Source organism: Sinohyriopsis cumingii, chromosome 17 (genome assembly GCF_028554795.1).
Source record: "Sinohyriopsis cumingii isolate HCF-2022 chromosome 17, ASM2855479v2, whole genome shotgun sequence".
In the NCBI taxonomy this organism is placed as follows: Eukaryota; Metazoa; Mollusca; class Bivalvia; order Unionida; family Unionidae; genus Sinohyriopsis; species Sinohyriopsis cumingii.
Window position 1 is genome coordinate 100,459,446 of NC_142977.1, and position 144,179 is coordinate 100,603,624.

Consider the following 144,179-nt stretch of genomic DNA (forward strand, 5'->3'; position numbering starts at 1 on the left):
GTAATACGTATTGGACAATTGTACGCCACCATATGAAAACACGTCATCACGTTACCGTACAACAGCCCATTAAAATATTCCAGTGAGCGATATTTTTATCTTCGGAGAAAATCATTCTTTACAAATAAGAATACCTGTCTTATTACCTTTTCGAGTATTGAATACAAACTGCGCCTTAAAAATACTTAATAAGTTTAGCATGTTGCCTCATTAACACAGTCTATATGGATACATAGCCAAATAACGTTCCACCAGATTATAAAAAAAATAATTAATTCCATGCAAATTGTCATGCAATCTGAAGAAGGAATAGAAGGAACCAAAATGTAATAAGATAAAAGAAAAGATCAGATGCGTTATAAAAGTTATAAAAGTTCGGTTTGATTAACATGAACTCCAACAAGGCTAAATGAATAAATAATATGGATGGGGAAGGTGGCAGCGAAAGGCGAACAGTTCTAACTGCTGTTTTCTATTCCAAAAACATCGACCATGGTAAAGCAGTCGTTTCAGACAAAACTGGTATTTAAACTTAATGAAAGTCATTTCTCTACAATTCCGACAAATATAATATTGTTAGACGATACATAACACCATATCTCTGACTTCTTACATTTTGATTATATTTTTGAAAAAGAAACTAGTCCCACAAGTCATATCGCAACTGTGGCGGACGGATAAAAATGGGTGGTATATTCACTGTTGCAATTTGAATCTTCTCCCACTGATGGATGTCGATATCTCATTATTGATATCAGAGTTTTACAAACAGCACGTTGAGTTCCTATAATCCCAGTTTGTATATATTCTGATTTTCTAAATTGTTCATATGACCATGCGTGAGCAAGGACAAGAATAATTTAAGGTACCGCTAAACGTCTGTGCTCATATGTACAATTATAACCCTCTATTTAGGTGAATAGGATTTTTGTGAACTAGTAGACCACACTATGCCCCACCCAAAGCTGTGATCAATATGATAGGTTTGCTGGTTTGTAAAACATTATCATCCTCGAGGCAAAGGTCTTTATTTATTTTATTTCATGAATAATCTAACGTTATGACATCACATACTAGTTAATGACACGAAGCCATGCCTGATAAAAAAAAAAATTATATGGGACATAAAGTAATTTGACATATCACGGGACGTTTTGGATTCCATGAAAATACCATCTCCCAGGACTCAAGTTGCAATTTTTAACCAGTAAAACTCATATTGACTAAGCCAAAGAGGAAACATATATGATGGGTTTATTGCTTCATGAAACGCCCTCTTCGTTGCCAGAAAGTTCTTCTCGACACAATTTGGAGGAAAAAACAGATAAAAATATTCGCTTAAGGCCGAGTTTATCTTGATTGTTTAGTTACACATCACGCATTTTCCTCTGTACACTATGCAATAAAGGCCATAGGCTCACACACACACACACACACACACACACACACACACACACACATATATATATATATATATATATATATATATATATATATATATATATATATATATATATATATATATATATATATATATATATATATATGCCTGTGTGCTCGAACTTTATTATCAGCCCTCATACAGTGAAGTGTACACCCGATTATTTATTAAAACTTGTTGCAAGCACTATATATATATACCTTTAATACGACTGCCAGTTGGATTTCAGACAGGTAGAACGATCTTTGGTAATTGTTCATCCGGCTGAGGAAAGCATGTCAATCCAATTTTTCGTATAACAGAGCTTCCTTAAACCACCTTTCAAGCATTGATACATCCGTTGTAGAATTTTATGTTTGGTAGATCATGTCCAATGTATTTAAGGCAGGATTATGTATCCAGATTCAGTCATAAATGTTATGCGGTTAATGCCTTTGAAATGGACAATTACTGTCCCATGAAGGACTTTAGCATGGTTGTTCCCATATTCCTTGTTCTCTTGTTTTCACTTCTTAGAGTACGCCAAAACTACAATAAATTCTGAGGGATAAAGGTTTATTTTACTTTTCTGAGTAGATGATATAAATATCTCTCTCCCTTCCTCTCTCTCTCTCTCTCTCTCTCTCTCTCTCTCTCTCTCTCTATATATATATATATATATATATATATATATATATATATATATATATATATATAGTCCTTCCCTTCCTCTCTCTCTCTCTCTCTCTCTCTCTCTCTCTCTCTCTCTCTCTCTCTCTCTATATATATATATATATATATATATATATATATATATATATATAGTCCTTGAGGAAGAAATGTTTTCTTAGACAGATCGTCGTAAAATGTGATCCAGTGGCCCTCTCATTAGTACGATTCGATCACATTTATCTTGTGTACAAAAATCGAGATTAATCGGTAAAACTATACTGGTATCTACCTCAAACCTACTAGAATCTTTCTGATTCCTATTTAAAAGGTCACATGCGAGAAACATTCAAATGGAACTCTAAAACTGGCTTCTAACTAGTTCATTACGACAGTGGGGGTTGGGGTGGGGGCATCATAAGCTGTTTCCTACAAGAGAAAACAGATGTGAAGTTTCCGCGCAAAGATCGAAAATTCTTGAACTTCGCGCATGTGCTTCTTACAATCTTATTAATGGTAAGCAAGTAAGATCCAGACAAAGAAAAAGAAACTGATAGAACTGATTCGGTAATATACAGTTTAAAGTCATTTCCTTTATGTGTAAGGTGAACATTAATAATTGTCAACCAGATGGAGTATTTTTCCTAAAAACCAAAGGGACTGGCAATTCGGGATGTTTTTGACGTAAGAACGGTATTTGTCTAGTGTTTTCCTTAAAGATTCTTGTAAACCATTCTTCTTTTTTTCATAAAGCAACGAGAACGATAATGATATTTACCCCTCAACAGGGAAAATGTCGGACGGATATTTAGAGAGTTTAAAATCATTTTAACATTACTTCTTTTTTTCTTGGTTACAATTTTCCTCACCCAAGCATGTATCTCATGATACGGAAAACCAAATTCGATTTCGATGATGAAGAAACGTTCTTCTACATTTATTATAATCTAATTTCTCTTGGTTTTATTCTCACATTTGATTGTAAGGTTCGGTAACACTCGAAAGTTTGGGACTACACTGTTGAACATAAATAAAAGAACATTTATTTAGAGAAGGGAGCAGACTTGTTAGTTTGTTTATCAAAAAGGCGAGACCATCGTCTTTGACAATCAGTTTATATATATAGATAGATCATATTTACTAGCTTCATAGACAGTTATAAGGATTGTCTCAAATATATATCATGATACACAAATGCTTGAAGTCCTTTTGCTTACTGTCACGAACATGGTAGATACAAACCAGTTATTCACTGCAAAAGATGTCTAATGCAATCACAATATCCAGAAAGGGGAAGGAAATTGGTATTATTTGACTTGAGCGTTCAGACCGTATTACATCTTATTATATGCTCATTTTCTTTCTCCGTTAACTTTTCATTGTCAGAATCGTTCAATATTTTACGATGCTGAACTCGCGAGCAACTTCAAATTGCACTCATAAAGGAACTACTTTCTATTGTAAACAAACAATGGTCGCAGACGCTAGCACTTTTGATTTGTAATCAAATCATGTACACTCGCGTAGTAGGCGCTTAACGTTTTGGTTGATTACATGTTTTTCTGAATGAAGTAGGGCAGATGTTTCGTGTACTGCCACATACCAGCTGTTTTGGCACATACCGCGTTAACTTTTTTGAAACAGTGTTTCGGATTTAGGCTAGCTATACAGTAAATGACAGAAAGGGTCCTTACCAATAACATGCAAGTGACAATGCATAAACTGTCTTCTTTAGCTGGTAATAAGAATGGCAAAAAAATATACTTAACGTTTTACATCCTAAATTCCTCAAAATGTTCTTTCTTAGTTCTGCAAATCCGAATTACATGAGCCATGTCATAGGTTCTCAATCTTGATTACATATTTTGAAATTGTACTGTAATTTCGAATATAATTGCAATTACATCCCACTTTCTGCTCTCAAAATGAAATAAGCATTAAATGCCATAGCCTCATTTTGACAATTTCAATTTAAAGACTTCATAGTTTACCATATTATGATTTCAAACATTCAATGACAGAAACAGAAACACATTTAACACTTTTGCAGATTTCAACACGCTTCTCCCTCGCTTCTTCAATCCGATGTATTTCATGTGGAATTGTCACATATAAATACAGTCCATAATAACGAAATTTCGTAGAATCGACAAAAATACCAAAATCTATTCATTCCAGATCAAATGGAAAAGTTGTTACAATGCGCATTCATTCACAGTGTGACTCCAAATTTAAATTTTAACTAGACATGCTATTTTCTTTCGAAAGTTATGTCGAGCGCGCGACTAAGTTCAAATTTATCTGGGCGGAGTTATGTGCGCAGTAATAATGTTGATGTTGTGTAATGATGAATCTGCGCTTGTGTATTTAGTTTGGAATACGGCATACAATCAGTAACTTTGTTTCTTGGAGTGTATTTTGTAAATATAATTAAGCATTAGGCAGAATAAGAAAATGAGCATATTATAAAAAGGTTACTGTAGTTGTATGGGAAAATATGAACTCGTTTTGTCGGATGGATATACTGCACTCCCAAGGTCGTGCAGTATTCCACCCGAAAAACTCGTTCATATTTTCCCATCCAAATGCAGTAACCTATAATTTCAAAATGCATGTGAGGGTATAATTACATATCATATTTGTGAATTCTAGAGGACAATAAGACATCATAATGTTCATAAAAATGAGAAAGAAAGCAGTTTTCTGCGTTTTGCAATTCATTTTTGCAACAAAAGATAAAGAAAAGGAAGCCGTTCGTGTCTTTAAAATAAAATAATTAGTTTATATTTTCGCCCGCAATGTAAATGAATGCCAATTTTTCACCTATGTTCATTGTCGTGATTTAAAGCGTAGGATAAGGATCGGAAACATCTCCATTTTCATCACGGGACTGCTGTCTTGTATCACATGACCTGCTATTGCGACCATAGTGCCCACAGACTGGTTTCTGTTATTACTTGAACACCTCTTAACACACATCCTGATAAACATTAATTGCAACAAGGTTACTTTCTAAATTGTACAGGAACTGAAGTTAATGTCTTGCAAACGGGTCGTTTTACGCAGATTAGATTAGATACAAGACTAGTAATATTCTGTAGTCCGGTCTCTAGTCGAAAAGGCTGTTGCTATAATTGTAATATTTTTTTTAAAAATTCATCTTCTCGTTATTATTTTTGAACATAAGAACTGGAAGCTTACTCAGCGACTATATTATCATTTGTAATCTCTCTTGTTTAATCTTAGCGATACGGCGGAGCCTAATTTGTCTTAACGTGTTTACATTTGCACCATTGCGTAACCATTCTTATGTACGATGAACATTTTCAAGTTTACATGGAACTTTTCAGTGTATGCTTGACTTTCAAAGATCTACTTTATGCTGAGGAAATATCATTGGGTGTTTTGTTGTTTTAAAAACAATTTACTCACTATAGATAATGAGCGATTTTGACTTTGACTCTAATTTTCCATTGTGGAACAATCCTTTATTGTGCATAGGCGTTGGATGATAAATACTTAATCTCTATATCAGACTTCTGCTTCAGACATTAGGCTTTGCCGATTTTCTGATACAATTCTGACCCTCTGGTGGAAACGTACTACCCTTCACCAACGTGTATTAAAGAACTGTATTAATCATTCCCGAGTCTTGATTATGTGATTGCGCAGACTCATTGCACGGTATTTTGTCTTGAGCTGTATACAAGAATATTGAATTTAATCATTAACAAGTCTCAGAGACGTATTCACAACGCTTCACGTTGTCGTCCCAAACCAAATTTGCTGGACAGTCGAATTCATGGTAATACTGGTTAGAGCACTTGACAAACTTTCGGCAGTGAAAACAATGTTGATAATCGCCATTTCTTCTTCCAACGCAGCCAGACCCTCCAGACCCTATGCAATCTGCAGAATGAAGAAAACAATTTCGGACACATGTTGTGTATTATCTGAAATATGAATCTAAGAAGAAAAAAATATGTAGATGTCGTGAGAACAAAAAACAAAAAAAAACGAACAAATAAAAACATAAAACAAAACAAATCAGTAAGCAAAAACGTTAAACTAATATGGTTAAGTTCAGTATTGTACCTGATATTGTGTCTGCATTGGCTTATTTCGTCGTCAATGACTCCTGATTACTCTTTTCCGAAACTATCTCTCTTTCTTACACTCCATGTGTCAATATACCCCTTTATATATCACTGGCTGTTATTTGGATCAATTCAATCCCTCAGTGACCATTTAATTTTACAGAATGATCTCCGAAAACTCCGGGACTGAGCCAAATATTGAGCATGCGCATTCAATCAGCAAAAGTAATTTCTGGTTAATATAGCTAATAGGTCATCTCACTTGTAGATATTAGAGGTCACACTCTTCGATAAGGTCGATATAACTAATATCTTGATTTATCAATTTTAGATAATCTAAGGTGGGGTTCATATTTCAACTAAAATCACTGAAAGCAAATAACCAAGTTCGCTTTGAACATGCAACGACTAGGAAAGGTTAACTGTCGTGACCATAATCCCATGAGTGTCCGTTGCTAAAGACGACAGTGGATACAACAAAGTGTCTTCCTGAAGATAAAAACGGTTAGACGCAATGTGAAAACATTGACATTCTACTTGAAGAAGATTGCAGATTCATCGGATCTAAAACTTTTCAAAATTTAAAGCGTGCTTAGACATATTGCATCATAAATCACCTGATGTCCAGTAAAATAAAATCGATACATTTTTTGAACTTTTGCTTGTGCGAACAATCACAGAATAAAGCGTCAGTGAGGACAAACTTGTGCACAAGTTCAGTACAGTAGATACCGTCAAATACCGTTAACCTAATAATTCCAGTCTATCCAATACTTAGTCTATCCAATACTTAGATCATACGTACGTTTCGAAGCACATATTGTAATTAATGTGTTAATTTTATGAAATCTTTTCCATTTCATTCAATAGTTACATGTTTTTGTGAGAATGAAAAAAAATGTTATTATTTATGTCCATTCCATTTATGTACCAGAGTTTGTCTGAAAAAATGGTAAGCTGAAGTCGTCTTTGGCATGAACGTTGTGAAATAGAGTAAGATGTTGGCGCCGTTGCCTTTTTGACATGAATTGTCCAAATTTCAATTGACTGAACTTAAATGACCTGTTTTTTTTCAATATTCAGCGTGACCCATACCTACTATACACTACATAAAATAGCTAACTTTTAAGGGCAGAGTTTTGGATCAAATAAAATTAGTAAGAGGTGTTTAGAAAGTGTTTTAAGCTCTCGTTAAACTCGTTTTCATGTCTGAAAACGATGGAGAATTTGGGCTTAGGTGGGTGTTTTATTGAAACTGTAATTAAGTGCCCATCGCAATCTGAGTTTTAGCGCTAGACTGCAAGCTTGCTATGGCTGCAGAATTCATGAATGAATCCAGAAATAAATGCAATAATAAGAAGAATAAATCGATTAACTGAAAATCTTTAGGTTAAAGATGTTCCGATCTGAAGACTGTCAGTTGCGACCACTCTATGGTGCTGTTGCCCAGACCAAACTGTTCAGAGTGTCAACCAGAGCAAGAAATGTGATAACAAAGGTAAATATCGCTACACTTTTCGTTAATTCGTGTAGGCATTCATATTAAGGGGATATATTTGCAAACGTTACTGTCCAAAAGTATTGCAAAGTTTCAGAACTTTTTGGGGGGCTGATTATGTTTCGTCTTATTAAATGCATTCATTGCAACTTTTGAGGCCATTTCTACGAATGACGCCAGCAGATAGCTGCTATTGGCTGCCATTCGGACCACCTCTGATGTTTAAGAAACAAGACTGACAGACAAATTACGAATGCATCGAACAGTTCTTTTTCATTGGCAGCTTCCTGGTTAATCCAATTTTAGAATAGCGGGCATGGCTCGAATAAATTGCGGTTTTCGATTTTTCAAGGAAATGTCCTGCGAATTGTGTCGTAATTATGCATAAACGCCCTATAAATATACAAACTAATCTCGACGCATTTTATTCTTTTTCTAGACATGTATTTGTCCAAGTACAGTACATTCTTTATGTTTCATTGGAAGTTAGGAAATTTATATTTGAAATAAACATTCACGGACAAATTTGACCTAATGTGCCACCTAATTGTAATATATTACCAAGAATTTGTATAATAAATTAACGTATTGGCGACAACATATCTAAACCTGTCTCCGTGTCATGATTTAGTGAACACAATATATTTGTCTTCTAATCATGATTACAATGGACAATAATCTTATTGTGTCGCCTAATTATGATTTTAAAAATAAGGTGTATAGCATATTATTGTATTGGTGACAATATATTTAAACCTGCCTCAGTGTCATGATCTAAAGGAATTCACGTCATACCTTATTTATCATGGATGTATTTTTATTGGTTGAATCACTAACATAAAGTACTTTGAGTAAATTAAAAATGTAAGGAGACAAGACAGATTCAAATTATAGACTTTATTTGTTTTTGATGGCCTGTCTCACTAAGGTGATGCAATAATTCACTATTAATCACCGCCATGCCGCCATGACATTGTTATGGAATACCTGAAGCTTTATCAGCTCCACCTACGAAAGTGAAAAGAATACACAGCATGGGCTTGCAAGCGACCAAAGATAATCCAAATTACTGATTCTCTTGGCAGTCTCTTACCTCTTTCAGAATGTCATCTATATTACAGCTTATATCAAATCAAAGAATGAAAGAATGATGTGTATTTGATGTGTGTAATATATATATATATATATATATATATATATATATATATATATATATATATATATATATATATATGATGTCTATTTGATGTGTAATATATATATATATATATATATATATATATATATATATATATATATATATATATATATATATATATATATATATATATATATATATAATGCAATTTGAAAGGCTACTGAAAAGAGGTTAGTGCTATTTATCATGCATGGTCCGATCAGTATATAATAAAGACATACAACAAATGACACACAGATCAGTAAAATAGCAGAGGTATACAACAAACGACGCAAAGATCAGTAAATAGTATAGTCATAGAACAAATGAAGCACTAATCAGTAAATAGCATAGTTATACGACAAATGACGCACAGATCAGTAAACATTAAAAGCATACAACAAATGACGCACAGATCAGTAAATAGTAAAGCCATACAACAAATGACGCACATATCAGTAAATAGCAAAGGTGTACAACAAAAGACGCTCAGTTCTGCTGGAGAAGTACAACATGTGTATTTGTGAAGTGAATCTATTCGTTTAACTAACCAAAGGGAAAACACACCAACTATTACCTTCATTACTTTGTAGCAATGTAGGCAGTTTAGTTGGATAAAAGCCAAGAGTTGTCCCTAAACGACCGTTCGTATAGCGTAAAACGGTATCACGTGACGTGTTGATAGCATGCTATTAATTTTTTAAAACTAAAGTCGTCACGCGGCTGACTCTGCTAAATGATATCTTGAACACAGTCAATGTGATAACGTCAATGGTATATTACAACAACGAGTATTGTTGCTATAGTAGCTGTCAATTGCAACATTTTTCAGACTGAATCGGGAGATGAGCTGCCATCGCATAAATACGCATCTGAATATTTTTTTATCGCCTGATAATGGTGAGACATAGTTATTACATTTCTGGCAAGGCATTAATATCATGAGCCTGTAATAGCGTTTCTAAAAGCTATGTCTTTTGCATTATATGCTAAACTGAATTTTGTTGGAAGTTTTATTATATTATATTATTTGTACTTTTATTCTAGGAGTTTTTGTCGCAGAAAGCTGGTGTCATTATTACCAATCATGCTAATATACTGTTTGCTTGTTATCCTACCAATAGAAGCGGTCTTGATAAATACTCATTTTTCTCTTACCATCTAGCTTCCATAGTCTTGTAGAAATCGAGGGAATCCCTATAATCCACTCATACGCAAACGATCATGGATCAAGAAATTCCTCAACCTAGCGACATAGATTCCCAGAACAGTCCGCCCTTTTGCTCGCTTGACAAAACAGCCGCACACACGTTTGTCTTTAAAACCCAGAATCACTGAACCTGCGTCAGCCTTCCCCAACCCCTTTGATTCGTTAAGTATTACTAAAAGCGAGTGAATGGATCTACGGCCTCTTGAACCCATCAGCGTCAATTTCCAGAAAGTTCCCGACTTCTCATTGCCAGTTGAAATGACTGCGAATGCAAGCTTTCCATCCGACCCCTAGAGATGCTGGATAAACACACAGCTCATATCAAGCAAGCTGAACAAGCGAGGGACAAAATATGCTTGAGCAAGAAGGCCTACCATTAGAAAATCGTATGAAGGGAAGTTGGTAATTTTATCCCAGTGGTGCGAACAGAAACACATATCTGTCTTAAAAAGCTGTAGGGAGACAAATACCTAAGTTCCTCTCGTGGCGCTTCGTAAGAAGAAATTAAGTCCAGTTACAACCATGCTCAACCATTCCACCGTCTCAGATACATGTTTCTATCGTGAAAGGAAGGACATCACTAAAACACAAACTTCACAACCTTCTTATGAATTTCGACTTATCTCCACCAAAACGCTTGGACCTTTGTCCGAAATAGAATATTCAGTGGGTTCTAACGTGGAAAAAAGTTATCATCAGAACTACTTTCCAGAGATTCTGTGACTCGCTTCTTGATCGTCCTCGGTTACTTTGTCCCTTTAGTACAATAGGCATAATCAGCGAAATCAAGGCCTTATCGGTCGACCCGAACCATGGGTAGTTATGCCACAATGGTTCGGTTTGTCTGACGACTCCCTGATTTCATTGTCAATAACAGGCTACTATGCGTGAAGAATGATCCCTTTATCTTGAAACCGCTGTCACATGGGTACCCTTCGCCCCCGTTAGAGCTCTGAGGCAGACCCAGCCGATTAAAAGGAGATTTCTCAGACTGGTTCTTATCGCAGAATGAAGGAAGGGACGATATTTCCGCACAGGCTCTGTCGTCGTTGATCGAAAGATTGTCCGCTTAACATAGAAGGAACTATTCTCATGCAGATTAATTCCTTATCGACTCACGAATTTCTAGTGGTCGCAACTAGCAAAGGTTTATTCACCAGTAGTATACCAAACTACAGCTCCAGTCAGGTGTATAGTGAATTATCAAATAATAATGTATCACCTACCAGTGTCAAGATATACGTAGTTCAAGCCATACGACCGCAGTTGTTTCAGCTTTTGTTATAAAATATCTCTTTTGCAGTGATGATTTATCAAAGAATAATGCATGATCACATGTTTTTACACAGGAATTTAAAAATGCAATTATTGTTTTCCTCGGGTAAATTGTATTTATTACTTCAACGTCCTTGGAACGCTAATGCATGACGCGGTATTTTATATCCAATTTAAAAACGTGATTCATTTTCGAAGTAATATAAGACATTATAGTATGAAAATGGCACTAAAATTGTCAGATGTACATGAGCATGGATCCAATAAATGTAAAAAATATTCTCTCGCTAAAAGAATCTAAATGAGATATTTGTCTTGCTTTGTTACTAAACTGGATAATATGAGACAAATACTTGCTCTTCCATCGTTCTATCGTTCTAAATGCAAAATTGTATGTTGGAAATACAACCAAAAAAATTGTTTTGACGGAAAACTTAATAATATATAAGGCATACCTTTCTCTGTATGGCCTTTGCTTAACTTGCTCCTGCTCTCTGCTGATGCCATTGGCCGTGCTATAAAATTTGGAAAGAATTAATACAAATAATTAGAGACATCATGCAACATTTATACCAAGAGCTAAAATATGAATATCTCTCCCTCCCCCCCCCCCCTCTCTTCTATGCAAATTTCGTACACAGTGACGCTACAAAAGGTATTATAAAATTATATTATATTGCAAGATAATAATTTTGAAATGAAGCCCCTTATTAAGCTTGTACTAATGGCCATTTATAATGAAGTCAACTACAGTGAAGGAACTGAAACAATCATGTTTCTGTTTAAATGTACTGTGTAATCACTATTTGTTGTTGAGAAACAATTTTTGTGGATTTCGTGGTTGCTGCAAAAACGCAAAATTAAAGCCCCTTTGAGACATGTTGTAGGAACAACACACTGATTGATGCTGACGAAAAAGGAAGAAATTCACAAAGTGAGGGAGAGAGAGGGAGGAAGGGAAAGTGAATGGAAGTGAATTGTCTGTAACTCTTAACTTATTTGATTTTAAAAAAATAATTTATAGTTAATTGTTTTCTTATTATTAAACAATAATTGCGAAGTTTATCAATATTTGCATGGCAATTTATTTTTAAAAAAGGAAATAAAGGATGACCAAGTTATTTAGAAACAAAGTCCCTGTCCCAGAGTCTCTTAAAATAAATAAACTTAAGTACAGTTTGTTGTTAACACCGCTTAGAGTCTACTTTAAGCACACTCAAATGGCGGTTAAATGTTTTAGCTCCTTTATCTTATCCAAATGTTAATTTCCTATTTAATTGTTCTTCTTCTTTTGCTCTCTCTCTCCCTCTCTCTCTCTCTCTCTCTCTCTCTCTCTCTCTCTCTCTCTCTCTCAGGACGAGCAGATTTTAGAATACATTTGTATAATCATAAGGAGGGGCCAACACAATAAAGAAACTAAACAACAAAGAATAAGCCTCAGCTGTTCACCTTTTAAAAATAGTTTTTTTTCTCTCACATGAATCATGCAAATTGTTAGTGACTGAACGTACACAGCCAGTTTCCAATGATATTCAGTGTGACCGAACTAATATCATATACATGTTAGACTCTATAACAAACGTTTTGAAAGAATATCTATTGATTATATATAGCAATGAAATTATTTAAGCAGTTATTGTAACTCTCATCACAAATATAGCCATGTTTTGAAAGCGACGGGGAAATCGATGTGTGATGAGTGTTGATAAAGGGAAATTAGGTAACAATCGAAATTTGGGTGCAACTTCTGCTACCAGACTAAAGTGGTAGCTAGTCAGTGGCACACAATTCACGTTGTATGAAGAAATAAACAAAATAAGGAACCAAACCTACAAGGTAAATTCATATTATTAAATCTTTTTTTTTCTAAAAGATATTACGCTCTGAAGTCTGTCGGATAGCATTGCTTTCTGTAATGTTTATAAAGACTGCCCGACAATGTTCACGTATTAATCCGCTAAAGAAACGTGTCAGCAATTTTTTAAAAATAATCTTCATTTTCGCAATAATACAGTCGTTACATTGGCGAAATACACAATTGAATACATTTGGTGAACGAGATAAATGTGTAATAATTCTGTCATACAATTATTGTTAAATTTTGGAACGTCTTTGTATCGCTGCAATAATGAAGCTCTCAATCGCATTGAAAGCAAATGAAGAAGAAAAACTGCATGCGTGTGAAAGAAATCATGCTATAACAAACATATGAAATTAAAAGCAAATGTTTTTTATGAAGTAGATATAAGGAAATATTTCACTTGTGAAGTGGAAACATTTTGTATATATACTCGTAGATCGCCACTCGTGAAAGTACAATATTCCAATTCAAACGTTAAATATTTCTTTATATAAACTCAAAAAACGTTAATCTCATCTATATACATAGCGTTGAAGGGTTCGGATCTTGTAAATGAAAAATGTTTAACCAACCAGAGCATGCATATTAAAATTTCAAGTCACAGAGTTACAGTAAATTGCTAGTAGTAGTAGTGGTGGTGGTGCTTTTTTATCGGTCAAATGGAACAAGCGGCAACATATCTGCCACGAAAAAATCGTGCATCAATCAAATACTTTTTTTAATCAGGTCCATACAGTCAAACGCAGATACTAGAGTGCACGTATTTTCTACATCTGTCGAGTCATCTCTGAATAACCGTCTTGATCAGCCAAACAATGTCATTTCAATTATTACCATAAATAATCCAAAGAGGATGGAGTGGACTGTCAAATGCAAAATAAATCAAGTGGTCACGTACCAAATTAGAGAAGAATAAAGTTTCAAACAAGAGATATTCATCGATTTTTTATTTCTTCAAACATTGTGTATTATCATTTTGTTGAACACTACGTGACTAAACACGAACTCATGCCGGTCCTTTCTGAGAGAGAGAGAGAGAGAAGACAATACCATGGTTACAAACACTTTTGTCCATTCCGTTTCTTTTATAAATGAGTTACTTAGAATATAATTGTAAGTATTCAAAACGTCCAGGTTCGTGATTCATTTCGGACCATGTAGGAGTATCATTGACCTTAATTCTTCACCTTGTTCAATTTCACCCTTCAACAGTAAATCTAGAGTTACACAAGGAGTGTGCTGAAAATTAGGGCGAAAGAGCTGGTGCCTCTGTATCACATAAATAAAGGGTAATAGAAAATAGTGTTCCGCATCTTCATTCTCATACACATATGGGGCTGTAAACTAAATTCAGTCTGTTAAGATTGGTTATCAGGGGACTATATGAGTGTCTATGTTTAGAATGTGTGATATTAGGTGCCGATTGACATTGCCACAATAAAATGGCGCCCAGTTAGTTGAATCGGATCAACGCTTTTTAAAGAAAGAAAGATTGGGGATAGAGTTCTAAGGACCAATCGTATATGAGAAAATCAACGTCTGAAAAATCTGAAGTCTGAATGAGACTGCAATCTGATTAAAATCAGATTTCCGCTGTCCTACATGAAGATCTGACAATCACAGCTTAAGTGTCATGTTCGGGTGACCTTTAAATTAAGCCAATGGAAAAGCGACTTTCAAAGACCTGAAAGTGAATCAAGTCGTTCGGTACACATTCATGCTCTTCATCCACACTGCTCAGTCTCCAAACGAGAAGATATAAGACTTCATCTGATTGGTTGATACAATTAGCGATTATGGTAATAACATAGGTTACCAGAACATGACCCCTAAGCGATCACTGTCAGATCTTCATGTAGGACAGCGGAGATCTGATTTTAATCAGATTGGCTGAGACTGATTTGATGCGTTTGTGAGTTAGGTACAAAATAATGAGAAGCCTCGCATCTCCTTTATGAAAGAAGGTAACTTAGACAGTCAGTTACTTGATTATTTATAATGAATATGTGTAGTATATTCATTTTCATTCATTGCTCAAGAGTTTCCCAACCAGTGTCCGCATATCAAGACTCTTTACGAGCAATGCATTAGTTGACATGTGATTATGCCTACAGCTTCCATTTGAACCTTTCTAGCGTTTCCGAATCTTCGATAGAAAAATTATCATTGTCTACAGAAGCATTTTGTAAAACTGGATGTATGATAGTATATACGGCTTAACCAAAGCTGGCCAGCGAAAACTGTATCTGACACAGATGTTTAGATGCGTTCTGAATAATAGTACTTATTTATTTAGTATTAAAGGATAGTGTTAGTCCAAAGTGTCTATGACTTTTAGCAGGAAGCCAATTCGTATTCTCGAAAAAGAACTTCAGAAATGAAAAGTCAGTTTTCCTGATTATACTCAATAAAATGTCTGTTTTCAAAGTGTTAAGAGTAACAAATCAGTCATTCGGCCAAGCATCAAATATTTAAAGATCGTAAAAGTCTGTATAAAATATTGCAAAGGGAAGTAGTATCAGCAAATAACCTCGCAACCTCGCAAGCGAGTTGAAATTGTCTGCTATTTCGTTGGCGTAAAGAAGAAACAGTAAAGAGCCTATCGCGGAACCACGGAAACCAGGGCAGTTAGTTGACATAGTGTTGATACTTAATTTTGATAAATAAATCTCTGATAACATTTAGTTAACTATATTTCGAGCCATGATAGAACTTTACCAGCAATTCGTTATTTTGTAAACGTAGAAAGTAAGCCTTTAAAACATACTATGTCATACACTGCGTTGAAATTAAGGAGCGTTAAGCATATGCTTCCATTCAAATCCAGAGAAGAACATTTTTGAGAAAAATGCATAGGCAACTCCTTTTTTTGAAAATATATAAACTAACCCTTTAATCCATACTCGAGCCAAAGTTTTCCTGACCTCAAGGAATATTGAACACGTCATTTCATTCGAATTAAGATAAGAACGTCATTTGGTGATTAAAACTTCGAATAGTTGATGAGTAGCATAGCTGCCTGGAAGAAATCCAGTATTGGCATTTATACATCAAATCATTTTCATGCAAAACATTATATACAAATCTGAATAAAATTCGTCCAAAACCCTTGGCCACACTTATCTTCAGAGAGATTGGTTTCTAACTAGATAGCATTTTGTCTCGTGTTTTATCAATCAGCAAAATAGGACCTAGCTTCCTCTGTTCTGGTTTGTTACAAGGGCACTGAAATTTCCTCAGCACATTGCTTACAGTTTATGACTAATTTATATGGGTCCAGCGGCTTTGTTTAGGTTAAAACCCAGTTCTTACATCATAATTTATTGTTTATGTATAATGAAATCAGAAAGAATATTTTGATTTCTAACTTCAAAATGCGGTAACTGTTTACCATTATTTCTTCAACGTGCAACAGAGCTAAATTAAGAATTCAGCAGCTCGCACCTTTCGTGGTCGCTTTTTGTTGCAAAGTTACAGGATTGGCGTGAATCTATGTGGACGTAACAAGTTCAACGCTTTTTCGTCGGTTTCCAATACAATCGAGAATCTGAAGATTTGAAGAAACTCACCAAAGTTTTAGCAGAAACGTTTCTTTAGCTGCCTTGTTAAAGAACGAGCAGCTCTGTTTCTCTGATTCTTATAATTTGATAACGATTGTTTTGTCATCGGGTTTAATCGTGACCCTTTGTACTGGGATACATCATTTAGCACGATTTAGTAGAGTTACTGAAGTTTCAAATATATCTATTTCATATTTTTTGGGAACCAATTTACTTAAAGCCTGATGTTGACAAAGAACACTGGGGATGAAGTTGACAAAACAGTTCGGAATAGGTCAGCAGTTAAATAGAGTTAATTTGGGTCGGTAAATGCCATAACAGAGCCAAAGAAACTCTAGTGTGATTTTCTACCGACCATACCAGATGAAAGTAAAAACAAATATTAAAAGATAATAAAATCTCACCAGCGAAAATCACATATTCACAATACAGATGGCTAAATAACTGTGTTTTGGCTTTTGAAATGAGGTGCAATAGACGAATTCTACAAACCCGCTGGCAAAAAAAAAAACAACAAAATAACAAAGAAATATGGATATTAAGAACAGTGTTGGAACTAAAAGGGATATTGTAAAAAATCATTATGGAGCGAAATATTAATTTGTTCCGGCATAACTGCAGAATAGAAAACAAACTGATGATTAAAAGTGTAGTGTTTCAGATGATGGATGCAGTAAAAGAATAATAACTATTAATGTAATAATTACCATATTAAGATGTGTAAATATTTAAATTACCCATCTCTTTTTGAAATTTAAACTAAATAATTGTTCGGGTTCTTTGTCTTTCCTTGAATGCCATTAATCAATTCTTGTGTATATCTGTGGCGAAGATTAATGATTAATTAAATTTATTAATTTACTATTTTGTATTTGAACTGTTACCTTGTATGCATGATATAATTGAACAACTCGACTGAGGAAGATTTGACAACCGATGGTATGAACTATCATGCACAATGGGCCTTCGATTGTTAACCGTTGTCAAAGGTAACATTCTACGGATTATCTACGGCTACCATCGTGAAACGATCAGTTAGCCGAGAGCAATGCCAGCCGAAAGAAAAATCTTGAAAGCTCATTTTTTTTCGTTACATATTACCAAACGACACTATGTATACATCCATTAAAATACTCACGAGTTGTCTTTATTTCCGGAACTAAATTAATTGTTGTGCGAAGACCGGATAAGATGGTACTTTTGCAGTTTCGGCCACACTTTATCTTAGATGTCTCGGTTGATTTTTCTTTGCTTTCTGGAATAAGATATATTAAAGTGACAATAATTGTTAAGAATACATATTCTTCAGGGAAGGTAAAAAAAGATGCAAACTTCCAGCATTAACCTTGTGTAGGCAGCGGGCCGGGTGGTGCATGGTTGAATTAAAACAGTGCTGTATGTATTAACAATAATATCGTTTAATCAAACATCGATCAGTTTCACTCAAGAATATGCAAACCTTATGCAAACGTTTATTAGAACTTTGCTTTGCAACATACGTTGAAGTAAAATAGAGAACGAAAGTGTTCAGAAAATAAGCAAATTGTAATAGACGACTCAAAGTTCTTGAAAAAGTAATCGATGATTAATTCCAAAAATGGTACTTTTAATTAACTCAGCCGAATTTAATTGAATAACGGAATTTGATATTCACTGTTGCTCAAAACTGAGACAGAAAATATAATTTTCCACGTGTATTTTTTAAAATGAGAGTTCATAGATCGTCTGCATTGAATTAAAAAATGAAAAGAAAGATGATGGTTTAGCAGCTTTCTGTTCTACATTTTTGGTTCGGATCGAGATCTTTATAAAATGGCTACTCTCTCCAGCAAAATGTGTATTCAATGAGAACCTTTTAAAGGAGAAGGAATTTAGAAGAATGTGACCCAGGGTGTGATTGGACAAGATTCATTGATATACATATACCAATATATATATATATATATATATATATATATATATATATATATATATATATATATATATATATATATATATATATATATATATATATATATATATATATATATCACAATCTAATATATTCTACCACAATCGAGTAGAATCTACCACAACCTGCTACAATCTATCATAATGCACTCTCTCACAATCGACTATGAAAATACTGCAATCGACCACAATCTTCGACAATCAAGAGTGAAAATAACACAATCAACTAGTATATATATATCACAGTCCACTGCAGTATAACACAAACCACTGCAATCTACCACAATCGACTATGGAAATACCGCATTCCACTACAATAGGCCAGAAAAATACCACACTCAACCACTATTGACCATGAAAACACCATAATTAACAAACAATGCTATCCTAATAAGTAAGCGGACCAAGTGAAAACCCGACGGTCCGGTATAAAACCGTACGAATGGCCACCCTATTTATATTTTCTAGGTATATGGTCATAACGGACTCATTTTAAGTGCACAGTAATCCAAATAATATTTCAATATACTAAATTGTGTGCATTCTCAATTTGTGTAGCGAAAATCGGAGTAATTGGTGCCATGCAAAACATACTTCAATATTTAATCTTTTTGTATTTTTTAAATAATATTCAACGCAGATATATTTATAATATTATAGATATAATGCGAAAAAACATTCTAATTTATATAACTTGAATCGATGAGTCTAAAGCCTCCGCATACGGCCACATAAACAAAACATCAATATAAACAAGAAATGTGTGCATTGAAATATACCAATTAATTAACAGAACAATATAATTTAAATTCCAGAGGATAATTTAGTAGTATATACATGTTTATATACACTGCATCACATCAGTTATCATGAACGTATGATAATAGTCTTAAATATTAATCAAATATGAGTAGTGAAAGGGGGCACTTTACGGACAATGGGAATTAGCATTAAAAACACCCCTGGGTCAATTTACGGACAATGGAAATTTAACATGGCGAAAAATCGTGGGTCACTTTACGGACAAGGGGAATTAACATGGCAAAAAATCGTGGGTCACTTTACGGACAAGGGGAATTTAACATGGCGATAAATCGTGGGTCACTCTACGGACAAGGGGAATTTAACATGGGATTTTTTTAAAAAATTTTTTTAAAAAAAGGGGTAGGCAATTCAAAGACTATCTCTTTTCGAGATATATGGCTGGCCCTGAAAAGGGCCTTTGGGTTTTTTCTTCTTCTTCTTTTAACTTCTTAACTTCTTCCACCATCCTCTTATTTTGTCCATCATTCCTTTCTTCTTTTTCTTTTCTGTTTCCGGCAACCAGTCCGGGTGGCCCATGGCCCGGAACTTCTCTTGGATTTTCATCCAGTTCGTGTTCAGTTTTTCTAATTCATCCCTTTTTTTTCTATTTTCTTCTTCTTTTCTTTCCTTTGACCACTTTTCTTTGATCTTCTTGACCTCTTCGGTCACCACATTCCTCATTAGTTCTTCAGCTTTCTTAAGTTTTTCTAACCCCCACTTCGCGAAACACCAATCTGTCCATTCTACAATGTCTTCTAGAAAGCACCTTGCACTCGTCACATGATCTATCGCTTCTTTTAACTTACCCACTTTGACATACGGTGGGTTAATTAAACCTCTGATTCTCTTCTCCTCATCCTCTATCATTTCTTTTACAATATTTACCGATAAGTGGAGGCTGGTTACTTGTCTTGAGACGAAGTCTTTTGTCACTGCATACCTCCATTCCTGTTCAACCCTTTCTACTACACTCAATCCATCTACCATCCAATACCAACTTCCCATAAGATCGTTGTATAAAGCTGAAGCTGCTGGCATCTTCTTGTTTGCTTATTCCGTAGAATGGGTTCCAATGGCCAACACTGTTAGTTTTATACTGAAAGCGCGTACGTGAAGGAAAACATCCCCTAAAAACATAAAATTGATCTTACCTAGATCATGACCGAACAACGCGCGGACGTGAAGGAAAACATCCCCCTACTTTTTCATTTCATATAATATAACCCCAACTATACTCTCCACATTTGCTAAGAAACATTAAAGAAACCCATAATCTACTATTCGCACAAACATACCTTTACTCTTACAAACACAAACACATACCCTCACACTATCTTAAAAAAGAGTTAGTGTTTATATACACACTACTCTACCTAAGCACATTGGCAAATCGATAGTTATTTCTTTTCTAGAGTATTGGGTAGCCCTGAAAAGGGCTGTTTTTTGAACTCCTGATGCACCTATCTAATGGTTGCACCGTCCTGGCCTGGCGCCACACACGCATCTTCTTCCCCAGTCTTCTTTCACCTTTCTTCTGGGGAGCGCAGAGGGAGGATGATTCGCTTCAACACCCCAATCCTCTGTCTCGGGAATATTGAACGACATCCTCTCTTCTCTTTTCTTTTCCTCTTCTTCCCTCTCTCTTCTCTCCTCCTCTTCCTTCTTTACTCTTGCTTCTTCTACTATAGCCTCCGCTGATAGTTCGTTTACTATGCGCCTGGCATATTCCAGGTGCATCTGGAGTTCTAACAGTTTCACTATTCTGCTATTCATTCTTGTGTTGATCAATCAACAAGGGTAGCTTGACTGCCCAGCGAGTTTCAATTTATACTGAAAGCGCGGACGTGATGGAAAACATCCCCTAAAAACATAAAATTCATCTTACCTAGATCATGACCAAAAAAAACAACAACGCGCGGACCTAAAAGAAACACTCACTCACTTTTTTATGCTACCCATCACTATTTTAAAATTTTTTTATAAATCACTTCAATAGACTATCCACATACGCAAAGCAATCCAATCTAACCCAAAATATACACCTCAAACAGCCCAAAAAACACACATCATTTTAATCTACTATCCACACCAACCTACTTTATCACTTACAAACACACAAACACATACCCTCACATTTTTTTTAAGAAAGAGTTAGTGTTTATTTTCACACTACTCTACCTACACACATTGGCAAATTAATAGTTATTTCTTTTCTAGAGTATTGGGTAGCCCTGAAAAGGGCTGTTTTTTTTGTTTTGCTATGGTATTCTTTTTTTAGTTTCTAAGAATGCGATGTCCTCTGAGGATAGACTTTCTGGCGATAGGTCTGCTTCTTCGGAAAGAGAAGAAGAATTCTTTGGTGTCGATACGACAATCGACAAAGCCTCTGTCAGCTTCAGGTTGCTGCTGCTGCTGCTGTTGTTGCTGCTGTTGCTGCTGTCTCTGAAGTCTGTACTTCTCTGTCCATTCTTCTTTCTTCCTGTTCATTTCTTCTCTGAAGAGCTCTTCTATCAGGTCTTCAGTGATTTTTAACATTCTCACATTCTCTATTTCTTCTGGTTTCGGTATCAGACTGTGTCTGACCCTATGCAGATTCACGTAGGCTTCGTTGAGCTTAGCTAGTTTGGAGCACATCTTCTTAGGAGGATGAGTCGACAATGGATGGCTAGACTGGGAACAACCCGGTTCTTAAAGTTAAAGCGCGGACGTGAAGGAAAACATCCCCACACGGTTTTCGAGCCGCAACGTTCATGAGAGGGATAGTAAGAAATGAAAGAGCATCAATCCAACATTCTTATAGCTAAACAAAAGACAAAGGCATTTTTTTTCTAAACACAACATTTTTTATTCAAAAATCACTTAACACTAAACAACAACATTTTTAACAATAATCCAACACTATAACATCAAACAATTTTTTTCAAATCACAAACAATTTTTTTCAAATACAATCTACTTTAAACAAGGCTGACAACGTTGTGAATGAAATTGTGATTTCCACTGTTGGAAATCATTAGGCCATTGATGGACACTACGTTTCCTAGCTTGAGACAAAAGATAAGCATAATGGTCACAAAACCATCGATCTACTTTCACATCGTTTCTAGCAGAAGAACGAGGATCGAAATGAGTCACTAAATGTTCTAAGGAATAGCCCAGGCTGCGATGATGCAGAAAATACACACAGTACTGTCCACACACCAAGGAATCTGTGCCTTGTAATTTCACGTTATTGAATCGGGTGGTTTGAGCATTTCTTCTCATAAAGTCGATGATATCGTCTTCCAAAGGGGGCAATCCGTACGAATCGAAATATTCCACACATCCTTCTTGAGGAAAGTAGACGGCTACCCAGTGGGTTCCTGGGAGATGACTTTCGTCCGTGTTGATCACGTAAGCTTGATGGTCTTTAGGTTTGCGATGAGGGAGTTCATCTTTAGCACAGACGACAGGATTCCAAGAAGCTGTATACGAACTGTGGTTCAAAAGGTAATAAAGTTCCCAGGTATCCATTGTTTTGTGTTTTTTCTTCTTCTTCACCACAGGTAATAATAAGTCGTCAATTCGATCCTGACTTTTTGCTTGAAAATGTCTGACGAATAAACGGTTATTTGTTCTGTTTCCTCACTCTGATTCAGGACAGCTTCGATACGATGGATCTCTTGAGTGGTTAATGGTGGACAAGAATGTTCACGCAAGTCTTTATACCACTGATGCAACACGTCTTTGTTCGAGATGAGACTCCAAGCTTCGTCCAGATACTCGTCCAATTTTTCTTCTTGACTCAACATTAGGCATTTATCGTGTTGAATTTGACTGGGATGATCGTTTTGACATCCATAGCAGTTTTTCTTGATCAGTTCTGTTATTTTGTTGACCAAGTGTTTGGCAAAACAGGAGACTAAATGGGCTTCTTGTTCTGGCTATCTCGACTTCATTATGATCACTTCTTCTTCCACAGTCTCCTCACATTTCATGTCCAAAGTTTCTCCACTAGGTAAAGAGGGATAACAGTCTTCCATGGCTTTCTAATAATCTAGAATGACTTCTTTCAAACTGTTGATTTCTATGGTATTATCGAATTCTGCATACAGGATGACGTTCACTGTCTGTTTCAGTTCTGCTGCAAACTGAAGTTCCACACGAATCTGGCCAGATTTTATAGGGTGGAAATGTCCCTCGTCGCTGCCTTGGTCTGGAGTGAAATCGAAAGCCCACAAAGTATAGCCTCCGTCATATTCGTCGTACTCAATGCCGTGACTGGTGTTGGTTCCTAACTGTCCCGTGGCTTCGTACAGGGACAAGTACGATCTCAAGTAATTTTTGTTGGCAAAGTCGGGTTCGAAAGGTCGGGTACACAAGGTCTTGCCATCGCGACTGACTTCGATTTTCTTCACGTTGAAGTGTTGAAAGTTAAAAGGATTTTTAGCGATAGCTCCATTGAAGGCTGAATTCTCGACCATACCAAGGATTAAACGCTTGGGTAGCTGTCCTTGAAACAGATGATCTTCAATCATGGAATGCTGTCCAGCGGGAATGGTGAACGTTTTCACTTCCACACGTCGTATGGGATACTTGGCGTTCGTTCTGCTCAACGTTTGACTGATATCGTTACCTACTTTGGGTAACACTTCCACGCGTCGTACGTAGAGTTTGGCCTCTAAAATTGTGCTTTTAGGAGCCTTAGTAAGATCAGCAGCCTGCAAATGGAAAGTGGTACTGCTGCGATTCAGTCTCAAGCGGACATTGACTCCGTTCAGCAAATATTTCTCTTGCAACCACATGTCCAAATGCAAACGATCCATCAGTTCTAAACTTTTCTTGTCTAAGATTTTGCTTTCTCTTGCCTCAAAGCCGGAATTGCTTGGATCTATTTCGTCGAACTTGTCTGGTGTGTCATCTACCCACAGCACACAGGCATTGAGATGACTTGTCTTGGCATCTGTTCCGTACGTCAAGAGATTTTCCAGGTAGGCACAGTAAGGGTATGTATCCATGCTGCTGCTGACCAGTTTGTTATTCAAGTACAAATCCACTGAGCTGAACAAGGAATGCATGAAATTGTTGACGGGAGCTATATTATCATCGTCTTCTACTCCTTTATCATCTTTTTTTAGAACTTGGACTTTCAAGTACAAGTAACTGCTATTCAGATCGATGTAATCTTCGGGCTGTCCTTTGATTTCAAACTCGATGGGAGCGGAATCGGTCAATGAGGAGACGGGATGAAATTCCACCCATTGGGATTCTTGCATGGTCATCATGGTGGGGGGCATGGCAAACAGATCCAGTTCCGTCTTGGAACAGGCGCAAGACTCTCGGTGCATCATTTTGTTTTGTGTTTCAATAATCGAAAACGTCTAAGTCTCGAACGGTTCTTCTTTTCTTGGCCTTTCTCGCTTGAAGTCTGGTGAAAGGGTGTTTTCTTCTTCGTCGTCTCTTTCTGCCTTGTCCTTGCTGAATGCTTGACTCGGTAGCGTGCAGGGCATTTATAGGTGTGTCTCGTCGGCCTAAAATGTCTTTGCCCGTTTGCAGCAAGACATTTTTGCCAGCCCTCATGAAGGCTTCTTTAGGGTTTTGTTTGTCGATGATGACATTTTGGAGAAATTCTTTGCCTTGTGTCAGTGCCGCATCTTTCAAGGCGTGCAATCCGCGTGTCACCATCGGTTTCAACACCGGAGCCACCGAACGAAAGGCCGATTTTAACATGTCTCCTAAACCGTGTCCTCGCTGTCGAGCAACCCCTCGGTACACTGGATACATGACTTACTTACGAGTCGTGAGAGAACCGTTTTCGAAAATGGAGTTTCACCGTGACTTTTCCTTTGGTGAATGGAATATTTTGTCCCAGATCTCCTTTTATAGCAATGTTGACCGTGTCCAAATAAGACTTGCTGACAGGCAAATAGTGAGGATGGACAAATTCGCGGTGGACGTGGTAAGTGTTTCCACCTTCCTCGTCAGTGACCGTGGCAGAATTTACTTTGAAAGGAATGACACGCAGTAACGGTACGGAGGTGTGTCCCACCACGTTGTACTCCACCACATCGGAGTACACGAACATCAAATTCAGTCCTTGGTTCAGTTCTACCGGGAAACGAAAATACCTTGCAAAATGCATGTCGTTGTCAATCTCTGCCATTTTAATAATTTTTTTGGTCTGCTTATCCGTGATCATATTGAGGTCTCCACCCAAAATGTCATACAATTCAGGGCAAAATTTAATACGTATACTTTTTTCCTCACTTTGAAATTTAATGAGTAGACGGTGAGACAGTTTGTGGTACTCGATGGTGACACGTTTTTTTGCTGTGGTCAGAACTTTGTCAAAGGTTGCATAGAATTTGTCAGCGATGGCTTCCACCAGATGTTGACCACTAAAATAATGGCCTGAGTTAATTTTAAAGTGATAAACGAAAAGAGGAGGAGAAGAGTCACTGCTGCGGGGTAATAGGTCCTTTGCAAGATGTGAGTTATGTTGAGGACTGCCCGTCATGGTTTGCTGCAGTGCTGGGTCCAAAATTTCGATGTCAAAAGTGTTTTGAGTTTCAGTGATGTTTTTGATTTGTGTAGGGTGAATCATTTCCACTAAAGCCACTTCCCAATGGGCTTCGTGATCTAAGGGGATGGCCTGAGGTATTTTGGCCGTGTAACAGCACAACGTGTTGTTGGGAAACACCTCCATGGAACTGTCACTGGGTAAGGTTAAGTAAAATTGGTTTTGGTGACTCATAATTCTAGAGTTCTGTGGCTGTCCGAGGGGTTAGTGGATGTCAGAGGCGTGTCTCCGCCCAAAATGGGGTTCTGGTTGTGGTTGTTGGAGTGGTGACTGGCACTGGACACAACGTTCCCGTTCGAGGAGAATTTCAGGGAGGGATTGGGAAGCAGGTAGCCGATGCAACTGCTCAATAAAATGGTCCACAATTGTTTGTCTCCTTGTTGCAAACTCAAATTGGCAATGGCTGCCCCGATGACACAATACACCACGAAGATTTGGCAGAAAAGACGATTTGAGTTTTAGGCACACGTTCTCCACACCACACCCACAAGGGTTGTTTTTGTAAATCTTGCACAGAAGAACTAGGGGAAGAAGGAGTGGTCGACGTAGCTGCGTCTGATGTGTGAAAGGGCATGATGGTCACTTCTTCTTTTTATAGTCGATGACTTGCGAAGCGTCGATCCAAGAATCGAAACTGGGTGGATATCCTTTCCAACGTACTTTGACTTCTTTGACACGTCGTTTGCCCACTACTTTACGGGTTCTGCGTTCGAGAATGCTTTCGATGTCGTACACGTCGTCTTCTTTTTTGGTGACACGTTGTAACTCGGGCAAATAAAACGTTCCTTTGAGTACTTCTCCGTTCATGTCTTCCAATTTATAGACGGCAGGATGACGGCCATGCACTCGTCCAGTGACGCGAAACAATTCGGTCGTCCAGTTAGGTAAGTAACCTTTGTCGAAAGTGCGTTTGGTTTTGCCAATGCGCACCCAATCTCCTACGGTCAACTCTCCACTTTTCTTGGGGACAGCCCTCGTCGGGGACGTACCGAACAGGCGCTCAAACACCAGCACTTCGTTCTCGGGAGTCACGTCTTGCGGGGCACGTCCGATGCTTCGATGGTAAGATTGGTTGTACGCTTGCACCAGGTGCGGTAAGATGTCGATGTACTTCAGAGTGTGGTGATGCGTAAAATATTTCCACATGCGTTCTTTCAAAGTGCGTTGAAAACGTTCCACGATGCTGGCTTTGGTTTCGGGATTCTCGGTGGTAAAAAAATGAATGTCACGTTTCTTTAATTCTTTTTGGAAAGCTTGGTTCAGAAATTCGGTGCCTTTGTCCGTTTGCCATCGAAGAGGGTGACGACCGCTTTGTTTCAACACCCGTTGTAAGGCTCGCACTAACTCGCTGCTCGATTTGGAAGTCAAGGGCACGACCCAGGCAAATTTGGAAAAGACGTCGATGACACAAAACAAATATTTGTAGCCACGATTGTAGCTGGCCAAATGAGAGACATCGGCTAAATCGGCTTGCCATTGATGATCGATGCCTTCCACTCGGGTGCGACTTCTGGCAAACTTGCGTCGAATGGGTTTGTGTAAAGTGTAGGTAGCTTGTTCTTGTAACCATCGTTGCACTTGAGGTAAACGGAGACTTTTCAGTCGCGTTTTGGCAGCACGATACAATTTTTGAACTCCTGCGTAACCTGCAGGATGCGAGGGATCGTAGTAAATGCTGGCTAAGACTTTTTCCATTTTTGGTGTGTTGGTTGGTGTGTTAATAAGACACCCACTCTTGGAGGAGGCTACTCTTTTTCTCTTGGGGTATTTTCTTGGATTGCAATGCTTTGCGTGTGCGGCCAGCAATAGGTGTCGAAGAGGAGAAGGATGTCTGAGCGGGGGATATCGGTTCTTGTTTCACTTCTGTCTTCACTTCTGTCTTCACTTTCTTTTTCTCTTGTGAGGAAGAAGGGGTGGCCATCATCTTTTTAATCCATCCAATTCTGGAGGTAGGTGGTGTTGTTAACTTGCGTACTTTTTCTGGTGGAGTTTGAAACCCTTCTTCTTCTTTTCCTTTTTCTGTTTTGGTCACGGGTACTGGTACTGGTGCTGGACTTTTCATCAAGGTCTTAAAATCTTTCAAAGTGGGTAGAGCTGTTTCGTCTAAAGCTTTCTGGTGAAAGAGTTGTAGTCGTTGCAAGAGTTGACCGTACTTTTGCGATTTTTCTGTTTCGGACAAATCTTGGCGATCCATCAAGGACTGCAATTCGTGTTGTAACTGGGACATCTCGCTCAAATTGGGATTGGGAGGTAAATGCGGGGTGCGTTGTTCTTGCCACCGATGGTATTCCATCCATCGTTTGTAAGGCACTAAAGCTAGTTTTCGTCCTTCCATGGGGTTGTCAGGGGTGAATTCTGAGATCTTGGGACTTCCGAGGGCCTTTTTATTTTGCTCCCACCAGTCCTCCCAACATGGTTCCCAAGACTCCTTTCAGTATGGGGCCTAACAAGAGAGGTAAAATACCTCCACGTTGGACCAACATCTTCTTTTTTTGATGAATGGGAATTTTCTTTTGAACCATTTTGCGAAGAACGTGACGATGTTTGCCTAAGCATTGTTTCTGGTGTTTGGACAAAGGGATCGTGCCTTTCAAAACGTTCAAACAACATTCGCACACGGTATCGATGACCTCTTTGGAGGCCGTTTGAATGAGTTTTTTTCGTAGGGGTGAAGAAGCTTTGGACAGGACAGATAACAGGTCCCCATGTTTAGCTAAACGTGGTGGCAGTCCTTTCCTTTTCTTTCCTTGGGGTTTTCTGGAGGGTGACATTTTTGCTTGTGGGTTCCGGGACATTCACTGAACAGACACTAACGTCGATGACTTAACGCACACCCTTTTATCTTTTTTTGGGACTATCGCTTTGTCATAAAGGTGACAATGTTTTTCCCAAAATCACCAAGGAATCCTCCCCTTTGTTGACGCCTCTTTTTCTTGGAACGACTGTGTCTTTTCTTAGGGTAATGTCAATGCTTGGCTAAGCGCTTTGTCGGATGACGCGTCTGCCTTTGTCTCTTTCTTTTGTGGCTTCTTGGAGGTGACATCTTTTTTACAAGTTCACTGATACCCCGACTTGGTCACAGGCTCTTTTTATACTGGAACGCGTCGCCAGTGATTGTCTTTACGTTTTATCAGTTTGAGGACAGGCATGACACGTCGTGCAGGGGTACGCAACGGACTAAATCGAGCCAGTTCTTGCTTGGACAAATCCAGTAAACTTTGTAACATGCCCGATCTTTCTTGGACTTTGATTTTGGGAGAAGGTACTTTGTGAGCAGCAGCCACTGCCACTAAATTGGAGGGTCCTGCCACTGGGGAAGTTCTTTTGGGGGTCATCAACGGAGATGTTCTTGGTGTGATCAACGTCTCCAAGTACTCTTCAGTTCTGGGTGTCATCAACGGAGAAGTGGATGAACGTGAGGATGCCGGAGACGCAGTCACTGCCGTGGCAGGTCGTGGTTTGCGAGTGTAAGGTTGCGTCCTGGCCGAAGTGCCTCTCTTGCGACTAGTTTTCTTCTGTGGACTTTTCTTTTTCTGGGGACTTTTTCTCTGTTTCTTTTTCTGGGGGCTTCTTTTCTTTTTCCGGGGTGGTGGTGTCTGGTAAGAGGAGGGTCCTGCCACTGGAGAAGTTATTCTTCTTGGGGACCTGGTCTTTTTCTTTTTCTTCTTGGGGCTTCGTTGGACTTTTGTCTTGGGGATAACTTTGGGGGCATTAGGATCCCATCTTAAGAGTGAGCGAATGATGACCCCTCCTAGAGTACCGCTCCCTCCAGGTTTCAAAATGATTTGTTTTTTGGTTTGAGTGTCAATGCGGGGATCGGCCAGTTGGACCAAAGCGACTTTGTTTCGATCAAAAAAGCGTTGGGTTTGATGAGGAATCTGAATGATTCCTTGGAGTAATTGACGTGCCGTCACCGTGAACCATCGTAAGACTTCTTTGAGACTAGCTTCTAAGACACGGGCTCGTGTTTGTGGATCTTTTTCTCGACTGATGCCATACAAGGCACGAATCAATTTGACGGGAAGATGCGACTGAAGGGACGTCATGTTCGCACTGTGTGAGACAGACGAAAAAGGGTCTGAGGTTTTTATAGATTTTTTTCATGGGAGGAGTGAAATGAAGTCGAGGACGGAGACGTGTACAGGACAGGCCCTCCGTCTTGGTACCAGTGGTGAAAAAAGTGGGTACGAAATCGCAAATCCTCGGGGGTCGTAGGTTTCAAATCGACGAGTAAATAGGCGTGTGGCGTTTGAGTGGCATCGTCGTACGCCTGAGTCAGCCAAGGCGTTCCTAACTGTTTGGCTAAGACTTGCACTTGCGATTTATCTCGAGGGCTTTTAAACAAGACCACGTAATGCGCATTGAGACTGATGGTGCGATGGGCTTTACTTTGTTGAAACAAATTTTGGGTGATGTAAACGACACTGGCATTACGGTGATGCCCTTTGCGCGTGAACCACAGTTTAATTTCTTCTTCGTCTTCTCCTAACATGTCGTCGAAAATGACCAAATGGGTTAGACGGGAGTCAGAGACGATGCCGTCGTCTTCTTTAGGAATGCCTTCCACAAACACGATGGAATCGCCTTGACTTTCTCGCAAGAGGCTGTACGCCGATTGCCACTCTTTGTAACACCACACGATCCGTTGAGGGGGCCGATCGATCAAATGATGTTTATGTTCGATCAAACGTTTGACGAATTCGGTTTTGCCAGAACCGCTAGGTCCAGCAATGAGCATGTTAAAGGGATGGCGAAGATACAAAGCCTCCCAACTGGCACGATCTAAGTGTTCGTCGATGATTTTGACAGTAGAGGAAGAGGGAGCAGAGACAGTAGAGGCAGCCATGGTGTGAGAAATGTCACTTGTGACACGAAAAAACAAACAAGACAAGAGTTTATATACTTTTTCAGAACACGTTTATTGAATGTTTCAAATATGAACACGAAAAACAAAAATACATACAACCCAAATAGTGATATACAAGAATAAAAAACACATCAAAACAATCAAAGTGGAATATAAACAAGTGTCTGTACAACATGTTTTGGGTAACGAAGATGTCCTAGGGACAGTGTGTAATGTTCTTACAGTCTCTACATGAGGTATTGTCACACAAGTGTCCTCCCGGAATGACCTTTCAGGAATGTCCATGACAGTCCTGTCCTGAAGCGAGTGGTTGTTCTCGGTGACGGGTTCTTCTGGCACCGTCACTAACACAGGTTGAAAAGTAACTTTTTTCCTTGAACAACTCTCGTGCATACTGGGCCACTTCTTGGGCCCAAGCCTCAAAACCCCCCTTTTTCCAATCACGAACATCTGTCCAATGGGGGTGTAAGTCACAAGCTACACACACATCGTCATACACGTCTTGGGTCGCTAAAAGTTGACGAATCTTTTTTTCCTGTTGAGGTCGAGAAGTATCCAGATGAAAACGCAAGGCTTTGAGCAAAAGGAGTTTTTCGTGACCATTTAAGGCCATGGAGGTGGTAAGTACTGATCGTAAAGAGTCCACAAAGAATCGGCTGGTAAACGAAATCCCAGAAAACAAGTCACTAAGACACACACCACTTGTCGTCCCAAATTGAATGGATACAGTTCTTGTAATAATTGATGGTAATGATCCACGGTTTGAATATGGTCATTGAGTTCCTTCCACGGAATCTGTTGGATTACATACGACATAAGTCGTGGCATAGCAGCCTGTTTTTATAGTCTCTTTGTTTCGAAAAGAATACACGTACTTTCTAGCCAGTGATCTTCGTTCTCCAGTTGGGAATGTAAATCTTGCATACTGTAACCGAAACGTTAGAGTTCGATTAGAAGTTTCCTCTTCCGCTAAGTAGATTCCACGTAACAAATGTTGGTAATCCTTTACCTCGTCTTCCTCAATGGGTTGCTCTAGGTGAATCTCGAAGTAACCAAAATGATCAACACGTGAATCATCGGGGGCCTGGAAGTATTGAACAAGGTCTGACCACTGAAACAATTTCTGACGAATCAGTTCTCTTATACCATTCAGGTACCAGTGGTTAAAGATCTGGTGACGTAACGGATGCAGTTGTTCTTTACGTTTCACTTGTATTTTCACCAGCTCTCGGTAAATGCGTTCTCTCAACTCCACAGGCAAAGCACGAATGTTCTCTAGCAAAGTATCCATGAATAGGTCATACTAAATCCTCTTTGGTCTGACACAAGAAATGTACTCTTTGCACAAACATGGTTTCACTTCAGTGTCAAATTTAAATCGTTGAGTCACTAATCTACACATTACAATTCGTTCAGAAGTTTCCTCTTTCACCAAGTTGACATTGTGTTCAAGATGTTGGTAATTCGTTAACTCTTCCTCTGGAATTCGATGCAGTACGTTTACAATGATGTAACTACAATCGTCCATACCAAACCAATCCTTTTTAAAACTAGAGGATCGTTGATCAATGTCTGTCCGATGGAACACTTTCAATTGAATCAATCCTTGTATAGCCTTCAGGTACCAGTGGTTCAAACACCGGTGACGTAACGGATGCAATTGTTCTTTACGTTTCACTTGTATTTTGACCAGTTCTCGATAAATGCGTTCTCTCAACTCCACAGGCAAAGCACGAATGTTCTCTTGTAAAGTATCCATGAACAGATTATTATGGTAAGAAGTTACTTCAATGTCTCGGTCCCACTAAGGGTAAGTAATGACAATTCGGTGACCATCGAGCATGTTCTACGTAGGCCGAATCTTGCGGTTCCCAGTGGTGAAGTGACACACCGCAACTGAAGCACTTGACTTTATCTCCTTCGCCCAAGTAGAAAAATCCGGCTCTGGCTAATTCTTCGGGGGTCGGTCCTCCCAGATACTTTGGCCATTTTCCTTTGAACGATTGAAGACGATTTTCAAAGTCGCAGTATTCCGACAAACGCACAGGGAACGAATATTCGTCTTTCACGGGTTCGTTTCGATGAGGGTTGGGTGACAGGAACAGGAGTTTGCTCAGGGCTGGATGACATCCGTAGGGAGGTAAACGTGAAGGTTGACATTCCCCTTTAAACCCGGTAAAATGTCTAAGAGGACGAGCGGCATCGCTTTCGCATCCCTCAGGTTTGACACGCACAGCATCACTTTCCATGACAGGGGCAGTGAGAACAAAGTTCCCATGATGCTTTACGGCATCGCTCAGGTCACAACGTACAGCATCGGTCCCATCGCAAGGCTCACAATCGCACTCGTCTGCAAACTCCGTTACGCAATTACAATGGTAACCACATGGACAATCGCAGTTTCCTTCCGGACATTTTCCGTCGCAATGCCTGGGTCTTATCCATCCAATATTAGTCACACTAGAGGAAGATACAACTTTTTTACAATCCCCAAACTGAAACGATGTCTTTTTCAAAGTATTCATCTTGTTCGCTCGGTCTTGGTAGTCACAATGAACTATCGATCTTGACCATAGCCCCCTTTTTATACTAGTCGCAATGCAGTCTCCAGCTTGTACATCTTTCCTTTTTTACGTTTTTTATGTCTTGTTTCGGAAGGTACCGTCTCTAAGGTACCGTCAACATTGTACCGTAGTGTGATGGGTGGAAAGGCCATAGAAAGGTAAGGGCAGTGCGGAGACCATCGAGTATGTTCCAGAATAGCTGAATCTTTATAGATACATAGATCCATTCGTAACTTCAGTCCGCAAGCAAAACACTGTACCTCGTATCCCAATCCTGACTCAGGTCCCAAGTAGACAAATCCTGTTCTAGCTAAAACATGCGAAGAAGGTAATCCTTCCCTATCCGTAGGCCATTTCTGAAACGTGTCCAATCGACGGGCACAATCACAATAGTCAGGTAAGAAGACTGGAAAATGGTAGGGTTTGAACTTGGAGTTCTCATCGGGTTTCTCACTCGATTCTTGCTGTGGCGAAGTCATCTTTCTGGTGGGGTAACTATCATCTTATAACCAATGTTTTATACCAACGTGTCCATACGGTAAGGTGAAATGATTGGGAAGTCGAACTCGCTTCTGGTACACGATTTGATAGACTTTTTCCAAGGGTCGACTGACGATGTGGTGAGTGGGTAAACGTACAATCTTGTTCGGTTGATAGGTGGTCACTTTAAAGTTTCCATCCTCTCCCGATTGCAAGGCTTCTTTCAATACCCCAAAGTTGAGCACTCGACTGGTACGATAATTCAGAGTCAGTCCTTTCACTTTGCACGTCGTGTGCACTTCTCCTTGTTTGTCCCGGTATTCGTAGCCGTAATTTTTGGGACCGCCACTGACGAAACTTAGAATCTTGTCGTCGGGATGCTCGTCTGTCCAAGCTCCTAAACGGTCTCCTTCGATGTTAGGATGATGTTGAATCGGGTGATGGATGTAAATGCAACTGTCCGTGTCAAAGTACAGGACGCGTTCTTCTAACAGTTCTAAAGCTTCGTACAATTTTAAGCGAGCATGAGCTGTCACGTAAGCCGCAATGATGACATTTCCAAAAGGGTCGTCTTGTACAAAGTCCAGATCTTCTTCGTGATTGACCAAGATCAAATTCTCTCGAACGACGTCCACGTGTTTCATGTATTTGGTTTTGTCGTGAATCATCTGGAAGTAGCGGGAAGGTTCTGTCAAATATTCCGTCTTGGGTAAACACGGTCGTTGTGCCATTTTACCCCACAAGCAATTTAACATCACTTTGGCAAACGATCGCCTGCCTTCGTTTTTCTCGATGTGGTCTAAAGTGATGCCTTCTTGTTCGTAATATTTCTCTTTGAATTTTATTTGGTCTTCGGGAGTGTGACACCAGGAAGGATAGCCGCTGGCTTCTTGCTTCAGTTTTAAAAAGGCATCCACGTAGTCTGCGAAAATGCCTTTCTGACTGGGATCACCCTTGTGGTATTGTTGTGTCTTGGGAAAGTGACAAATTTCGTACACTTCTAACAGTTGGTATCCCATGTCCAGAGCTTTGAACAATTCCACGCTGACCCAGGTTCCCGTCAAGGCCCGTTCTTCCTGGCTGTGATGGCAAGGTTGGTCTTGGTTGCACGTTTCGGCACAAGTACGGCACAAGGGAAACATCAGTTTGCCTTGACAATGGTGAGGTAAGACGGGATGGTATAGGTTCGTGGGAGGCAAAACTTTACACTTGATCAAGCCTTCGTATTGTCGAATGTTGACCAGGACGATGTGTTCTGTCAGCAATTGCGGGTGCCCTACAGGAAAGCGACAATATTTGCACACGTAGGGATACAGCGAACACACGTCCAAGTATTTGATTTCTTCTCCTTTCTCTTCGTCGGCTTGGTACAGCAAACAGGTGGCATTGGTCCTTCCTCCGTACAAACTATCCCTCGGGTTCAGCGGGTCCATGAACTGGTAACTTTCCACGAGACGTTTAAACTCGGGATCGGTTTTCATACGGTGATCGTACTCGTGTTCCCACATTTCCACCACTTGGTATCCTTGCTGTTCTAACTTTAGGCGACGCTGACAAGTGTCCTGGTACAAGTCTTCCATGGTTCGTTGCAAAAACTGATTTTTAGTGCCACGGTCAGGGTAACAAACAGGACATCCGTGAAATAAGCAACCGTTAAACTCGTACACGATCTTGGGGTTTTCTAAGTCCCAGCCATCGACCGAATACGTTCCGATGGTCTTTTCGCCCCCTCCGTTGCGAGCATGCTGAATCCACTTGTCTTCCTTGTCGCACAAGTAATGTAACCAACGTAGGGCTTTGACCGAGTATTGACGTTTGACAAAGTGGGTCGTTTGAGGACTGATGACAGCCACGGTCTTTTCAGGCATGAATCGTTGTCGATACACTAAGGAACACGCTTTGGCAATGGTGCAAGCTTCTTTCAAAGGATCGACCCCTCCGTGTTCCATGAACAGTTCTCGAAATTTTCCACAGCAACGCCGTAAAATGTCCACGTCGGAACGACAATACTTTAGCATTTCTTCCTGAAAGTCGAAAGGGTCCGAGGCGTGAATCTGGTACCAAGCGTAGAAAGCTTCTCGTTGTTCGGTACGCATGTTGTCGGGGTCATAATAGTGAGCCTCTGGTAAATGGGGTAGAACGGCATGTTGATTGGCTTCCGTATTGAAAAAGTGTGGAAAGTACCCTTTAGCCATTTCTGTCATTCCAAACGTTTTAGGCATTCGACTCAAAGGCATGGCCAAATAGTTCATCGAATCTTTAAACTGCACTTGTCCCACTTGCATGAAAATGATTTTGGCTCCGTTCAAAGTCACTTTAGGACGCTCGGTGCCTTGTTCCGTATAGTACCTCAAAAGAAACTGTCCATCGTATCCGGAGAAATTGTGAGCCATCACTGTGGCATGGCGATGACAATCTCCGTAACGTTCGATGTCCTCTTGGCTCCACGTCTTGTCGACGGGGTCTAAGACCCATTGGGCAAAATCGGCTAACGTGTTTGGTCCCCGAAAGATTTTTTCACGCCCTCCGGGAATCTTGCTACAGTGAGGGCAATGACTGAAGATAGGTTCTTGAATGCACTTCTCGCACGCTCGATGAGCCACGCAAAAATTAGGAATGTGAATGCCGGTCTCTTGCATGCATTCGAAATCGAAAAAGATGAAATTGCCTTTCTTCTTGTGACCGTCCTCTTTCTCTGGTGGGGGTTGGTATTTTTGCACGTAACATTGGTGTTCCAAGTCCACGATGTGGTGACAAATGTGACATTTTTTCTTTCCTGAACATACGTGTGCCTTGACACTATTGGTACGTATGACTTGTTCACACGTAGAGCACAATCTCAGCAGTTGACAAGCGCATTTCTTCTGTGAACCTTGCGTCTTCAAATGTTGTTGGTAACAGGTAGGGCTGACAAACGTGCGCAGACAAGTTGAACAAGACACTGGTTCTTCGCTCAGACAGGGTGAAGAGGCCAAACATCCTGTGCATTTCGATCCGCAATGCTTGTGTTGCTCTCGATTGTTATAACCATGATCACATTTCTCACAGTAATAACTGTATCCCAGGAATCCAGTGATGGTGGTAATCGTATCGAAATGGTCATCGTGATAATAGACATGAATGTATTTTCCGTCCTTAAAGTCTTGCCCTCGAAACAATAGAGGTCCGCGCACTTCTTGAGGGTGCACTTTCAAGGTGTATCGTGGAGCTAGGACATCTTGCAATTTTTGCATCTCAGGAATGCCGCAGGGTGTGTCTTTGGGCAGTCCGGCTTGTTGTAACAGGAGTTCTGCTTCGTTTCGTTGTTTGGCTCGGTCGGAACGTTGAATAGTGTCCCAGGTTCTTTTCCATTCTACCGTGTCGTTCTTGTTGGCATAGGTTCGTCCCACCACGATGGCACGGGCTAAGCACATCTGGTCATGAGGGTTGTCAATTCGGACGAGACTCTTTTTGGTGTTGCGAAGGTCGTCCACCAATAACATCTTTTTGCGTCCTGTCCCTTGAGGAGGAGAGACGTGGGTCATGTCCAGTGTGGCTTTACCATCGGTGATGTCAAACTGATCATTAGATTGTTGTACGTGTTGAATCTTGTCCATGACTTTGGAAGCAGTCAATTCTGCAGGGGTGCTAAACTCGATCCAAACAGGGGATTTCAAACCGTCGTGTTGTATGGAAAGTCTCAAGCGATCGTCTTCTTTGGGTTGACATTGTCGCTTGAGTGCGGTGAGCAAAGAATCCCACACCTCGGTGATGAACACTTCTGCTTTCTCTAACGGCACTTCAGCCTTGAAATCTTTAAACTTCACCGTGTATTTGTAAGCCGTGGTTCTAAATTTTCTAGAGGAGCGCTTTTCCGTCTCTCGAATGGAATAGTACTTTTCAGGGTTGACAAAGGGTGGTGGACTTGGTTTAGAGGGTTCGGATTCTGGTTCACTCATGTCCTCTTCAAAATCACTGGCATGAATTTGTGCCAAGATTTCAGCCCTGGTACGAGGCGATAGATCACGTTTCTGCCTCTTACTTCTTTCTTTTTCTTTCTTCTCGAATGAATGGGCTCGTTTCATCTTGAGTGAAAAACGTCAAATGACTCAAGTTCAAACACCATGAGCTACTTTATAGTCATAGCAGACCAGCGTATATAAAAGGGTGTGTGTCTTGTCCTTTCACTATTCATTTCACTCTCAAGCCGAGCACAACGATGGAAGAGACTAACCAGATGGAACGTTTCGTCAGAGCTTTGCGAGGGGTCATTAGAAAATTCTCTTCAGACCAGCCTACGGACTACTCTCCTTCCTTTAGAGATAAAAGTCAAGATACTTGCTATATCTGTCAGAAGAAAGGGCATTGGTCTTCAGAGTGTCCAGACCGTCAAAAAAGAACAAAAACAGGGACTAAAAAAGACAAAAGTCAAGATACCTGTTATTATTGTAAAGAAAAAGGACATTGGTCTCCAGATTGCCCCAAAAAGAAACAAGAGGAGTCAGAAGAAAAGAGGAATTCTTCAGAAGAAGAAGAGAGGGATTCTTCAGAGGAAGAGAGGGATTCTTCTGAGGAAGAAAGAAGACAGGTGAAGAAAAAGAAACAGGAGAAGAGAAGAAGGGAAGAAAGCGAGGAGGAAGAAGAAGAGGAAAAGAGTGTAACGGTGAAGAAATTCAAAAAACAGAGAGACTAAACAAGGAGAAAAGAAGAAGTCAATGAACTTTTAATTAGAGTGTTGTGTTGTGAATTGGATTGTAAAAAATGGAGAAAAGAATAAATGAATGATAAAAGGTAAGTGTCTTTGAGTTATGATTTTAAAATAAGAACGTACACTCACGCACTCATACACAGACACGTACTATAAGGGTAAAATGGGTGGGGTTTATTTTTTTGAGTTATTGGCAAATTGAAATTGTATTTCTTTTCGAGAAATGTGGGTGGCCCTGAAAAGGGCCTTTTTTCTTCATGGTGAAAGGGTGAGTTTAAGCAATCAACTTTAACTGCCTTATGCCTTTGCCACGGCCAAGGCCTACTTCTGGACTGCGTAATGTTGATGATTGGGTTGAAATCACTAAGGGTGGTACGGTAGGCTTAGTCACAGGGTTAACGTGTTTAGCTCGGGAAGGTCGTATTCTCTTCGGTCGTGATAAAGAAGTCTGATACATTTGTTTCAGACTTCTTAACTCCGCTAAAATGTCCAACAGTACCGTGACCGTTTGATTTTCACCCTCTTGTTTCTTTGCTGCTACTTCTTCTTGCTGTTGCTGCTGTTGTTTTTTTCTTACCTCTTCTTCTTGTTGCTGTTGCTGTAGGAGAAAAGCCTGTTCCGCTTCCTTTTGTCGTTGTATAAATTTCTCCAATTCTTCTTTTTGTCTCTGTCTAAAATTTTCCACTTGCGGTAATGAAGAAGGTAACGAAGGTTCCGGAACAAATTCTTGCGAGGAGAGAAAATCCACAAAATCCCAATTCACCTCTTCTGAAAGTAAGTCCGAGTTCCCTTGGGCAGTCTCCCCTGCTGGTGCACCCCACTGGATCGTTTTCTGAGTTTCCGTCATGTTGAATCACTGTCGCATAGATTGACTGCACACAAGCGCTAGCGAATCTATATAGACTACGTGACGTCACAGACTGCTCTCTTCGGATTGGATGCGGGCTGACTGAATTCTGTAACGCGTGTTAGGATTGGTGAATGAACTCAATCCGTTTCAATCCTTCCTGTCCCTATAAATAAGCGCCGTTCACTGCATTGATTCACCTATTCTCGGAGCCTCAACATGTGGACAGACGTTGAATCTTCAACCCTTGTGTCAACAATGATGTTCAGGACGGACATGCTCATGTATGTCCGATCCAAGTGGACCGTTGTCCACAGGACCAACAGCAGCCTGTGGATAAGAAGAGTCTATATAGAGAGACAAGGTTGCCTCAAGAGGACTCTGATGTATGGCCCTGCTGTAAGACGAAGTTTGAGGAAAAGAAGATGTCGCAAATGCCCTTTATGTTAAGGGCATATTAACATAAACCAAAGGCCCTTTTCAGGGCCAGCCATATATCTCGAAAAGAGATAGTCTTTGAATTGCCTACCCCTTTTTTTAAAAAAATTTTTTAAAAAAATCCCATGTTAAATTCCCCTTGTCCGTAGAGTGACCCACGATTTATCGCCATGTTAAATTCCCCTTGTCCGTAAAGTGACCCACGATTTTTTGCCATGTTAATTCCCCTTGTCCGTAAAGTGACCCACGATTTTTTGCCATGTTAATTCCCCTTGTCCGTAATCTGACCCACGATTTTTCGCCATGTTAAATTTCCATTGTCCGTAAATTGACCCAGGGGTGTTTTTAATGCTAATTCCCATTGTCCGTAAAGTGCCCCCTTTCACTACTAATATGTGTACAAGAAATACGACGGTAAACGCGTTTATGAAAAACATACCAATAAAATTGACCGATTAGCGTCGGATGTGTTTAATTCATATATTAAAATAAACAAAATATACATGATATAAAAATAGTTAGTGATGCACTCAGGATCACTGCAGCTAGAGTTTACTCGCTGTTCAATAAGCCTGGCCGTGTGGAGGCGTATCAATTTCTCCTTTATTTCCGCTGCATTAAGCAGGATTCCCGGCATTCCATTCTACGAAGCTGACCGAAATCAGTAAAATAAATGTTTAAAGCCAAGGAAGAATTATGAAAATCACGGAAACAATATGTTTGAAATGCTGTTTGTTTCTTCTCATGTCTAAATTATGAATTAATAATTCGTAAAAAAAAGATCAATCGCTTTCCTTCAAGTTCACTAATTGCGACAAATTAATTTAAATTGAATGAAACAAAGTGAATAATTGCACTAGTCATTCTCATGTGTGCAGGCTGATTCTGACAGATTACTAGTATATACATGTGTATTCAATGCATCACAGAAATAACCATGTCACAATAAATGTGTTTATTGAAATATCCCAATTAGATAACATTATGATAATGCTACAACGGTTTCGCGGCGTACGTTTTTAATTGATACCTAATGATTCCGTTCTCCTAGTCTTTACGTTTCTCAATGTCCGTTTGTTTATTTTCATTTTCATTTGTCCTGGTTGCTTCTCTCGTGTCCTCCGTTCCACAATTCAGATCGTCTGTCTGTATTTACTCTCATAATTTAACAGTTGATTTTTTTTTCACTCCAGAAATTTAAAACAGCGTGCGACTGTCAGTGTGTCTGTATTAATTAGTCCCCAGTAATGAACTTCTCAAGTAGTTGAGCTATCCGTCCTTAAGTCATTAAAAATATACACAAATTCTGTCCAAGACTTTGATTTCCAGTTAAAAATTTCCTATAAATCGTGTTTAGCCGATATGCCATTGATGTTCGTCCATTCGTCTTCCATCAAGTCCCCAACCAATGTAATTCTACGAAAAAGACGCTTAAAATACTAGTGAATGTATTATAATAAATACTGCCCGTTAAAGAAACCGAAATTGACATACAAGAAACGCGTTCCATAGTTTCTTGTGTTTAGAAGATCTACGTTATTTCCGCCTTTGGACGTTTCCACTGACCGAGTTTTTTTCCTAACATTTTCTTTGGGTCGAGGACATTTGTAGTAAAATTCGGTGGACTTGAGGAATGCTCTTTTGTAGCATTTTTTTAATATGTGTTTTAATGGATCCCTTAAGAACTTCTATAAGAGGATTTCTTTTTCCTTGGTTGATTTTGGGTGCAATTCAGTATCGGAAACCAAATATTTGTCGGTGACCTCGTTTAGCCGATAGTTACAATCATCATGAAGGGCACATGGTATGTGTAGATCTGCCTACTGAACATTTCCCCGATCACATCCACAGTTTCAACGAATGATTGTTGCTTACGTCTAATAGCTATTTTTGGTCGTATTGTTAACACATTCGTTATTGTTGTTAGTCCACAGTCTGTTTACAATTTCATTTTTATCGGCATGAATACGTTAGTTTTTAATTTGTCTGCTAAAAAGCGATCCAAGTAAAGTTTGAATTCTTTGTAGATTTGAAAATAGACAGATTTATTTGTCTCTTTGGGGGCCCCGAGTGGCCGAGTGGTCTAAAGCGCTCTCCGTTACGGATCACTCCATCTCACCTCTGTCTGCGTGGGTTCGAGTCTCGAATTCGGCTAATGTGGGAAAGCTTGCCAGTAGCTTCTCGAGGGTAGGTGGTTCTTTCCGGGCTTTTCCCGGGTTCTTCCTCCACCATTAATACTGGCCGCCATGTATAGCCTATCGTGTGCTGAAAATGGCGTTAAACCCTACAACAACAACAACAACATAGTCTCTTTGAATATTCTGTTTCGTCCATGATAAACACCAAACCACCATCACCAAAATGAATGCTTAACAATCACCTCGCGATCTTTGCTACAAGATAAATTTTTCTCCAAATGTCTTCTGAAGATATATTTCATGTCTCGTGCACAGAAACATCGGGGAAAATTCTTCAGAATTGCATTTGTCGATGATTTCTCTTCGTCACTGCCAAACCTTTGCCGTTCATAGCTGGAACATTTTTTAAAATTACATATATATCATTTTTTTCTACCACGCGGTATATGATCTGCTGCCTTTGTACAACTTCTCAGAGCTTGAAGCAACTGTTCATTGATCATAAATTTGACTTGGGTAGGTGCATGAACGCCGAAACGTATCAAAGGCAAAACGTACTCATTAGACACAACATTACTATTCCAAAATGTAACTGATTTCTGCGATTTATTACAAGAAATATATTTTTGCAGTTCACCCACCAAATTAAAATAGAAGAAAATTATATTACCACAGGCAGAAAGTAAAACACGATAATTTGAGCAAATTAGGTATTGATTCGCTAATCTATGCAGCTTATAAGCTTGATTCATCAGTAATAATTTCCTTTTGCGTCTAGAAACGCTCACGGACCGACAATTTTCTTGTATTATATTCCATTGCATCTGCTTACACGGAAGCCCTAGCTTAGCAAAAACACTAAGGAAATAACAGGAAGAAAACATGTTACAAAGCAGAAGAAATTTCAATACTGGGATCAGTATAAAAATGGCATTATGACTATATACAATCTGCTAATGGCATGTGCACATGCATATGCTCAGGCGAGAGAGAGAGAGAGAGAGAGAGAGAGAGAAGGGGGGCACATGCATTATTCAGTTTTATCGTCATGATCCCCCCCCCAAAAAAAAGAACATCTTTTTTTCAAGGTACAATTAACAACTCAGATTTGAACATGAAATTTTAGAATGTTAATTATTGTGTTTCTTTTACTTAGTAAATGTCTGTCTTACTAACCTAGCAAATATCTGAAACTCGTGTTGGGTCTTGCTCTAATTTGGGTACATGTTGAATTGGATACGTTTTGACACGAGTACCGTTTGACTTTGGGTACGTTGAGGTTGGGTACGTTTGTGCTTGCTTCCGATTGCTTTAAGTTGTATTGGATTGTGACAGATTGTGTGGATTGTTGCAGTGGATTGTAGTAGATTATGCGGATTATTATAATATGAATAATACCCTTATTGGTAAATACTTAAATATATACTGGGTCTTCTGTGGCCTTTTCACACTTGATAGTTGTAGATTTGCGAAGATTTTTGTGACTCGTGGTAGATTGTAGCGGATTGTGGCAGATTGCAATGGACTGTGGTATATACTTGTCGATTGTGTTATTTTCATGCTTGATTGTAGAAGATTGTGGTCGATTGATGTATTATCTTAGTCTGTTGTGGTAGATTGTAGTGGATTCTGGCAGATTGTACTGGATTCTGGTAGATTGTGGCGGATTGTGGTAGACTGTGGTAAATCGTGACGCCCTAATCAAACATGGTATTCACCCATTATTTTCTTGTTTTTTAATTCCCTTATTTCTCCATTGTAAATCTTCAAAGAAACGTTTGATGAAGATAAGTGATTGCAGCTGAGGTGTCTGCACGCTATGAAAGAGGACAAAATTATTTTACCTTCTTCTCGCCCCAGATAATGCATATATATATATATATATATATATATATATATATATATATATATATATATATATATATATATATATATATATATCCTTCTATGAACGTTTGGAAAGATACATTATAATTTGATCCCTTGTAGTAAGCCTGGACCGGAAGTCTGAATGAGCAGTAGGGCCTTCTTGGACAAATTTTCATAACAATTCCATGTTTTCTACAATTTATCACAATTGTTGACCGTATACTATAGAAAATATGAAATTTTACCTGGAATGACCATACAGTCAATACATACAAGTATTAATAACTTGTCAGCTTGTTCTAGCATGACGTCATATTTAACGGCAAAACGAGCATTAGTCACGGGAGGAAAGGCAGTGTGAAATTTGCGGAACTGTGACTCTGCATTAATTTAAACGATAAAGTTCGGAGAAAGTTATTTTTCTTTAATCTGTACATGCTATTTTTAAAAAGTCATAAAAAGTTTAAATTTTAAACATTTTCTCTTTAATTATTCTTTTCAAAGGCTGGCTGACTGCCCGACTGCTAAAGTGATGAATCATAATCCCATCTTAAAAATGTTCATAGTAACATTCCGAGCACGAAATGTCTTCCTTTTAACAAATCTCTAAATTCAGACCAGAAATTTGTAAAGTGTTATTGATCCAAATTGATGTAAAATGTCGAAATTTCCTTTTATCGATTTCATAATATGGCTCATTTGTCAAGTTCTAATTGTATTGGAACGGAATGGAAACAATTCATGGAAACTGACATTTACTGCCTTACAAAATATACAGAGAACGCCTACGTTTATTTGATGGAATAGAAGGAAATATTTCGCTCGATAAGTGGAAAAATCTTGTATTGCTATTCGTAGCTTATCTGCTTGTGACAATGCAGTGTTTCCACTTTATCGTGACATATTTCATTATAGCTAAAAAACAACAACCTAATGTCCTCATTTCATTGATAAAGTATTCATAAAGAACATACGTGGAAACCGAACGAAATACTGTTATAATCATGAAAAAGGAGCTCAGTGCTGTTTCGGCAAATGGTATCCAAAATTTCTGAGAAATCATCCGAAATACGATTTGGGACGCAACATTAAACAACGGAAATGAATTCAAGCTATTGGCGGGAAAGTTATTCACGGCATGCATGGCCATATTTTGTCGTAGGTGTGGTTGACAAACATATAACAGGTGAGTATATTTAATATCTAGTCTGTGGATGCTTTAACCTGGTTACTAGTCCACTGCACTTCAGAAGCAAAGCTGTCTAGTGCACCAGTCTGGTGTATGGTAGTCGGTTAGCTTCCTTATTAGTTTCGTATGTCTTGTCAGCGAAATTTATTGGTGTAGAGACGTACAAGAACATTTCTTGTTTGACTGGGTTAAACCCTATTTAAGTTATTTCCCAACCCTATTTAAGTTATTTCCCTTAGAGGCTTCCCTTTGACTCGGTTAAGCCAGCTCTAAGGTTTATTGCCTAAAGGCTTCTGTTTGACTGGGCTAAAACCCGCTTTAAGGTATTTGCATAGAGGCGTATGTTGGACTGCGCTAAACCTGTTTTAAGGTATTTTGCTAGATGCTTCTGTTTGACTGGGCTAAGCCCGCTTAGAGGTACTTTTCCTAGAGGTTTTATTTCATTTAGTATTTGGAAAGAAGAGCAAAGTATCTTGTCTAAGCAATAATACAGAAGCCGACCAGGTCTGGTCTTGTCTGGTTAACGAACCCGGTGCTCCAGCTTAGGAATCTACCGCGCTAATCAATTAGGTATTGCTTTAGGTTCAATCACATATTTGCATCTAATTCTTTAACGTCATTTATTCATAATTTAGGACAACAATTGTCTAAACGAAGCCGTCATTTGCTACAGTTTGAATGGTATTCCATCATTTGTAAGGAAATGCGTTGGCTCAATGGTTAGCTTGCCGGATTCAGGAACGAACGGGTGCGGATTCCAATCCTACCATTGGACCAGCAGGGGATCAGAGAAGGTGGTGTGTTTATTTGCATGGTACTTTACACCTATTGCCTGGGCACTAAATAACCTACTTTTGTTTGCTGTGCCGTAAAACATCAAACTAAACCATCAATGGCTAGCGGAATTTTTCTTGTGGATAAATCGGATTTTACCATTTCGTGGTTCTTACCATTTTTCCTTTGCTGTTGTTACTGTTAAACTTTCCGACAATAGTTATCGAGGATCTATAACGCGATAGAGACAACTAGGAATGCATGTCTCCCACTACCAGTCGAGTAGAGGTTATCCTTCTGTTATCATCCCTCGAAGTTTTTAGAAGTTTCTTAAATGTTACTAGTACCTACCTTCGCATCCGATGAAGTCAAACCCCATGGATATGCCGCCCTTCCATTCGAGCGGATTAATTCGTAAGTAACGAGCCTCAATTTGGCAGGCAAAGTAGTTCGTCTCAAGAGTGACGGCATCGGAATTTCCAACGAAAAACTAAAGTAATTAAAAACTAAAGTAATTAAAGTCAGTAATTAAACAAGTTCAACTTTAATAAACCATGTCCTGTCTTCAAAATAAAATCGTCTTTAATGAAAAGCTTCTTTGAACGAGCTCTTGAACTTAAACGTCGCTGCACTGTAGATGCAAGCATTATCTACAACTATCTTTACTTCAAATCATAATTTATCTCGTAAGACTGGTGCAATTTATCCGAACGAAGTGGCAAACAATTTGGTAATTAAACATACAACCGACTAAAGCTAACTGTATTCTGTCATCAACGCTGATGTACCAAATGGAAGTCTGACACAGCATTAATCAAATTAAAATGAATCTTACAATTGCTTTCTGCAGGAGAACAAACATCCAATACATCCAACACATCCAGCGTTAACTCAAAGAAATTTGAGCAAGGTCCAAGGTCCAGCTCTCAAACAAGCAAACACATTCATTATATGCATATGTGTATATATATATATATATATATATATATATATATATATATATATATATATATATATATATATATATATATATATATATATATATATATATATATATATTGTAGCTTTCATATCGCTGAGGGAAAGAACATGTAAAGTGTAAATCATACAATATTTGTTTTGTCAAAAGATATTTCATCTGTGACAATGTTCCTAACGAAATATAGCGGGGTGATGCTCTATGATGTACTCATTAAATCTGGATTTGATTTAATGATATACACGTTTTAGTAGTTTTAGTACTTGAGATTCTTGTGAAAAACTTGGCTTTCCAACACTAAGAAAGTGGTATGAAAATGAAGCATCAAATTAAAGAATTAAATTAAGTATTGTAAAATGTATATCAAACGTTTCTGCTGATTAAATATTCAAATGTGACGCACTGACAATTAATACATACGCTGGATCATCTTCAACACAGATAACGGTTAACAGCTGGTAAAGTAGGAAATGTTATGATATTGGGAAGAGGTATTGTAAAGTGTCGATGTTTGAATTGTTTTCAACCTTAAAGTTGAATGCACTGAGAATAAAATTTTAATCACATTTAAGGCATCAAAGTCTTTGTGAAGGGTCACTTCGACCTTTCTTCATTTCTCCTCCCATGTCCGTGTTAAAACTTGAAAGGCTAGCATTTATGACTCCGTCAGATTTGACAAGGGATTGCAACGCTGTCCTGAGAAAGTAAACATTTCAGCTACCAACCATAACCGCTTGATAGGAACCTATGTCAAATTATCATTTTAAAGAGAAATTGATATGCACCGTAGTTCACAGATTATATGCTGTCTAAAATCTGAGGAAAGAAATGATTATCTTGGGATAATTTAGGAACCGCTGCTTATGATTGTCCAGAGTAAATTAAGGCGTACACTTTGAAAATAATGTGAATTTAAAGTGACGACCTTGGTCGAAATTCTTTAGTCTGAAATCCCGAGTGAGTGAGAGAGAGAGAGACAGAGACAGAGAGAGAGCGACAGACAGACAGACAGAAAGAGAGAGAGAGTAGTTGACGCGAGGAAGCCTAAAAAGAATAGTGCTTTCTTCGTTAAGCAAGCAAAGGGGACCAGGCGGCTGTCTTGTAAGAAAGGACAGGGTTTAGTGCCAAGACGCACAATTTCTGAAATATAGCATTATTAAGGTACGCAATTTTAATTTTTCCATTTACTCTTCTAATTTTGATCGTTTGTTTTGTGCAAATATGACTAGGATTCATATCATGTATCGTTTATTCAATTCCATGGAAATATGTTGATGCTAGAGTTGTTACGCAATTTATTTATTTAATGTTTTAGTTACTAGCTCACTGATAGAATTGACGATTGCATGCTATCCAAGTTTTCATATGAACAGGATTTCATAGCGTTAAATCAAATAATTTTTTGGTCATTTAGTACGATATTTATTATCAGGAGTTAACGATAATCGCAGATTTTTATCTTATTTTGTAATGTTTAAATAATTTTGTAAGTTAGGGATTGCTGTGAGCTAGAATTGTGTGAATTTATGCTATAGTAATCGAGCATGTGGGAACGTAGATAAAGAGATACGGTAATGTTAGATATACCGCTAACGTGTTATTTATGGCCGGTCGCTGTGAAGCGAAGGTGATGTTCTATCGGATTAATTGAGAATATATGCAGTGTTCGGATAGTTATTTATGCTTCTGAGTAAAGTAAGTGAGGTGATTTGATGTACGTGTAGAAAGTGGTACATATAGAGATTTTAGGGGTAATTTTGTTCTTTAAGAAACAGCTTTCTGGGGAGAGACGGGGCAGTCCGAAGACGGAAGTCCGGAAAAAGGAGTGACGAGTTCAGAATAAAGGACTAGGAAGTCCAGGAAGGGGTAAAGCATAGAGAATAGGAAGTCTTGAGGAAATAGGAAGACGTTGATACACGGTCAAGGGAGGAATGTGATGCAATCAGTCGTGAACATTGTGCTCTTTTCACCACTCGTTATTATGATGAAATAAATCCAAATTAGACACTGCTATTAAATTATACTGACGTAACTTAAGTTGAATTGAAATTGCCGCTGTTAATTTGTTTTGATTAAGTTTGTTATTATTCTTATCTAAGGGGATCGTATTGCATTATTTCTTCCCCAGAGTCTTGCTCAGTTCTCTGTTGAAATTCTATCTTTCCACTCCCACCGGGCTATAATATCAAGGGAGGTCATTCTCTAGATAACGCCAGCCAAATCCAAATAACCACCATTCTTACTAAGAGGGTGACGTTACACGTATGCGCTGTTTTCACAAACGTCACGATCGTGTAGGCAAATACCCACAATGAAACGCGCGGTCTTCTTCCGCCGCCATTTTGATTCTTTAAAGAGCCGTCAACATCACGTATATTCAAAATAAAAAATCTAATTTAATCGTCGATAAGGTTATTTACTCCATCGAATGATACATATTGTTATACTTGAAATTAAATTCCCCTATAGCACGAAGACAATATAGGGCTGGAAGTTCCCTGGCTTATATCGAAAGGCAGAGTATTGAAGTCGAATAGCAATCTTGCATGTTGCTGACAAATAGAAATGCAGTTACTTCTCTGAAATAGACAATATTATGGTTAAATAAATATTTCGCATTATGTCCCCATGATTTTGTATTTGAAGATTATTTCTGGACAATGATTTTCGGGATACACTATCAATTACGGAGTTAAAATTTCATAGGATGTGTATTATGCCAGAACTCTGATGTACAAATACGTTTTGCCAAAGCAAGTGCTCGTGCCAAAGACAGCTGATAATCCTATTTTAATTAGTACGGTTAAATATTGTATTTGTGGTGGAGATGATGGACGGAGGATGATACTGTACGAAAGTGAGAACCGATCAAAGCTGTTGTCTTCGGTGTATTAAAATGAAAAATGTGCCTATTGGAACCTAACCTTATGTTGAATGCCAAAACAGAGTATTCCTGAAATGCTTTTAGAAATATCAAATTATATAATGATGATATGGTTTTTAGTTTGAACGATAACTAAATGATTGGTTTTAGCCCATGAAAACTGAAACTCATTTCACGTTTCTACTGGATTGTGAATCCATTTGTTCATGGGTCTGTTTATTGATGGATTTATTTGTTTATGAAGAATAACAAAGATGGTTGAAGATTTCAATGTGGTTTTGTTTGAATAAAAATGGGGGGAAAGTAACGAATTTGTTCTCGCGATTTTGATATGCCTAACAGAATATGATGTATTAGGATATTCTTACGCGCAAAATGAGACGTGCCTTTATAATTTTCTGGGAAGGACAGCGTTGATAGTTACCATTCTGTGTGGCTAGAGAATCAAAATGGTAGGCATGGAAGTGCACACGTTTGATGACATAACGTGAAAGCAACGGATAAGATTAAAAATGAGCCACCCACACAATTTAAATGGGATAGACTAACTGCTGTAAACCTGTACATCTAGATAATATTTTTAATTAAGACAAGCGCATGCCCAAGTTAAAAGTTTCAAAACATTTTTGTTCTACTACTTTGACATAAATGAAGTAAGAATCATGGAACATTCAGCCTTCTTAACCATACTGTATCTAGTAAACTTGTGAATTTTAATTGGATAAGTGTCAGTCTGACTAAATTCCAAATATCCAATATAACGGAGACCTGAAAGACTCCGGTAAGAGTTTATGTTCTCTGGGATGAACTGTCCACGAATGTTTAGTTTCCTACCAGATGACGATTTTCATTTTGTAATGCAACCGTTGTATTGTCATTAGCAACCATTTGTCCCGATTGACGTTTCTCATGCTTTTTTCAGTACGAAAGCTGCAATTTTATTGGCGGAATAAAATATTAACATAACACGATGCCATGTTTGTGCTTATCAGACATACCTTTTGATTGGTGGATCACAATTGTAATCAGACTGGTTATTAATTTTCCAAGTGTTATGTCTGAGTTGGGGGATTTTTAAGCACTTGAATTTCGTACTAAAGCAGACACTTCTAACATATGGATCATGGATTGCAGCATCAACGATTACCGTGAAACACGGATTTATTTCCCTTAGCAAGAAAGAATAGATGGATGCATAAACATTAGCCAAACATTCATTCGTTGATGCAAAATATTTCTCAGATCTAAGTATCAATGATATATTTCATGACAAGAAAGATATACACGTTAGTTACATAATGAATGCAGAAGCAAAAAAATATTTGTAAATCTTGAAAAGTGTATTGCAAATAAACATATACATCTAAGTCCTTTAATATATACAAAGCTAAAAACAAACAATTAAGTTATAAATGCAAAACTCATACTACCTTATCCGCTACTAAATTATCTCCTACTGCATGCCAGTGCTGTTCATCTAGACTATACAGGACACGATACCTTGTCACCCAATTAAGCCCCTGCCCTTGGGTGACCACGCCCCTGACCACTTTTGTCGCACCTAGATCCACCTTTAGGAGAGATTAAGAAACATATAGTCATCATACGATAATCACTTGCAACTAACAGTGTTAACACTGCACAAACATGATGACCTGTTGGTGAGAAACGATTTTTAAAAGTTCATAAACATGTAATTGGTTATTTTTTATTTGAATTCGTTATGTAGTGATATGGTTGATTATTTTAGACAATGTGTATAATAGCTACACGCACCTGTATGAGAGCGAAATTGTTTCAGTGGATGTGGACTTTTTTCTAGAAAGAAATTCCAAAATACAGTGTGGGATCGATTAAGAAGAAAGAACTATATAATTTGGTCAACAACATTTTACAATTTTTTTCCTTGCGACGGGTTTGTAATATTGTTGTATGGTTTAACGCCATTTTTCAGCACACGATAGGCTATACATGGCGGTTAGTATTAATGGTGGAGGAAGAACCCGCGAAATCTCCGGAAAGAATCACCGACCCTCGAGAAGGTGAGATGGCAGTTATCCGTAACGGAGAGCGCTTTTGACCACTCGGCCACTCGGGGCCCCTGGGTTGTAATATAAAGGATTGTCAACTGAAATGTGATATTTTCTCTCTGAACTGCGATTAGACCTCTGAATAAGAACATAATTAGTCAGTTATTGTGTATTGTTGTCGTGATAAGGAGATCGCGCATAGAACATGTAGAGGCTCAATCACGTGATCTGAAAATCCTCCCAATTAAGTTGAGTGGGCATGATTTTCAATTTTAGTAAAAGTATAATACTTTGGATTCCACCACTATTACTGCCCAATTTGCCTTTATTAAATTATTTCGCACGTCTAATTATTTACAGTAACTTATAGTTGGAGTAACTTACCATCAAAATATACATTGTGCATCCACAACAGTAATGGAATCGATAAATTAAGTTTTTAAAAACGCAGAAAATGTGTGTTGGCCGAAGCAGGACCAAACAAATACCTGAATATATTGATCCACATCATTCTTTTCCGAAATCCACTTTCCAGCTACACTACTTCCTGTCACGTGACCTAATTTCTCATCAATGAGAAGCTGTCCCTCATAGCTGGAAGCTTTCAGTTCCGGTCTTTTTCCGTCAGATGCTTGGATAAGAAGGTGCTTTTGACACAACAGTTCATCTCCTAAAAGATGTATGCATAATTTATGAAGAAACAATAAAACTGAAATTGTTAGTATTCCAATTATCGAGCTTAAAATTCGACTAATTTTTGCTAAGAGAGTTTTTCTTGTAAACAACCAGGGTTTACTAGAATGGGAAATTCCACTAAATATACATCTTATTTTCTGAAAATGCTTATTGTGACCTAGTATAATGTTTTTGGACAGAAACAATCATTTGGAATTATAATGAATTCAGACAAGTACATCTTAGATTATATTTTTGTGATTAATTGAACGACTGTTAGCACACCAGCACACTTCAGACTGCTGGTACATTAAAACATTCAAGACTACAGGCACATCAGCCCCATCAGCGCTGAATGTTATCTCGAACACCACTGGAATTTGATTAAAACTTTATTCATTTTGACTCGTAATATACATTTTTTGACATTCTGGAATTTAATTCGCAATACTATAAACTTTTTTACATTTCTAATTTGTATTCTTGGGAAATAAATTATTTTTTAAAATTTTATAACGCGCACGTTCCTTATTGAACATAGTTCCGTGATATCGGGGTTGGTATAAGTTTGCATACACATGAAGTCAAACAAGATAAGGCACCCGCGCTCACCAGGCTTTTCTCTCTTCCACAGGATTTCCGTCTGTTTGATGCAGCAAAATTTGAGTACACTCAGATGTGTGTGTGTGTGTGTGTGTGTGTGTGTGTGTGTGTGTGTGCACGAATGATATATAGGTGTAAGTGAATACAAGCTTACATTTCACTGATATTCATATGAAAGAGCACACAGGTTCTGAAGTCAATTATATTGGGATCAAGCCTTGAAATTAGAAGTACAAATCTCAGACTTTAAACTCCAAAAACATATAATGCAAAGATTAAAATCTTCCAAGCATTCAGAGTTAAATCATTCGTGCAATAAGCATAAACAAACTTGGAGTTGTTTAATTTAGTTCATTGTCCTGGAGTTTGTTTAATTAATTTCACGCTAGAACAAACAGTCTAACACCTGAGCTTTTTTCTCCATATCAATTGCTGTTAAACCTGTCACCTACCTCTCCACTCTCACCTGCATACCGCTTCCCAAATTCCATAATATTTTCACAAAGTAATAATTATGAATAATTGCTTTATTCTAAGGTCTTTAATAAATCCTGAAGGCTCTGTGGAGAGTTAAAACGGAATATGCTTTCTGAAGTTGTATTCGTTTATGATTAATCATCATTGTTTGGACCAATGGTGTTGAAGATCTTTAGCTACATTCACCTAGACGGATAACAATAATGAAAGAAAATTCATCGCTTAACATGGTATCATATTTAACACTTGACTTAAAAAATGCAGAATACATTATTTATAAAATGTTACCATCAGAAATTGTTTTACAGCTTTAAAGGATTTTTTGAAGTATCCATTGTAATATCTGAGGGATCATGATTCGTAAAATGTTCTTACATTTTCCATTACAGCTTTATGTCATTAAATATAGCCTTTACAGACTCTAAGAATTTACAGTTAACTATTTTCATTCTTTAATTTTCGTATAAGATTTTTTTATAGTGTGATCTTTCGCTTGCAGTTTCTTTTCTTGGTTTTGGTGTTTTTCCAATTGGATAATGATTCATTTTACTCATAAATATTGACCGTTCTTCTTCTCATCTATTCTTCAACCAACAATTATATATCTTCATCATACTCTCCGATATAGTCCCGTAGGGTTTATTTTACTAACTAACAATTCGACATCTCTGTATTTCAATCAAAACATTTACCAACACCAGTTGCTATTTTCAATGTATTTCAATTGTAACCGTCATATTACATGTAATCATATAGGGCCTTTATCCTATTACATCATGGAGGACAAATATAAGAATGTCAACGTTACACCATTCGCAAACATCAAGTGACCGTTTTCTTTTCTTTAGTGAGACAATGCATTTGTACAAAAATTTCCACCACGTGATTTCAAACCATCAAATAATAACATATTCTTGCAAACTTTCCTGATTAAAGTGTAACCTGAATATCGCCTTCTTTCCTAACCTATTACGATTTTATTAGATGGATAGTGTTAAATGTTCTTTGCGCAGAAATGTTAGACACAACATATGTCCAAAGTCTCTTACAGTGCTTCATAATATGGCCGCCACAGGATATAATAAATTGGTACAGTTATTCAAAAACGGCGAATTTACCATGTATGTATATAATTTAATTTTTTATCATGTTGGATTGCATCAATTGGTTAATTCCATTGATTAAATCCAGGCAAAGGAACGCAACGTGTGACGAATGAATTACGTCACACAATTAATTAGCCGTAGAAAGCTGATATTTTCAATGACAATTTGCCTACTTTGACAAAAGGGCTGCAGGATAATGAATTCAAATTGACATTTAAAAAAAATTGTTTCTGATTCAATAATAAAACGTGCAAAGCAATTCTATGGACCGAATTATGACTAGAAGAGCAAGGGCAATGGACCGAATCAGGAACAGAAGTGTTAAGGCAATCGAATGAATCAGGAATAAAAGCATCAGTGACCAAGAAAGTGTCTGAACCTTTCCCTATCGCATCATCGAATTACTCCTTAAATGGATATGTGCTTTTCAAAACATTTCTGTTAAAATGCCTTAATTTTCTATGCATTCCAATAGGATTAATTTTTCCTTATGGAGAAGTAAGAAATCTATTTTTTTTCAACATAGTATTATTCTTAAACCAACGCCAATTACATCACAAAGGATAACAGAAATGAAAGTATACTAATTATATATTAGACAATTGAAAATAATACGTTTTTTTATTTTCTTGTTAAGACAATCAAATTCTCAGTAGCATAGTAAAGTTAGAATCTACGAGGGATTCCATACAACTGTTTTGCTAAACAGACAACTTTAGGCTTATAAGGGTTTCCCAGATATTCCAATCATTGCCACTGAACTTCAGACTGGTACACGACATTGGGAAATCAGAGAATATAAAAACCTTTCAATAATCAGAGTACCCGTCTGAGTTTCGATAAAAACCGAGTGGGTACATCATCGATCTCGTTGTCACTTTTGAAAGTGGCCAATAGTCTTGAGAAAAATAAAGATACAAGCATGAATTTATAGTATGCGAGTAAAGCAAGATATCACTCTTTAGGCAAATACTTGGCTCCGACATCGGATTAGATTCGCATTCTAATACTGTGAATTTTCAACAGCCTCTTATCTTTGTGTATATCCGATATGCTTAAATGTTTTAATGTTTTCAGTGCGGCCTAGATGCTTTCGTTGATAAGTAGCAATCGATGCTTGAGGAATTTTATATACTTACCTGAAACTGCGGACAGCAATGACCATGCTATCAAACTGACCAGGACAATCAGCATGGGTAACGCTTGATAGAAAGGATTCGACCAGTCTGAAAATTAGTTCACACTAAATATCATATTTGTGTAGAGTCGCTTATACTAAACAATTTGTTTCTTTTGATATTAGACATATAATCAGGATAAGATAGTAGGTCAAGATGATAGCTACTCTCTATCACATCACATTAAGATCGGCATTGTGTTTTTTTTTTTGTTATCATCATTATCATCAACATCATTATCATCATCATTATTATTATTAGCATTATTGCTGCTATTAATATTTTTGCTATTATTATTATTATTATCATTATTATTATTTTTATTAACATTTTGATATAATATTGTACATTCATGTTAGTATTACGCTTAACGGTTTTTTCAGATAATTATTCTTCCTTGTATTTCGTTGTTGAATTGTTGTTTTCACTTTCTTCCTTATTTCAAAGAGCATATTTTGTTCGTAACATCATGACAACGCTTATTACACAATAAAATACTGCTATCTAGTCCAGTTGTCCAAAAATTAATTATAAAGTGAAATCTGACACAGTGGGCACCTTCAAATAAAAAAATTATTTTATTCCTCGCGTCCTTATAGACGGCTGAATCCGTGTCTAGTCTAAATAAATGTATTCGAACGTCACGCATAAGGTAACAATAACATATTCAGAAGAAGAAGAAAAAAATCCTCAAAATCGAATTTGCAGAGACAGGCAACTTGCTTGCGAGGGCGTGAACACAATAGTTAGGTGACTTTTAGGTTCCACTCTAAATTCTATTACAGTTTCCCAGAGATCTATCTTATCGTACAAGAATCATAAAATTGCTTGTTTCTGATTCACTATGGATCAAACGAAATAAATGTTGCGACTGTTCAATGAAATGGCTTTTTCCCCAAAAAAAATCAGCTCAAAAATTAATAATATGTCAATCCGTAGTTACAAATAACTATATTTACTTTAAAAGATAAAACACATTCAATACTAATACGTCGGTCGTTTAAAACGTAAATTCAGAATTTTCACTTACCTGTAATGATCTTATACCTTTAACTTGAAAGATACTGAATGTGCTGGTTCACCTGTGTGCTAATAAGTACCAATAAATCATAACAAAAGTACACCGGCTGTTACATAATTATGCGAGCTGAAAACTTATGAATGCATACGCCAATATTGGTTTTCCCTAAAGGCGTCGTAAATCTTGCCAATTGTTGGTTTACCTTTGCTGGGAGTACTTATCTTCATTTCAAAAGTTTTCAGCGTAAGTGTAATACAACATCCTGTATAGGTTTGGTTATAGTAAGCAAAGAGTATTCCCTGAGAAACTACACTTACGAAATCATTGTGATATGTTTTTGGTCTCAATCACTTGAACGTGTTATGATCAATACGATAAATATACCACCCGAAATACGCAATGCATCTAAATAGTTTTCAAAGGAATCAACAAAAGCAGGTCATGACGTCTGGTGGGGTAACTTCCCCTACATTGCAAACTGTGTCACGTGTTTTTGCAGATGAAATTTATGAACCAATTTTCTGTAATATCTTTCCCCACACCCATGAATTCATGTGTAGAGAGTTGCTTTTTCAATATATATATATATATATATATATATATATATATATATATATATATATATATATATATATATATATATATATATATATATATATATATATGATATAGAATGTTTTAAACGTTGCTAAAATACGATTAACCATACAACTTTTTCTTTTCGCACAGCTTCTAACCCTATAATACAATTAGCCATTCAGTACCTGCCTAATCAATGTGTATAATAAGCTAGAATACAATAGGAAAAACAGTTACCTACCAAGTCACTAAATTGGTTTAACTAATATGAACAAAATTATCAACACGGTATCCTGTCTTAAAAGTAGTGCCTAGGTTAGTTGCTAGAAAACAATTAGCCATACAGTTACCGCCCTTATTTTAGTGTCTCTTTAACTAGAAAACAATTAGCTGTGTAGTTCCCTGCCTAATTGCTGTGTTCAAATTGGCTAGAACACAGTATCCTGCCTTGTCATATTGACTAAATTAGGTAGGAAACAGTGAACCATACTATTGCACGCCTAATCAGTGTGCCAAAATTAGTTACAATCCAACTATACCTTACCATAGTGACTAAAATATCTGGAATAGAATGAGCCATAGAGTTCCCTGCCTTATAATAGATGCCTAATTAGATAGAACACAATTAACCATGCAGTTATCAGTCTTATCATGGTACCTAAATTAACTCCGTCATTTTTTCAATGTGTGCTTATTTGATAATGTTTCTAATCAAATTTCTGAAAAAATGTTTTTGTTTCATAATACTCCATTATTTTTCAAGTAATGAATCTGATTAAAGCCCTGCCGACCTTACTTCTCAGAGAATACCTGTATGAAATTAGTGAATATAAGTACCTGCCAAATTAAAAAATAAATAATAAAAAAGGAAAAAAGAAAACGGTGTCTATTACACTTTCTGTTTTCAATATATATGATCCAGTTCCAATGAACTTGGCAATCAGATCCAGGAATCTATTTTAGAACTCAATATTTGCTTTAAGTTGTAAGAACTTGTGCACAGTCGCATGGTATGCTATTGTGACAATATTGTTTTAAAACAAATTGCTTTCTTTCGTAGATAATCAATAACTGAGCGAATCCCGAAGAAAGGTAATACGAAAGAAGATTCACAGTAAACACTATCATTGAATTACAGCTTGTTTTCTTTTCTGAATTATTCCTAGTTCACTGAAGCAAGATATATTTGGACGACTATTACATATAGAGCTTATATAATGAATTTTAAAAGTATGCAAGCTGGGGGGGGGAGGGTGTCAGCGTAATCATCAAAGATTAATCCTCAGATATAGAAAATCGTCCTAAAGGGTGGATGAAAATGCCACAGCATTTTGTTAAGTCCTTAATCACAGCAAAAATGGTGGGACGTGATAAAAAGCAAATGTAACACTTATTCTCAACACATATGATCAAAATGTTTGTGTCAACAGTCTGACTAATAGTTTCAAGAAAGAGAGGATGTCCGGTCTTTTAGAGTTTATCTCGGCTATGACAGGACAGGAAAGGCGGCACTGAATTATATAGATTAATTGTACATCTAACATGTCCAAAATCTTTGTATTCACTTTGATACTAGAAAATGACCGAACATTTCAGGACATCACTGTCAGAGAACATTTCTTCATATAAATTTCGACGATTCCTCCAATAAATTCGGACATTTCCTCCAATATTGCTGGTTATTATTCCTCCATACATTTTTGATAGCTGTTTCAATTCCAGGATAGCAAGAAAAGGGTTGTAAATTAGCAGAGGGAAGTATTTGAAAGACCAAGCAGGAATTGGGGAACATTAAAGCTAAACTGTGGCTGTAGCCTTTTAAAAATGCTCTTTTGAAAGCAAAGTAATACAAACTGGCGAAACACTATGGACGAATACCAAATACTTAATGCTCATTACGTCAACAAATCAATATTTTCTTCAGTACAAACATGCACAAAGTGTTTACTGACATCACAATATTTCAATTCTGTATACCCTTACTTATTTTTCTCAGTTTTAATTTATTAATTAATTCATTTGAACTCTACTTTGTTGAAGAGGCGCAAATTAGTAGGCTATTATGTTTTCTTTTCATGTTGATGGAGTCTTTAACCAAATTACTGGTATATGTTATGTTCTAAGTTAGATAAGGTTTTGGAACTTACTAATCCTCGAGAACATTTCTACCCTCGATTACTGTTATATCAGACTCCATTTTTTTGGCAAGTTCATTTTTCTAATTCATGACAATTATTTTTTTGTGATATGAACAAATATGAACCTATGAGTTTCGAACAATTTGAAATCATGTGAGTATATTTATTGATCAGTAGCGGAAAATAAAATTACACATACGATCACATTCTGAGTGATGCACGTATACTTTGTAGGTAGTAAAAGAAAATAATTTCATTTAAGGGATGCACGTATAAATTGTCTTACTTTAGCTAAATGGTTCCATTTAAATGAATTCTATTTAATAGGTTTTAAGGTATAAACATAGATGATAATAGTGTAAGTCAATAATTTGATGAAGTGAAAGAAAACAGATACCCTAGAATTAAACTGTATCTCAAAGTCTCATAAAATAAAGTGTAATATTTATATGTACAGGAATGGAATCCATCACTGACATAGTATTGATCATGTGATAAACGTTAACTTTCGAAGTAAGAACGCTACCTGTATCAGTATCTAATTAAATTTAACTTATCTATGAAATCGATTTGTTGTAGTATATTATTTTGGACTGCATGTATCGACTGTCGAAGGGCGAAACAGGTTAAAACCTTGTGGCGGATACAGTTGGAGAACCTAAGACGGGTGGTCACTAACACTTGCACGTCCTAGAACCAAGGGTCGAACCTGGGACCTGAAACGATGCAAAGTGGGCACGCTATCAAGGTACAATGTGAATGCTTCGAGACAATTAAGGCATATAACCCATACTTACCTTTCATTGTTAAACCTTTAACATTATGAGTGCTTTAAAGGCCTTTTGTTCTGCAGGACGGGAAAACGTTCAGTGATAAAACATTCGCTAGCGACAACTTAGATGAAAGTGATCAAACGCCTCTTTGAAGCTCCAATGATACGAAGAATACACAAATGGTCCTACAAGGGAGAGATACTATTTCTATAAATTACCAAATAAACACCTTTCCTGGAAGATAGTCCAGAAAATAAGCAACAAAATATACACAAGTCTCTCGTAGAAAGGAAACATATATAAATACCATAAAATTCGCCTAGGGTATCGTGATGACTCCAATTAGAATCACCTTTTATCTAGCCCAGGATTGACAGTAAACATGCGGCCTATGAAATACCAAAGTAACCAGTAACCATGTTACGCTTAAACGCCGTCACATTAAATAGTATAGTTAAAAGTAAACACAGGTCATTATTAAGAGGAAATAGATCCAGGGATGGAATGCGCATCAGTACCGTCACTAGACATGCAATTGTATAAAGGGTGTTGATATATTTAGTTGGTAATCTATTTAAAAGATTGCATGCACTATTTTTAATACAGCTTACATTTTATTTTATTTTTTCTTCGCTTTTTATAAGTTAGAGTAACGTAGACACTTTGCTCGTGTTTTATTAATATCCATTTGTGACACATTTTCTCTATGTTTATAAATTACAATATATACGCCAAAGCACGTTTCTGTTATATGAAGATTTCTTATCTTTTTGAAAGACAACGGGCAGCTAATGTCAACAGGTTCCACGTCCACGAAATCGTATGAGCACAACAACTGAGCTCATGCTTATATCTCTGACATGGCTTTTAAAAAAGAGGAAAATAGTTCAGGGTTATCATATTATTTGTTTCTCTGCATACCCGCTAAATGTCAGTATTTGTTGAGCGACAGTGATTTTAAATGTTTTAGGTTCGAATCTGATTTGATTTAGGGGTGGGGGTGGGTGGGAGTTAAATGTAGCTTTAACAATTTTTCAGTCATATCACTACAATGTCTGCAGTGTGGAAGTTTATAGTTGTGACTAGCACTGGGGAATCATGCCGCTGACATGTAGCTTGATGTCCCACCCAGTCACATTATCCTGACACCAGGCCGACCAGTCCCAAGCCTAACCTCTTCATACTAAGCGCCAAACGAGGCCAGCTGTAAGTACCATTTTTAGAAGTCTTTTGTATGACCCGGCCGGGGTTCGAACCCGCAACCTCCAGCATCCGAGGAGGACACTCTAACCACTAGGCCATCGGAGCTGTCGCGAATCTGATTTGAATATTTCTGCTCATAATGTATTATGACTAATATCTCAGGAGAAGAAAAAACTATTTTAAAAACAATCTAAAAAGATATACTTGTAAGCATGTAAGCATGTCGATCATGTACGTTTAATACAAAAAAGGAACAAAAAAGACCCCCAAGAAGTCAGTTGGAACATTTGAAACCGTTACATTCAAACGCGCTAAGAATGCTAGGAACAAAATTAATGTAGGGGGCGTCTGACATCAAGTCATGTTGGATAATATTTTCTTAAATTGTCTGATTGTTAGTGATCGGGCATATATATATATATATATATATATATATATATATATATATATATATATATATATATATATATATATATTCACGCATGGGAAATAATTTCCAAGCCATTCAAATACAACGTGGGTCTGTTTTATGCATTTTCTGAAAACGAAAATCTGAAATAGCGTATGCTGCATACACAGGGCAGGGAACGACAAGTGAGTTACACACGAAATTTTCCTTCATTTTACACAGTTAAAAAGAGAAAGAAAGAAATAAAAAGAAATAATAATAATAATAATAATAACGGCAATGTATTACACAATCAAATCGCTTTATTTACTTTATTTAAGATGTCAATCTACCAAATATCATTTCCAACTAAATAAATCAGACATTCGCCCTCGCTCGATAGGCTCGAAAATATTCGATACCGCCAGTACATCGTACGAGTTTGAATCTACGATACCGCCAGTACATTGTACGAGTTTTTTCGTAATTCTCAGTATCATCAATAGAAAGTGTATACCCTGACCTCTTTCACCTTGCGGGGGCCCCGAGTGGCCGAGTGGTCTAAAGCGCTCTCCGTTACGGATCACTGCCATCTCACCTCTGTCTGCATGGGTTCGAGTCTCGGATTCGGCCAATGTGGATATGTGAGAAAGCTTGCCAGTAGCTTCTCGAGGGTCGGTGGTTCTTTCCGGGGATTTCCCGGGTTCTTCCTCCACCATTAATACTGGCCGCCATGTATAGCCTATCGTGTGCTGAAAAATGGCGTTAAACCTCACAACAACAACAAATCTTTCACCTTGCGGGTTGACTTTTCTTTGAAATCGACAAGAAGGTCAAGTGATCCTAATATTCATTTTTGGCCGTCTTGCACGCAGGAAAATCTCATAGGTGGCAGGTGTCTAAGACGCAAATACGTGTCTCTACCTACCGATGAAGTGACACGGCCACAAATCTCTCAAGCATTGTGCGAGGATATCACATTCTTTGATATTTTTAATTTAATTTGATGCGCCAAGAGAAGCAGTGTCCATTGAAAATAGACAACCCGCTGTTTCGTAGGCATTTGTGTTTCCTCTCATGCATAACCTGAAAGATGGTTCACGGTTTTATCGATATAGCCAGTGAGACTGGTATCCGTCAAGTGAACAGACGTTCATGAAAACAATATGAAGCCAAACTCGTGATTAATATATAATGGAACCAGACTTTGTGAATAAACAATGGAACCAGGCTTTTATGAATGCAATAGAACAAGACTGATGAATACACTATGAGACCAGACTTGTATGAATGCATCATGGAACCAGACTCTAATGAATACACCGTGGAACCGAACTTTGAGAATACACTATGGAACGGAACTGAAAGATACACTGTTGAACCAGACCCTTATGAACATGTCATCGAACAATACTTTGTTGAATGCACTGCCGAACACCTGATTCTGATGAATAGGCTGTTGAAAGGACAAACTTAGATATTAGTTTTACCATTTAGTATTCCATGCAAAGGTCATCATACAATTTAGAACACACCCACAAAATTACATTTACTGTTATTTATACTTTCTTTTTCAAAGAAGAATTTTGTCAAGATATATCGATCAAAAATTTTAATTTTCTTTACCACATCAATCAAACATCTCACTCCACAAACACAAAGAAAACTAAAATCATGGCGGATTTGTTATTGCTAAAGAAAATGTTTAGTGTGCTGAACCTAGTTTATTTTAGGTGAACTACAATAAAGTTTACTTTAAGGTGTTTATAAATTTTCTCGCAATTTGCAAAACGATTTTCGTTCACACAAAACTGATTGACTGAGCCCATGTTACTTTCTTCAGTGTTTTCATTGCTCTGAAAAGGCGAAATAAAATTGGAACCGAAGAAAAGTAATGTGCAATCCAGGTTAAATTTTTAAAACTTATTTCAAATCTACGCAACCATTTTTAAGATGGAGTGTCGGTACGGTTAACACAAACGCAATATATATAAGACATGTAACTAAATAGTTCTCCTTTACCAATACTCTCTTGTATTTCCAATAAAATATTGACTTTATTTTCCGCAATTATAGAGATAATTAGATTTTTTAATTGTGCGAATAACTGTTTGATGAAATACATTAAAAGGCAAGCCACAGAGTAATTCCTTCCACGAGATTAGTATACGATATGAAAATCTCACTAAGAGATTGTGTGTAAGACACGATGTTAATGTATGCAATCATGAACATCTCGAACGTGTGTCCATTGATTTTTATAGTCCAGTCCCCAACAAATAGTGAAAAATAATTGTATTAAACGTGACACAGTTGTATCACCATGTGTCAATAATTTATGGTCGTAAATTGTCTGAAGTTCAAGTCCTGCAAACTTTTTCAAAATTGTATATAATAAGGATTGACTTTTAATCTTCTCATTACGTTGCCATGAATATTGTGACTTTCCGACCCTCATATCAAGAGATTTAAAACACCTTTTTGGGAGTTTGGTGATCAGCCTTTTATTTTTTCCAGTAACGAATTTGATTTAAAACTGAATAGTATTGCGAACAATAAGTCTAGGGTTTTTTCGAAAATTTTTGTTGGGGCTCTATGCATTGTGCTGACTGGGTGGGACATGATGTTACATGTCTGAGGCATGATGCCCCAGTGCTAGACATCGCTATTAACTGCAACACTGCAGATATCGTAACGATATGACTGAAAAATTGTTAAAGCTACGCTAAAAATCCAAATCTCCCAAAACACAAACACACACCTTAGAATTTTTTTTTTCGCTCGTCAGTAATCACACATACTGTTCATATCTTCAACATGAAAAGACATGTTCATAAATTCGTTCTTCCCGGGAATTAATCTCAAACTAATAAAACAGATCTAAATGGTGGGAGAAAACATGTACATGTTTTGCAAAGATTCTGCTCGTGTACAAAAGGGCAATGCTGGAAAAGACATAAACAGGAATGAATGAATTATATTTGAAAAACTTTGTAAATTAGTTTACTAACAGATGGATATTATGGATATTTTGGGAAGGGCAAAAAAGTTAATATTTTGCACGTATATACACACACACACACACACACACACACATATATATATATATATATATATATATATATATATATATATATATATATATATATATATATATATATATATATATATATATATTCATATTTTGTACGTATATATACAGCTTCATATTTTGTACCTATATATATATATATATATATATATATATATATATATATATATATATATATATAGCTTCATATTTTGTACTTATATATATATATGTATATATATATATATATATATATATATATATATATATATATATATATATATATATATATATATCTTCATATTTTGTACGTATATATATAGCTTCATATTTTGTACGTATAAAGATAGCTTCATATTTAGTACGTATATAAATAGCTTCATATTTTATACGTATATATAGCTTCATATTTTGCACGTATATATATATAGCTTTCGATTATGTTAAGCTGAACCACTGAACAGTTCAATGATTAATTTCACGTGCTGAGATGCGATGAAGTTGATATTCCATACATTTCAATGAGTGGTCTAAAGCACTCACCATTACGGATAACTGCCATCTCACGTTTGTCTGCATGGTTCGAGTCTCGGGTTCGGCCAATGTGGGTATGTGAGAAAGCCTGCCAGTAGCTTCTCGTGGGTCGGTGGTTCTTTTAGGGGTTTTCCCGGGTTCTTCCTCCATCATAGTTTCTGGCCGTCATGTATAGCCTATCTTGTGCAGATAAATGGCGTTAAACCTTACAACAATAACAACAACAACAACAAAAATCGGGTTTTGTTATTCGTGCAAAACCATTCGTGATAGAGATTTTCCCACATTGCTCTTCTCACATGTATTTAAATTTCGTTTGCCTTCTTTTTCTTTAATTGTTTGTTAATTTAAAACATGATACTACATCAGTATCGAAAATATCAAAGACACATTTAATTCTTCTATTCATATTTAGTTCAGTTACGATTTTTTAAATTATGGATTGTTATGGCAATGCAAACAAAATACTCACCGCATTTCAAACGTGTCTGTGTGTGTGTGCATGTGTGAGATTCGGATTTTTAACTTACCTTTAACAATTATTTTGTCATATCGCTACGATGTCTCCAATGTGGCAGTTTTTATAGTGATGTCTTGCACTGAGGCATCATCCCGCAGACATGTGGCGTACATCCCACCCAGTCATACCATCTTGACACCAGGCTGAGCAGTCATTACACTAACCTCTTAATGCTGAGCGCCAAGCGAGGTAGTTTTAAGTACCATTTTTTGCATTAGTCTTTGGTATGACTCGGCCGGGGTTCGAACCAGCGATCTCCCACATCGGAGGCGGATGCTCAAACCACTTAGGCCACCGGAGCGGTCAGTTCTAATAGTACCATTTGTCATGTTGAGAAAGATCTATTTTAATAATTTTGCTATATCCGAAGGTGCCTTGGACATTTAAATACTTTCGATCAGTAATTTTTTATGAGTGCTTTAAAAAAATCAATACTTTTCTCTAAATGCCAAACCTCAGTAACACAGGAATGTTTTTTCTTTTAAACGAATTGATTTCTATCAAAATAGACGACAGTAAATCAATTGAATTTGATTAAAGAACATCCATTCCAGATTGTGGGTGAATACAAGAACGCTGGAAAGGATATTTGGAACGTCAGGTTAAGTTTGCAAATAATAGCTTAGCTTTAACAATTGCAAGAAATATGATTATATAATCCATTCTGAATGCTCAGTATGTCTCAAAGATAAATCTCACATGACCAGTAAGTACTTCAAATTATCCGTGCACGTAATTTAGTTACTAACCCGTTATGCCAATAACATGTTTTCTTGTCATTAATACTAATGGCCTTTGCAAAAATAAGAATACGAAATGGAAGATAAGTAGAAGGCATCGAACAAGAATTTTAAATCTGAAGATACTGAAAACTTGTGGCAATGTGATTTTTCAGACAGATTTGTATTACTATTGGAATCTTTAACTAAACCCAGATTACAACAAATGAATCGTGTGCTTATTAATATTGCTGGGATTGTTTTCAGGAGTTAATGCTTGAATTTAGAGGAAACGTTTACTAATTGGACGCTTTGATTATTAGATTATGAACTCTGACGACGCACTACATTAAGAACTATTACTGGTTGTATTCCTCGTTTTTTAGTTCATTTGGTTTCCTTTTGTCACACACACACACACACACACACACACACACACACACACATATATATATATATATATATATATATATATATATATATATATATATATATATATATATATATATAGCACTAAGCCAGCAGTCACTTTTTTTCCCGTTATTTGCAACGACTTCTCTACAGCTACTTTTGTAAAATGGAAATTTAACGCCTCCAGACTATGAATAATTTTCCTATAATCAATCCATTACCACAAATAGCACAACCACATGTTTACATAACAACTTCACAATTGCCTTCCAACCTCACACCTGCATGGTTTCTTATTATAGTTCCTTAACGTGGCGCCAATATTTCATGCCGTGTAAATATACAACTCAAACACCAAATACAGGGAACTACTTTCCCTACGCTACCCTAGGTCAGCTTAATCATGATTTTAAGCTTCATTTCGCCTGTAACTCTACACCATATTTACCATTATAGCAACAATAAAAGTTGTTAGCGGATGACGGAACAGTCCCTTATCAATTATTCCAATGTGCAATTTACCAGTCCCCATCCCAAATACTGCACATGCAGTGACACAATCAATCCACTCAATTAGATTTTAATAGGGACTGTTTGGCGACATGTCCGCTTAAGCGGTTCTGGCCTGAACTCACTACGAAATTAAATCATGCCATCATGAAGTCTCATCAACACCGCACTCTGGTGTTTGCGCCTAGCAACTGGTTGATTATTCGGTCTGAGGACAATTTCTCCAACATCGACTTCCCAAAATCAAATCTAAGTGATCCTTAAAATGGAGAGCTATATGTAAATATAAGTTCCCATATCACGGTACATGGTCCAATAGTAGCGTCTGCTGGTAAACATGCCTCCAAACTAACGCGTTTGATGTCGTTGTATTCATTTTAATTTTTTTACATTGGCACGTGCATCCTGTTTTGCGCAATCGTGAGCTTGTAAAACTCCGCTCCTTTAGGTCATCGCTGTGTCAACATAATCATGGTAAGGGTTACCTCGATTGTAAATTTCACGTTTAAAGATGACAACAGCATATTCAATCAATTCAAATCTAACTTACGTATGTTTTACAAAATACGTACTTCTTGAATTTAATGGTGTATTTCAAAAGTAAAATATTCACGCTTCATTCAGTGTAAGCAGATAATGATTTTTATTCGGTAAATAATACACGGAGTCCTAACAACCGGATTAAAATTAAATAGAATTGCAAACATCAAGCCATATGTGTAAATGGTGTATTTCGGACGAGTGTTGAAATACCGACACAAGCAGAAAAAAACTACCTCGCCATAACTTTAATAAAACACGAGCAGAATGTGCCTATTTTCTTCTGAGAATGAAATATTTGCTATATTTCCATTTCAATTTCATGTGCCCTCAAACCTTTCTCTTACAAATGTTAAAATTCGTTTCTGGATATCTTTATTAAGATCATGGTTTCCACACTTGTTTGCGTATTATATTGCTTGCTGTCGGTAAATGTTAAGAGAGCTTGAGTTATGTTTCCAAAAACTCTCCACTTCTCTTCATGTTTACACTAATGTGATAAGAATTTGTAGTACAAGTCAAAGAGTTTAAAGCAAACATATTGATGTTTACATCAGACTGGTTTTCCAGAATTTATGTAGTACCTTGGGATATTTGTAAGAACTTATGTAGTACCTTGATATTTTGAAAAACTTATGTAGTACCTTGGAACATTTTTAAGACCGTATGTAGTACCTTGGAATATCTTTAAGAACTTATGTAGTACCTTGGGACATTGTCTCTCAGGCTACACGGCTGTCTTCGTGGAGCAACTGATGCAATCAAATCCTTCAAAATTTAGTCAGAAGACGTTATCCAAATGTCATTATCTCGACAATAATAGGCTGCCATTTTCATCGAGGGAAGATTTTTTTTTTTTTGGATGGTCCCCATATGAAAGTATGCTAAGACGTTATGATCACAATGATTGTCAAATTTTCTTTTGATATTTTCCTTGACACTCAAATGAGAACCGAACGATGAAGAATTCACTGGATTTCGATATTTAAATGGGACATGTTCAAAATGTTTCAGCGAAAAGTATGATAAAGTTAGAAATACAATGTACATATTACAATCTATTGTCTCATGTCAGAGATTGCATTCCATGCGTACATGTCAAGGACTACATTCCCCAGGCGCATGTCTGGGATTGCAATCCTTATGGGCATGTGAAGGAATCAAATTCACAGGTGCATGTCTACAATTACATTCCATACGTGTGTATCAAGGATTACAATCCATAGGAGGGTGTGAAGGATTCCATTACATAGGTGCATGTCAAGAGTCACATTCCATAGGTGCATGTCAATGATTATATTCCACAGGTGCATGTCAAGGATTACATTCCATAGGTGCATGTCAAGGATTACATTCCATAGGTGCATGTCAAGGATTCCATTACATAGGTGCATGTCAATGATTACATTCCACAGATGCATGTCAAGGATTACATTCCATAGGTGCATGTCAAGGATTATATTCCACAGGTGCATGTCAAGGATTATATTCCATAGGTGCATGTTAAGGATTACATTACATAGGTGCATGTCAAGGATTACATTCTATAGGTGCATGTCAAGAATTACATTCCATAGGTGCATGTCAAGGATTACATTCCATAGGTGCATGTCAATGATTACATTCCATAGGTGCATGTCAAGGATTACATTCCATAGGTGCATATCAAGGATCACATCACATAGGTGCATGTCAATGATTACATTCCATAGGTGCATGTCAAGGATTATATTCCACAGGTGCATGTCAAGAATTACATTCCATAGGTGCATGTCAAGGATCACATTACATAGCTGCATGTCAAGGATCACATCCCATAGGTGCATGTTACGGATTACATTCCATAGGTGCATGTCAAGGATCACATTCCATATTTGCATGTCAAGGATCACATCCCATAGGTGCATGTTACGGATTACATTCCATAGGTGCATGTCAAGGATTAGTTTCCTTGGGTATGTGTCAATAATTACACTCCATAGCTGCGTGGCAAATATTACATTCTATTGGTGTGTATCAAAGAACATATTCCATAGGTACATATCAAGAATTACATTCCATAGGTACCTGTAATGGATTGTATTCAATAAATGCCTGTCAAAGATTACATTATATTAATGCCTGTCAAAGATTATATTCCATAGATTTATGTCAAGGATTACATCCATAGGTACGTGTAATGGAATCATAGAGTAAATCAGTTGTTTTACCTATTTATTTTCGCTCTGTATGTGTTAACGATACTGCCCATTTTACAGGACCTAGCTATAATTAAGACATTGTGTGACTTATTATAATTTATATCGGTAGTTATTGATAGATTGTTAAAAAAATATTTACCTTAAATTGTTAAATAATTATCGGTAAAGTGTCGAGCTATCAGTGCATAATTTGGATTCACACAAGCCACACTGATGGTCTACTTGATATGTGCAGATGTGGGACGAACCTGTATTTATCTGAAGAGTAACTGAGTTTCTGATTGCAAGTGCATGGAAATACACGTTACGTGTTTTCCTTCTAACTTCTGTAATGAGTCTTGAACGCTAGCAATTTATTCTACGCCTCACAGTTCGGACCGGAATAATCCAAAGCTAACAATTTATTCTACGCCTCATAGTTCGGACCGGAATAATCAAAAGCTAACAATTTATTCTACGCCTCATAGTTCGGACCGGAATAATCAAAAGCTAACAATTTATTCTACGCTTCATAGTTCGGACCGGAATAACCCAAAGCTAACAATTCTTTCTACGCCTCATAGTTCAGACCGGAATAATCCAAAGCCAGTAATTCATTATATGACTCAGAGTACGGATCGGAAAAATCCAAAGCTTTATGCTTATCGTCTTTTAATGGGCTGTTGTAGCTTCAGATTGTGACAACTGAAAATTGTAGTGATTAATTATACTGGTCTACAGCCAAAATACTTCCGAAATAAATGTAGTCAAACTTTATTAATTCTGGGTCACTGAGCAACAAAATAATGCTTAAAGTTGTTTATTGGCTCTAGTTTTAAATATATGATACTGGGTCATTATATGCGACCCTTGACTTGGGCACGGCAGAGGATAAGTGAGTTATAAAGTGAAGGGATCTCAATTTAAACCAGAAATGACTAAAATACATCTTTGCCTTTATCTATGAATAAATCTATGACTGGGTTTGGACAGTACTTGCTTTTTAGGCAAAAGAATGAATGATGCAATCTGAAGCTGGTATTGCGTCATATATGATATGATTTGCATCATGTTATTCCTAGAACTCATGGATGATGTAATTATAACTAACTTACATCACTCTGCTGAACAAATTGCCCAATATCAGCTCTAGAAATCATACAGTGCCGTGGTCTCTTATTTGTCGTTGTTTGATTTTGCGAAGGGACATATTTATATTTAGCCAAAGTGAGCACAGATGCCGCGTACTTGTATGAACAATGCAGATAACTGCTGCTATGTTTGTGGTGAAGTGACTTTTGCATCACAATAGCGCAGTATAACCACTGTGGTTAAAAATTCGTATCGCCTTTTGTTGTCTGCAAAATTGCAGATCAGGACAAGAGGTGGGCCCCACACATGCTGCAACACTTATGCAAACAATCTTTGCCAATAGTTGAACAGGAAAAGGAAATCTATGCCTTCTGCAGTGCCAATTATTTTGGAGAGAGCCAACAAATTATATCAGCAGTTGTTACTTCTGTATGGTGCCTCCAGTTGGGAAAGGTGTGAAAAAAAGTTGAATGTGCATTATCCAAACATTCCATGATCTATACGTCCAGTACCCCACGGAAAAGAAATGCCGGTTCAAGATGCACCAGAATCATTCTCACTTGAATCAGATAAGGACGAGGAAGAGCGTGAAACTTCTAGCCCTGAACCATCAATGTCACATGACCCATATTTTCTACCCTCCTCGTCCTCTGGACCATACCTAATAACACAAGGTGAACTGAATGACATTGATATGTGTCGTTATGTAGCCATGTATCGTTTTATATGAAGAAATTTTTCCCAATCTTGATGCATTCAACAAGCCTCTTACAGTGGCTTTATCTCTGCAAAACGTAAATTAAGAAATGATACGGTAAATTTATGAACGAACTGATTTATCAATAATCAGGCAAAGTAGCTGGAACTGCAGAGTTAAGCCTGAAGTCATTGTATGAACATCATTTCGATTTTCAATCTGACATTCTAATCTCGTCTTCGTCATGCGACAGTAACTATCTTGTCTTACTTTGTGTCCTGGTCAATTCCAATAACTTGGAAATCACCATAAATGTAAAGAGTTCTTCCTTGCCTAGATACCGATTCCCTTTCTCACTTACCGTTTTCCTAAAGAAACATAGACTAATCTGTAATTTGGTTCTTAAAGTATCGATTTTATTAATGAAACTGGAAGCTTTCAAATTCTTTACTCACTTTCGTCGCCGTCTTGGAATATATTTTTACGATGTTATTCATTGAGTTATTTTTGTGGCTGAGATAAAAACGATAATTTTACCATTTATCTTTACTTTCGTCCTTAAACAAAGAGCGAAATCTTTTTGCCTTCGGGGATATTGTAATATCCATAGTTACACAAGAGGAGCAAAGATTTATTTTCAATTGTTTCTTATATTCTGTTGAATATATTTGACTTTCAAAAGTAAATTCATGTCCAAAACTTTCAGTGGAATATTATGTTCTATTTTCATTCATTTTTAAATAAGACCGCTTCGGTGGCCAGGTTATTAGGGCGTCCACTTCGGATGCTGGTGTTGGTGGGCTCGAACTCTTGACCCAGCCATACTAAAGACTTATAATAAAATTACAACAGCTGCCTCGCTTGGCGCTCAGCATTAAGAGATTAGTGTCAGGCCTGGTCAAACCGGTGTCAGGATGATGTGACTGGGTGGAACATCATGCTACATGTCTGTGGCATGATGCCCCAGTGCTAGAAATCACTATAAACTGTCACACTGCAGACATCATAGCACTATGACTGAAAAATTGTTAAAGCTTCGTTAAAAAACCGAATCGCACACACACTCATTTTTAAATAACGATATAGCTGTTAATTGCTGATCTCATCAACTATTTGTCACATGTTTTTTCATTCTTCAAAAATGGCTATTTGAGTCTGCAGACGAAGACATTTATATACATTTGCAACAAACATTACCATATGACAGAATAATAGACAGTCAAGTTTCTAATATCATTCTTCTTGAATACAACACAATTGCTCGCGAATTATTTTGATCCTATACTTGTTTCGCCAAAAGGCAGGAGAAAAAATACCCACAAATACATAATAAAGGCAGAGCTGTGGCCAAAACTAAAAGTGCTGTAAAATACTATGTTTATCTGAACTTTCATCATTTAATACCATTTAAGTCTTGATTTAGCAGACTCCACCTCATGGCGACCAGTCTTTCGGGTGTCGACCTGAATACGAGTTTATTTATACATTGTACGTTACTTTTGTTCACAAAATGTTTCAGGATACCTTTTGCTAACTTTGGCGGATTTATACGGAAGGATTTTTCTTGTAAGACCTCAACTGTAAATTGTCAATAATATTCTCGCGCCAGATAAAATAATTCTTTCGTTTGTATTACTTTCTTTGCATAAATTAAAAGTACTAGTAATAGCTAGGACTAAACACATATTTTCCACTTTCATTTTATGTCGACTTTGACATTAATTAGGCTGACAATCAACGCTATAGAGATAAAAGATTACGTAGGAACAGCTATATATTTTTTAAATTATTTTCTGCTTGAAATCCTTATACTGGCAACAGTTTGCAATGTGGCAATAGCAAACAGCAGCTCAGCTAAACTAGGGTCTTCAGGACTAAATCTTGTGTAGGATGGTCTTTACAAACGCATTCTTGTTCGTTAGGGCCAATTGAAAAGCTGAAGTTCGAATTTTAACAATATTATTAAATTAAAACAGACATCTATTAAGGCAGCATGAAATAAACGCTAAGCATTCTAAGGTATTTGTGTGTATATATGTTGCACTTCATGATATATATATATATATATATATATATATATATATATATATATATATATATATATATATATATATATATATATATATATATATATATATCATAAAGAGTTACATTTTTGCTTTGATTCTCATAAAAAGTATTGTTTCATATGTACAAACTTTATAAAGCAACTGTTATACATCTTAAATGCTGTTTCTGCTTTTTTCCTGAAAAGAAAGATGTTTTACGGTATTATATTTCTTGAATTATATTTCCCGTTGTTTCCATTCTTTCTTTCTCTTGTGTGGCTTCGTCTGTATTTTTTTCCTTGAGATATTACAACGATTTTTTGCATCTCTATCCCGATCTTTTAAAGCCTAATGTTAAATTCTATTACACAGACAAGGTATTTAACCGAGCCTTTCGGTGCAGTTTATTTGAAGTAGACAAACAGGCTTTCATTTTAAGATCTATGTTTTCATTTCATCTTGTTGTGTCTTTCTAAACATGAAAAATTAATACTTACAGTGATTTATTAAATACCTACTTGTTATGGAAGACACCAAAGATTCTATCCACGAAGTTAATGAAATGAGGAATATTGGAATATTGTGCGTTTAAGTACATTTTGAGTCTCCATACTGAATGAAAAACTCGAAATAAGAAAACGAAATTATTCTTAGATTTCATTATGGAATAATGTGACGATCGACTCAGTTAGCAAGAGAGACTAAGATTTCAGTTTGTTTCGTCCTGTTTTCAAAGTAGACGATCGCTCGTTTACTTTACAAGTGACCAAGAAAGAATGTTCATGTCAAGCGGGTTTTCGTACCAACCGAGGAACAATACGAAGAAGGTAAAGGAATACTGCAGGGAAACTATTCGGACTGAGTGTACCTTTTGTCTATTTCCCCTCCTAAAACACTACCTTCCTTTTTCAAAAACAATTTACTCTTACCATACAGTCTGTTTCAGAAACTAGTTGAAATAAATGCATCACATTAAGAATATGACCCTAATCGTGAGATGACGCGTATGCTGTTCCTACTTATTTTAGTCTAATAGCTCAACAACTAAACAGACAGCAAGGTCCCACACATTGGTCCATTAGCATCATCAAGCCAATAAACATACATGGAGCCTACTGGATTTGACTTATTTTTGTTTGTTCTTCTATGCATAAACAAGTACATTTAGGGAGGTCAATCGCGAGATTTAAGAATACTACTTCTTTTAGACATAGCTATAAATACATGATCGGGGCACGTGCTGCCTGGATTCTAAATTTCACATGTGTTGATGTCAACCGCTTCATCACTCGATCCGCATCTATATTGATGTATTTCTTACTAAAATGTGTAGGCTTCTATATTTCCTAATGGATGCTTTTATCAATGTTCGCACACAATGCCTTTATTCAACAATAAAATATTAGGTGCTTACAGCTATGTAAATTGAAGCTTGGTTACGTGAAGCCATAGATGTAGATGGCGAGGTTTCAATAATATTGAAACAGGGACAAAAGCAGATAGGCTACTTCGCTATCTCTTAGCAAAAGGCAGCAGCACATTTCACATCTTGTCTGAGAATGCCAAATTGCTGCTATATGTTCTATTTCAATTTCATGTGTAATGAATATTTTACCTCAAAAGGTCAACTAACTCATGTAGGAGCGGTCATGAAGGGTCGGTGAAGCAGCGGTCATGAAGGAGCGGTCATGCACATTTTAACTAAAGCATAGTTCCTCACTCCTTGCCTACTGTGTTGCTTTTAATAGAGGAATTTAATCACTAATCGATTAATTTTAATCGTGGCATTTAATCGCTGATCGATTAGTTTTATCTAGGCAGTTAATTGCCGCTACTCGGAAATTTATTTTTGTTTGCATATCATGCACGGTTGCTCTAATGTCATACAAAATAATTAGCAAAAGATTATATGTTCGAGGAGACAGAGATGAACAAAAGATGACATGTTCGAGGAGTTCGAGATAAACAAAAGATGATATGTTCAAAATAAACACATTATTATTGACAGCAGGCTTTTCTTAAAGAAATTCTATGATATCAGTGGGTGACCATCTCTTAAGCAACTCAGCCGTACTTGATGATCAAATTCTTCAAACTAGATTATATTGTACCATTTGAACACTGAATGTCAAACACCACAGCTGTCACAGTGGAGTAATTGATGAAATTATATACTTTAGTCAGAATGTTATATAGTGACAATGGGACATTGTCTTTTCAGCACCAAGGCTGTATTCTAGGATACTTGAAGAAACCGGATAAATTAAAAATAGGAATGCGAAGATTGTATTGTACATTGGGAGAGTACATTTGAAGCAATACAGCTCTTTTCGTGAAATCATTGATGAAATCAGATCCTTCAAATAGGAATGCGAAGGTTATTTTGTACCATGTGACATTGTATCTCAAGAGATACAGCTGTTCATCATGGTATAATTGATCAAACCAGTTCTTTCAAACATGGGTCAGAAGATTATATTGGACCATTGTTCCACTGTCTCTCAAAAATCAGTTGCCTTCTTGCTTGGCGTAATCGATTAATCAGATCCTTCAACAGGAATTCGAAAATTCTAGTAGGACATTGTCTCTCAAGGAGGAATATTTGATGAAACCAGATCCTTCAAACATGGTTAATACTATTCTATTGGACCACTGGGACATTATCTCTCAAGCAACACTTATGTCGTCGTGTAGTATTTTATTACCTCGAATCCTTCAAACCCAAGTAAGAAGATTCTATTCAAGTGCCAAATTCTCAACAATAACAGTCTGCAATTTGCATCGTCAGATGTTTTCTTTATTTTCTGAAACATCTGATAGCGTCCAATATGAAAGATTGCTAAGAAGTTATCATCATCATAATACCCTGGTTTTCTTGAGCCAATCTTGTGCACAATTTCTAAAATTTGTGATATATCCATAGACAAACAGCGAGTAAGTGGCAACGTAGGAGTTGAATTCTTTTTTGATTTTCACAGTTCATTGTTAATAGTATGCGTGATTATCTTTGGGTTGTGGCTCGTGTCCAATTGTTCCACTGCTCACCGCGCTGGATAATGTTTGCGATTTTGCAGCCAGAGCATGAAAATCATATATATATATATATATATAGAGAGAGAGAGAGAGAGAGAGAGAGAGAGAGAGAGAGAATGAAAGAGGCGTAATTTCATAACTGCATAATCATTTCACCACGTGCTTGCAACCATGTCTTCTGATGCAGGGGAATATAATCACATTAGCAGGCAACTCCTGACGGGAAATTTATTTTTGAACTTAGAGGAAAGGATTAAATTCTTTGTCGTTTTGATAATAATAATATGAAATTTGAAGACATAATATGGTGAGGCCTATTACTGTTTCTTTAGTACATATATGAACAATTATAATACTGTGGAAGTTATTTGAAGTTGCTTGCAGTTTCAATTTGTGCAGTGGATGTTTTTGACTAGCAGTACATATCAGAGATTTACACAAATCATGTCAAACAATGAGTGAGATATTTGCTCGCAAAACATCATTACTTCCGACTTGCGCCAACCGTACCATCTCTATCTCGCCAAGGCAAAATGTTTCCTATCTAAAAGAGTTAGAGCACTCAAACCATTTAGACTGGTTCCGAAACTAGTTGCAAATAAATACAATGCATTAAGAGTCGCTTCCTGATTTCTGTCTGATATGTGGATTGTTCATGTTCCATATCAGCTGATATCTCTTTACTCGCGCACATAAGTTCCCATATAGAGGTACTTTGGCAGGCACCCGTCGTAAGCGCGCAGGTCAAAAGCGCGCCGACAAAAGCTCGCAGCGAAATATGCCCGTCAAATGCTTGCCGTCAAAAGCGCTCAGCATGAACTATAAGCCTGTGATCTTATTAAGACTTTGATTGATAAATGTCTCATTTTGAATGAAATAAACTAATAGTTTGAATCAATGTTTCCAGTGAGCAGACATCAAAGTGAGTACACTCTTAATACTGAGTAGAAATAAAGTACTGGTTTCAATCACTGTTTTCACTGAGCAGACATCAAGGTGCATATTTACGCAGTATAAGCCTACAAAACTATAAATACCAAATTCATTTTGTAAAAATTTAAAAATCATATCTAACGATAGAAAAGACTGAGTCGAGGAAATCAGAGATTTTCTATTAATTTGTGGAACATGCGCGACCTTGTAAACGACAGTTTACTACGCACTAATAATTTGGTTGAGGCATGTCATCGGTCATTTCAACAGAAAGTAGACTGTCATCATCCATATGTCTACAAGCTGGTTGATCACTTTCGCTAGGAGCAAGATCGTGTTGAGATTATGATCGAACGATATCGATCAGGATTTAGACAGCCTGAAGTATTTAAATCAAAGTACGCTAGACTTAATCGACTCCTGCTAGCTTTGGTTCCAAAATACGGTAACGTACCATTGATCGAATATCTGCGCGGAATCGCACATAACGTTGCAATTTGAAAAATGACAGACATAAGACAATGAAAATCATATTAATTTTTATAATTGTATTGCCTTGTTTGTTTCTCTTGATTATGCACATAACGTTGCATTTTGAACAGTGTTATAAATAATACACTGAAACTCATATTAATAATATTAAACATTTTTTAAATAGCGAATATTTGCTTATTTATTTGACATAATAACTTTTATAATTTATGCCTTGCATGTTTTTGTCGGTGCGTGCTTTTGTCTGTGAGTGCATTTGTCGGCGCTCTTTTGGCCTGCTCGCTAACGACGGGATACCATTTGGGCAGCGTCAGCCAATAAGCTTACCTTCAGATCACCGAGTTCTTTTTATTTGATTCTTTAGTTTGTTTGTTTTTGTATTTTTACATAGGCACGCACATCTTCTTGCGGTCAGTCGTCAACTTTGAGAATCCTTCTTTTTATGGACAGAACTATCTCAGCAGCACCGGGGCGAGTTTTCTTTCCTGAGTTAAACATATCACGTTCGACGACATCAAACGTTGATTGACTCAGTCCCAATCTATATCTATGTATTTATTACTAAAATACGTTTGTTTTGACATTTGATAAATATATTTTAAATGAAAAGAATTCAAATTTCATACAATCTGAGAAGTTACTGCTTTTATTAAAAAGGTAAACTTACGAATGTTCACAATCTGTACTAACTTAATAACACCAGTTACATCAATTCCTCGGCGTAGGCTATAAGTGTAGCAGACGAAATCTAGAGGTATGTTTAAAAAAAGATAAAAGAAGAAATTCTACATCGTTATGTCAAAGAAAGAAACAGGACCAAGCTGCGCCAATTATTCTCAAAATACCAAATTTACTACATGTTATATTTTAAATTGTTTAATTAAATAATTTATGAAAATGAGTCAGACTGCTAATATAGAAATAAATTAGTAAGGATATCTTTCCACACTTGTTTGCATATTATATTACCTTAGTCAAGGCATGCAATCAACAGCTGTTCAAAATTATTTCACTTCTTTTCATCTTTATGGCAAACGCGATGTTCAAAACAGACTAATTTGTAAGAACTGCAGCATCATTTGGCGACTGTCTTTACAAGCAGCGCACAAAGTCTGAACACTAATAGGATGTCATTTGCATTGAGGGAAGTTTTATGTTTGTCTTAAAAATATGACAGCATGCATGCGGATTGATTGTTCAGATATCGTGAGAACCAGAATAACTGAGTTTTCTTTTGCAATTTTAATTGACACACACAGATGACAAAGATAATGTATTTACATGGACAAATTGAAGCTTCGGAGATCATAATGTCGTCTGCCAGCTAAGAGTAATTACAAAGAAGATTTTATGGGCGAGTTCTTCTTGAGATTTGGCTAATCGTACCTACATACGTAAGTCAATACATAAGTACACACACACACACACACACAGATATATATCTCTCACGCCAAAAATATACACAAATGTACTCAAATGCTGATGATCATTTTTAAATATTGGCTCGATTTCTATAAATAATCTGAGATAAGTTGAAATTGTGTCAGTTACACACATTACACGAAAGTAAGCTTCTTAAGGAAAAATAAAGGCCGAGTGTTAAGAGACCTTGCTGGTTATAAATATCTATCACAGCCCTATGGTAGGTGTACAGCCTTATCATTTTTTATTTTCCCTCTTTACCTGGCATTCCATTTTCTCCAGACCTAGACAAAATGAGCAGATAAGATGAGCATTATTTGTTATGTTGTTTACTATACTTTTGACAGGTAAGTTTGACTGCGCATTTAATTTCTTCTTCCATTAATGTGAAATAGTGAATTTCTCAGTACCTGATTTGATACGTGCAGGAGTAGGACGAATAATCAGTAACCTATATTAAGTTTATCAAAGTGAATGCAGATCAGTATATATATATATATATATATATATATATATATATATACACACACACACACACATATACATACACACACATATATACATACACACACACACGTATATATATATATATATATATATATATATATATATATATATATATATATATATATATATATATATATATATATATATATATATATATATATATATATATATATATATATATTATATATCGTGCTAACGTTCTAACTTCTATAATGATTCACTAAAGCTAGTAATTCATTATTCGCCTCTTTAGTTGGGACGCGAATAAAATAATCCAAGGAGTTTTAAATATAATAGTGTAAAGGATTATTGTACCTTTAAAATGCGACAACTGGAGAAATGGTAAGTTGTGAAGAATCAAATTGTCAAGTAGCAACATATAATTTGTTTAACGGAAAAGATTGATTTTAATTATCAATTTCTATCAATTCTGATATATATAGACAAATAACTATTAGTTGTAGATTAACACTTTGTTAAATATTCGTAATTTTCTTAGATTTGGTTATTTCCAGACTATTCATTGCAGTCCGCGAGGTTAAAGTTTCGCAGTTTGTGACTATATCATGAAAATCACACAAATTTGTTAATACATGTGCAAAATGTAAGTAATTTTATTCACACCTTGTCTCAGCATTGTCAACACGTGTGTTATAGCAGTATTTTATTCTGTAGAGTAAATAAAACGCTTACCACCCAGTTATAACATGTATACGCCTAGTTTGAAAGTTGGATTAATTTTGAACGTTGTCAAAGAATTTTTTTCCATTCAACAAAATGGTTTCAGAAGCTCATTCTTGATTCAATGCTTTCTTACTTCAATAATAAGAAACTGAAGCGACATGTTATTTCGCCGCCAGGTAAGCTATTTATAACAGCAAAACATTGAAAACTCATTATTTCTGTCAATAAATGAAAGACGTTGTCACCACCGCATGTAGATCTGTATGTAAACACAAATTATACTTATTTCCATTATAGGGTATTTCTACACGCATTGTAAGAAATAAAACAATTTAGGCTTTCAACAGTAACATATTTTCCATGCATTAACTTACGCGTCATGTGATAAATAAAGTTGAAGATATGTGTTTTCATGTCGAAAAGATCTTTTTCCTAAGTTTTTCTTCCCACCCACCCCACCCCACCCCGTTTCTCGATGAAACATTATATTTGGTATATAAGTACATATTCAGATAACAATCTACCATTTATATGTTTAAAAACATGAGATGTAACGTTTCAAATGTATATACAGATGGAGAATAAAATGAACAGGTCTTAAAGGACTGTAGATCATGCGTGCCTAGAATGTACTCAGAATAATGGAACTTAACTGACCACTGGTCAATGTGGTATTTAAAGATTATTCTAAATGAACTGCTAATCATGATTTTATTCATTGGCGTAAGTGGAGCAATACTGACAAGTCTGGCCTTCCCCTCTATGAACGTAAAGCGAAACATGGAGTTTTAAATGTGACTATTATTTCAGAAGATGCATCGAACGCTATCATAAACTACCATCTTAGCGTGTCCAAGTTGTAGGGAGAGCTGATACGTAATATCGTTTGCTAGACGAGACACACGCGATAATTCATTTGTCTTTATATTTTCGTTGATTTTATTGGTTCTGTTTTCTATTCAGTAAAATTCCACATGATCAATCAAAACATAATCAGTCACAGTTTCACAGAAAAGACAAAATGTCCCATAAAGACGGACCTGGTGCCAGCATACATCATGATTGGATTGGAAATTACTAATGATAAAGGCCGTTTTCGGTCACTGAATAGACGAGACTGAAACCTAAGATAAAATTTCTTGGAAGGGTTCCAGTTAGACATTCGAATCAAGGTATAATAATTTACTTGATTTACTCATGATACAACTATATTTTTTCTCTGACATTTTAATAGCTCATCAAAATACCCATAGTGCAGAGATTATATGGGATTCATATCTCTCAACAACTTATATTTTTTTCAGACACTTTTGGCATTTGTTAAGAAATACATCGGCATTCTGCCTAGGTTCATATGTATGCATTTCTGAAATGACTAAGACAACAGCTATGTATTTCCTGTCCATCAGAGTTCATTAAGACATAAGACTGTATTAAAATCTTAGATAAGGGTTTCGTTTTTGTAAGTCTTGTGTGTTATGTCTCTTTTATGTAGTAGTATCACGATTGGGGGTTTCAGATTTTGAAAGCTGCGGAAGGCAAACTGCTTATTTACCCTGCGATTTTACCACTTTTACCCTGATCGTCACACGAAAGTGCATGAGCTATGGGGCAATAAACTAGAACAAATAAGTATGCCAGCAAACATATTCAACTCAGCCAGACAACATAGTACCACTTGTGTTGCAGCGAATTTCATATATTTCTTCTCAGAGCTAGGTACCACGAACAATTTTGTAACGCCCTATATTGTAATATTTCTGAACATACTGCAACACTTACCACTGAATACCTCAGTTATATTAGGGACCAACAGCTAAATATTTTTTGATAGGGCATTATTTAATTTCATATCTGAAAAATATTTTCCTCCGATGTATAGCAAAATAACACCATTTAATATCCGATATATTATTTCATGAATTTTTTCTAAATACTTGAGATGAAAAAAAATTGAAAAGAATAAAATGGCTAATAGGTCATAGTAGATGAATTTGCTCTTTTAATGTTAACTGTTGTATAAACTGTAATCTAAAATTTACTAGCTACATTGATATACTAGGCAGAGAAACTATGAGTTGGATGTCAGCACTCAGACAAGATATTGATCAGAGAGGGTAAGTAAACATAAAACGCATTTATTCAGCAACAGAAAAAATATTTAGTAGACAACAGAAATTAAATACAATTCAAACAGAAAACAAATGATGTCCTAAAAATATTAGGATGATACTCAGTCTTACAAAGGAATTCGTGTACTTAACACATTAACATAGGAAACAACTAAAACATAACTTACTGTAAATCCGAAATGTTTCCAACACCTTGATATGGCCCGCATATCGTTCACAACATTCCATTTAGTCAACATGCTGACATACGTGACACGTGTCAAACATGTCATTAAAGAATCGTAAAGGTAATTGTATTTGTAATTCTCGAAATTAATTAATAATTGATACAACTATTTTGCAAAATATATAAACAATATTTTTTAAATTACTTTCTCATGAAAGTGACAACATGCTGTTAATATCTTTACAATTCGCAGCAATAAGATTACCCGGAAATTTCCGTACATTCCGAACTTTCTTTTACCACCGGAATAAAACACTGCGGTGAACTTGTATATCGTTGATACCACGCACATCTATGTGTTGCGGTTGAATTTGGTTTGTTAAAATTGGCAAAGGTGAACGGCAGTCGTTTGCTTATAGCGTGATTAAGTGTGTGCCATTGACAACGTTTATTTTAATAATTTTTTACGGAGTAACAAATCAATAGCTTATACGTGTGCCTAAGTATGCGTGTACGTTAAAGAGGTCGTACTTGTGCGTATTGGCTATGTGAACAATTTTGCAAATCACAATCTGCTGACTAACAGTGACTCGCTTTTCGCTGCTTATATATCCATAACCAGTTTTTGGTCACTGGTACCTCGATTTCGTATCTGTGGACAAAGTCGTCGGTGGTTTTACATTTCTACCATCACCATTTCGAACTCACCAAAGCTAATCGTTTTATTCACGATAGCCATTAAGCAAAGTTTACTAATCCTGCTAAGAATACTTTACGCTTCCAAGACAATATCCGAATAGACAAGTATTTGTCAACGTAATCGCATCGAAATTATTTTACCAACGCCATCAGTTGCACTAGTTACTATTAATATGGTCTAACAACAATTCCGATTGGTGTGCTTCTAATAATTGTTGTGCCTCTAATGGTTGTCGTGGTCGTGATTCTCGCTACAACAAGCATAAGGGTGTTTGCCACAGAGATTTCGCAAACAACATATCTACGACCATACACTCGTTTGTATTTTAGGAGCAGCACGATTCTCTTGGTGATTTTATCCCACAGCTCTTAGTTTCCTTTTATGCTTTCCTAGCGTCGGTAAAATTGAGGGTCTATCATAGTTCTTCTATTAATAACATGATCCCGTAGAATAATTTCTCGATAGGGACATCCCATCGAGACTCATCACGTCCAGGCGCAACAGGTACACGCATATCCAAACAATTATTCTTTTAAACTGGTACAAGTGTACAAAATTATAGAAAATCTCTACCTGAGAAGTATTTAAGTCTCTGGTGGTTACGCATTCTTGTGGCCTGACAATAGAACCATACTAATTACGCCAGTGAGTGGCGTCTGAAACGATCGTTGTCGTCTTTGCCCAAAAACTGTTACGCGGACAAGAGCTATTTTTCTCTTCTTGGTTGAGTCAATGATGGTTTAACCGTGATGAATTCCACTTCGTCGTTATAGAAACAATCCTTCAGCGTTTTCACGTTAGTATCCGCCGTTAACAGTCCAAAACTCCGCTGGAAATTCCGCAACCTTTTAACAGCCGTCATAATTTATCACATATTTAGCAATGATTTAAACTTAAACACAAACAACAATGACGGTTAAGTAGCCTTCCAGATATATATGAGGATTAGTTTTATCATAGCCATTTACGTCATAAGAACAATTGGATCATTTGTTAATTTATGTTCAGTTGTTTCTTTTCCTACGCTGGTCAGCAAATTGTTTGTATAATGTAAATGAAGTCATTACGCGTGATGGTAAATGCACCTCTTCGATCTGTTTATCCACATGCTGATTTGTAGTAACATCAGCATTGTCAACATAGTGTTTGAAAATGTGTTCAACATGCCAGATTCTCTGGTACTCCCGATTTCATTGATTTCAGCCAGGTTCTTTGCACCAGCGCCTTGCAGCTTTAAAACAGCATTTTGAATGTCAATATCAGACGTTTGAACCTTTCTGGTTCGATCTTGAAAAATTACAAGCTCACCTGCATCTACGGCAACAACGACCCGGCTGGTAAGTGCGGTCAAATACGCTTTGGTGGCACACTTGTTCAGACTCACATCAGCGCCGCATCGTGCTGGGTAGCGTCCATAAATGTTACTAATAGCCTTTTCGCATATATCAAGCGCCCTTTCAAAGTGACAAGTTTAAACCAATAAGTACTTGTTGTACTTGTGATCGCTCAAGTGCACGAGACGATTCAATAACAAGATTCTCACATATATTCCCATCCAGTGGTGGTTGTAACCGCGGAGCTGAGAAAAAACATTGGTCTACGACTTTGTCTGTCTCAGGTTAAATAATCAACAACTTCAAGTACAAGTCACAAGATAATAGATGTTCAGGCGTTACCACGTTTGCGATCCAGCGAGTTCAGGTCCTGTTGTTAAATAGATGTTGAGGCTGCACGTTTCCCTTGTGCGTGTGATCATCGAAATACGTTCATTCTGCATAAAGACAAAACGGAAATAATTAACTGACTTTGCCGAAGCAAGTAAACCAAGACTGGTTAATGGATGCGTACCGTTTGCGTGCTGTAGCGCTTACTCGAATATCGTATCCATTATTTATATATTTACGAGACACTGTGTGGCCTCCAATTACCTTTTTCAAAGCCATCCCGGATGTTGTTCTGACTGACCCTAACGTAGCCGGTTTTTTTTTTCGTAAGGTGATTTTGGCTAAGGTTAATAATGAATTTATGTTAAAACATTATTATTTGAAAACGTGATAGGTCCAGTTACTTGTCTGAGAAACATTTTTTTCTAGTTTGCCACTGGTACGTGAATAACCCTCATTCGACCACTGACACCCTACTATAACTTATCAGAGAGAATCACAGCAATGCATCTGAAAATATTGCCATCAGGCAGATAAAGTGCATATCTACCACATATTGCTTAACCATGGATTCTACTGAGTCTGTGATGAACGTGTGAAATGATACCGGTGAAATGCCACAAGAACTCATAAACGACAGCAAACGTGTTTCTGCTGCCACCGACAATACAACTCTTCCATCAGCGACATAACCAGTATCCCACATCGCGTCACAGAGTTTTCGTTATAACGTGACTATGTGCCAGGCTTCGAAAATAGCCTTGCAAACATCTTTACAAAACCCGAATAGGTGACACAGAGGAATCAAACATGAAATTAAACACTGAAGCTGTCCTCGACGCACCGTGAATCCAATGTTGCAAATCAGGTTTTTATTTTGTCGGCAAGAAGACTGTTAACAACGCCAGCTATTATGGGTCAAATAAATCATAATGTGGACGTTGATGCAAGGGTCAGAAGATCGCGCATTATCGTAAATGTATATGGCGAGTCCTAGAATTACTGTCATAATATTAATGTTGCTCAAACATGCTTCTGTCTCCTTTCCATCGATCATATAAAGTATGTTGTGAAAAATGCCAGGATGCTATTGTAAGCAAATCCAACCTTGGAAACAAGGTAAAAATTATTATTGTATATTGTTCTAATTTTCTGTCTATTTGTAAGACGGTCTCACACGAAAAAAAATACGGAGACGTGGCATGCACTTATATTTATATTCGACTTTTTTTAGGATCGTTTGCCGGGTACGAATAATTTTGAAAATCTTCTTTACTTAAATCTATTTTCAAAGTCACCTCCATGTCAAACACAGGATCGGATACCTTTTAAAGTTTTCCATTATTTACACATTATCGGTTTAGTCTAATATCTTTCTGGTGGCTTCAACATTGCTTACAGACTTAGTCCATAATCGTAACTGCATTTTGCAAGCATTGAATCAGCAAGACGTTGTTGAGCAGTTTTATTGATAATTTTACTGACCGGCTCAAACATTGCTTGTGTTGATATAGGTATAATTGACATTGGTTCAACCTTTGAATGCCGAGTAACTAATCGTTTTATTGACTGAACCGATCACAATCTGATCAGCGGCAACGATTTAATTGGTATCAGCGACACACATTGCAACCTTTTTTAATGTTTGGTACAGTGCATGAAGACAGGGCCACGAACACCTTTGGAAACAATTCCTGGCAATGTCACCACATCAATTTCCGTAATTTTTTATGTACAATGTTTTCTCGTGTTCATAACACGCATTGGTAGCACAAGTCCACGTAAGATTGTGATTGTACTTATATATTAGGTTGATCTATAAAACATTTGTATATTATCCAACCCTCCTCTAGGAGAGTCCCGGGCCACAAGGGTAACACGAAGTTCTGTCAACCGGTGATTGTGGCATAGTAGATACATAAGCACCTCGGGAGTAATCGATATCAAATCACATGGTTTCACAGTTGGTAAAAGCAAACTGGACAGCTACGCTTCCACAAGCTCCGTTTCCGTAGCTGCCTCAATTGACATCATAGGTTAAATTGTTTTGAATCGTTGAGATAATTCTGAAAATATCGCGATATGGGATCCAAACACTAAAGGTCCTGTATGCAGAATTCGTTTATTTTGAGAAAAAGCTTTGTGCCAACCAATATCTGTCCTCAAGCACGGCTGTTTTATGTGGATTCAAATGAGATAACGGAACAGAGCGTGTTCTCGTGTTCACATATAAATTTATTAGAGTCACTGCCAGTAACCAAGGAAATCGTTCGTCTCATCTCATCATTGATTGATTCCTTGTCGTAAGTGTCCGTTCCTTAAGCCTTAGAATTGGTGTGTCTTTAATTTGTACTCCCATGGTTCTTGTTATGAAAGATTTGCAAGTACCTCTCCAACACTCTCTTGCATGTCCTCTAATCTTTTTGAATTTGTGCTAATTATTCTGGAGCAAACCTGGCCAGACCACGTCGTCTTTCTGTTATCATCATCTCAGCAGTTGTCCCGCGGTCTTGGCTATTGTTTCCTTTGATGGTTTAATCAGCGGTGCAAGCATTTGTTCTGTGAGGTCTTCGGGTGCAGTTATATCTGGATTGTAACATATCTTCAACACGTTTGCGTGTATCTATGTACTCGCGAAGAAGTTCCAGTTGATCGCGCGTGACTTTGCTACAGCAGCCTCTTCGTTGGCATAGCTGACAGATTTCGTAATTGTATCTGTGAATTGCCGTAATGAAAGTGTTGTATCCTAAACGGTTCGATACTTACGTGGTCCACCGGTCAAATCAATAGCGAGGAAACTACACCGGTCTTGGATGACCAAGCCATATTCCAAAAGAATCCCTCGAGTAGTCGCTGCACACCAAGTCAAATGAATCTTTGCAAGGATATGCGTGTCAATACCGCGAAATGTCATCATGTTACAGTTATGCAATATTTGGTTGTGTTTTTGTGTTGGCCTCGGCAAAAAATTTTCGCTTGTTTGGCTTGGTGTTCAAGGATCACATTGTCGTACAGAACAAAATCACCCTGACTTGAATGAAGTTCGTCAATGTTAGGAGCTTCATCGACGTTGGAAAAGAAATCAAAAATTTACTTCTTGGTGAAGACTGAAGCGCTACAGTAATATCTATGAATATATTATAATATGGTTGATCGTCCGCTGATGGAGCAATTGTATAACACCAATCCCACATTAACCATCTCAAAATCATAGCCAGCAATAGTTAGCTTTTCCAGTATCCATCGGCGCCAGTAATGAACACACGATCTGCGTTGGAAACATGTCACCACGATTAGGTAGTTTGGGCTTTACCTGAGCAGAGAAGTAGATGACGGTAAAAGCATCGTTGATTTCTCTCTTTCGTGATGCCATGTTAAATGTCAGTTTTTGTATAGCCCAGTCATGTCTTCGTATTGTGAGCTATGCCGCATGAAAAATCGAACGGCAAATCCAACGCGGATTCAAACACGTAATAGTCAAAACTATCTCTGAAAATTGTGTTTGGTGTGGAACAAGGAAGTTCCAGTTCGTTACAAAAACGACGTGGCCCATCATATCATTGATACATTAACGAAGCTAAATGGAATACTATGGAATAAACATCGAGTTGAAAATCACTTCTGTGGATATAATAAATGTGGGCTTGACGTGACTTTATTCTTACTACCAACCAAACCCTGCATACAAACATATAAGTCGTGTTGATGCCACATATCAAACGACATCGGTGCACTTCATTGTGCAGACAATTTTCTCATCCATGGTTTGCATGCAGTTAATCCTACACTCGAAGAATGAATTGCTAGATGGATAATCAAAGAGGTTATTTAAGCAAAGATTCTCAGATTCCATTCATTAGAGGTAAACAATATTGATATAGTAAACAAACATGAAGCGTAGTTTCTGATCAGAATTTAGCCTCGTGGTTATTGGAAAAGTGAAACTTCTATTACAAGGTTAGCAAGTTCAGCAAAAGCCACCCATCGAATTGCGCGAGCATGTTTAGCTAACCAAGCGTGACGGTAAGCTTACCTACCTGCGTCAAGGTTTCTCGTGATTCTGGTAAAACAGTTTGATCTAGTTATAGCAATACTTTTACTTGAGCAGGTTTGACAAATCCTAAACGGACGCATCACTATAGAATGGAGCTGAAATCATCATTGATCAAGCAATGATTGGCATCAGAAAACTCATTAATGTACTCATTCGTCATAATCAAGTCTGCGGACGAAAAGAGCCGTACTTGGCTTCATTTCTCGGCGATCTCTTTCGATTTAAGAAACGCCTCAACTGAATTTTGGCAACGAAACAACACCGGCTCAGTTTATCCGTACAACCGACTTTAGTAAAACAAATACCACATATAACTTGTTCAACTACTTGTGTAGTCTTTGAATCTATTTCGCCGATGGTGTCAAGAAGCGAAACGTTTAAACAGTCCAAGTCCGTATACATAACATACGGAACTTTCATCTTACGTTGTACCGTTGTGAATTTCAAAAAATTCCTGCCAGGTTCTGGCGTGATCGTAAGCTCTGGATTTTTACTGATTCCTCCACAGTTAAAGTTATGTTGGCTGTTTCGTGGTAAATAAATGCTGGTAACATTTGCCGCCTGGAAACATTTTCCCTTTACAACTGCAGTGTCCTTTAACCAACTGGGAAAGATTCTAAGTCCAAACGTAATGGGATCGTCAATCTGAACCATTCAAATCATTGAGCAACAACAGATCAATCTGGATCATGGGATATAGAGGAAACATTTTATATAATCTATCAAAATCTAAAACTTTTATTGTGATATTAGTTATCGTAAAAATGGTAATCCGTGTGTGTGTGTGTGTGTGTGTGTAATTTGGGTTTTTAACGTAGCTTTGATAATTTTTCAGTCATATTGCTACGATTCTGCAGTTTGACAGTTTATAGTGAAGTTTAGCACTGGGGGATCATGCCGCAGACATGTAGCATGATGTTCCACCCAGTCACATTATCCTGACACCAGAACGACCAGTCATAATACTGACCTCTAAATGCTAAGTGCCAAGCGAGGCAGCTGTTAGTACCATTTTTATACGTCTTTTGTATGGCTTGGTCGGGGATTGAAACCGCGACCTCGCGCATCGGAGGCGGATGCTCTAATCGCTAGGCCACTGAAGCGGTCAGTGATCTATGAAAGATACTGTTTGAATCTTTCAGACTCTAATTAACACGGATGTTTAAATGTAGAAAAGCCTCTCGTTTTTTTCTATGGGAACCCAAATTAATTTGATACCTTATTGGAAAACCAGTTAATTAATTAACTGACCAAGAAACTGTCACGAACGCCTCAGCTGTTGAATTAATTTATTTTTAGAAGACTTGCCTTTTGATAATGTCTAAGAGTGTATACTATTCTTTCTAATGCTATTTTGTCTACTTAATAGACCCGGGACATTCCAACAAATTCGAACTAACCCAAAAATTATATAGTATCTACGTGACTAGATAATGCTTCTCTTTCTCATTTACCCCTGTCATAGAGAAATATGTACTTACGTATAATTTATTTCTCAGAAATCGATTTTATTAATGAAATTAAATGCTATTAAATATGTCTTTGTTTTCATCCCTATCATGACACATATATTAATGGTGTTATTTTAAGGGTTCAATCGAAACAGAGAAGAAAAAAACGATAATTTTATCATTTATCTTTAGCTTTGTCTTTATTTCTGTTAGCACAGAGAAAAGCCAATTTGTTTTTCTGAGATATTTAATATAGTTTTCCAAGAGTAGTAATGATTTATCTGCTTGTATTTCTTACGATTCTATCGAATTTATGACTTTCAAAAGTGAATTCAAGTCCAACGCTTCCAGTCGAAGATTCTGTTCAATTATCATTCTCATTTAAGCGATGATACAGCTTAAATTTCAAACACGCACCAACCATCTTGCTTCTGTTCTTTAATTTTACCCTGTCAATGTTCACACGAAGGCATTTGGATGTTTACACCAAAACTTAACCATATGACAGATGCATTAGATACTTCAGGTACGAATATCAGGAATATCATTCCTCATAAATACAGCAAGCCTTCTCATAAACTAATTTGATCCCACACGTTTTCCCTAAAGACGCAAAATGAGATAATAACGGAATAAATCACTGAGATGTAAAATTAAATGTGCACTGAAGCTGCTCATCTAATTAACTGTTGAACTGAAAACCAAAATTCTCCTGAAAGTGGAACGAAGCCCATCCAATGATACGATGAACACTGAAGTAAAACAGCACTTGTCCTAACGGAAATCTGATTTAGACAAACTTTTGCTGAGAACGAAGGGATGTTTATCTGACCTTCTTAGCATCGAATACCATTAAAATCTTGATTAAGAGAGATATATTGATGCCAGTCAGTCTCTCTGGTATCTATCTGAACATGCATAGTTATTTCATATGGGAGCTTAAGACCCTCCCAATCCCTAAACTTTTTCCAATACCTCTGTGAAGTTTCTTTCTCATGGGATTTATGCACACGAGTGTAACCCCTGTGAGCCCCCAAGTGAAGTTCCCACAAGGTGCACCAGTCAGATCAATTGACTGCTGCATCTACCGTACCGTATTTAACAGCAAAACCTTTACCGAATGATTTATGAGGGCAGCTAATGTGGGAATTACATTGTCCGATCAATATTTGTAACGTCACAGAAAAGATGAAACCATTATTTTGCCTAAGTGCATTATGCACACTCATCAAAGGGGTTCCGAAATTAATCGATTATTCAAAGATGTTATGGAGCACCCCGATAAAGTAATCGAGTTAGGGAATGTATTTGAACAAGAATGACGTAATCTCCGTGAAGGACATAACAAACAATCAGAAGAGTCACTGCTTGATAGTGTGCAATAAATCTTCATGCTGCTAACGTCGACGGAGCCACCCAACAAAAACGTTGAAACGACTAGTGAAGACAGCGACGACACTGAAATGACCAGTAAAAACAATTACGACAGCGACGATTGCCAAAAAACAAATTAATTAGATAAATGATTTCACCAATATAATATATGGAAACAACAACGGCAATTACACTTAAGTTAAGAAATGGAGAACTTGAGCGTCCAATTTTGACATCATCGATGTTGTTTTGTTGTTGTTGTTGTAGGGCTTAACGCCATTTTTCAGCACAGGATAAGCTATACATGGCGGCCAGTACACATGGTGGAAGAAGAACCCGGGTAAACCCCAGAAAGAACCACTGACCCACGAACGATGTTGTTTTGAACCATAGAAACCTGGCTAAAATCACTGAGAGCCAGGTAATTAGAGACTATGGCATATCGGCGGTATTATGTGATGAGGCGAAATTATAACTGTATGCAAAGAATCCAGAGGTGTCTTCACCACTACGCGTAGTGACAGTAAGAGACAGCTTAACAAATATTAGCCACCGAGGGAATATACATGCCGAAGGAGAGGACAAAGCCATGACAAATGATCGACTTATAATCAATACTATCATTTATGATTTTTATAGATTTAAACATCACAGTAAAGGTGCGCGAGTCTGGATCGAATTTATTCATCTTTAGCGTATTTCATCGCGGGTGAGGTGTAAACGAATACTGCATGAGTAAAAGTAGATATGCAATTCATTTTGAAGGACTCGATATCTATCCAGACCGTCACTTAACCTTCATTTGTGCATGTATTTAGGACTAGATTTGTCATTACATATCAGTGATAAATTCTGAACACGATGATTATGATCTTGTGGAATGTGCATTTGCAGTGTCGAGCGGTGTGATGAAGGATGCTAAAACAGATGGGAATTTTCTACCTCTTGCGGAAGCATATTAAATCAGAGTGGTGTTAACGAGTACTTCTATACACTGAAATATAATCTTGTTAAGGGCCAAATAAAAAATAGAAATCAACAGTTGGCACCACTCTGGTGTACTAATACTACTCGAGGCCACTTTGGCGTTAATGCATTAACACGTGAAATTGCCCGGTCGCAAAACTACTCCCCCATGCGCGAAGCACCTATCCCTGGTACTCGATGGCCATCGAAGATAAAATGCTTATCATGGGTGGCTCAGAAATTATGCTGGTCGTAATGGAAACCACCGGTGCCTCGGAGGGCGCTATCAACCAAGATACGGGAGCGGATTTTACAGGTAATGAAAATCGAGTAAATGTTTGGCAGTGTATCGATCTACACTGTGGAGTCTCGTGGGAACTTCACTTCTGAGACTCACGCGGCTTACACTCTTGTGCATATATCCAGATGGAGAAAACAGTCATGGACGTATTATGAGTTTAGGGATTTGGAACCGTAATTGATTGGTCGGTCTCAAACTCCCATAAGGAAACTACTCTTGTTTTTGTTTTTTTGCATATAGGACGTTGTTGTTGTTCACAAAATGTTTTGTGATAAATTGTCGTTAAAACTGGTGTTCTATCAGAAAAGCTTTACCAGCGTTACATCAACTCTAAAACTTCAATAATATTCTCTCCCCATATAAAATAGCCCATTATGTTTTCTTTTTTTCTTTGCTGAAACTAAATATACTAGTAATGACGATAACTGAAAAAAAATTCCACTTTTATTTTATGTCGACTGTTTCATTAATTAGTCGGGCAATGAAAACTATCAAGATCACATTTTGATAAGGAATAAACTATTGAATAATTATTTTCTGCATAACATTTTGTTCTTGCAACAATTTTCAACTTGGCTAACAGAAAACAATATGTTGGCTCGGTTTGTTTTGGTTTTGTGGGTTAATGCCAATGTTCAGCATTTGATCTGCTATGCATGGCGTTAGTCTATTTGGTGGAGGATGAACCAACAAAAACATAACAGTAATCTTTTGAAGCGAGCATCCTAGACCACTCGACGCATGCGGCATTGTCAGGAGTAAAACTTTTGCAGGATGGTCTTGTCAAATGTACCTTTGTTCATTAATTAGAGCCATCTGAAAGGCTGAAATGTTGGAATGTTAATATTGTTATGAAACTATATCCGATATCCATTTGGGAAACGTGGAAGATACTATACGAACTATAAACTATGTAGATATCGCATAACAACTTTTTAAAAAATTCACTCTCGTAAAACATCATTCTTTCATTTTTGTGCGATATTTAAAACGTAATTAAGAAACGTTTTAAATATTAAAATCTGATTTTCCTGTAGAGATTGGTGTACTTGAATGACGGAATAATAGTCTAACGGTTCTGCAATATGACAGTGTGGATTACGAACATAGGATCGGACTCGTAATAAGTGGACTATGTCACAGAACTTGTACATTTTGTCACGAATCTGTAAAAATCAATAACTAACCAAATATTCGTGAAAACAGGCTTGTTCTCTCTCAGTGCTTAAAGGTCACGAAAGAATGATTTGTCTTGTAGGTTCTTTAAAATTCTGACACAGAAATTCGAACAGACTGGCATTTATGAGATGCAAATCAGCATAGATTGTGTTAAAGACCAATTTGAACCTTGACGATGCATGACTTCAGCAATAAATAATTCATCAGTCACCCCTGGTCACATCTTTTTTAATTTCCATATTGTACAGCTTTTTCTTTGCCTCTCGACAGTCTTTAATCAATCAATTTCTAAGTTGTGTTACAAATTACAAAATAAAAAGAAACTTTAAATATAAATCTGGCCTACATGAACATTTGTTAATCGTTCAAGCAAGCTTGATTTTTTAATGTAGCTTTGTAAAAAAAGAAAAAGAAAAAAGAATACGGCGAACGTTTGCAATTATAGACTTACAGGAATTATAAGTTAGCTGATCGAGTCCTGTTTTCTTTGAGCAATGCTTTTTCATTGCTTAATCTTTAGGAATACTGAACCTGTAGTATAGTGTAGCGCTTTAATAAATTGTTCTCTTTCTCTTTTAATTTATCTGGCAGTGGTGCAGAGGCTGTGTGATTCTGCCAGAATTTACATGCAGGAATATAATTAGGTGCACTTTTCAATAATGGTGTATGGATCATTCTGTCATTCAATGGCCAAAACAGCCAAATGCCTTCTAAACCGTCTAATTTGGTGCCGACTTAACTGTCACGAAAAGAAATAGACAACCGTTAATGATGGCCGTCGTCGGTAGATAAACAGCTGGGACAGTTGTGAAATAACTGAAAGAGCAGTTTTATTTGAGTATATCATTATGGCCTCAGATTTATGCAAATTTACATTAAAAAATTTGTTATTACTTTATATATTTGATCTTTCTAATTATTTAATAATTACTTACTGAAATATCATGCAGCTTTTCTCAGTGACCCCAAAAACCAGCTTCCCATTATAATGTTTCTTATTCCCAAAATCGCCTTTATCGCACATATTATACATTATTTTCACAAATTTTTTAAAATATTTAACTTCCGTATGTAAGTATACTTGTCGAACGTAACTGAGACACTGTTTGATTCCTTTTTCTTATACACAATCTGGAAATATATTCGCCGAGGTTTCCGGCTTGTTTTGTTGTTTTCTTTTTCTGGCCTCTTTTGTGGCTTTGTGTTTAATTTAACTTCTAGAATATAATTTTAGGGTGTGTTTTGAAAATCAGTTATTATATGTCTAAAATAATTTTTACCACCTCTAAGACCTCAAAGACAGAATCATGGCCATTCTTGTGCAGAAATGGTGCACGAATCCACACAAAATTTAAAGCCACAAAGAGAGGACGCAATGTTTGCTTTCACAGCCATGATACTTAATGGAAACAAATTTAATTGTTTTCTCAGTGGAATATACAAAGCCTTCATACAACTTTCATTTTCTTATCTAAGTTTGTCCGATATAAAAGTAGACATTCGAACAGAAGCTTGTGTAAAGTATATTACTTTTTCAACGACACATCATGACTCTCATCTTTGTTCTCCGTAAATGTTCATGAATCTGTCATTTACTATTTCAATATCATTCTCATTCAAATTTAAATAAATATTCTGTGTCGGACATGTCTAGTTCTCTACCTTGCGATCAATATTAAACAAAAATGAATAATGCCTGTTGATACCTACTTGTTCGTTATTGTATTGCCTTAGCGAGCCTTAATATACCCGTAGTAAACGTCGTACATGGAGAGCTTGGTGAGATCGAAAATCGTCCACCCCGTGGAAAAATGACAATTGAGCTTTAGCTTGGCCTTTGTGGAAAGAGTGGCATCAATGTTACCGTTGAAAATTTTCCGCGTCAGATCGGCTGTCAAATGACGTAACGTATCTTCATCTTCCTAAGGCCCCACAAGATCCACTCAGATCCGCTTTTACAGTTTCACCATGGCCTTCCCAAAGAGTTGTTCATGAGTTTGGCATATTCTTTTTCAAATTCCGGCATCGTCGTGATCCACAGGTATGCCTCCGTCTGGATTAACGGGGCCATCCAGGGTTTGTGGTCTAACTGCAGCACACGAAGGAACACTGTTCATCTCGTAGGATTGGGACGACCTTGGCGCATTTAATGACCTTACCTACCACACCCAGTTCATTCAATGGACCACGCCCGTACTCGCATCGACAGTCTTCTGGAACGACCATCTTTTCTGTGGACAACTGATTGTCACTGCGCGTATCGTGTAGTTGTTCTGGATAATCGAGGTCGACCTCGAGGATGTAATCTATTAGGTTTGTCTGCTGAAATTATTTTGAATGCGGGCTGGTTGGCTGACCTTTTAAAGCGCAAGTTAGGACACACTTTTTCATGGCCTACCCAATAATGGTGCTCGTGTCGAGATAGATGATCCAGACTGTGGACTTTCCGGCGTACTAATACGAGCACATCGGGTTGTTCTACTTAACGTGAAGCCGACTCACAATCGAAATGTCGCTAGGGATTCCATTTTCAATAGAGAGATGCAAGTCGATGTCGACGTTCCAGGCGGAGGGTAGTAATGGACCGCCGAGGACGTAGAATGCAACAGATTTGTCCCAATTGCCTCGAAACCGTCTGCGAGCAAAGTGACATGGGTTTTGAGGTCGACATCGTGGTAATCACCTATATCTCAACCGTCACAGGCTGGCTCAGCGGTTTTAGGGAGCTTGTAATTTTATTCTTTGCTTCCAGTGCTACTGATCTGCCTCTACAACTGTCTATTGGTGGAGTTTGTCTCGTCTAACCGCTACAAGATGCGCAAGTATGCGTAGATGTACACGCCCTTCTTGAGAAGAATGTTGATATTGGTATATTGCACTTTGTGCATTGTCGTGGCTTGAAACGCCTTCGTTAGCAGGATTTAACAAGCCCTTCCAGCTGTTCGTAAACTGCCGACTGACGGTAAACTGCAGATGCCCTAGTGAAAATGTCATGTAGTTTTCCGTGCTGTTCAAACTGGTGACGATGTTATTTGACCCTGCTTATAGCCTCTATATTAAGGTGACAGTCATAATCGGGCAGGTTATGAAACACGATTCACCATTGTTTTCTTTTCTGGATCAATGTGTAGTTCTTGATTACGGGCTTTGTGGGGGGGGGGGGAGACCAATTACTGGCTGGCCGGTAAAATGTCAGTATCCTCGTGCCCTGTCCTCATCACTGAGCTTCTCGCCACATATTTGGCATTCGTTTGATTCTTGCAAAGCATTGCTTACGTCTCCGTCCATAACAATTCCGGCCTTATTTCGAAGCACCTATGAAATCTCCTCACACTCGACGCCCTTGATGAAAGTGGCGACATACACTTTGTTGCGGTTTGACTCCGGCTCCTTGGAGACTTCTTCGAAGTGGACAACTGTGTAGGATAAGCTACATGGAACCTCGTAAACAATTGTCTGCGTTTTGTTTTTATCCGAATTGCCAGAAAGACAATCCAATGGTACGTTCAGTGCCTCGAATTCCGCATAAATGATGTCTGTAACACGCATCTAGCGGTGGTGGTTCTGGAAGACTAGAATGTTCTTCTCTGTCTCCAGTAAGGACACGCGCTGGAGTTTGCGCCTATAACGCGCCTATAATGCAACATTCTTTCGTGTGGGCTTCCACAACGCCGTCTATGATGAAGACATGGAGACGCGTCGACAGACGTGCTGTTTGTTTGCTTTTATTTGCCTTTGTGTACAGAGTGAGGCTTAGAGTATTTATCCACACATAGTGACTCTTTTCACTGTCGCCTTCGGTGCATGTTAGCAACAACAGTCTACAATGTGTTGCCGTACTTCCTCGCTGCTGAGCAGCAAGATAAGGCCACTTTTTCAGCAGACGACACTCACCAAAATGGCCTGCTTATAAAAACCCAGAAATTCTATCCCCAAGGTCGGGTGGTTGTCCGTAATTTCCTTTTATTTTTCCTTTCTTTTCAATTAACATCTCTTTCTCTCTCTGCACCACTTAGTAGCACAACAATAGAACGTCACTATACATATTAACTACATGGGAAAGTACAAGACGAGGAACTCCTGGGGCTATACCACATGGCGCTACGCGAAGTGGAAAGGCTCAGGAAAGAGTTTTGGAAATACCCCATGTAGTACATAAGCAGACCAAACACATATACAAAAAAGCAAACACTATTATCCAAATCTCAAACTATGTCTCTCTATCGAAAAATCCATACAGCTCCAACTGTGTGGGGAACTAGTCCACGCTTAAGTGGCAAGTAACAAAATTTTTTAGACTTTCTGGAAAATATTAAATAAATAAAGGGAGGTCTAGTTCGATCCAGGGAAAACACAGCTAAATAAAAAAAGTGTGGATCCTGACTCGAATACAACCAACCAAACTGCTTGCAATACGTTATAACGATGAAACGACACACTTGAACACGCATTTAAAACAATAGGATATGTTTTTTCTTTAAAAATTGTGCACCGTTTCATCGGCAAAATTCAAAAAGAGAAGCAAAATAACTATTTCAAAAAAACAAAAAAGAGAAAGAAAAAGGGAAGAAAAAAAAATGGCCAAAATTTGGAATAGAAGGCTATCCCAACAAATATACCATATAGCAAACAAACAATATAGCATCATACACAATAGCACACACGGGATGCCAAGGTCAACTAGAAAATCAGGGATGAAATTTCGAAGACGGTGAATAAAACCGTGTGTATATACTAGTAAATAAGTGACACATTTCAGACATGTGGTAAAGGGTCTACGTGTAATTATATTTGTAATATTCACCATTAATTTGTGACAAATACAACATTTAATGAAATAAAAGATATTTTTACAACTATTTTATCTGGACGAAAACTACGGACGTACAGGTACAGTGAAAAAGTACTGTCTTACGTACCACGGGAACAAAATACCGCAGTAAACCTCTATACGGGCAACACTGTGCACCTCTATGTGTCGCCATCATCATCCTGACCTGAAAGTCAGATTGAAGCCTGCCTGGCGGATTAATGTGATAGCCGGATGGATACAGAACCGACTGAATATCACTCTCAAAACAGCGATTGTCGGTGTTTTTCAAAATTGACAACGGATCATGGGGGAACGAACCTTGGCGTTAGAAAATGGAACTGGGCTTCAAATGGGTGGGTCTACGACACATTGCGGTAAAGCACTTGGAAGAAGACAAATTCCCAGCCATACTTCTAGTACACGTAATTTTCAATGCTCAGTCTAATCGATACGCAGTACAGTGGCTTGATCATTACATAAGTTAGTTGTCACGTCTATGATGTTTGTTATCCCAGTTTCTTAATTACGTACATTTTCTAGGCCAGACATGGCTCACTCAAGTTGTGCTGTTAATACGACTTTCAACTTCAGGTCGCCAAGGTTTCTGAGTTCCTTTCCGATGCCATTCTGCGCTCTATTCGGCATTATATTAAGAAATGCTAAGGTGTGAGATTCGAGCTCGTGGTTTCCAATCATAGTGGCACGGTTGTTTTTTACAGCCGCGTCAACTCTACACTGCCACTCTGGAAAGTCAAGCAGGGTTGATGTGTAGGGCCCAACCCTACGCTAAGAACTGGTCGTGGTCGTTGAAAAAACTCAACCGTGCGCCTAGGAACAGAAACTGACCATTAAGAGGGAATAGGAGGTTCGATACTATGTCTCGTCTGCCTGGAAAATGGAACAGGCCGGTGGGCTGGCTGAAGATCCCCGGTTACATACAACGCGATTAGCGCATCATATTCATTCAAAATTATATATGTCCTCTCTAGGACAACTCGCTTAGGCGCCTTTTAGCAGAATTGGTGATTTGGTATACTACACACGAGACAATCTCTAAATAGGTTTCGGCCCTCCTTGACTGCTGCGGTACCTCTCCAAACTTCCTTCTGGATCTTTTCTCTGTATACACTAGAGTGTCATGCACCCTATCGCAGCCAAACAGTTGACGAAACCTCGACTCGGATAGAGCGCTCTTTCCAAACGATTGCGATGGTACGGGCGCAATGCTTCCCTTCTTGCAGAAATCCCGTGCAAACATTTTTTGGCAGCAAACAGACACCTAAATCATCGTCCATTTGGAGCTAGTATAACCGTTAATTTTGTCTTTGGCATACCAAGAGAAAAAGATTTTTAAAATTCAAAAAGCACTGAACTGGAAGTGTCTCGGCCGCACAAAATCGTCACTACGACTTCACTTTATGACGAAGTAAATAAAAGCTTACGAGAGCAGGTAGAAAACAGCCCTAAGACGTCCGAAACGAAGGACATTATGTTCGTATATTACAGCGACTAGTGCGATGTGATATTTTTTCATGCATGGAAAACATAGATGATGAAATCACATAACATATACTAGAACATTGTGTGAATTTTACATTGTGTTGACTTTTTGTATCAGAAATGGAATGATGCTGGCAAACTTTTCAGTTGTTTTATCGCAATCGCGACGAGATCTTCAACATATGATAAAGAATACCCAAAATAGGATGGAAACCGATCACCGCGAGGCAAGCCCTTTTTCTCTTCATTCATTAACCATATGAATGACTTTTGCAACAAACATTTTCTCCACTTCTTCCAAATATAAAATAACAACCACTATGAAAACGTAAGGGTCGGCGAGGGTGGTGGGTTGATTGGCACAGGTTAAACAATTGTAGTGCTCTGAAGATTTGGGGTAAACCCTTGGCAGGAGTTGCTTATAAACACTCATTTTTCATTTTACTGTTGCTGATAAATGTTGGATCGGATTCAGCGTGTAAGAAGTTTGGCATATTATGGAATGTGTCTTCATGAAATACAAACAGTTAAGTCTTGCAACGCAAACTACAATTGGACCGCTTCGGTGACCTACGTGATTAGAACGTCCGTCTCAGATGCGAGAGGTCGCGGGTTCTAGCCCTCGGCCGAGTCATATCAAAGACGTATAATAAATGAAACTAGCGATATGACTGAAAAATATTTAAAGCTACGTTAAAAATCCAAATCACACATACACACACAAACACAAACTAAAATTAAATCATCCACTATTAGAGTTTATGAAAGTCGGATTTATGTGGTAGTTTCTTTCACAAACTGACGGAAAATGGCCTTTTCTATTAAATCACGTCAGGGAAATAAATATGTACAGCTGAATCCTTTAATTGCTACACTGTTTGATTAGTATGTAGTGTGGCAAAAGGAGACATCAATGATCATTTCTGATGCTTTATGAATCAGATGAATCTCATAGGTTTGATTGAGACTGAACTTGTTCCTTTAATCACAAATTATGCAGATCTTGACGTGACTCCTAGCTAACTGACAATAAATCAGTTAGTTACACATAAAACAATTTGTACAAAATTAATGAGGAATCGATTTTCTGGAGGTGGGTGGTATCATTTTCTCTATTTCGTGGAGCAATACAAACTGCTCCTCGATGTCACTCTCATTTCTCTCGAAACGCCACTGCCTACACAACCTTTTTTTTTCACCCGCTATCTTTCAAAAAGGCAATCTCTTTTTTTATGTAATCCGAAAAACAATTATGAAAAATACAGAAATTTTAAAATCTTGAGCTAAACGTTCAAGTAGTGTTACTGTTTTTGTGTTTTTTTTAGTATTTTTTTCTCTTCAAATATTAGCTCCCAAATATGGCTGAGATGACAACCCCAAAAGGGCTGACTTTCTACCTGTGGACCCAAATTCGATCATCCGTACAACCGATTGTCCTGATGAAATCTATGTTCCTTGGTGAGTCCGAATAATCGACGTTTTACTGTACATGTGTCTATGTCAAGAAGACAGTTGGGCTGACAACCGTTTTGCACACGTACTTATTGTCAAATGTGCATTGAGTATGCTCATGCAGTCATGCAACAAAGATATTGCGCAAATGTTGAAAGTAAAAGATAAGCTAACATTCACATCCATATGCTGCTAAACTAATTATTAATAATTATTTTCTGTCAAAATCAGTCACTGAGATGAATCTCAATCTGAACTTTCGGCTATTTAGGTCATCGCTGTCGTCAGCATTGATTTTATCATTTTGCTACAATCAAGTCAAGGACGTAATCTGTCCCTGGGCTAATTATTGAACTGCAAATACAATTCGCGATATGCCTTCAAGATACGCTGTCACTAAATGAAAACTTTAATTCCTTGAACATGTGTCGTTTGATTGCTCCAAGGTATACCTGATTAAAAACTGTCGGTTAAAAGGCAATTTGGTTGGTTGGGGGGGGGGGGAATATTTTAATTTTTATGTGTGCAGACATATGTGTCATATATGTCTACATTTCAATCCTAATTAGCAGTCAACTCAATCTAAAGGGGCCATCTGCTCAAAATAGCTGTGTTCACTAAGTCCTTTCACAATTTGCTCTATCAATGTCCTGTTTAAAGCGGTCATTATTACAATATGGTCAGTGTCATAAGTCGCAAAGTGTATCTTGATAACGGTCAGGTCGACATATTATAAATCCACATGTATATAATGTGTGCATATAACGGTCAGGTCGGCATATTATAAAACTGTATGGATAAAACAACCAAATCGGCATACTATAAAAGTGTATGTATAAAGCGGTACAATCGGCATATTCTATAAAAGTGTCTGTATAAAGGGGTACAATCGGCATATTCGATAAAAGTGTCTGTATAAAGCGGTACAATCGGCATATTCTATAAAAGTGTCTGTTAATAACGGTCTGTATATAGCGTTACAGTACAAGTGTATGTGCATGACGTTACGGTCGGCATATTATAAAACTTTATTTACATTGTTTTTGTTGCTGTTGTGGGGTTTAACGCCATTTTTCAGCACAAGATAGGCTATACATGGCGTCTAGCATTAACGGTGGAGGAAGAACCCGGGAAAACGCTGGAAAGAACCACCGACCCACAAGAAGCTACTGGCAAACTTTCTCACATATCCACATAGGCCGAACCCGAATGAATCTATATAACAGTACGGTCGGCATATTATAAATCGATGCATCTTTTATGTGTTATTTTGATTAAAGTTAATAATGAGAGTAATGGGCTTGTTTTATTGGTTCATGTAAAATGGATGAAGCAAACATACATATTTAATCAATTTCGTATATGTTCAGAAATCAAAAATATTGCCATTTTGTCAGGATCATAAAGTCATTATTTTTGTTCATTCAACTCGTAATATGAGGTTATTCATTTATTTTTTTTGCTTTAGAATATCTGAATTTGTTCTGACATACAAAAAAAACCCCAACAAGTTTTAATTTCAACTGTGTGAGTAGTTAAGTGGGGTACATTAGCGACAATGGGAATTAGCATTACAGAGACCCCTGGGTCAGATTAGCGACAAGGGAAATTTAACATGGTGAAAAATCGTGGGTCAGATTAGCGACAAGGGAAATTAACATGGAGAAAAATCGTGGGTCACTCTAGCGACAAAGGGAATTTAACATGGAACTATAGTGTGGGTCTGTCTAGCGACAAGGGGAAATTAACATGGGGAATAGAGTTTGGGCTTTTGGGATTTTTTTAAAATTTTTTTAAATTTAAATTTAAATTTAAATTTAAATTTTAAAAAAGGGTAGGCAATGGAAAGGCTATCTCTTTTCGAGAAATATGGCTGGCCCTGAAAAGGGCCTTTGGGTTTATGTTAATGTATTCATTAACATAAATGGTACCGCATTGGCCTTCTTCTTGTCCTTAGGCTACGTCTCACTGTTGGTCCGTAAATCAGCACTCTTTTCAGGCATCCTTGTCTTTCAACGTAGATCCTACGTATCCACAGGCTGGTGTTTGTCCTGTGGACAACGGTCCACTTGGCTCGGACATACATGAGCATGTCCGTCCGGAACATCATGGAAGACACAAGCGTAGAAGATTGCACATCGGTCCACATCTTGAAGCGACGAGAACAAGTGAATCAATGCAGTGAACTGCGCTTATTTATAGGTACAGGAAGGATTGAAACGGATTGAATTCATTTACCAATCCGAACACGCGTTACAAAATTCAGTCAGCTCGCATCCAATCCGAAGAGAGCAGTCTGTCACGTCACGTGGTCTATATAGATTCGTTAGCGCTTGTGTGCAGTCAATCTATGCGACAGTGATTCAACATGACGGAAACTCAGAAAACGATCCATTGGGGTGCACCAGCAGGGGAGACTGCCCAAGGGAACCCGGACTTACTTTCAGAAGAGGTACATTGGGATTTTGTGGATTTTCTTACCTCGCAAGAATTTGTTCCGGAACCTTCGTTACCTTCTTCATTACCGCAAGTGGAGAATTTTAGACAGAGACAGAAAGAAGAATTGGAGAAATTTATGCAACGACAAAAGGAAGCGGAACAAGCTTTTCTCCTACAGCAACAGCAACAGCAACAAGAAGAGGTAAGAAAAAAACAACAGCAACAACAGCAAGAAGAAGTAGCAGCAAAGAAACAAGAGGGTGAAAATCAAACGGCTACGGTACTGTTGGACATTTTAGCGGAGTTAAGAAGTCTGAAACAAATGTATCAGACTTCTTTATCACGACCGAAGAGAATACGACCTTCCCGAGCTAAACACGCCAACCCTGTGACTAAGCCTGTCGTACCACCCTTAGTGATTTCAACCCAATCATCAGAAGTAGGCCTTGGCCGTGGCAAAGGCTTAAGGCAGTTAAAGTTGATTGGTTAAACTCACCCCTACACCCAAATAAAAAGGCCCTTTTCAGGGCCACCCACATTTCTCGAAAAGAAATACAATTTCAATTTGCCAATAACTCAAGAATAAACCCCACCCATTTTACCTTATAGTACGTGTCTGTGTATGAGTGCGTGAGTGTAGCTTCTTATTTTAAAATCAGAACTCAAAGACACTTACCTTATATCATTCATGTATTCTTTTATCCATTTTTTTACAATCCAATTCACAATTCACCACAGAACACTTTAATTAAAAGTTCATTGACTTCTTCTTTCTCCTTGTTTAGTCTCTCTGTTTTTTTAATTTCTTCACCGTTTTTTCCTCATTTTCTTCCCTTCTTCTTTTCTTCTCCTGTTTCTTTGCTTCTTGTAAATAGAATTGTCTTCTTTCTTCCTCTTCTTCCTCTGAAGAATCCCTCTCTTCTTTCGAAGAATCCCTCTCTTCTTCCGAAGAATCCCTCTCTTCTTCTGAAGAATCCTTCTTTTCTTCTGACTCCTCTTGTTTCTTTTTTGGGCAATCTGGAGACCAATGTCCTTTTTCTTGACAATAATAACAGGTATCTTGACTTTTGTCTTTTTTAGCCCCTGTTTTTTTTCTTTTTTTGACGGTCTGGACACTCTGAAGACCAATGCCCTTTCTTCTCACAGATATAGCAAGTATCTTGACTTTTATCTCGAAAGGAAGGAGAGTAGTCCGTCGGCTGGTCTGAAGAGAATTTTCTAATGACCCCTCGCAAAGCTCTGACGAAACGTTCCATCTGGGTAGTCTCTTCCATTGTTGTGCTCAGCTTGAGAGTGAAATGAATAGTGAAAGGACAAGACACACACCCTTTTTATATACGCTGGTTTGCCAAGACTATAAATTAGTCTATGGTGTTTAAACTTGAGTCATTTGACGTTTTGCACTCAAGATGAAACGATCCCATTCATTCGAGAAGAAAGAAGAAGAAGAAAGTAAGAGGCAGAAACGTGATCTATCGCCTCGTACCAGGGCTGAAATCTTGGCACAAATTCATGCCAGTGATTTTGAAGAGGACATGAGTGAACCAGATTCCGAACCCTCTAAACCAAGTTCACCACCCTTAGTCAACCCTGAAAAGTACTATTCCATTCGAGAGACGGAAAAGCGCTCCTCTAGAAAATTTAGAACCACGGCTTACACCTACACGGTGAAGTTTAAAGATTTCAAGGCCGACGTACCCTTGGAGAAAGCAGAAGGGTTTATCACCGAGATGTGGGATTCTTTGCTCACCGCACTCAAGCGACAATGTCAAGCCAAAGAAGACGATCGCTTGACACTATCCATAGATCACGACGGTTTGAAATCCCCTGTTTGGATCGAGTTTAGCAGACCCGCAGAACTGACCCCTTCCAAAGTCATGGACAAGATACAACAGGTGCAACAATCTAATGACCAGTTTGACATCACCGATGGTAAAGCCACACTGAAAATGGCCCACGTCTCTCCTCCTCAAGGAACTGGAAGCAAAAAGATGTTATTGGTGGACGACCTTCGCAACACCAAAAAGAGTCTCGTCCGAATTAACAACCCTCAAGACCAGATGTGTTTAGCCCGTGCCATCGTGGTGGGACGAACCTATGCCAACAAGAACGACACGGTAGAATGGAAAAGAACCTGGAGAACTATTCAACGATGCGATCGAGCCAAACAACGAAATGAAGCAGAACTCCTGGTGCAACAAGCCGGACTGTCCAAAGACACACCCTGTGGCATTCCTGAGATGCAAAAATTGCAAGATGCCCTAGCTCCACGCTACACCTTGAAAGTGCACCCTCAAGAAATGCGTGGAACTCTGTTGTTTCGAGGCCAAGATTTTAAGGACGGAAAATACATTCATGTCTATCATCACGATGACCATTTCGATACCATTACCAGTATCACTGGATTCCTGGGATACAGTTATTATTGTGAGAAATGTGACTATGGTTATAACAATCGAGAGCAACACAAGCATTGTGGAATGAAATGCCCAGGATGTTTGGCCTCTCCACCCTGTCTGAGCGAAGGGCCAGTGCCTTGTTCGACTTGTTTGCGCACGTTTGTCAGTCCTACCTGTTACCAACAACATTTGAAAACACAAGGTTCACAGAAGAAATGTGCTTGTCAACTCCTGAGATTGTGCCCTACCTGTGGACAAGGCATACTTACCAATAATGCCAAGGCACACGTATGTCGAGGAAAGAAAAAATGTCACATTTGTCACCACATCGTGGACTTGAAACACCAATGCTACGTGCAAAAATACCAACCCCCACCAGAGGAAGAGGACGGTCACAAGAAGAAAGGCAATTTCATCTTTTTCGATTTCGAATGCATGCAAGAGACCGGCATTCACATTCCTAATTTCTGCGTGGCTCATCGAGCGTGCGAGAAGTGCATTCAAGAACCTATCTTCAGTCATTGCCCTCACTGCAGCAAGATTCCTGGAGGACGTGAAAAAATCTTTCGAGGACCAAACACGTTAGCCGATTTTGCCCGATGGGTCTTAAACCCCATCGACAAGACGTGGAGCCAAGAGGACATCGAACGTTACGGAGATTGTCATCGTCATGCCACGGTGATGGCTCACAATTTCTCCGGATACGATGGACAGTTTCTTTTGAGGTACTATACGGAACATGGCACCGAACGTCCTAAAGTGATTTTGAACGGAGCCAAAATCATTTTCATGCAAGTGGGACAAGTACAGTTTAAAGATTCGATGAGTTACTTAGCCATGCCTTTGAGTCGAATGCCTAAAACGTTTGGAATGACAGAAATGGCTAAAGGGTACTTTCCACACTTTTTCAATACGGAAGCCAATCAACATGCCGTTCTACCCCATTTGCCTGAGGCTCACTATTACGACCCCGACAACATGCGTACCGAACAACGAGAAGCTTTCTACGCTTGGTACCAGGCTCATGCCTCTGACCCCTTCGACTTTCAGGAAGAAATGTTAAAGTATTGTCGTTCCGACGTGGACATTTTACGGCGTTGCTGTGGAAAATTTCGAGAACTGTTCATGGAACACGGAGGGGTCGATCCTTTGAAAGAATCTTGCACCATTGCCAAAGCGTGTTCCTTAGTGTACCGCCAACGATTCATGCCTGAAAACACCGTGGCTGTCATCAGTCCTCAAACGACCCACTATGTCAAGCGTCAATACTCGGTCAAAGCCCTACGTTGGTTACATTACTTGTGCGACAAGGAAGACAAATGGATTCAGCATGCCCGCAACGGAGGAGGCGAAAAGACCATCGGAACGTATTCGGTCGATGTCTGGGACTTAGAAAACCCCAAGATCGTGTACGAGTTTAACGGTTGCTTATTTCACGGATGTCCCGTCTGCTACCCTGACCGTGACACTAAAAATCAGTTTTTGCAACGAACCATGGAAGACTTGTACCAGGACACTTGTCAGCGACGCCTAAAGTTAGAACAGCAAGGATACCAAGTGGTGGAAATGTGGGAACACGAGTACGATCACCGTTTGAAAACCGATCCCGAGTTTAAACGCCTCGTGGAAAGTTACCAGTTCATGGACCCGCTGAACCCGAGGGATAGTTTGTACGGAGGAAGGACCAATGCCACCTGTTTGCTGTACCAAGCCGACGAAGAGAAAGGAGAAGAAATCAAATACTTGGACGTGTGTTCGCTGTATCCCTACGTGTGCAAATATTGTCGCTTTCCTGTAGGGCACCCGCAATTGTTGACGGAACACATCGACCTGAAAAACATTCGACAATACGAAGGCTTGATCAAGTGTAAAGTTTTGCCTCCCACGAACCTATACCATCCCGTCTTACCTCACCATTGTCAAGGCAAACTGATGTTTCCCTTGTGCCGTACTTGTGCCGAAACGTGCAACCAGGACCAACCTTGCCATCACAGCCAGGAAGAACGTGCCTTGACGGGAACCTGGGTCAGCGTGGAATTGTTCAAAGCTCTGGACATGGGATACCAACTGTTAGAAGTGTACGAAATTTGCCACTTTCCCAAGACACAACAGTACCACAAGGGTGACCCTACTCAGAAAGGCATTTTCGCCGACTACGTGGATGCCTTTTTGAAACTGAAACAAGAAGCCAGCGGCTATCCTTCCTGGTGTCACACTCCCGAAGACCAAATACAATTCAAAGAGAAATACTGTGCACAAGAAGGCATCTCTTTAGACCACATCGAAAAAAACGAAGGCAGGCGATCGTTTGCCAAAGTGATGTTAAATTGCTTGTGGGGTAAAATGGCACAACGACCGTGTTTACCCAAGACGGAATATTTGACAGAACCTTCCCGCTACTTCCAGATGATTCACGACAAAACCAAATACATGAAACACGTGGACGTCGTTCGAGAGGATTTGATCTTGGTCAATTACGAAGAAGATCTGGACTTTGTACAAGACGACCCTTTTGGAAATGCCATCATTGCGGCTTACGTGACAGCTCATGCTCGCTTAAAATTGTACGAAGCTTTAGAACTGTTAGAAGAACGCGTCCTGTACTTTGACACGGACAGTTGCATTTACATCCATCACCCGATTCAACAGCACCCTGACATCGAAGGAGACCGTTTAGGAGCCTGGACAGACGAGCATCCCGACGACAAGATTCTAAGTTTCGTCAGTGGTGGTCCCAAAAATTACGGCTACGAATACCGGGACAAACAAGGAGAAGTGCACACGACGTGCAAAGTGAAAGGACTGACTCAGAATCATCGTACCAGTCGAGTGGTCAACTTTGGGGTATTGAAAGAAGCCTTGCAATCGGGAGAGGATGGAAACTTTAAAGTGACCACCTATCAACCGAACAAGATTGTACGTTTACCCACTCACCACATCGTCAGTCGACCCTTGGAAAAAGTCTATCAAATTGTATACCAGAAGCGAGTGCGACTTCCCAATCACTTCACCTTACCGTACGGTCACGTCGGTATTGGTCTGTATATGAAAAGGAACCCTAGGCAAGATCGATAGTTCATTGTTCATTGAAGTAACTTACCATGTCGTTGACGAAGAAGAAACCAGATTGGTTAGGAGTCAAATGTTCGACATCACCGAGACCAGGGTTTTGAGGCTTGGACACAAGAGGTGGCCCAGTATGCACGAGAGTTATTCAAGGAAAAAAGTTACTTTTCAACCTGCGTTAGTGACGGTGCCAGAAGAACCCGTCACCCAGGACAGGACTGCCGTGGACAGGCCTGAAAGACCCTTTCGGGAGGACACTTGTGTGACCTTACCCCCTACTATAGAACTGGTTAGAACTTTACCCAAAACATGTTGTACAGACACTTGTGTTTATTCCAGGTTCATGGTTATCATGTGCCTTTTATTCTTGTACTTAAGCCTTTGGCTTTTATGTATTTTTGTCTTTCGTATTCATGTTTGAAACATTCAATAAACGTGTTCTGAAAAAGTATATAAACTCTTGTCTTGTTTGTTTTTCGTGTCACAAGTGACATTTCTCACACCATGGCTACCTCTGCTGTCTCTGCTCCCTCTTCCTCTACTGTCAAAGTCATCGACGAACACTTAGATCGTGCCAGTTGGGAGGCTTTGTATCTTCGCCATCCCTTTAACATGCTCATTGCTGGACCTAGCGGTTCGGGCAAAACCGAATTCGTCAAACGTTTGATCGAACATAAACATCATTTGATCGATCGACCCCCTCAACAAATCGTGTGGTGTTACAAAGAGTGGCAATCGGCGTACAGCCTCTTGCGAGAAAGTCAAGGCGATTCCATCGTGTTTGTGGAAGGCATTCCTAAAGAAGACGACGGCATCGTCTCTGACTCCCGTCTAACCCATTTGGTCATTTTCGACGACATGTTAGGAGAAGACGAAGAAGAAATTAAACTGTGGTTCACGCGCAAAGGGCATCACCGTAATGCCAGTGTCGTTTACATCACCCAAAATTTGTTTCAACAAAGTAAAGCCCATCGCACCATCAGTCTCAATGCGCATTACGTGGTCTTGTTTAAAAGCTCTCGAGATAAATCGCAAGTGCAAGTCTTAGCCAAACAGTTAGGAACGCCTTGGCTGACTCAGGCGTACGACGATGCCACTCAAACTCCACACGCCTATTTACTCGTCGATTTGAAACCTACGACTCCCGAGGATTTGCGATTTCGTACCCACTTGTTTCACCACTGGTGCCAAGACGGAGGGCCTGTCCTGTACACGTCTCCGTCCTCGACTTCATTTCACTCCCCATAAAAAATCTATAAAAACCTCAGACCCTTTTTCGTCTGTCTCACTCTCAGTGCGAACATGACGTCCATTCAGTCGCATCTTCCCGTCAAATTGATTCGTGCCTTGTATGGCATCAGTCGAGAAAAAGATCCACAAACACGAGCTCGTGTCTTAGAAGCTAGTCTCAAAGAAGTCTTATGATGGTTCACGGTGACGGCACGTCAATTACTCCAAGGAATCATTCAGATTCCTCATCAAACCAAACGCTTTTTCGATCGAAACAAGGTCGCTTTGGTCCAACTGGCCGATCCCCGCATCGACACTCAAACCAAAAAACAAATCATTTTGAAACCTGGAGGGAGCGGTACTCTAGGAGGGGTCATCATTCGCTCACTCTTAAGATGGGATCCTAATGCCCCCAAAGTTATACCCAAGACAAAAGTCCAACGAAGCCCCAAGAAGAAAAAGACCAGGTCCCCAAGGAGAACTTCTCCAGTGGCAGGACCCTCCTCTGACCAGACACCACCCCGGAAAAAGAAAAGAAGCCCCCAGAAAAAGAAAAGTCCACAGAAAACTAGTCGCAAGAGAGGCACTTCGGCCAGGACGCAACCTTACACTCGCAAACCACGACCTGCCACGGCGGTGACTGCGTCTCCGGCAGCTTCACGTTTGTCCACTTCTCCGTTAATGACACCCAGAACTGAAGAGTACTTGGAGACGTTGATCACACCAAGAACTTCTCCGTTGATGACCCCCAAAAGAACTTCCCCAGTGGCAGGACCCTCCAATTTAGTGGCAGTGGCTGCTGCTCACAAAGTACCTTCTCCCAAAATCAAAGTTCAAGAAAGATCGGGCATGTTACAAAGTTTGCTGTATTTGTCCAAGCAAGAACTGGCTCGATTTAGTCCGTTACGTACCCCTGCACGACGTGTCATGCCTGTCCTCAAACTAATACGACGTAAAGACAATCAGTGGCGACGCGTTCCAGTATAAAAAAGGCCTGTGACCAAGTCGGGTATCAGTGTTTTTTCGGTGCTCCTGAAGACTCAAAGATGTCACCCTCCAGAAAACCCCAAGGAAAGAAAAGGAAAGGACTGCCACCACGTTTAGCCAAACATGGGGACATGTTATCTGTCCTGTCCAAAGCTTCTCCACCCCTACGAAAAAAACTCATTCAAACAGCCTCCAAAGAGGTCATCGATACCGTGTGCGAATGTTGTTTGAACGTTTTGAAAGGCACGATCCCTTTGTCCAAACACCAGAAACAATGCTTAAGCAAACATCGTCACGTTCTTCGCCAAATGGTTCGAAAGAAAATTCCCATTCGTCAAAAAAAGAAGATGGTAGTGCAACGTGGAGGTATTTTACCTCTCTTGTTAGGCCCCACACTGAAAGGAGTCTTGGGAACCATGTTGGGAGGACTGGTGGGAGCAAGATAAAATGGCCTTCGGAAGTCCCAAGATCTCAGAATCGACCCCTGACAACCCCATGGAAGGACGAAAACTAGCTTTAGTGCCTTACAAACGATGGATGGAATACCATCGGTGGCAAGAACAACGCACCCCGCATTTACCTCCCAATCCCCATTTGAGCGAGATATCCCAGTTACAACACGAATTGCAGTCCTTGATGGATCGCCAAGATTTGTCCGAAACAGAAAAATCGCAAAAGTACGGTCAACTCTTGCAACGACTGCAACTCTTTCACCAGAAAGCCTTAGACGAAACAGCTCTACCCACTCTGAAAGATTTTAAGACCTTGATGAAAAGTTCAGCACCATCACCAGTACCAGTACCAGTACCAGTACCACCAGTACCCGTGACCAAGACAGAAAAAGGAGAAGAAGAGGAAGGGTTTCAAACTCCACCAGAAAAAGTACGCAAGTTAACAACACCACCTACCTCCAGAATTGGATGGATTAAAAAGATGATGGCCACCCCTTCTTCCTCACAAGAGAAAAAGAAAGTGAAGACAGAAGTGAAGACAGAAGTGAAACAAGAACCGATATCCCCCGCTCAGACATCCTTCTCCTCTTCGACGCCTATTGCTGGCCGCACACGCAAAGCATTGCAATCCAAGAAAATACCCCAAGAGAAAAAGGGTAGCATCCTCCAAGAGTGGGTGTCTTATTAACACACCAACCAACACAAAAAAATGGAAAAAGTCTTAGCCAGCATTTACTACGATCCCTCGCATCCTGCAGGTTACGCAGGAGTTCAAAAATTGTATCGTGCTGCCAAAACTCGACTGAAAAGTCTCCGTTTACCTCAAGTGCAACGATGGTTACAAGAACAAGCTACCTACACTTTACACAAACCCATTCGACGCAAGTTTGCCAGAAGTCGAACCCGAGTGGAAGGCATCGATCATCAATGGCAAGCCGATTTAGCCGATGTCTCTCATTTGGCCAGCTACAATCGTGGCTACAAATATTTGTTTTGTGTCATCGACGTCTTTTCCAAATTTGTCTGGGTCGTGCCCTTGACTTCCAAATCGAGCAGCGAGTTAGTGCGAGCCCTGCAACGAGTGTTGAAACAAAGCGGTCGTCACCCTCTTCGATGGCAAACGAACAAAGGTACCGAATTTCTGAACCAAGCTTTCCAAAAAGAATTAAAGAAACGTGACATTCATTTTTTTACCACCGAGAATCCCGAAACCAAAGCCAGCATCGTGGAACGTTTTCAACGCACTTTGAAAGAACGCATGTGGAAATATTTTACGCATCACCACACTCTGAAGTACATCGACATCTTACCGCACCTGGTGCAAGCGTACAACCAATCTTACCATCGAAGCATCGGACGTGCCCCGCAAGACGTGACTCCCGAGAACGAAGTGTTGGTGTTTGAGCGCCAGTTTGGTACGTCCCCGACGAGGGCTGTCCCCAAGAAAAGTGGAGAGTTGGCCGTAGGAGATTGGGTGCGCATTGGCAAAACCAAACGCACTTTCGACAAAGGTTACTTACCTAACTGGACGACCGAATTGTTTCGCGTCACTGGACGAGTGCATGGCCGTCATCCTGCCGTCTATAAATTGGAAGACATGAACGGAGAAGTGCTCAAAGGAACGTTTTATTTGCCCGAGTTACAACGTGTGACCAAAAAAGAAGACGACGTGTACGACATCGAAAGCATTCTCGAACGCAGAACCCGTAAAGTGGGCAAACGACGTGTCAAAGAAGTCAAAGTACGTTGGAAAGGATATCCACCCAGTTTTGATTCTTGGATCGACGCTTCGCAAGTCATCGACTATAAAAAGAAGTGACCATCATGCCTTTTCACACAGCAGACGCAGCTACGTCGACCACTCCTCCTTCCCCTAGTTCTTCTGTGCAAGATTTACAAAAACAACCCTTGTGGGTGTGGTGTGGAGAACGTGTGCCTAAAACGCAAATCGTCTTTTTCTGCCAAATCTTCGTGGTGTATTGTGTCATCGGGGCAGCCATCGCCAATTTGAGTTTGCAACAAGGAGACAAACAATTGTGGACCATTTTATTGAGCAGTTGCATCGGTTACCTGCTTCCTAATCCCTCCCTGAAATTCACCTCGAACGGGAACCCCGGGAACCTTGTGTCCAGTGCCAGTGCCAGTCACCACTTCAATCGCAACCAGAACCCCATTTTAGACGGAGACACGCCTCTGACGTCCAGTAACCCCTCGGACAGCCACAGAACTCTGGAATTATGAGTCACCAAAACCAATTTTACTTAACTTTACCCAGTGACAGTTCCATGGAGGTGTTTCCCAAGAACACGTTGTGCTGTTACACGGCCAAATTACCTCAGGCCATCCAGTTAGATCACGAAGCCCATTGGGAAGTGGCTTTAGTAGAAATGATTCACCCGACCCAAGTCCTCAATGTCCTTCCCAATCAAAATTTTTTTGATGTGGAAGTTCATGACGAGCAAATGCAACAGTGGATGGATAGCAATGTCAAATATGACAAGAAAACCCGTACACAAAAGTACACCACCTATCACTTGTTCATTCCCCCAGGCTATTATTTTAGTGGTCAACATTTGGTCAGCACCATAACCTCCAGGTTTAATGTCGTGTTTCTGAAAGCTTTGGAGCATGTCAATTAAAATGTCACCATGGAGTACCACAAAGCAGCTCGTCGCTTCTTGATGAAATTTGAACGAAGTAAAATCGTGTCCATTTTATTTTGTCCTGAATTGTTTGACATGTTGGGCGGAGACATGGACATGAGAAAGGCCATGCTCAAGAAAAACGAATTACCCATCGTTTACGACAACGAGTCTTTTAGCAAGTTATTTCGTGCCCCGGTAGAACTGAACCAAGGACTGAATTTGATGTTCGTGTATTCCGATGTGGTGGAGTACAACGTGGTGGGACACACCTCCGTACCGTTACTGCGTGTCATTCCTTTCAAAGTAGATTCTGTCACGAACGCTGACGAGGAAGGTGGAAACACTTACCATGTCCACCGCGAATTTGTCCATCCTCACTATTTGCCTGTCAGTAAGTCGTATTTGGACACGGTCAACATTGCTATAAAAGGAGATCTGGGACAAAATATTCCATTCACCAAAGGAAAAGTCACGGTGAAACTCCATTTTCGAAAACGGTTCTCTCACGACTCGTAAGTAAGTCATGTATCCAGTGTACCGAGGGGTTGCTCGACAGCGAGGACACGGTTTAGGAGACATGTTAAAATCGGCCTTTCGTTCGGTGGCCCCGGTGTTGAAACCGATGGTGACACGCTGATTGCACGCCTTGAAAGATGCGGCACTGACGCAAGGCAAAGAATTTCTCCAAAATGTCATCATCGACAAACAAAACCCTAAAGAAGCCTTCATGAGGGCAGGCAAAAATGTCTTGCTGCAAACGGGCAAAGACATTTTAGGCCAACGAGAAACACCTATAAATGCCCTGCACGCTACCGAGTCAGGCATTCAGCAAGGACAAGGCAGAAAGAGACGACGAAGAAAACACCCTTTCACCAGACTTCAAGCGAGAAAGGCCAAGAAAAGAAGAACCGTTCGAGACTTAGACGTTTTCGATTATTGAGAAAAGAGACAAAAAAAAAATGATGCACCGAGAATCTTGCGCTTGTTCCAAGACGGAACTGGATCTGTTTGCCATGCCCCCTACCATGATGACCATGCAAGAATCCCAGTGGGTGGAATTTCACCCCGTCTCCTCACTGACCGATTCCGCTCCCATCGAGTTTGAAATCAAAGGACAGCCCGAAGATTACATCGATCTGAATAGCAGTTACTTGTACCTGAAAGTCAAAATTCTAGATAAGACTGGAGGTGCTATAGACGATGAAGCAGTAGCTCCCGTCAACAATTTCATGCATTCCTTGTTCAGTAGAGTGGACTTGTACTTGAATAACAAACTGGTCAGTAGCAGCATGGATACTTACCCTTATCGTGCCTACCTGGAAAATCTCTTGACGTACGGAATAGATGCCAAGAACACTCATCTCAATGCCTGTGTGGTATGGGAAGCTGACGAACCTACCAAGTTTGAAATATTGGAAACTGATGAAAAGAAAGACAACAATGATGGATTTCTAGAACGAAGAAAGAGAATCACGGGAGCCGACACAAGTTTAGAACTGATGGATCGTTTGCATTTGGACATGTGGTTGCAAGAAAAGTATTTGCTGAACGGGGTGGATGTCCGCCTGAGACTGAATCGTAGCAGTGCCGCTTTCCATTTGATGGCTGATAGTGACGGTTACAAAACCAAAATCCTAGAAGCCAGACTCTACGTACGCCGTGTGGAAGTGTTACCTAAAGTGGGAAACGACATCAGTCAGACGTTGAGCAGAACGACCGCCAAGTATCCCATACGACGCGTGGAAGTGAAAACCTTCACCATTCCCAAGGGACAGCGATCCATGATCGAAGATCATCTGTTCCAAGGACAGTTACCCAAACGTTTGATCGTTGGTATCGTCGAGAATACAGCCTTCAACGGAGCTGCCGCAAAAAATCCTTTCTACTTTCAACACTTTGGCGTGTCCAAAATCGAAGTCAGTCGCGATGGCAAGACCTTGTGTACCCGACCTTTCGAACCTGACTTTACCAAGAAGAATTACTTGAGATCGTACTTGTCCCTGTACGAAGCCACCGGACAGTTAGGAACCAATACCAGTCACGGTATTACGTACGAGGATTATGCAGGAGGCTACGCTTTGTGGGCTTTCGATTTCACTCCAGACCAAGGCAGCGACGAGGGACATTTCCACCCTATAAAATCCGGCCAGATTCGTGTGGAAATTCAGTTTAAAGACCGAGACCCTGATGAAACGGTGAACGTCATCCTGTATGCAGAATTCGATAATACCATAGAAATCAACAGTTTGAGAGAAGTCATCCTAGATTACTAGAAACCATGGAAGACTGTTATCCCTCTTTGCCTAGTGGAGAAAATTTTAGTGTTGGATTATTGTTAAAAATGTTAGAGTTCTTGTTGTTTAGTGTTAAGTGATTTTTGAATTAAAAAATGTTGTGTTTTGAAAAAAATTGTTTGATGTTATATTGTTGGATTATTGTTAAAAATGTTAGAGTTGTTGTTTAGTGTTACGTGATTTTTGAATAAAAAATGTTGTGTTTTGAAAAAAATGCCTTTGTCTTTTGTTTAGCTATAAGAATGTTGGATTGATGCTCTTTCATTTCTTACTATCCCTCTCATGACACTCACTAAACGTTGCGACTCAAAAACCGTGTGGGGGATGTTTTCCTTCACGTCCGCGCTTTAACTTTAAGAACCGGGTTGTTTCCAGTCTAACCATCCATTGTCGACTCATCCTCCTACGAAGATGTGCTCCAAACTAGCTAAACTCAACGAAGCCTACGTGAATTTGCATAGGGTCAGACACAGTCTGATACCGAAGCCAGAAGAAATAGAGAATGTGAGAATGTTAAAAATCACTGAAGACCTGATAGAAGAGCTCTTCAGAGAAGAAATGAACAGGGAAAAAGAAGAATGGACAGAGAAGTACAGACTTCAGAGACAGCAGCAACAACAACAACAAGAGCAGCAGCAGCAGCAACCTGAACCTGACAGAGGCTTTGTCGATTGCCGTATCGACACCAAAGAGTTCTTCTTTTCTTTCCGAAGAAGGAGACCTATCGCCAGAAAGTCTATCCTCAGAGGACATCGCATTCTTAGAAACTAAAAAAAGAATGCCATAGCAAACAAAAAAACAGCCCTTTTCAGGGCTACCCCAATACTCTAGAAAAGAAATAACGATCGATTTGCCAATGTGTGTAGGTAGAGTAGTGTGAAAATAAACACTAACTTTTTTTTAAAAAATGTGAGGGTATGTGTTTGTGTGTTAGTAAGTGCTTAAGTAAGTTGGTATGAATAGTAGATTAAAATCATGTTTTTTTGGTGTTTGAGGTGTATATTTGGAGTTAGATTGGATTGCTTTGCGTATGTGGATAGTCTAATGAAGTGATTTATAAAAAATTTTAAAATAGTGATGGGTAGCATAAAAAAGTGAGTGAGTGTTTCTTTTAGGTCCGCGCGTTGTTGTTTTTGGTCATGATGTAGGTAACATCAATTTTATGTTTTTTTAGGGGGATGTTTTCCTTCACGTCCGCGCTTTCACTATAAATTGAAACTCGCTGGGCAGTCTAGCTACCCTTGTTGATTGATCAACACCAAAAATGAACACGAGACTGTCTAAACTGTTGGAACTTCATGTGCATCTGGAATATGCCAGGCGCCTGTTGAATGAACTGGCCGCGGAAGCCATTGTGGAGGAGGGAAGGATAAGAGAGGAGGAGGAAAGAAGAAAAAAAGAAGAGGAGGAGAGAAGATATAAAGAAGAAGAGGAAAGAAGATACAAAGAGGAGGAGAGAAGAAACAAAGAAGATGAGGAGGAGAAGGAAAAGAAGAGAAGAAGAATAAATTTCAGAATCCCAGAGAGCGAAAATTGGGATTCTGAAGCGACATATCCTGCCTCTGCTCTCTCCCCCAAAAAAGTAAAAAGTAACTGGGGGATAAGATGTGTATGTGGCGCCAGGCCTGGAAGGTGCCACCATTAACCAGGTGTCCATGAAGTTCCAAAAAAACAGCCCTTTTCAGGGCTACCCAATACTCTAGAAAAGAAATAACCATCAATTTGCCAATGTGTAGGTAGAGTAGTGTGAATATAAACACTAACTCTTTTTTAAGATAGTGTGAGGGTATGTGTTTGTGTGTTTGTGTTTGTGTGTTTGTGTTTGTACCCGCTCACGTACGATTGTGTGGATAGTAGATTATGGATTTGTTTATTGTTTCTTAGCGTATGTGTTTGTGTTTGTGTGTTTGTGTTTGTACCCGCTCACGTACGATTGTGTGAATAGTAGATTATGGATTTGTTTATTGTTTCTTAGCGTATGTGTTTGTGTTTGTGTGTTTGTGTTTGTACCCGCTCACGTACGATTGTGTGGATAGTAGATTATGGATTTGTTTATTGTTTCTTAGCGTATGTGTTTGTGTGTTTGTGTTTGTGTGTTTGTGTTTGTGTGTTTGTGTTTGTACCCGCTCACGTACGATTGTGTGAATAGTAGATTATGGATTTGTTTATTGTTCTTAGCGTATGTGAAGAGTATAGTTTGGGTTTTGTAAGCGCTCACGTAAGATTGTGTGGATAGTAGATTATGGATTTTGTTTATTGTTTCTTAGCGTATGTGGAGAGTATAGTTTGGGTTTTTATTATATGAAATGAGAAAGTATAGTTTGGGTTTTATTATATGAAATGAAAAAGTAGGGGGATGTTTTCCTTCACGTTCGCGCGTTGTTTGGTCATGATCTAGGTAAGATCAATTTTACGTTTTAGGGGGATGTTTTCCTTCACGTACGCGCTTTAAGTATAAGAACCCACAGTATTCGTCGTTCACACCATTCTGCAAAGAATAAAAAAAGAAGATGGCTTCTAACCAAATGGACAAAATACAAACATTACAAGACGTTTTAGACAACTTAGGAATGATGGAGCAGATGTTAATAAGACTGGTTGAAGACCATTATTCCTATAGTCCCCATCGTGTAAAGATGGAAATTAATAACTTAAAAAAGGTAAAGGACAAGATTAGTGGTGTCATGAAAGAGATAAAGGAGGAGAAGGAGGATGAAGAGGAAAGAATAAGAATAAGCAAATGGAACGAAAAGATTGAAAAAGAAGAAGAAAATGAGAAGAGGAAGAAAGAAGAGGAGGAAGAGAAGAAGAAGAAAGAAGAGCAGGAGAAAAAGAAAGAGAAGAAGAGAAAGAGTGTTGGAGATAAAATAAGAACTTGGTGGAGAAAAAGAAGAAATTAGAAGCAGAAGAAGAAGAAAACCCAAAGGCCCTTTTCAGGGCCAGCCATATTTCTCGAAAAGAGATAGCCTTTCCATTGCCTACCCTTTTTGAAAATTTAAATTTAAATTTAAATTTAAATTTAAAATTTTTTTTAAAAAATCCCAAAAGTCCAAACTCTATTCCCCATGTTAATTTCCCCTTGTCGCTAGACAGACCCACACTATAGTTCCATGTTAAATTCCCTTTGTCGCTAGAGTGACCCACGATTTTTCTCCATGTTAATTTCCCTTGTCGCTAATCTGACCCACGATTTTTCACCATGTTAAATTTCCCTTGTCGCTAATCTGACCCAGGGGTCTCTGTAATGCTAATTCCCATTGTCGCTAATGTACCCCACTTAACTACTTGTGTGTTTGCAATTAAAGGGACTAAGACGTAAACAAGGTGTTTGAATCTTTTTGGTCTCTCGTCGTGCCTTAGGAGGCACATACGTATTCTACAAAAGAGCGCCACTGCAAACCGGCTGCTCCTTTCGGGGGATAGAGCCTTAGGACAGGTCACATTCGTTTATCCCTTACTCCAGTTTCTTTCATCTCTCTTTGGGACGACCCCTCTTCCCTCTTCTGTCCGTGTTCCAGTGGACATCTGTCCTTGGCAGTGCGTCTGGTGACATTAGGCACTTGTCCAAGCCATCGTCATTTTCCTTTCTTCAGAGTCTGGTCAGGATATGTTATGGATGTACTTTGATAAAGACTTCCATGTATGATCTGGTCTGGCCAGAAGATGTGGATATATTTGATCATGCACTTGTTTGGGAAGGCTTTGAGCTTAATACTAACCTCTATGCTAGCTTCCATCATTCTGAGCCAAACAGCAGCACAGCAAGGACATTCTTATATTGGTCTTTAGTTCGAGTCCTTTGGACCTCCAGATACATTTCAGTATAGCGAACGTTGGACTGGCTGAGCTGATTCTGTTTGCTAACGACGTTTGTGAATTCCTCTGCTGGTTCGCAATTCACGGTTATAGGATCGTTGATTTTATGGGTTTTTTTTCTTATTAAGTTTGTTTTCTTGCTGTTTATATTTTTATATATATATATATATATATATATATATATATATATATATATATATATATATATATATATATATATATATATATATATATATATATATATATATATATATGCATATCGGTATGCCGCCTTGAGAGTAGACTGCTGCGAGGCTGGTCTTATTTATTCGGTACATTTTGAAAGCGTTCCTTCCAGCTTGTTATTTTTAACCTTTTTTCAACCTTCCACCAATGATTATTGGTAAATACATGAACTCAAGAAGGTTGATTAGGAAACTCTGATTAAGTTTGGAAATAATTTCTTAGCCTTAACAGCCACAAGTCTAGTATTACACAATGATATAAATCGAAAATAACCAGTATTAACTTGATGTACACTTGTACTGAATGTTATGGGTTGGGGTATTCTGGTTAACATTATATATCATACTAATCATTATTGTTGTAAGGAGCTTACATTTTTGCTGTGCGAAAGTTACCGATTCTTCTCCACTTGTAATTTCTCGAGCTACATTTATTCAGTGGTACACTGTAGCAAAGTGGAACAAAGCAGAAACTCAAAATTGTTATATCAGAAAAAAAATTAGGGAAACTACTCAGTCTATTTGGTGAAATGTTTTATCTGAAAATGCGAATTTACCATATTTATAGGTCGATTTCATGAGGAATCAATATTTTGTTGTAAGAATAGTTCATTTAAAAATTAGAATTGACAATATGAATAATGCATAAGGACGGTATAGTTCATCTTCGATAGAAATAATATTTTATTTATTTGTTTTTATATTAGATTGCCTTACATTATGGCATTTTGTCAACTCCACTATTCTTGATGTTTGCTTTGATGCATTACGGCTATTTTAACAAACGTTGACAAGTTTGAGATAAATTCGTTGCTGTTTAGACAGGCTAATTTTTACGAAATGATGTGGTAACATTTGGCAACTGTCTCCATAGCAACTCATAGTTTTCTTTGCATTGTAATTGATGCAATCTGATTTTGCAAACAGAAAGACACAATATTCTGTTCAAATGTAAAATTCTCAGTGATAATAGGCTGTCAATTGAATTACGGGAAGTCTTCTTTATTGACTTTAAGATAAAATGCGCACCAAATGAAACATTTCCCATAAGTTATGATAAACAATAATAGCTGAGGTTTCCTTACAAAGTTTACTTAGCACTGATTTATTGCCATTGTTTAGTGATTCACCCTGAAGAAGTTGTGTTGCGTGTGCATGAGTTTGTATGCGTTTGTTTGTGTGTATTCGAGCACATACATACATACATACATACATACACACACACACACATACATACATACATACATACATACATACATACATACATACATACATACATACATGCATACATGCATGCATGCGTGCATACATGCACACACACACACACACACACACACACACACACCTTATCTGTATATTGTGCATTTTCTTAGACTCGAGTGAGGATAATCAAACTGATGATAGGAGAGATTTCGGTAAATAGTCGATATATGTTAAAATGCTATCAGTTATAAACAACACACAAACGAAAGCTCATCCCAATGAAGGTTAGATCCTTAAAACATCAACATTAGAGTCCAGATGCGCATGTCAAGATTCCCCATAGGTAGGCCTAAATCAGCCATTTAACCTCTTCTATTTCACTGTGTGATGTCTTTGGTTTTCTCTTTTCTGCACACCTAGATAAAATTAAATAAAAATATAGGAAATTATTTTGTTTTGCTGTTGTTATAATTTTAGTACAAAGAAATTGGATTGTAGATTGCAATTTTTTGAACTTGTCATTTATATTGTCAAAATGTCAGTGCATGATCTTTTTCTGTACAGTCCAGACTTCAGTCTACTAGAACCGTGTGGTAGTAGAACGAATAACCTGTTTATCTGTAGCTTAATTTGTGCTTCTCCCAGCAAATGATGACCAGTATATATTCTGAACTAACCTCCTAACTTTGAAATGAGTAATTCATTCTCCGTTATAAGTTTTTGACGCGGATATTCTTTGGGTTTTCCTATAGTATTGTGTAGAAAATGTGCATCCTCAAATTGTATGAACTGAAACAAATGGTAACTTGTGAAGAAAAAATGTATCGAGTTTCAATTGTAATTTTCTCCTTCTTTTCTTACAGTTTTTTTTTTTTTTTTTTTAACATTGCCAGTGGTTCATTCGTGATAGCGCTTTTATGCAAAATTTAGCAGGTTCTAAATCCCATGACCCATCCCGTAATAAATGCGTTTATAGTTTTGAGACTTTAAATTTTTCCAAATGTTTGATTTTGATGAGCTCATTCCTTGTAATTTCGCGTCCATAAAATAAAAATCGTTAAAATTTAACACCGCGGAAATATACACATATATGGCAATAATTACTTAATTTGATTTTATTCATGTCTTGCCCATCCTTGTCAAACACGTGCTTTACAGTGATATCTACAGACGTCTGGGAAAATAATCTATTTATCAGTCAATTGCTGATATTAATATGCCAAGAAGCAAAGTTAGACTAATTTACTTCTTTTTTTTTTTAAGCGAGTGCTCATCCTTACTCTAACTGCCTATAGAAGCCTGATTTCTATTCTGATTTACAAATTTTACTTACATAACGAGAAATTTAAACGAGCGTCAGTTTTCTTGCTGACAGCTGGAAATAAGGAAGGCAAATCTCCATGTGATTTAAACACAATGGAAATTTATATAGTCAAACTGTTTAACCTAAAATATACCACCATGTTCAAACTTCGGTGTTTATGTGTACGTAAAGAAAGTTTTTCTCGGCTCCACTTAAATACACGTCAGCGAAAATCTTTTTCATATCGTTTATTTCCATTAGCATCGCAACAGATAGATTGCGCCTAAAACTGAGTACTTCAGGAGAAGACGCTTCCAACACGAATATCTAATTAAGCCACATATAGTGATACTGTCATGAACTCGTCTTTAGATCGTTCAGACGATATGCATTTATGTTTAATTGTTTTCTTCTTTTGTTTATTCTTCAGTCACTCATTTTTCTCTCTATTTCTTAATGGTGGGAAGATGAATATGTTGATCATATCGAATGACGTTATTAAATGATGACGATAATTTGCCTTTCGCTTTTCCAAGAAAATAATGTTTTATATAGCCTTTCGTGTGTAAATACATAGTGAAAACACAACAAATTGGTCTACGTTGACATGTGAAGGAAGTTCACATTAAGCTGAAATTATATTATCGTAAAATAATTTCATACGCAGTGCTGTAATACTTTATTTATATACCTAAGATTCATTGCTGATTAATCATTTGTCACTGGGTAAATTTTGGATAAAAAAAAATATAGCAATGTTAGCATCTTTTGTCTTTGAATGTAGAGCGCCAAGCGAGGCAGCTGGTAGTACCGTTTTTATGTCTTTGGTATGACTCGGCCGAGGTTCGAGACAGAGGCGGACGCTCTGACCTAACGCCATTTTTCAGGATATGATAGTCTGGCTATACATGGCGGCCGGTATAACTTGATGGAGGATGAACCCTGTAAAACCCCGATAAGAGCCTCTGATCCACGGAAGGCTATTGGCAATCTTTCATACAAGCTCACATAAGCAAAGCCTGTGACTCGAAGCCACACGGACAGAATCAAAATGGCAGTGATCAGTAAAAGTGAACGCTTTAGACCACTCGAATACCCGGTACCTCTGCTTGAACGTAATGTACAATATGCAGTTTTTGTAGCAATTAATGCTACGGAATTGTAATGCTCTCCTTGTATGCAAACGTACCAACTCATACAGTAAGAGTGGTTATCTTGGGGAGTTTATTCTCAAAATGTTGATATTTTAAAAATTCAGAATTTCATGTATTTGTTTGTGGTTTGATTCTTGCATAACTGATGATCATCTTCTTGATAAAACCGCTACATATTTTGAGATCATCATCATATACATCTATTATTGCAATGCGTACGCCATACGTGTATTTAAAAAAAACAAAAAAAAAAACATTCGCACAAATACAAATTAGTTGCCGCCATAAATCATTATTAGATTTGAGCACCCATCAAGAATGTTGATTCCGATCACTAACTAGATGGAACTGCAGACTGATAAATAAGCGATTGGAAGGTTTCCAGATAGACTTTAGAATCAGTATTATAAATCAGTTAAGTTAATATTGATACAACACTGTAATTAGTTTGTCTATGTTTGCCTCGCGGAGTTCGGATATACTGTTCAATTAACTATAATGTAGATTTTATGGACTAAATGATCGACTTCTCTCTTGTCTCCTGTACAAACATCCTTAGGTATATTGTTTTCTTTAAAGTTCTCTTTGTAAACAAATACGCTCGTCTTAAGTCGGACGTATTATGTTATGGTGTTCTCCGTTCGTTCGTCCGTCTGATCTTCCGTCTATTAAGATTTGCTTGTCCGACCCTAACTTTGCAACGTATTGAGAGGTTTTCCGTTACTGTACCCATGTATATATAAGAACAAGTTGGTATTTTCTATACCAAAGTTTGACCCACTGCCTTAAAGGAAAAGACATGCAAGGAAAATGTAATTCTGTGACCTGCATCCTTCTGCAGAGAATATCTTTTGAACCACTAAAGATATTTTATTTAAATATTCCCCAGGTACATAATCGTCACTACGCGGTGTTTCGCGAACGTAGCCACCTCCGTCTTGTCCGAATGGAGTTTATCTTTTTAACTACATAAGATAATAAAACTGTTCCCAAGTATGTGTTACGACAAAACGGTCTGTGGAATACTATAGCCACCCCCGTGCCTCAAAGTCAAGGTTACGGCAGGGAAAAATGTAACTCTTGTGTGCTTTTCCGGATTCAAACTTTGAAATTCCTGAAGACTATTTAATGAAACTTCAACCAAATGTAACTCCCAGCAATATATTGTACTATATCGTAACCACTCTCCCTCTCTCATGGTAAAGGTCAAATAAAATTAACATAAACTTTTGACCTTATTCCTTGTACCATTATAACTTTTGAATCAAAAAAGATGCTTTTAAAAGAAATTTCAGCCTTATACATCTTTTCTTTTCTTGAGCAGGTATCGCGTATTTGCAGTCATACCCAATGGTTTAAGGTCAAGGTTAGAACAATGGATAATGTACGTTAGCGACTTGCTCGCTTATCCATGCTGTCACTATTTAACCCCTAGTGAAAATCTGCTGAAACTTACCAAGGTCAACATATTGCAATGCATTAACCTAGTTCCTAGTTCAAAGGACAATGTCAATAGTAGGAAAAGGTTCATTTGCATTAATCCTATTTTCTATTAGTTATTCTTTGCATTCATGGGGGTGGTTGGGGTGCGTTAAATGGATGCGACAGTTAAAACAAACATTAAAGACTTTTGTAATCTTTGCAATCTTTTGTGTGCTCAATATTCTTTTCTTCATATTCTAGCAATGGTTCAATCCTCAGTGAAACAGTTACATGCTTTGGATAACTTTAACTGAAACAAAATGTTTAAATGTGAGTGTAGCCCCAAAAATACATGGAAAATTACCTTCCTGCAAAATTGTTTTTACAAAGAGCAGTAACATTAAATATATCGTTGTGTATTCTCCAAATTTTAAAAATTGTACAATAATTAAGTCTGGTCCTGGCGCTTCATTGTTTTGTATTTAGTCTGTTTAAATAAATTTATCAAGAGCTCCATTATGTTCTGCCCGATTATGACAATTTGCTTCATGAATTTTAATTTCTTATATCTTAGAAAAATATATTTATTTCTATCTTGTTACCCCGAAATAACACAAAAACACACACAAGTTCAAACACACACACACACACACACACACACACACACGCACACACACACATCAATGCCTGAAAAGCCATAGCTCTCAATTTAAACTTGAGCTCAGCTACAAAAGGCATAGCTGAAGTAGTGAAACTAGGATAACGAAAAATGTATTTTTCCCTGATACAGCTCTCGCTGCCTTATCGAACTGTGGGTTAGGGAAAACTTCGAACAAATATTTGCTAATCAATAAAGTACGCCTTGTCTCTGTGCCTAGATAATGTCTCTCTTTCTAATTTGCCAATCCATTAATTATACCTAACGGGATCGCTTTTCTTAATTATATTGACGCTTCCGTTTATTTGACGACGATAAAAGTTGTTTCCTTATTCCTTTGTCTAAACTCAGTTGTTTCCTTTTTCCATTCTGTATTCAGAATGTAGTCACTTACTCTGTATTCGGCCAGAAATTTTCTTCATTGCCTGTATGCACCGAATAAGGACCTAGGAATTTATTTTATTTTTCCATTTTAAATACGGATGAAAAAAGGAGTTATTGCAAATGTTGAGTGTTTCTTCTTCAGAGCAAAAAGGCAAGATCTGGATTTATGTATCTCATTTCTTATTCAGATTACAGAAAGGAGATATTTCCTTGTTTCCCTGTTCAAGTAATAAAGTCCATAGAAACTCATTCCTTACCTCACCTAAGCAGGGAATAAAGACACCTCTCTTTTTGTTCCGTATTATAAATGTTCGAAAAACAGGGAAATATTTCCTTATTTGGTTCAGAATCGGAAATGAAGAGATTTTGTATTTTCCTTCCTGAGACTAAATATGGAATATGAAATTAGTTCCTTTTTCTTTTTCTTCCACAATAGGGAATATAGAAAATTTTCCTTTTCCTTTTTTTAGACCAAATAAAGAATATAGAATTGTTTCTTTTCTCATCATTTTGGTCCAAGAAAGGGAATATAGAAACTTCGCGCTTTCCTTATTCAGACTAAATAAGGAATATGGAAATAGTTATGTTTCTTTTCAACAAGCAGCAAGGAAAATGATACAACGAAACGTCTTTATGGGCCTGTTTATTTGCCTGATAGTCCTGTGATATATTTTACCGTTTTCTCTTTTCATAATTCATTTGAAACATCCAAAAGTACTGTTAAGTAACAACTAACTTGTACCTCATTTCCTATAGCTGTTCATTTACAGAGTTTTAAAAATCCCAATTTTTTTAAAATAGTAGTCCAGTGTGTGGACACCCCAATAAGGCAAAGAATTATCTTCAATTATCTGTTAAAAGTAGGATACAGTGTTCTGATACTGAAGTTTATGAATGTGCTATACTGCTCATAAAATAATGTAATTAGATTACTTAACTGGTTAGTTTTATATGATGATAAAGTAGAGCATGCCATGCAACCCTTCTGGGGGGTTTTTCTCTCCTTTTTTTGGTCCGACTTTCAAATTTGTCTGTAAGTATGCTCTAACAATATATTTATGTACATCTACGCCAAGCTTTAAAGTATGACAGATGCGTTTAATAATAAAGTTACGAACATCGTTTCTCATAAATGAAAAACAATTTCTCGCAAATTCATGTTTTTCCTTTTGCGTGTGGGGTGGGTTGGTTTGTTATTTTTGTTGTGGGGTGTGTGTGTGTGTGTGTGTGCGTGTTTTATCCTTGCCCACCAAAATATCGGCAGAAACCTGAATACTGAAGCTGCCAGTAAATTAAATTAGCTACTGGACTGTAAAATGAGATGTGATATACGGCTGATAATCGGATTAACTGTTGCAACGGAATCTAACAACATCTTCGTTCCTTGTGGCGTAATTGATGAATTCCTGCTGTTATCAGCTTTTCTATACTTTTTCTAACAAGGAAAATGATCCTATTAAAGGGTCACGATCGACACTTGATGCATTTTCTTTATAATCGGTGCTTTTATATTATAAACAATCTTTATCGGGCTTTCCATTACATTGCATCGCCTGGGGACATTTTCTTTTTTTCTATCTGTTCTAAAATTGAAAATGATTTTATTTTATGTTGACATTAATTAGGCTCCCAATGAAAATATATGAGATAAAAGATTGGAAAAAAATTGCCAAATGAAGTATTTTTACTTCATAATACTTCCGTTATTTGAACGATTTTCAACATTGGCAACGGCAAACAACGCTAATGACATTTTCCAGTCTCGTATTTTGAAACTTTTTTTGTAGAAAAAAAAGGTGCGTGTATTGTAAAACTCTAATAAAAGTGCTTTAATTTTGGGCTATCTACGAAGCTGCAAAGAAATATGAATAACATTACGGTATTATGCCCATGGATCCATTTAGGAAACGTGAAAGATACACCGTGTCCATTCTAATGTGTACAAGTCACAAAATAGCGAAAATGTGTATGCACTGTCATTGAAAGTTTCATTATTTTAATTGCGGTAAATATAATAATAACAACACCTTTATTCGTGATTTTCCTAATGAATGATGAGGTACTCACTGAAAAAGTGAGTTAACGTTTAAAAGGGATTGCAGTAAGACAATATAGACGACTCAAATACATGCTGTGTCGTTACAAGTGCTCCAGATTTTGTTACGAGCTACACGAGTCATAACAGATTTATTATTCACGAAAAAAGCTGAATTTGTCAGCGTTGAAGTCTTCTCGTAAGTTTTCAGCCTCAAGAAGTAATCAATATTTGCTCAAATCTTGAAGTAGTATAACGTTTTATGTAATAGAGTCTAGTTCAATGTATGCACTATTGCTTTGATTTCTGGCGGATTCCGACACGGAAAATCAAAATGTTTGAGACACTTTATTTTGCATTTCCTGTATAATACTAACCAAAAAAATATGTTCATATATTAATTTCTTGTCAGAAGTTTTGATTACATAGACAATTAATCACTCCATTACTTGGTTCTGTAAAGCCCGTCTTCTCATCGATTTATATTTTTACTAACGTCCACATCATTAGGGACCTACATTATAATGATTCCTTCATCCCTCGCCAAACATTCGTTCAAGATGAATCTATCAAAGCTGGTAAATATCTCCGTTGAATTCCCCAAGGTATTAATGACATTTACTTTTTCTAATTAGCGATTCGAACTGAAGCTAAAGTTTCGTACATCGGCTAAGCTTTAGGAGTAGGCTATAATATGGACTTTGCCTTTTCGTTTGCGAAACTTATTTCTAGCTCGTCTCATGTCCATTTCGTTGTTTAATACATTACTATTCATCATATCTCATGTATACTGTTTTTATTTACACTACTAGAAAGACCATTTCGAATCCTGTTTATATACTGATGACACTTTTTGCATCTTTTCCATAAAATGGTTGAGGTTTACCAGACGCATGCGCTTGAAGAAACATATCTTGGTATATTGTATTGGTCGCATATTTGAATGTTTTGTTTTAATGTGTGTGTGTGTGTGTGTGTGTGTGTGTGTGTGTGTGTGTGTTTTTGTGTACATATATGATAGGTAAGAGTACATGTACATATTCCTGCATGCATATGTATACTTACTTAGTAGCTTCCCAATTCATTTTATTGCCCGATACCTCCAGTGCCCTTCATTGCAATTCGTTTTGAATCGGATGTAAAAGTACTGTTTTAAACGTATATGTCTCTTTCATCCCATTTGCTCTGTTGTTATTGTTGTTGTAGTTTTGGGGGTTTAACTCCATTTTTCAGCACAATATAGGCGATACAAGGCGACTAGTATATCTGGTTGGAGGACGAACCTGGACAAATCCCGGTAAGATCAATCGACCCAAGGGCAACTAATGACCGAGCGTGAGACTAGAACTCATGCAGACAGGGATGAGATATCAGTGGTTTGTAAATGCAAGCTCTTTTGGCTCCTTAGACGATTCCATTGTGATATGTATGTATGTATGTATGTATGTATGTATGTATGTATGTATGTATGTATAAAAAGGATACAATTTTAAGAATACTGGAAGCGATTTCCAGGTATAAGAAGCTTGGGATACTGTGACACATGTATATCACATAATTTATTTCATCAAATATCATGCAAATGTCTTCATGAAGTACGAGTATGAGAATGCATCATCAATAACAACGTGATTTAGGTCATTATGTATCAGAAGTGTTCTTTAGTGATATTATTCTTTGGTACTTCATTCAAAACATCGCCCGATGGATATGGCATTTATAGGATATCGTGTCTTTTAGAAAAATAATTTTTATCAAAGCAATCTACAGCATCAATCATTTGATTCCTGTGTAGAGTTGCATAGGACGATATTCATGGACATTATATATATATATATATATATATATATATATATATATATATATATATATATATATATATATATATATATATATATATATATATATTGGATGATTCATGAATCATACAATTATTTAGATTTCTCTTTGAGTTTCAAATTGCTCCATTTCTTTAATAATAAGCAAAAAAGTTTTTGTCTTTAAATTCCATGACAATAAACTAATTATTGAAGAAAGAGGTGGTTGAAATTATGGCTTGGCTCCATTCCAATGCTTTAGCTCCAAGTAAAAAAAAAAATCAATTTCTTGAAGTCAATGGAGTATTTTCTTACAATATTAAAAATCTGCACACGATTGCCATCCAGATATTAGTATTATGCATGTTCATCTACGTGTAACATTATTCTTTCAAGAAGCATGGCCTAATTGTCATAAATATATCCGTCTAACCGTTAACAGTATATAAATGTTAGTACCGTTAAAGGAAACAGCATATAAAAATATATATTATTTTTCCATGCATGTATGCCAGTTAGGGATTCTCTATATGGTTGATGTAAGTGAAACACAATTTACTGAAGCTATTTGGTTTTTATGACCAAACATTTGCTTAAGTATATTACGCTGTAACCAATTTTGGACGGAATAAAAATTTTACATTTTTGATGCAGAATTATTCAATTGATCTTCTCATATAGTGTCCATGAGGAATTTCCCCTTTACAAATTTTTCTATCGCATGTGCCCCCAACATCCCCGAAAAAGATTCGAAAACGAACGTTCTGAATATATGTCGAGCAAATGCCGAAAGGTTGACTCGATGGATCCTCAGTCATTTTGTAATACATCTTTCATATTCTATTTTTTATATCTGATTCTAAGGACGACATTTATTTCTGTCATCAAAGTAATCTGTTCTACCCAGTAAAAGATGCTGCCACACTTAAAATGACTTGCTGTTTTCCATAATTCCATGACGAGATTTCGCGCAATTTTATAAAGGTTCTGTGTGTCAATTAGACTAAAATAATTGTGTTGTACTTAGCTGTATTCTCTGCATACCCCATAATAAACGATGAAATGTTGTTTCCCTTAGCTCGAACGTTTGATATCGCCGTGAAAGAGGCGTGATAGTGACTTTTTATATTATTATATGCCGATGTGGCTGATTTATGTTTTCTATCGTAATTCCAATTAATTTTTAAAAAAATAAAGCTGGAAGTCGCCGCGGATCTCGAAGATATTGATCTTAATGGAGAAAGCCGAATATCATCAAATACATTTTACAAATACAAATCTTTCGACTCAGACGGCGCAATAGTGTGTATCCTTATTTCTTAATTTAGTCTTAGAGCTTGTGATACACTAAAAATATTAGCAATCAGTAAATGCCAAATAATTTCAAGAATAAATACTTAATCTGTGAAATGTCATATTGTTCCACGTACATCAGCAAAATCGCGAATGTGTCCAGCCATATATGTATATATATATATATATATATATATATATATATATATATATATATATATATATATATATATATATATATATATCAGTGTTTCTCAAACTTTTTTGTTGTTGTTGTTGTTCTAGGGTTTAACGCCATTTTTCAGCACAAGATAGGCTATACATGGCGGCCTGTATAACTGGTGAAGGAAGAACCCTGGAAAACCCAGGGAAGAACCACCGACCCACGAGAAGCTACTGGCAGGCTTTCCCACGTACCCACGCTAGCCGAGCTTTGGACTCGAACCCACGCAGACAGAGGTGAGATGGCAGTGATCCGGAACGGTGAGCGCTTTAGACCACTCGGCCATCAAACTTTTTTGTCTTGCGGCGCACCAAAAAGATCTAAAAACTTTCACGGCACACCTGAAAAGATTTAAAAACTTTTGTGGTGAAGAACTTATTTATTTTTACATATATATTTAATTTTAAATTTAATGTGAACTATGTGCCTGCTTTCGAGAGCAAATCAGATTGAAGCGAGGCTCCAAAGTCGACAAACAAGCGTTCATTTCATTGTCGATTTTAAGAAGTCTCTCGCTCTTTTTTCGATTTGATTTCAGTCAATGCTGAAAATCCAAGCTCACAAAACCACGAAGACACAAATGGCAGAATTACTTTGATTGCTTTTGAACTGATTGCAGGATATGACTTCTTGATTGAGATCCAAAACTCATCCAGGCTCTTTTCGGGAAATGTTAACTGAAAAATTTATTTGTTTTTTAAATCAATGAGCTGTTCTTCTTTTTCGGTTGTAAGTTTTGTAGTTTCGTTGTTTCCGAATGGATTGATCACTCATCCATATTCATCGCTTGCATGTGATGGGAAGTAATGCTGCAGTGCCGATTGTAGGTCTCTCAGTGTGTCCAGAATTTCGGGGATGATTTTCTTGTTTGAATGAGATTCTTTGACAGTAAGAAAGCAGTCGAGGACTCCCTTCGAGACCTTACTTTGCCACAGCGACAACTTTTCATCAAATGATGACTTCAGTTTTGATGTTGCAGTGATGATGTTTTCCGATGGTCCTTGAAGACTTAAATTTAGCGAATTTAATTTGTCGAATAAATCGGAGAGAAATTGAATCTTCAGCCACCAGATTCGTCATGAAGAGAGAATCCAAAGTCTGTTTTTTCAACCTCCAAGAACGAAATCACTTCAATCTTGAGATGGACGAGACGCTTTAACACTTTTCCCCTGAAAGCCAACGAACGTCAGTATGGTACACCAGGCATTTGTAGTCCAAATCCATCGCTTCACAGAGTTGAGAGAAAAGTCTAGATTGAAGCGGTCGAGATTTGATGAAGTTTACAGCTTGAATAACTTGGTTCAGAACAGACTCCAAATCTTTCGGCAAAGATTTGGAGGCGAGAGCTTCTCTGTGGATCATGCAGTGAACAACTAACACGTTTGGATTTTCTTGGCGCACGATAGTGACGAATCCCTTCTTTCTTCCCTGCATTGAAGGACATACATCGATGCAAACGCTGACACAGTTTTTCCACTGTAGGCTGAAGAGTAAAATGTTTTCATTCACCAAATGGAAAATGTCTTCGCCTCTCGTCGTAGTTTCCAAATCTTTGCACAATAAGTACTCGTTCACAAATTTTCCATCCTTTATGAATTGAATAAAAGCAAGCAGCTGAGCTTTGCCACTAACGTCTGTAGATTCATCAACTTAAAGAGACCACAGCAGAGACAATTTATCGTCAGGCGCTTCGAAGTGTTCGCAAATTTGATCCTTTACATCTGACGATAAGTCTTCAATTCTGCGCGAAATCGTTCATTTGACAAAGGAACTTTCTTTACTTTTTCGGCGGCATCGGTTCCAAGCATAGTTTCAACGACAATTGCTAATGCTGGCGCAATTACTGATTCTGCCTCTGTATGCTCTTTTCTTGCGTTTTGCCAACAACTGAGCGACCTTATAACTTGCGATCAATCCCTTTTCGGGCAGCTTCATGTAGTTCGTAAGTTTCTTAGCTTATTTATTTTGTTTAGCCACGAGATTTTCGAAGTATTCCTTTGGTTTGTTCGGGTAAGGTTATATGGCATGCATTACTAATGACAGTGATTTTATTATAATGCAACTATTTGTAGAAAGTGGACCATCCAAAACTTATGCTGATTTTCGGATAGTTTGTGTGCCAGTTAGTGCATGATATAAGTAAGGATATACTACTACTACTACTACTATTATTAAATTTACACTGTCCCTTAAATCTTCAGTATTAAATTTACATAGTCCCTTAAGTCTTAAGAAAATATTATATTACAAAAATATCTTTAGAAACCACATAATTCCGGCTCTGGTTTTTTTTTGTATAGGTGTACTTCGTGTTTTCAGTTAGGCTGAAAATTATAAAATTTGGATGACTTGTACAATATGCACATCATCAATTTCTACTTCCCAAAAACAAAATCAAGGCCACGAATACCTTAAATCGTTTACTTGTGGCCTTCTTGAAAACGTCTATTAGGTATTACTACACTAATTAAAGCATTCGGCTGTTATTGCATCTCAGAAAAACATTCACAATGTTTCCCATAATTTTTATAGGAGATTAGGTAACAAGTAAATCATGCTAAAATCATTAACTAAAAGGCGGCATTACAGCCTAAAAAGAAAATAATATTTTGACTCAACCTCTTATTTCTTTTTGCGTAAGATGACTTGCTTAGGATGACAGAGTAAACATATATGACTCGTTTGGTTCGGGTAAGGTTATATGGCATGCATTACTAATGACAGTGATTTTATTATAATGCAACTATTTGTAGAAAATGGACCATCCAAAACTTACGCTGATTTTCGGATAGTTTGTGTGCCAGTTAGTGCATGATATAAGTAAGGATATACTACTACTACTACAACTACCACTATTACTACTACTGCTAATAATAATAACAACAATAACAATACTAATACTGCTGCTACTACTACCACTATCACTTCTACTACTACTACTACCACTAAATAATAATAATAATAATAATAATAATAATAATCATAATAGCACTAATATTAGTATTAATAACTTTCTTTTCTGTAGATAATACATTTGGTTATGAATCAGTCCATCAATACTGAACGTAGTCCTTAACAATGAAATTTTAAAATTATAAATTAACGTAGATGCACACTTACTACACTGACACACTCACAGGTAGTCATTAACATCCAAACATACACATGCACACATAGATTAGAAAGTATGTAAGATATACGTGTATATTTGGGAGATATCAGGGCGGTGGGAGTTAGGCATCTCAATTTGTTTGAGATTTTGCCATATCAGAAAGAAGACACTGCGAAAAGAGCTCTTAACAGAATAGAGTGCTGATGTTCGTTTAGTACCACGGGGAATATGTAAAAGGTGTTTCGTACAGAGGCGTCTTCAATTTAGACCAATGAAGATTAGAGTAGGAAACGACCGCTGACTGTGTGATGCAAATAGTTTTAGGAGATCGATGATATTTTGAGGAACCATGTTGTGGAAAGATTATCTCTCTCTCTTTATATATATATATATATATATATATATATATATATATATATATATATATATATATATATATATATATATATATATATATATTAAAACTTTTGGTGTATATCCTGGCACACATTTTTTTATTTTCAAGCGCATTTGATTCATTTTCCATGAACAGCTATATTGGTATCCTCTAATTTAAAATCTTTATGATTTGCTCTGATCCATTTGTCATATAATTAGTTTTTCCTTCCTTTAATTGCATTTTATCGGTTTCGCGCCAGTGTAAAAGTACCAACGTTTTGTTGAAGCGAAAGAGACCGGTCCGGTGGATTAAATGATTAGAGCGGATTCGAACCCCGGCTGAATCATACCAAATACTTATAAAAATGATACTAACGGCTGCCTCTCTTGACGTTCAGCATTAAGGAGTTAGTGTTGGGACTGGTCGGCATGGTGTCAGGATAATCTGTCTGGGTGGGACATGATGCTACATGTCTGCAGCATGATGCCCTAGTGCTAGACATCTCTATAAACTGCCACAACGTAGCGATATGACAAAAAATGTTAAAGCTACTTTAAAATCCAAATCACACACGTCCAAATCACTTGTTGTAAGTTGTTTGTTTTTTCTTCAAGAAACGGGATTAATCGCTTCTGTCTTTCTTGTGTCTTGCCCATTAATGGCATTTGTGCTAATCAAGTCAAGATTTACTGGATTAAAACATTACAAGTTGTACCGTTTCTAAATTCACCATGACAACCCATTACGACAACAGTCAGTGTGCTTAAATATATATTTAACGCAAGATGCCGGAAAACAAAGAGCTGATATCACATATACCGTAGAGGCTTCAATATCAGCAAGTCATAATAATGGACTATTAGCGACACGTGGCTCTTTGGCTTCATTTTGCAAACATCCTTCTAATTACTTGTTCTATCTCAACATGGCCTCTAAACTGATTCAGTCTGTTAGTTGAATCCATGCTATAAATGGATGCTGTATTGGAATAAAATCCAAAAAATAAATTCCGACAAACTTAAACCTGACATTATCTGCTTACAAGAACCCATCTAACCCAGGCCTCTAAGACCACCCCAAAAATTCCACGATACTCAACTGTATATATTAAAAATAGAACAAACGGTGAATTAAAAGGGGGTGGGCTAGCAACTCATATTACTGACTCACTTTCAAACACCTCAGAAGTTACCCCAGATCGTAACGAAGACGCACCTGAACAAACAGAAATTCAAACCATCATGATTAACACTGGCCAGCATACTATAAAACTGCTAAACAGATATGACCCAGGGGGGAGATAATCCAATAGCAATCAATCACTATACGAAAATGACCACTGACAAAGAGGAAATTCTTATCATATGGAGAGATTTTAACGCCCATAACATAATATGGGGAGGAATAACACAAAACCAATAGGAAAAACTACTTGAAAATTGGACAACCCAATCCAATCTAGTTATCCTTAACAATGGAGCAGGAACAAGGTTAGTCTCCATCAAAGGTGCCCTATCAGCAATCGACCTCACCATAGTCACTCCTAAATTCGCCCAAATCTCAGATTGGGAAGTTCATCAAAGCAGCACCCTTGGAAACGATCACTTCCCTATTCTACTCACCCTCAATATAATGACACAACAACCCCCCAACCCCCCAACTAACAACATACCAAGGTGGAGGTGTGACAAAGCCGATAGGGAGAAATTTAATAAAACTAGCAGATCTTTATAATGATAACATCGATCAATACAATCTAAATGTAATGAATGCCCTAAATGAGGAAGCTAAAATGAGTATACCCAGAACAGGAGGACAACTTAAACCCATTGTCCCGAAGAATGTAAGTTAGCTCAAAAAACAAAAAAACAAAAAGAGACCCTTAATCGATGTAAACACATAGGGAACTCCAATGACTTTAGGATTACAAAAATAGGGAAAAAGAAATGAAATGGAAACAATAATCCAAAATGCAAAAGAAAAATCCTGTCAAGCCTTCTACTCTAACATAAAGTTCAAAACCAACGCAAAACAGTTATGGGACAAGACAAAAGCAATAAAGGGGAAAAACAAGCAACCAACTCCCAAATTGACTGAATATCTAACCAACAAAGAAAAGGCAAACTGCTTGGCATCACACTTTGCAAGCATGAGCAGCAACTCCAACCATACTCAAAATTTCCAAGAGCACCGCCAAAATGTAGAACAAAATTATCCAAATCTCTTCTCCGACCTACGATACAAACAATCTAAATTAAATGAGGACTTCACAATAGCAGCATGGATAGCTAAGAAAAAGGCAAATTCACCCGGAGACTTGGCTATGAAATATACAAACACATCCCGGAAAACATAACCGAAATCTTACTAGATCTACTTAATAATAGCTGGCGGAAGGGCCAACTACCCAAATGTTAGAATAAAAAAGCTATCGTCATTCCAAATGACATCAGTTCATATAGACCCATATCTCTAACTGATAACATATGCAAAATAATGGAAACAATGATTAATGGCAGACTAAAATACCATCTAAACAGCAACAACTACATTGCAGAAACACAAAGCGGCTTTCGCAACAAAAGGTCCAACCTGGACCAATTGTTCAGACTCGAAGCAAGCATTAAGCTAGCATTTAATGTGAAACACAAATGCAATAGACATCTAATCGCAGTATTTCTCGATCTAGAAAAAGCATTCGATTTGGTCTGGACAAAAGGTCTTATTGCCAAACTTAATCTATACGAAATAAATGACCGCATACATAACTGGATAGCAGACTTCCTAACAGATCGGAAGGTACTGACAAAAGATGGGGATCAATATTCAGATATATATAACCTAGAAAACGGTACGCCACAAGGTAGCATGCTTAGCCCCATTTTATTCAACATCGTGGTAAACGACCTTGGTTCTATAATTAACAAAAATAAAGCAGATATATCCCAATTTGCTGACGATAGTGGGATTTGGAAAGCAGGCAATCCAAGAAGCAAAACAGTCATAGGGCAAATACAAGACAGTCTTAACCAAATACAAGATAGTCTTAACCAAATACAAGACAGTCTTAACCAAATACAAGACAGTCTTAACCAAATACAAGATAGTCTTAACCAAATAGGTCGGTGGGCAGATAAATGAAGGTTTAAAATATCCAACGCTAAAACAGAAGCCATTATGTTTTCGCCACACAATAGAAATACCATAGAATACCCTAAACTGCACATGTAAGGGAAACTAATAAATTTTGTCAAAATAGCCAAATTCCTAGGAATGTTCATTGACGAAAACCTAACATGGAAGCACCACATTAAAGAGCTCACCCAAAAATGTAAAGCTGATCTAAGTCTATTAAGAAACCTCAAGGTAACTACATGGGGGGCCAACCAAGAGACGCTTTTAACACTATATAAGGCACTTATAAGAGCAAACGTAGATTACGGATGCCAAGTCTATGCATCTGCTAACCAAACACCACTTAATAAACTAGATTCCATACAACATAGGGCACTAATCATTTGCACTGGAGCACTGAACTCAACCTCCCTAAAAGAGCTCCAAGTACTGACAAGAGAACTACCACTGCAACTAAGAAGAAACGAAAGTATATTAAGATATGCCGCACGAGTTTCGATTCACAAAACAAGCCACCCCACCAGGAAAATGATCCAACAAAGTAATATCCCTGTCATTAAAAAACTGAAACGACAACCACAAGGTGCCAAAACAATTCATGAACTAACTAAAGATCTTATCCTACCCACTCTACAAGCTGAACAATGCAGTTACCCCGACCCAACACCATGAACGGGGGATAACAATAATTGTACTTATGGCAACAAACAAGACCAGGTACATGATATAAGGTCAAAAATATTAGCCGAGCTAGAAGAAAAATACATTGGGTATATCAAAATATACACCGATGGCTCAAAAATTACAAAACCGTACAACACAGATGCGGCTACAGTAATCCCTGAAACCAACACAGAATTCGGAGCTAGATTATCTGACACCTGCTCCGTTTACGCAGCCGAATTCTGGGTCATTATTGAAGCTCTAAAATGGATCCAACTAACAAACACTAGACAAGCAATTATTATTAGCGACTCCCTTAGCGTCATCAACTCGATCAAATCAAACCACTCTATCACAAGAAGCAACTGCCTGAAAGAAACCAACCACTTAATTAAAAAACTGCTAAATAACAAACATATAATAGAGTTCGTGTGGGTGCCCTCCCATATCGGACTATCAGGTAACGATAAAGCAGACCAAGTAGCTAAACATTATCTCCATTAACCTGACTCCACAGCATTATACTACAGCATCCAAGAACTGTATAGCATCATCAGGAATTAAAATCGGCAATAAGTGGCAACAACAATGGAATAGCAGCAAAAAGGGACGCAAGTTATACTCCATACTAAATAAGGTCGCAAGACATACCAACCCACCACAACTCGTTAGAAGTCAGGATCAAAAACTTATCAATAGCATACTAATAGGCCAAACTAAATTAGCAAGCAGTTTTGGGAAATATTTGACAATCAAAATAAACTCAAATGGCAAATGCCCACACTGTCCACTCCAAGAAGATTTAGAACATGTTTTTAACACCTGCCATAAGTATGGAACCCAAAGAATTAGGTTTAGGACTAAACAACATAAAATAGGGTCCCAACCGACCTATCCAGATTGCCTCAAAGAACAAAACTTAAGTACGGGCATTACTTACAAAAATATTATAAACTTCCTCACCGACATTGGGAAAAAAGGGGGGATTTAAACAAAACTGTATGACCCGCTAAACAATAAATAAATACCATTCAATTAATTACAACTAGGGGGCAGGCTAACAAACTAAATGTAATGAACAATAAGACCAGATGTCTTTGACATGTCTTAGCAACACGAGTATTCGGCAAAGATATCTGTCTTATCAAAATAGATTTAGCCTGAAAATAACATCACATAAATAACTCAATCCACAAGCTAGGATAATAATCAAAACAAAATAAGTCCAAACCTACCATAACTAGTAGACAGGTAACAAATTTAAAAGTAGGGAATAAATAAGAACAGATGTTTTTGACAAATCTTAGCAACCCGAATATTCGACAAAGATGTCTGTCTTATTAAAAGTACATTTATCTTGAAAATAAAATAACATCACATAAATAAAACAAAATAGGAATAATTATCATCACTAGTAGACAGGCTAATAAACTTAAAATTAGGGAATAAATAAGATCAGATGTCTTTAACATGTCTTAGCGACCCGAGTATTCGGCAATAATATCTGTCTTAATCAAATAGACTTAGCCTGAAATAAAATAACGACATATTAATAGCTTCATCCACAAAACTAGGAAAATAAATCAAACATAAAAATAGATTAGCAAGTACGTAGCCCAATCCTAAACCCACACATATAGAACAAATAAACTGCAATAACCCTTAATCAAATTTTGTTTTAAAAATTATTTTATTTTTTTCATTTAAGAAAATTAAAAAAAAAATAAAAAAAATAACCAGTTTAATTATTTTTCTAGGGCACCACAATCCTACAACATGAAATTAGGGACACTAACATCTTTTCCTACCGCAAGGTGACTGCAGATTATCTGTAATACAAGAAATGCAACTGCACTAAGGCAGAGCCTTTCCTCGAGGCACTAAAACAATTAGAACACCTAGATAAAACCACAAAAAAAAACTGAAGTATATAAGGTGGTCTAAAAGGCCGAAGACCATCAGGCCCCGCTGCACAAGGCGGCAAAGTCTATCAAGATAGGAAAACTTACTACAACCCCAAAATTAATACCTATAACGTGGTCCAAACCCCAATGACCATCAGGCCCGGCTGCACAATTCGGCAACTAAATACCTAGCGAAACTAGTTTGGACCCTAAACTTAAGAATATATATGGTGGTCCAAACCCCAAGGACCATCAGGCCCAGTTGCACAAAGCGGAGCATCATTAAGCCTAGGAAAGTTTAAATAACCATACACAAAAGGGTGAACCCAAACAAAGAACTACCCCACCCAAATCAGACTTAAAGTTAGAGTTTAAATAACCCTACAGACTATCACTAAGCGGTCACTGGTGCGGTACTATCTTTAATATAAACGGCACATAATATATCTCCAAAAATCCGTCAAGACGACAATTCATTAACCTTTTGGCAAGAGAGTAAAAAAAATTATACCATAGATAAACCAAGGTGTCTTCCTAGTGAGCAGGCTCCACCCTGACCGAACCTTCCTCCTCGCCACCGCCGGACATTAAATTAATAAACGTGCATATCACATATTAAATAATTGAAGGGAGAGGCACTTTTTCCTCTCTTCATGAACAATTAATTAACCCTCCACATGGGAATAAAAACCTAGGGGTCCCAATGTGACGTCATAGTGGCGACCAATCGCTACTGGCATCACATACTGCTTGGTTGACACCTAGCGCAGCTAATGCACACTGAATTTCTACCTTTAACTCGAGTGTGTGCTGTGTCTATCCCCCACTCGA

The 144,179-nt window shown here is 37.8% G+C and overlaps 1 protein-coding gene across 2 annotated transcripts; it reads right to left on the reverse strand.

The window, feature by feature from the left end:
• Positions 1 to 3,188: 3,188 nt before the first annotated feature.
• LOC149779546 (contactin-associated protein-like 4) lies at positions 3,189 to 60,684 on the reverse strand. 2 transcript variants are annotated; one of them, XM_089940261.1, is made up of 8 exons: positions 60,401 to 60,684; positions 55,827 to 55,913; positions 52,315 to 52,496; positions 51,227 to 51,367; positions 46,285 to 46,423; positions 17,906 to 18,022; positions 11,802 to 11,861; positions 3,189 to 5,998 (listed from the first exon to the last, which is right to left on the reverse strand). In XM_089940261.1, exons 1-8 carry the CDS (start codon positions 60,405 to 60,407, stop codon positions 5,817 to 5,819), a joined length of 915 nt encoding a protein of 304 aa, XP_089796387.1. In that variant the 5' UTR covers positions 60,408 to 60,684; the 3' UTR covers positions 3,189 to 5,816. The 2 variants fall into 2 exon arrangements, with proteins under 2 accessions (XP_089796387.1, XP_089796388.1); XM_089940262.1 differs by lacking the exon at positions 60,401 to 60,684 and adding an exon at positions 56,896 to 56,972.
• Positions 60,685 to 144,179: the final 83,495 nt, after the last annotated feature.

Coding starts and splice junctions, on each gene's coding strand:
- LOC149779546 (XM_089940261.1), bottom strand. Junction 52,497..55,826: donor ATTGCTGTCCGCAGTTTCAG/GTAAGTATATAA, acceptor TACATCTTTTAG/GAGATGAACTGTTGTGTCAA. Junction 5,999..11,801: donor CAAAGGCCATACAGAGAAAG/GTATGCCTTATA, acceptor TTCATTCTGCAG/ATTGCATAGGGTCTGGAGGG.